Source organism: Chiloscyllium punctatum, chromosome 6, assembly GCF_047496795.1.
Source record: "Chiloscyllium punctatum isolate Juve2018m chromosome 6, sChiPun1.3, whole genome shotgun sequence".
NCBI lineage: Eukaryota > Metazoa > Chordata > Chondrichthyes > Orectolobiformes > Hemiscylliidae > Chiloscyllium > Chiloscyllium punctatum.
Genome location: NC_092744.1, coordinates 9,352,598 through 9,496,776, shown reverse-complemented (window position 1 = coordinate 9,496,776; position 144,179 = coordinate 9,352,598). Strand labels below are relative to the sequence as shown.

At 44.5% G+C, this 144,179-nt stretch overlaps 1 protein-coding gene across 4 annotated transcripts; it reads left to right on the top strand.

Moving 5' to 3' along the window:
- The first annotated feature begins 43,309 nt into the window (after nucleotides 1-43,309).
- On the top strand, nucleotides 43,310-134,676 carry LOC140478703 (phospholipid scramblase 2-like). Of its 4 annotated transcripts, none has more exons than XM_072572012.1 (9): nucleotides 43,310-43,420; nucleotides 97,522-97,565; nucleotides 104,419-104,768; nucleotides 110,110-110,152; nucleotides 114,217-114,437; nucleotides 116,630-116,791; nucleotides 122,114-122,275; nucleotides 133,758-133,816; nucleotides 134,289-134,676. In XM_072572012.1, exons 2-8 carry the CDS (start codon nucleotides 97,553-97,555, stop codon nucleotides 133,785-133,787), a joined length of 981 nt encoding a protein of 326 aa, XP_072428113.1. In that variant the 5' UTR covers nucleotides 43,310-43,420; nucleotides 97,522-97,552; the 3' UTR covers nucleotides 133,788-133,816; nucleotides 134,289-134,676. The 4 variants fall into 4 exon arrangements, with proteins under 4 accessions (XP_072428113.1, XP_072428112.1, XP_072428110.1 ...); XM_072572011.1 differs by having other exon boundaries at nucleotides 134,020-134,676; XM_072572009.1 differs by having other exon boundaries at nucleotides 133,924-134,676.
- Nucleotides 134,677-144,179: the final 9,503 nt, after the last annotated feature.

The window sequence follows — 144,179 nt, the reverse complement described above, 5'->3', positions numbered from 1 at the left end:
ATGCTAGAGATCACAGTCAGAGACTGTGGTGTTGGAAAAGCACAGCCAGTCAGGCAGCATCTGAAGAGCACGAGGATTGACCTTGCATTCTTTATGATGTAGTTATCTAAGTATGTTTTAAAGGTAGCAGCCGTGCCCACATCCACCACTTGCTCAGAGGGTTAATTCCTGTAAAAATTCCCCATTAAATATTTACTTTCAGTTTCCTTTCCTTCAGTTAATTTAGTATCTTTGTTCCTATTGTCTGTTTCCTCTCAATCCTATTGTGTGACACTGTACTGAATGCACTTTGGAAATCCATGGTATTCTACTTTCCCTCATCAACCCTTTCGCTCACGTTTTTCCACATGACTATTCTACACTGACAGAAAAAGTGGGGCGTTGAGGAAGGTACAAGAGCAACATTTAAAAAAACCTTTGGAGAGGTACATGGATAGGAAGGGTTTAGAGTGATATGGACCAAATGTAGGCAATTAGACCTCGCTGAGCATGCACTGTGGTCAGTATAGATCAGTTTGGGCCAAAGGGTCTGTTTCCATGCTGTATTACTCTATGACTCTAAGTTCATGAAGCCACACTGGTTAATGTGATCACAACATTTAGGGTGGCACAATGGCTCAGTGGTTAGCACCACTGCCTCACGGTACCAGGTTCAATTCCAGCCTCTGGTGACTGTGTGGAGTTTGCACATTCTCCCTGTTTCTGCATGGGTTTCCTCCCACAGTCCAAAGATGTGCAGGTCAGGGTGAATTGGCCATGCTAAATTGTCCATAGTGTTAAGTGCATTAATCAGGGGTAAATGGGTCTGGGTGGGTTACTCGCTGGTGTGGACTGGTTGGGCTGAAGGGCCTGTTCCCGCACTGTAGGGAATCTAATCTAAAGCGGAAGACAAGCAGGATATAGCTAAAAGTGAGCATTTCTATTGTCTGAATGCTTGCCTAACCCTTGGGGAAATTGTTTAGTGTGACTTTTGAGAAGCTGGAACTTTCAACATTATATGGGAATTCAGACATATTATTGAGACACCAGGTTATAGCCCAACAGGGATTATTTAAAATCACAAACTTTCAGAGCACTGCTCATTCGCCAGGTGAAGTGAGAGAGAAGCTTGTGATTTTACATAAACCTGTTGGACTATAACCTGCTGTTGTGATTTTTAACTTTGTTCACCCCAGCCCAACACTGGCACCTCCACATCGAGACAAATTGTTAGGTGAGATCCTAGGTTCTGCAAACCCATAATATCTATCTCTACCCCATGGTGTTCAAACGTTATGGTGGGAGAGTTCTCTGGGGGAGCTGGGGGGTGTCTGACAACAATTCCTCCGAGGAGGAATTTCTTCTCTCGGAGGGCTGAGGGTCTTTGGAACTCCTTGTCACTGAGAGCTATGAGGGCAGTGTCCTTGTGTATATTTAAGGATGAGATAGATTCTTGACCAGTCAGCACATCAAGGGTTAAAGGGAAAAGGTGCGAGCAGTGTCAGATCAGCCATGGTCCTATTGAATGGGAGAGCAGACTGAGTGGTCTCCTCCTGTTCTTATTTCTTTTGACATTATGGTTAGGGCCTTCTGACTGGGCCAGCATTTATTGCCCGTCATCATGAGACCCACCAATCACCATGTCCCGCCTCCTCTAAGACCAGGGACATAGGCCCATGCTTTTTCCTGTACCTTCTCTTTGGAGGGTTTTCACACCAGGTCTGGTTCCTCTGATTCTGCTTCGGGTAATGGCGGTGTGGACCTGATCGTCGCACGCCTTTTGTGTCCAGAGCGTCGTGGTCGAAATTCATCTTCTTCTTCGGTAATGGTGTTGAGGCTGTGACATCTTCTGTGCCCATTCGTCCACCGAGGCTTCTTCGATGGTAGGCAGAGGGGGAGAACACAAGGCTTGCTGGATGTTCTGAGGGGCGGGGTATGCTTCGCTCCTGTCCCGTTTGCGAGTTTGCAGCTTTCATGTGGTCCACATGCTTGTCCAGGACCGCCTCTCCTACCCCAACTTTGTACATCACGGGACATGACCTCACATCGAACATGCCTCTTGCTCGTACAGGGCCGTTTCCATGGTTTCAACACCAAACTTTGTCCCCTGAAGTAAAGTGGCTCTTGCTTAAAGGATTCTTGTGTCTGGCATTGACATTCCTGGTGCCATCTCACCTTCCCCTCCCCCAGATCAGGTTTAATCTGGTACGGAGTCATCTCCCCATTAGCAACTGGACAGGAGCTATCCCTGAAGTTGTGTGAGGGATGGCCCTATAATCAAGTCGGAGTTGGGACAGTTTAGTATCAAGTGAAGCTGTAGGCTGTTTCCTTAGACCGGCCTTCAAAATTTGGACTGCTCTTTCCACCAGACCAATGGATGATGGATGGTGTGGAGCTGTCCATATATGTTGAAAACCATTAGACTCCAATTACCTGCTGGTAAACGATGGCCAGTTGTCAGTGACCAACACTCCTGGAGTCCAGGTATTGCAAAAGATGAGTGCAGTTTTTTCATTATCCTGCTGGTGTTTGATGAATCAACTCTATGTTCATCCAGTCACTTTGAGTGGGCGTCCACAGTGACAAAGAACATTGAGCCCATGAAAGGGCCTGTGTAATCGATGTGTACCCAAGCCCAGGGTTCATCCAGCCATTCCCATGAATGTGTGGGAGTTACTGGTGGTAACTTTTGCTGGCACTCTGGGTACGATCCCACCAATGCAGATATGTTGGCATCTGTCCAGCAAGGATGCAGACCCTTCAGTCCATCATTCCTGATGATGGGCTTTTGCCTGAAACATCGACTCTCCTGCTCCTTGGATGCTGCCTGACCTGTTGTGCTTTTCCAGTGCCACACTCTCAACCCTTCAGTGCAACCAGTCCAACCATAATTCCAAACTGAACTAATGCCACTTGCCTGCTCCCTCCATAACTTTCCTATGTACTTAGTTAAATGTCTTTTAAATGTTTTAATTGTACTCACGTCCACCACTTCCTCAGGAAGTTCAATCCACAAACAAACCACCCTCTTTGTGAAAAAATTGCCTCTCATGTTTTTTTTTCATCACTTCCCTCTCACCTTAACAATGTGCCCCCTCTTGTTGAAATCCTTCATCCTAGAGAAAGACAACTATAATTAACTCTATTAAGACCCCTAATTACTTTATAAACCTCTGTAAGGTCACCTCTCAGCCTCCTACACTCCAGTGTAAAAAGTCTCAGCCTATCCAGCGTTTCTTGATAATGCAAACCTTCCATACCTGGCCACATCCTGTAAATGGTCTTCTTAACCTTGTCCAGATTAATAATATCCTTCCGGAAACTGTGCGACCAGAACTGTACAGAGTACTCCAGAAGAGCCTCTCCAATGTTCTGTATAACCTTAATATGACTTCCCAACTCTGAAAATCAAAGTCACCCTTTATATACAAGTGTACAATACATAACACTGACTCAGCTATCTCAGAGCTGTATCCCAGATTGAACAGTAGCCCTGACTCTCTTGTTTATACCTGTCAGCCAGGGCTCCCCGAATGGACCAGATTAACAGCCCCAATCAGGGAACTCATGTTCTATGAGGTTCAGCTGGCTGACCCTGTAACAATCACTGCAACTGCCTCTCCTTCCCAGGGGATGGGCAGCGGGGTGGGGGAGGATCCCTTCCTGGGCGATGGGCAGCAGGAGGGACCCCTTCCTTGGGGATGGTCAGCAGGGGGGACCCCTTCCAGGGGGATGGGCAGCGGGAGTGACCCCTTCCCAGGGGATGGGTAGTGGGAGTGACTCCTTCTCAGGGGATGGGCAGTGGGAGTGACTCCTTCCTGGGGGATGGGTAGCAGGAGTGACTCCTTCCCGGGGGATGGGTAGCAGGAGTGACTCCTTCTCAGGGGATGGGTAGTGGGAGTGACTCCTTCCCAGGGGTTGGGCAGTGGGAGTAACCCCTTCCCAGGGGATCAGGAGTGGGAGTGTATCCTTTGCTGAAATGGCAGTCATTCCCGGGAGATAGCTGTGGCTGCAACAAAATCCAGGAAAAGGTCGCAGCTGCTTTGGTGAAGAAGGCCCAGCATCGGGTTGGAGCCCAGTTTAGGACCTGGCAGCTGCTTTGCTGAGATTGGCCCAGAGTGGACACATGGTGGTGTTGACGTTAGTGGAGACAATATGGCGCCAAACAATTGTGATATGGTTCCACAGGCTGTGCGGTTCCAGGCTGTGGGTAGGCCCGGGTACTATAATATTGTCCCAGCAGAGGCTGCATGGTTCCAGGCTGTGGGTAGGCCTGGGTACTGTAATATTGTACCAGCAGAGGCTGCGCGGTTCCAGGCTGTGGATAGGCCCGGGTACTGTAATATTGTACCAGCAGAGGCTGCGTGGTTCCAGGCTGTGGATAGGCCTGGGTACTATAATATTGTTCCAGCAGCGGCTGTGTGGTTCCAGGCTGTGAGTAGGCCTGGGTACTGTAATACTGTACCAGCAGAGGCTGCGCGGTTCCAGGCTGTGGATAGGCCCGGGTACTGTAATATTGTACCAGCAGAGGCTGCGTGGTTCCAGGCTGTGGATAGGCCTGGGTACTGTAATATTGTACCAGCAGAGGCTGCGCGGTTCCAGGCTGTGGATAGGCCTGGGTACTGTAATATTGTACCAGCAGAGGCTGTGTGGTTCCAGGCTGTGGGTAGGCCTGGGTACTATAATACTGTACCAGCAGAGGCTGCGCGGTTCCAGGCTGTGGATAGGCCTGGGTACTGTAATATTGTACCAGCAGAGGCTGCGCGGTTCCAGGCTGTGGATAGGCCTGGGTACTATAATATTGTTCCAGCAGCGGCTGTGTGGTTCCAGGCCGTGGGTAGGCCTGGGTACTATAATATTGTACCAGCAGAGGCTGCGTGGTTCCAGGCCATGGGTAGGCCTGTGTACTGACAGCAGAGATGGCAGCATTCTGGCTGCGTGTGGGGACTTAGGGCCCCCCTGTGTTTCTGACAGTGAGGACTCATGGTGGAGGCAGGGGGAGTGATCTGGACATGTTCTTTCCTTTTGGCTGTTCCTTTTAGTTCTGCTTCTGTTCTTAATCCTGTCTTTTGTATGGCACCAGAGATTGGTGACTTTGTACACTTTTCAGTAAACTCCTGTACTCAAGTACACATGACAATGATAATCTAAGTCAACCATTGGCAATGACAGGCTGCAGCATGGACCCCCTATACCAGAGGGTGGGATGTCCTGTTAACCAACAAGCTCAGATGCTCTCTCACACAGCACCCACCTTATCTCAGCATCCTTTCCTTCTCTTCAGTTTCCTCATTAACCCATGCTGGTTGGCAGATGCCTGCTGGGTGCAGTGGCAGAAGTGATCAGAGCTGCTGAATTGATGTGTCCAGTTACACAGAAAGGATGCTTGTCAATAAGGACTGGGGGAACACCAGTCAGGAGGGATTTGTGATTGGAGTATTCAACGTTGACTCAATTCAAGCAGGACAAATCCAACCCAAACATTTCCCGTCCTAGTAGTCTACTCTCAATCATTAGCAAAGTGATACTAATGCAGCACAAAGTGATACTAATGCAGCACAAAGTGATACTAATGCTGTGCTATTTGCACAGGAATAACCTGTTCACTGACACTCAGTTGGGGCTTCTCCAGGGTACTCAGTTCTTGACCTTATTATAGCCATGGTCAAAACAATGAGAAATCCACTGAATCTCAGAGTTGAGATGAGAATGACCACAGTTAAGAATTGACTACATTGCTGTGGGTTTGGAGTCACATGTAGGCCAGACCAGGTAAGGGTGGCAGATTCCTTTATTAAGGAACAAAGGGTGTTCAAGAACCAGACGTGTTTTTCCTGACAATCAATGATGGATTCATAGTGTTCGTTAGACTCCTAATCCCAGGCTTACATTGAATTCAAATTCTACCAAATGCCGTGGCAAGATTTGAGCCTGGATCTCTAGAATATAATCTGAACCACTGGATTAACAATCCATCCATCATCTCCCCTCCATCTGAGTTAACAACGTTCCTGACTGAGGTTTGAGTCTTTATAAAGATATTGCTGAGACAAAAGCGATTTTTTTTATTCTGCTGCTTATTATTAAATCTTTCCAACTTTCCATCTCACATAATATAGTTCATTTTCTCCCCCTATTTAATAAATGTTTTAGTCTTCACTCTAAAAACACAGCATCTTGTGAATGTGTCCAATCCGGATTTCCACAATGCAAAAAAAACACAAGTCAGCAATTGACAAAGTAACTTTCAGTCTGTGATCTGACATTCCCAATATGTACACTAGCTGGGATCATAACTGCAATAATTCAACAAACCCATGACCTCTACCATCTAGAGGAACAATGGCAGCAAGCACATGGATCCACCACCAACAGCACATTTTCCTCCAAGGATTCACATTCCACTGCAGAAATCTGAGAACAAAATATACCATACCACATTATACCATAAATCTACACTGATACTGCAGTGCCAAATTCCCTCAGTACTGGTTTGTTCTGTCTCTGAGGTGAAACCCTCTGTCAGTTACACCAAACACCCAGAAAAGCTCTCCTTGTCTCATAATCTGTTAAAATATGAGTGACAGAGAACTCCCAAATTCCACTATTTAAAGAAAATAACATCAATTTATTTTTCAATTCGAAAAGAGAACATTAAACAACTATTCACAATTCTAAGCCCCCTTTCTATTAACTGATTACTATCTGCCTCCAACTCAATAGCAATATGCTGTTCCAATAAGACACTTACCAAAATTACATCAACTTAATTTCAAAACCACACAGTCGCTGTCTTCTTCTGCGTCTTAATTCTTCTGGATAAAGATCTCCCTGAGTCATCTTCTTTCTTCTTACTGCGAGTGCGTGTCACATGAAAAGGTCCCTTTGAGAGAGGGTGTTTCCTCATTTCTTTGACAGTAAGATGTTAGGTCTCCACGGGTTTCTTTCTCAATGGCAGTAGCTCTCTGACCAATTTTTAAAACGTCTGCATTTTATACCCCCCCCAACATCAGATCATCTCATTGGTTCGATGTTGGCAAAACAATAAGTTCAAACTCAATTGGGTTTTAATACCTTGAGTCAAAATTTAAACCGATTGGTTAAATTCGAACTGTTGTCAAAACAGCAACCAAAACTCAGGTACACATTTCATCGCGGAATGTTATACATTTTCAATTTTTCAGTACACTCAGGGACTGCCATCCAGTCACACACACTGGTTGTTGTAATCTCTCAGTTCAGAACAGCAGTCACTCTCTCTTAAAGGTACAGTACACACCTTCAACTTCATAACACTGTATTGCCAGACAAAGACACTCAAGAAGTTTGACACCATCCAGTACAAAGCAACCCACTTCATTGGCACCATATCCTTACACCAACAGTGTGTACTGTCTACAAGACGGCGGCACGCTGGCTCAGTGGTTAGCACTGCTCCCTCACAGCACCAGGGCCCCAGGTTTGATTCCAGCCTTGGGCAACTGTCTGTGTAGAGTTTGCACATTCTCCCCATGTCTGAATGGGTTTCCTCCGGGTGCTCCGGTTTCCTCGCACAGTCCAAAAATGTGCAGGTCAGGTGAGTTGACCATGCTAAATTGTCCATAGTGTTAGATGCATTAGTCAGAGGGAAATGGGTCTGGGTGGGATACTCTTCAGAGGGTTGGTGTGGACTTGGTGGGCCGAAGGGCCTGTTTCCACACTGTAAGGAATCTAATCTAAAAAAAAATCCACTGCCGAAATTCACTGAATACCTCTGACAGCACTTTCCAAACCCGCTATCATCTGGAAGGACAAGGGCAGCAGATACACGGTAACAACACCACCTACAAATTCCACTCCAAGCCACACACCATCCTGATTTGGAAATACATTGCCATTTTTTTTAGGATCAAAATCCTGGAATTCCCTTCCTCAGGGCATTGTGGGTCAACCCACAGCAGGTGGACTGCCGCAGTTCAAGAAGGCAGCTCACTACCACCTTCTCAAGGGACAATAAGGGATGGGTAATAAATGCTGGGCCCAGCCAGCGATGCTCAAATTCCATGAGTGAATTTTTAAAATTCTCAATGCAAAGTGAGAATCGTAGTTCATTTTAATGGCTGACATCGTCAGGAACATGTTAAGTCCCTTGTGGAATGGTGCCGCTATGAATCAGTAATGGAGCTCCGGCAGATTTTTCACTCTTAACATCTAACTTTACCAAACAGTTTTTGTCACATAACAGAGTGAAGTATCTGCAAAGCAAATATCAGGTCATGATTGGAATAAAAACAGAAAGAGCTACAAAATATGTGACCCACGTTAGGTTCACAATATCTTACAAAGTCAAGATTTGTTCTACATCAAGGCCAGCATTTCAGACTAGGATTGATTGTGGGCTGCATTCGAGATCAGGAATTCAACCAGGAATCCAGTGATCTACTCAGGGGAACATAAAAGATTACAAACCGTAAGCTAAGAGGACGGTCTCCTATATGTTCAAACAAAACCTCCTATGTGGTAACCATGCAGAAAATATATGATAAAATACAGGAACCATGTCCATCTACCATGTCTTGTTTACTAATATCCCATCCAGCATTTATACCCAACCTCCTGATTTATATCAAAATTAACAAAAATGTGAAGGAACTGATGTTGGACTTGGGGCTCCCCCCTACTTTTTATCTCAGCCCGCTTGGCACACCAGCCTCATTCCTGAAGAAGGGCTTATGTCCGAAACATCGATTCTCCTGCTCCTCGGATGCTGCCTGGCCTGCTGTGCTTTTCCAGCACCACATTTATCAACTCTGGTATTCCAGCATCTGCAGTCCTCACTTTCTCCTAGTTGGACTTGGGGGGCAAAGTTAAAAATTACACAACACCACGTTATAGTCCAAAAGGTTTATTTGGAAGCACTAGCTTTCGGAGCACCACTCCTTCATCAGGTGGCTGTGGAGTAGGATCATAAGACAAAGAATTTATAGCAAAGGTTTACAGTGTCATGCAACTGAAATGATATGTTGAACAATGAATTCAGCTACCTGATGAAGGAGCAGCCCTCCGAAAGCTAGTGCTTCCAAATAAATCCATTGAACAATAACCTGGTGTTGTGTGATGTTTAACTAAAATAAACAAAAAAAAAACCTTCTAACCTGATTCAAGGGGAAATTAATTTTAGGAAATTTCTCTTTGATTCACCATAAACAAATCAAGAAAGCTTGAGACCATGATATCAAGTAACACTCTTTTCTTGTTATCCCACTGACATGATATTGAGCACTTGGATGTTTTCCCACTCTGCTCTGTTGCAATATTTAGTCAATAACGTCGTGAAGTTGATTGAGTTGCTCTTGGCTCAACAAGAAATTTGATCCAGTAGCTGTGCCTGAGTTAAATCCTATAAATGACTGCTATAGGAAATCGAATTATCATGGCTACATTAATCTCTGTTACTAACACAACAGGGAAAAATTATGAAAGGAATACTTAGCATGTTGGAAGTTGTTGTCCGCACATCAACTAGTATCTGATTGGCATGTTGATAGTTACAGTCATACGACTGAAACAACATTTTGTGCTCTACACTTTTAACATAATAAACAGCTCAAGGTGGTTCTCAGGAGAATTATCAAACAGAATTTGACACTGTGTCACACTGAGCTTCAGGGCATAGGCGGCACAGGCTGGCTTGGAAAGGTTTCTGGCTACCAGCAAGTACCATACATACTCGTGTAAAAGTGGAAATTTTTTAGACTGGTTTTTAAGGCTACATTTATGGGGTCAACTATTGCATAGGTACTGCTTTTGAGGGGTTGAAAATCATGCTATAGTCCAAAGTACCATATCATTAGTAGAAATCCAATTGATCTCTCATCGATTAAAGAAAAAAAAACAGAATGGATTATGGTAAACTGAGCTGCAAACAAAGGGAGGTTGTCACCTGACTCTGACCTGATAGGTCCTAATTTTACATGCCAAAGTGGTCTGATTTGTACATTGAAATACATAATAGCACAAAAAAATTAATTTCCTCATCATAACATTTGTATGCAGGACAATACTTTGACTCACAAATGTTGATCTGTTATCACAGCATAATAGAGTGGAAAGAGGCCCTTTGGCCCAACAGCTCTACACCGACCCTCCAAAGAGTATCCCACCCAAACCCAATTCCCCTACCCTATTACTCTACATTATGCCTGACTAATGCACCTAATGCACACATCCCTGAACACTATGGACAATTTAGCATGGCCAAATCACCTAACTTTCATGTCTTTGGATTGTGGGAGGAACCCCATGCAGTCACGGGGAGAATGTGCAAACTCCACACAGGCAATTGCCTGAGGCTGGAATTGAACCTGGGTCCCTGAGGCACCAATGCTAACCACCGAGCCATCGTGTCACCCCGTTATCTGTGAAGAACGAGCATCAACTTTCACAGGAGATATATATAAAATTCCAGACTTTTTGGACATAAGTAGTGGATCAAATTGCCTTTCCTCATTCCATATCTTTCTGCAATGCTGGTGTCAATGAGCGATTATGTTGTGGTGCTGTGCAATGTAGGAGACATTTAATTATATAAATGGCTTAATCACTCATGCCACATTACTCTGATTCCTCCAGGTCTGTTGACGGAGACATGGAACACAAAGTGTCCTTTATTCTCAGCACCCACAGAGTCCAAGTGCTACTTGTGGGATGCCTTATGCCACCGGCTGCTCCCTGTGAGGAGAAAGATGAATGCAGATTGTATCAGAAGGTTTTGAATTGATGCTAGAAGAACACGAAGCTCAACAAGCTACAGACGGGAGGTGGAAAACCTGGAAAAATGGTGCACTGAGAACAACCTAGCTCTCAATGCCAGCAAAACCAAGGAACTCATTATTGATTTTCAGCGGGATGTTACTCATGCCCCCCCTACACATTAACAGCACAGAGGTGGAACGAATGGAAAGTGTCAAGTTCCTGGGAGTGGTCATCCACAACAAGCTTTCATGGACTCTTCATGTGGATGCACTGGTTACAAAGGCCCAACAACGTCTCTTCTTCCTCAGGCAGCTGAGGAACTTGGCATGATGGCGAATACCCTTGCCAATTTTTATTGTTGGGCCATCAAGAACATTGTGTCTGGATGTACCCCTGGTATGGCAACTGTCCCATTCAAGATCGGAGACAGTTACAGAGAGTGGTGAACTCGGCCCGGACAATCACAAAGGCCACACTCCCATCTATAGAATCCATCTACCAGGCCCACTGTCAAGGAAAGGCCGCCAGCATTCTCAAAGATCCATCCTAACCTGGCTATGTTTTTCTACAACCTCTATCATCAGGGAGAAGGTACAGAAGCCTGAACACATGCACCAGGCGGTTTTGCAACAGTTTCCACTCTCCTGTTGTTAGAATACTGATGGACTCACAAACTCTTAACATTCACCTGTACCTGTGTTTTTGTTTTTGCCACTGTTTACCTATCATTTACTCTCTATGCTACTTAACTCTGTGATCTGCCTGCATTGCTCAGAAGACAAAGCTTTTCACTGTGCCTCGGTACACGTGACAATAAATTCAATTCAATTCAATACAAGCTAACGTCACACACATGTACGTCTCATGTACAGTGTTAATCCTGGCAACATATTTCCCCAACACACTGCAATCAACATTCTCCTGAATGGTTGGCCCATATTAGCGTTATTTCAAGGGCCAGGCACCCATATTGCAAGTAAGGAGTTTTTTTTTAACTGCTTCCTCTCCAATGTGTCTCGAGTGGTTTTGGAATTTTTGTGATGAGTTCCTCCATTTGGTCGAAACACCCCTTGGAGGGGTTTGGGGGCCGAGAGGGTGGTGGTGGGATTTGGTAACCAGCCCACACAGTGGCTGCCACAGATGGAATCTGCATTGACAGCACCTTTAGGTCAGCAACATGACAGGGAGACGGAAGGTTCAAATTTGATTCCAGTGAGGTCTGCAGTCTTTCGATAGAAATTCTTTTTTTTACATCAATTCATGGGATGTTGGCATCACTGGGTGAGTCGAGTGTGTGGTGCTGGAAAAGCAGAGCAGGTCAGGCAGTATCCGAGGAGCAGGAGAGTCGATGTTTTGGGCTTAAGTCCTGATGGAGGGTTCTTGCCTGAAACATTGACCCTCCTACTCCTCGGATGCTGCCTGACCTACTTTGCTTTCCCAGCACCACACTCTCGACTCTGATCTCCAGCATCTGCAGTCCCCACTTTCTCCAGCATTTAGATGGCCACAGGGCCATTAAGAGTCAACCACATTGCTGTAGGTCTGGTATCACATGACTGGGGAATGACAGCTGTCTCCTTCCATGAAGGATATTAGTGAACCAGATGTGTTTTCCCCCACCAATCAACAACAGTCAGAAGTCACATGACACCAGGTTATAGTCGCATAGGTTCAATTGAAATCGCTTGTGATCATAAAGACAATCCAACAGTTGCCACTGAAGAGACTTTGTAGTGATTGGCATGACTTAATGGCTTCGTGGGCCTTTCTGAAGGCAATCGAGAGTCAAGTACATTGTGTGGGTGTGGAGTCACATGTAGGCCAGGCCAGGTAAGGGTGGCAGATTTCCTTCCCTGAAGGACATTAGTCAGAAGTCACACAACACCAGGGTATAGTCCAACAGGTTTAATTGAAACCACAAGCTTTCGTAGTTGGCCATGCTAAGTTGCCCCACAGTATCCAGGGTTGTGTAGGCTTGGGAGGTTAGCTATGATAAATAGAGGGTTCTGGGGGTAACCGCGTGATGCTGTTCAGTGTGTTGGAATATTGAAAATACAGCTCAGGTTTACAATAGCTATTGCAAAGAGCTGACTTGTGGGTGCTATCGAGACTTTGAAGCAGATGTGAGAGTAGTTTTGGGGAGGTTAAAAGAAAACGTATAAGCAGCATGAGGAAAGCTGTTACTGCAGAGTTCTCAACCGGCAACCATGTCATCTATATACAAGAAGAAATAAAGCTGGATATTTGAAGGGATCGTGGACTCGTTCCTCTTTCTTAGGAACCCTACAACTTGGGGTAGCCAGCAGGATTGTAAAGACGAATAAAAGTAAATTACGGCGAATGCTGGAATCTGAAACCAAAAGAGAAAATGCTTGAAAATCTCAGCAGGTCTGGCAGCATCTGTAAGGAGTGAAAAGAGCTGACGTTTCGAGTCTAACTGACCCTTTGTCATAGCTGGTCAGCTTTGACAAAGGGTCAGTTAGACTCGAAACGTCAGCTCTTTTCACTCCTTACAGACGCTGCCAGACCTGCTGAGATTTTCCAGCATTTTCTCTTTTGGTTGCAAAGACAAATGTTGGAGTGTTGAAGACTCCCTACACCTTACTGGTGCCCAGAAGTAAGGACTCCTTGATTCTAACAGTCCTTGGGTGACAGTGAAGGCTCAGACCCACATTGTTTAACGCGATCTGTAACCCGTCCGCGGACTCCAACTTGAACCAACATTATTTACAGATGTCTGTATTTGGCAGAAAGGTAGTGTGATCTCTGGCCTACAGCTCATGAGTCCCATTGGTTCTGAGTCCATACAAATATCCGGAAAATTTCTCCATGTGATTTCAAATTTTTCTGAGTGGTATATGGCTCATAGACATCTAACTGGGCAGGTGAAATAATATAGGAGGTGATAGGTACTGCAGATGCTGGAGATTAGAATCAAGATTCGAGTGGTGCTGGAAAAGCACAGCAGGTCAGGCAGCATCCGAGGAGCAGGAAAATCGATGTTTTGGGCAAAAGCCTTTCATCAGGAATGAGACGGGGAGCCTCAAGGGTGGAGAGATGAGTGGGAGGCGGGTGGGGGTGGAGAAAGGTAGCTGAGAGTGCAATAGGTGAATGGAGGTGAGGGTAAAGGTGATAGGTCAGAGGGGAGGGTGGAGTGGATAGGTGGGAAGGAAGATTGGCAGGTAGGACAAGTCATAGGGACAGTGCTGAGCTGGAAGGTTGGAACTGGGGTAAGGTGGGGGGAGGGGATGTGAGGGAAATGGTGAAGTCCACATTGATGCCCTGGGGATGAAGGCTTCCGAGGCGGAAGATGAGGCGTTCTTCCTCCAGGCATCGGGTGGTGAGGGAGTGGCGGTGGAGGAAGCCCAGGACCTGCATGTCCTCGGCAGAGTGGGAGGCGGAGTGAAATGTTCGACCACGAGGCGGTGGGGTTGATTGGTGCGGGTGTCCCGGAGATGTTCCATAAAGCGCTCTGCGATGAGGCGTCCAGTCTCCCCAATGTAGAGGAGACCACATCGGGAGCAACGGATACAATAAATGATATTGGTGGAAGTGCAGGTAAAACTTTGATGGATGTGGAAGGCTCCTTTAGGGCCTTGGATGGAGGTGAGGGAGGAGGTGTGGGCACAGGTTTTGCAATTCCTGCGGTGGCAGGGGAAGGTGCCAGAATGGGACGGTGGGCTGTTGGGGGGGCGTGGACCTGACCAAGTAGTCACAGAGGGAATGGTCTTTGCAGAAAGCGGAAAGGGGAGGGAAATATATCCCTGGTGGTGGGGTCCATTTGGAGATGGCGGAAATGTCGGCAGATGATGTGTTTATGAAGAGGTTGGTAGGGTGGAAGGTGAGGACTGGGGGGTTCTGTCCTTGTTACGGTTGGAGGGGTGGGTTTTGAGGGCGGAGGTGCGAGACGTGGATGATATGCTTTTGGAGGGCACCTTCAACCACGTGGAAAGGGAAGTTTCGGTCTCGGAAGAAGGAGGCCATCTGGTGTGTTCTGTGGTGGAACTGGTCCTCCTGGGAGCAGATATGGCGGAGGCGGAGGAATTGGGAATACGGGATGGCATTTTTGCAAGAGGTAGTGTGGGAAGAGGTGTAATCCAGGTAGCTGTGGGAGTCGGTGGGTTTGTAAAAAAATGCCTGTGTTGAGTTGGTCATCATTGATGGAGATGGAGAGGTCCAGGAAGGGGAGGGAGGTGTCAGAGATAGTCCAGGTGAATTTAAGATCGGGGTGGAATGTGTTGGTGAAGTTGATGAACTATTCAACCGCCTTGCGGGAGCATGAGGTGGTGCCGATGCAGTCATCAATGTAACGGAGGAAAAGGTGGGGAGCGGTGTCGGTGTAACTACGGAAGATGGAATGTTCTACGTAGTCAACAAAGAGACCGGCATAGCTGGGGCCCATGGCTACCCCTTTCATCTGGAGGAATTGTTGAGGGTGAGGACCAGTTCAGCCAAACAAATGAGAGTGTCAGTAAAAAAGTACTGTTGGGGACGTCGGGAGAGAAAGAAATGGAGGGCTTGGAGGGCCTGGTCATGGTGGATGGAGGTGTAGAAGGATTGGATGTCCATGGTGAAGATGTGGTGTTGAGGGCCGGGGAAACGGAAGTCTTGGAAGAGGTGGCGGGCATGGATGGTGTCTCGAACGTATGTGGGGAGTTCCTGGACGAGGGGGAATAGGACATTATCGAGGTAGTTGGAGATGAGTTCAGTGGGGCAGGAGCAGGCTGACACAGTGGGTCAGCCAGGGTGGTCAGGCTTATGGATCTTGGGAAGGAGGTAGAACTGGGCAGTGCGGGGTTCATGAACTATGAGGTTTGAAGCTGTGGGTGTGAGATCTCCTGAGATGATGAGGTTGTGTAGGGTCTGGGAGATAATGGTTTGGTGATGGGGTGTAAGGTCAATAGACAATAGACAATAGGTCCAGGAGTAGGCCATTCTGCCCTTCGAGCCAGCACCACCATTCATTATGATCATGGCTGATCATCCTCAATCAGTATCTTGTTCCTGCCTTATCCCCATAACCCTTGATTCCACTATCCTTAAGAGCTCTATCCAACTCTTTCTTGAATGTATCCAGAGACTGGGCCTCCACTGCCCTCTGGGGCAGAGCCACCACTCTCTGGGTGAAGAAGTTTCTCCTCAACTCTGTTCTAAGTGGCCTACCCCTTATTTTTTAAACTGTGTCCTCTGGTTCGGGACTCACCCATCAGTGGAAATATGCTTCCTGCCTCCAGAGTGTCCAATCCTTTAATAATTTTATATGTCTCAATCAGATCCTTTCTCAGCCTTCTAAACTCAAGGGTATACAAGCCCAGTCGCTCCAATCCTTCAGCGTAAGATAGTCCCACCATTCCGGGAATTGACCTCATGAAACTATGCTCCCTCAATAGCCAGAATGTCTTTCCTCAAATTTAGAGACCAAAATTGTGCACAATATTCCAGGTGCAGTCTCACCACAGCCCTGTACAGCTGCAGAAGACCTCTTTGCTTCTATACTCAATCCCTCTTGTTATGAAGGCCAGCATGCTATTAGCCTTCTTCACTACCTCCTGTACCTGCATGCTTACCTTCATTGACTGGTGTACAAGAACACCTAGATCTCATTGTACTGCCCCTTTACCTAACTTGACTCCATTTAGGTAGTAATCTGCCTTTCTGTTCTTGCCACCAAAGTGGATAACCATACATTTATTCACATTAAACTGCATCTGCCATGCATCCGTCCACTCACCTAGCCTGTCTAGGTCACCCTGTAATCTCCTATCATCCTCCTTACATTTCACCCTGCCAACCAGCTTTGTGTCATCAGCAAATGTGCTAATATTACTTTTAATACCCTCATCATTTATCACTACTCTTTGTTTCCTGTCAGCCAACCAATTTTTAATCCATGTCAGTATTTTTCCCCTAATACCATGTGCCCTAATTTTGCTCACTAACCTCCTACATGGGACTTTATCAAAGCCTTTCTGAAAGTCCAGGTACACTACATCCACTGGATCTCCCTCGTCCATCTTCAGAGTTACATCCTCAAAAAATCCCAGAAGGTTAGTCAAGCATGATTTCCCCTTCATAAATCCATGCTGATTCTGACCTATCCTGTTACTGCTACCCAGATGTGTCATAATTTCGTCCTTTATAATTGACTCCAGCATTTTTCCCACCACTGAGGTCAGACTAACTGGTCTATAATTCTCTGTTTTCTCTGTCCCTCCTTTCTTAAAAAGTGGGAAATTAGCCACCTTCCAATCCACAGGAACTGATCCCAAATCTATCGAACTCTGGAAAATGATCACCAACGCATCCACGATTTCTCGAGCCACCTCCTTCAGTACCCTGGGATGTAGACCATCAGGCCCCGGGGACTTATCAGCCTTCAGACCTAACAGTCTCTCCAATACCAATTCGTGGCAAATATAAATTCCCTTCAGTTCAGGTCCTTCAGCCACTGTTACCGCAGGGAGATTGCTCATGTCTTCCCCATTGAAGACAGATCTAAAGTACCAATTCAACTCTTCTGTCATTTCTTTGTTCCCCGTAATAAATTCACCCGTTTCTGTCTTCAGGGGCCCAATTTTAGTCTTAACCTTTTTTTTCTTTTCACATACCTAAAAAAGCCTTTACTATCCTCCTTTATATTTTTGGCCAGTTTACCTTCGCACCTTATTTTTTCTTTGCGTATTTCCTTTTTAATTATCCTCTGTTGTTCTTTAAAAGCTTCCCAGTCCTCCAATTTCCCATTCATCTTTGCTATGTTATACTTTTTCCCTTTTGTCTTTATATGGTCCTTAACTTCCCTCATCAGCCACGGCCACCCCCTGCTTCCCCTTAGGATCTTTCTTCCTTTTTGGAATGAACAGATCCTGCATCTTCTGCATTATACCCAGAAATACCTACCATCGTTGTTCCACTGCCATCCCTGCTAGGGTATTGCACTATTGAACTTTGGCCAGCTCCTCCCTCATAGCTCCATAGTTCCCTTTGTTCAACTGAAATATTGTCATTTCCGATTCTACCCTCTCCCTTTCAAACTGCAGATTAAAGCTCATTGTATTGTGGTCACTACGTCCCAATGGCTCCTTCACTTTGAGGTCCCTGATCAAATCTGGTTCGTTGCACAATACCAGATCCAGAATTGCCTTCTCCCTGGTAGGCTCCAGCACCAGCTGTTCTAAGAATCCATCTCGGAGGCACTCCACAAACTCCATTTCTTGGTGTTCAGTACCATCCTGATTCTCCCAGTCTACCTGCATGCTGAAATCACCCATAATAACTGCAGTAATATCTTTGCGACAGGCCAATTTCAGCTCCTTATTCAACTTACACCCTACATCCAGGCTACTGTTTGGGGGCCTGTAGATAACTCCCATTAGGGTCTTTCTCCCCTTAGAATTTCTCAGTTCTATCCACACTGACTTTACATCCCCTGATTCTAGGTCCCACCGCGCAAGGAACTGAATATCATTTCTTACCGACAGGGCCACCCCACCCCCTCTGCTCGTCAGTCTGTCCTTACAATAGCGCGTGTAGCCTTGAATATTCATTTCTCAGGCCCTGTCCACTTGAAGCCACGTCTCAGTTATCCCCACAACATCGTAACTGCCAATTTCCAAATGAGCCTCAAGCATTTCTAATGCTTCATGCATTCATGTATAATACTTTTAATTTGTTACTCCCCTCTTCCTTCCGATCAATCCCTATTTCACTTGACCTTACGGCATGATCCTTTTTTGAGTTTTTTGCTCCATTGATTCCGTTGTCTTTCTTGACTTCTCTTGTTCTAACTTTCACTTTATCTTCCTTCTTAAACTCCCAGTTTGTCCCCTTCCCCCCCTCCTTCCTGCCCCCCCGCCAACCTCCCCCCCCCCCGATGGTGAGCAGAGGACTGCAATCGGAGTAGAGGGGAAGGGATTAACTCTTAAGCAAACAAAACCGTTGCCGATACGAGTTGGAACACATGAAATTCTGGCACCAGTGTGGATTGGACCCCCGCAACAGCCTTTATTGGGCATGGATATCTTAACCCAGACAAACTCGTCATTGTATTTAGAGAACAGTAATGTTGCATGATCAATACAACATCTGAGGAAAGAGGAGGAGCAAGATCTGATTTGAGCAAAGGACAAAAATGATTGTGACCTGTTGCAGATGACACTGGTACTTTCCACAGGAGTTGCCCTAACCGATATGCCATTAGTTCAGGCTTTATTGTTGGTATCTTGCCTGTTATGATGAAGTGATTAGAACACGTAAGGTGGTCACTCGACTTAATGGAACAGATTCGACAACAAAATGAGGTATTAGAAAACTCAAGTCATGACAGGAGAAAACAAAATGAGCTCAAAAGCCAATTGAAGGCTGAGAAATTAAAATGCACCAAAACAGCCAGGAAGAACAAGAGGAAATCTGCCCCCGGGAAAAGAGTCCCAAATGCCCAACCAAACCCTGACCTGATTCTACTATCCCGGAAACTGGTGGGAGACCACTCTGCCCCTTGCTAAGCCAATTGGAAAGCAAGATACGGAAGAGAGAGAGAGAGAGAGCTAAATCGTCCCCAACTCCAGCGATGATGAGGGGCCCTGCTTAGCCCCCTTACTAACTGAGCAACATAAAACCCGCTCCCAGAAAAAAAAACTTAAAAATGGGGGAGACAAATGGTCCAACAGGCTTAAAAAGGCCTGAGAGCAACTCGAAGGGCTGTGAAGGGAAAAGAAACAGAGAGGGAGAGAAGCTTTCAGTGCTGCATTTCGGAACTAAGTGGATGCCTGCCTTGAAGAAGTTTTCCTCCTCTCTCTACAAGAATCACAGTGAGTCTACTCCGCAGGCACCCTGCCTCTATTCCTGATGAAGGGCTGTTGCCCAAAACGTCGATTTTCCTGCTCCTCGGATGCTGCCTGACCTGCTGTGCTTTTCCAGCACCACTCTAATCTAGATTCTGGTTTCCGGCATCTGCAGTCCTGGTTTTTACCTAGTTGATTTTAATCCTTCTGTGAATCCTCTTGCAAGGTTAACTCTTTGTGGTCTGGTTCGAATGCACATTTGTTCATTGGTTGTTGAATGTCATCTCATGTAACATTTGTGTTTTCGTTCTCTGGAATTCAAGTTCTGGGAATGCTTTGCATTTAGTTCAAATTTTGGGAATCTGTGGTGACTTGAAAGTGTGATATGAACCTGTATTAGGGGTGGAACATGTTTGGTTAATGTAATGCCCCTTTAAGGAACTATCAGTGGCTGAGTAAAATAAAAATTTGCAACGAAATATTGATTTAAAAATTGGATCATAAAGCTTGGTGAAACTTAATTCTTGGATTGGAAACTGTCACATTTGGGAATTCTATTTTCTGGCCAGAGTGAGCTTCCAAATATTGTTTTAACATGTGAGGGAATCTTTAATTCCAGATGATAAGATTTGCTCATTCAAATGTACTTTGGTGTAATAGTGTCCACTTAATAGGAAAATTGGAATTTTGGAAATACAATTGTTTTTGAAAAAACTTCTGATGAAATTGATATCAAAGAGTGCTTTTTTTTAAAAAGGAGAATATAATTTAACAAAGAAGGCTCTTCCTTTTCGCACACTTATTTCTCTACTGGGGGAAAAGAGATGGTCCATCTAATTATGTCCAGAAGTTTTTACCCCACACCTTAAACCACCACTGATCAACCTAATCTACTTGAAGTGGAATAAATGGGTGCTTCCTTTTTTAATTGCCAGCGACTAATAGATACTGAAGGCTTCACTTCTGAACCTGTCTTCAGATTTCCAGTGTGGCAACACAGTGATGGATGAGGTATCCTCTAACTATCAAGCCATTCATTAACAACACCACTCAGCGCTGGAGAACTACTGTGAAAAGCATTAAATGTATTGGCTATCAGAAATTTACTCCCTTTGAGGGAGTAAACAGAATTTTGAATTCGGACAAATTTGCATAGCTCCTTGAAAGTGGAGTCGCAGGTAGATAGGATATTGAAGGCAGCGTTTGGTACGCTTTCCTTTATTGGTCAGAGTGTTGAGTACAGGAGTTGGGAGGTCATGTTGCAGCTGTACAGGACATTAGTTAGGCCACTGTTGGAATATTGCGTGCAATTCTGGACTCCTTCCTATCGGAAAAATGTTGTGAAACTTGACAGGGTTCAGAAAAGATTTACAAGGATGTTGCCAGGTTTGGAGGATTTGAGCTACAGGGAGAGACTGAACAGGCTGGGGCTGTTTTCCTGAAGCACCAGAGGCTGAGGGGTGACTTTATAGAGGTTTACAAAATCGTGAGGGGCACGGATAGGGTAAATAGACAACTTTTTCATGCAGATGGTGGTACGTGTATGGAATGAGCTGTCAGAAGAAGTGGTGGAGGCTGGTACAATTGCAACATTTAAGAGGCATCTGGATGGGTATATGAATAGGAAGGGTTTGGAGGGATATGGGCTGGGTGCTGGCAGGTAGGACTAGATTGGTTCGGGATATCTGGCCGGCATGGTCGAGTTGGACTGAAGGGTCTGTTTCTGTGCTGTACATCTCTATGACTTTATGTCAAAAATCTAGAATAAGTTATAAAGTAACTTTAAAAAATGTGGGTCATCTTAGAGAAAGAATGAACAAAGAATATTTTGCCTGAAGCAAACAGAAATGTTGGACTTTTGTTTTAAAGTGTTATAAGATGATTTCTGTGGATTCCAAATCTCTGGAATTAGATAGGTGGTAATAGTTAAATTGCAAAATTGTATGAGATGAAGTAATTAGGGAAGGAGAGTAGTGGTAGAAGAAAAAACAAATTAAAATAATGGGCTGAAATGGCAATTGAAGTTAACATGCATTTTAGTGAAAAGCAAGTTTAGATGAGAGTACTCAACGGATGGCTTTCTCTTGGTGATGGTTGTGTCTTTGTCCTTCCTTTCAAGAGAATTGAATTTGATAATCAAGTCACTACCTGAGGCATTGGGACAATAGGTGGTGAGATGTGTTGTTTTCTACAATAAGTGGAATCTCACAGATCTTTTGATAAGATTATACGAGAGTCAGGAATGCATGATATGGTCTTGGGGGGATACCGATCTAAGTCTGTCATAGCGATAGTTGCCTCAGAAGTAACAACCACGAGGAAATGCTGGTTAAAAAAATTGCACTGAGAATAGGTTTCAGATACGTGCACCCACTTGACAAACAGATTAGTGTGACTTGGAAGAGCACAAAAGATTAGCTTAAATGATAAGATACTGACACGTAACTCATAGAGAAACTGACTTTCTAACAGCAATGGTAAGCTGGAGGGAAAGGGCCGAAAAAAGATGAGATTCAGATATCTTATGCAGGTCTTTGGACTCCTCCATTGCCAGACCATAGCAACATGATGGCTGGAGGAAGAGCGCCTCATCTTCCGCCTAGGAATCCTCCAACCACAAGGGATGAACTCAGATTTCTCCAGTTTCCTCAATTCCCCTCCCCCCACCTTGTCTCAGTCCCAACCCTCGAATTCAGCACCACCTTCCTAAGATGTAATCCTCTTCCTGACCTCTCCGCCTCTACCCCCACTCCGGCCTATCACCCTCACCTTATCACCCTCACCTTGACCTCCTTCCACCTATTGCATTCCCAACGCCCCTCCCCCAAGTCCCTCATCCCTACCTTTTATCTTAGCCTGCTGGACACACTTTCCTCATTCCTGAAGGAGGGCTCATGCCCGAAATGTTGATTCTCCTGCTCCTTGGATGCTGCCTGACCTGCTGCGCTTTTCCAGCAACACATTTTCAGCTCTGATCTCCAGCATCTGCAGTCCTCACTTTCTCCTACAGATATCTTGACAAAAATAAAAGAGGGGAAGCATAAGCTGAAGATAAAGCCTAATGAACGCACTGTAATTTGTTCGAGCTGTATTGTTTGAGACATGCACATTGTAGACATGATGGGACAGTTGCACATGGAGGTAATGACCACTCAATCACCCAATCATCATAAAATCAGCAAGGAAGGAAATATATTGAAGAGGCACCCTCAAGGTGGATACAGACTTTGAGTCCTTGAACAAGCAACCAGTCACTGGACATGAAGCTTGAGAAGAATCGTTACAACAGCCCAAGATGGGAGGTTAATTGCATTACTAACTAAGTGTATTTTGTGTGTTTGCTTGACAATATCCTGCATCAAAAGGGCAGGACTTATTATAGAATGTGAACTCAATGTAAACACCTTTTTGTTACCGTTGCTCCCGATGAGGTCTCCTCTCCATTGGGGAGACTGGGTGCCTCCTAGCAGAGCGCTTTAGGGAACATCTCCAGGACACCCGCACCAATCAACCACACCACCCCATGGCCCAACATTTCAACTCCCCCTCCCACTCTGCCCAGGACATGGAGGTCCTAGGCCTCCTTCACCGCCACTCCCTCACCACCAGACGCCTGGAGGAAGAACGCCTCATCTTCCGCCTCGGAACACTTCAACCCCACAGCATCACTGTGGACTTCAACAGTTCCCTCATTTCCCCTTCCCCCACCTCACCCTAGTTCTAAACTTCCAGCTCAGCACTGTCCCCATGACTTGTCCGGACTTGTCCTACCTGCCTATCTCCTTTTCCACCTATCCACTCCACCCTCTCTTCCCTGACCTATCACCTTCACCCCCTCCCCCACTCACCCATTGTACTCTATGCTACTTTCTCCCCACCCCCACCCTCCTCTAGCTTATCTCTCCACACTGAGAATGACGAGAACGAGGGTAGGTCCGATCAAGGACAGTGGTGGGAGACTGTGTATTGAGTCGGAAGAGATAGGAGAGGTCTTGAACAAGCACTTCTCTTCAGTATTTACGAACGAGAGGGACTGTATTGTTGAAGAGGAGAGTGTGAAACGGACTGATAAGCTAGAAGAGATATCTGTTAGGAAGGAAGATGTGTTGGACATTTTGAACAACTTGAGGATAGACAAGTCCCCCGGGCCTGACGGGATATATCCTAGGATTATGTGGGAAGCAAGAGAGGAAATTGCAGTACCGTTGGCAATGATCTTCTCGTCTTCACTGGCAACGGGGGTGGTACCAGGGGACTGGAGAGTAGCGAATGTTGTGCCCCTGTTCAAAAAAGGGAATAGGGATAACCCCGGGAATTACAGGCCAGTTAGTCTTACTTCTGTGGTAGGCAAAGTAATGGAAAGGGTACTGAGGGATAGGATTTACGAGTATCTGGAACGGCACTGCTTGATTAGGGACAGCCAGCACGGATTTGTGAAGGGTAGGTCTTGCCTTACAAGTCTTATTGAATTCTTCGAGGAGGTGACCAAGCATGTGGATGAGGGTAGAGCAGTGGATGTAGTGTACATGGATTTTAGTAAGGCATTTGATAAGGTTCCCCATGGTAGGCTTATGCGGAAAGTCAGGAGGCATGGGATAGAGGGAAATTTGGCCAATTGGATAGAAAACTGGCTAACCGGTCGAAGTCAGAGAGTGGTAGTAGATGGTAAATATTCAGCATGGAGTCCAGTTACAAGTGGAGTTCCGCAGGGATCAGTTCTGGGTCCTCTGCTGTTTGTAATTTTTATTAATGACTTAGATGAGGGAGTCGAAGGGTGGGTCAGTAAATTTGCAGATGATACAAAGATAGGTGGAGTTGTGGACAGTGAGGAGGGCTGTTGTCGGCTGCAGAGGGACTTAGATATGATGCAGAGCTGGGCTGAGGAGTGGCAGATGGAGTTCAACCCTGCCAAGTGTGAAGTTGTCCATTTTGGAAGAACAAATAAGAATGCGGAATACAGGGTTAATGGTAGGGTTCTTGGTCAGGTGGAGGAACAGAGGGATCTTGGGGTCTATGTACATAGATCTTTGAAGGTTGCCACTCAGGTGGATAGAGTTTGTAAGAAGGCCTATGGAGTATTATCGTTCATTAGCAGAGGGATTGAATTCAAGAGTCATGAGGTGATGTTGCAGCTGTACAGGACTTTGGTTAGGCCACATTTGGAGTACTGTGTGCAGTTCTGGTCGCCTCACTTTAGGAAAGATGTGGAAGCTTTGGAGAGGGTGCAGAGAAGATTTACCAGGATGTTGCCTGGAATGGAGAGTAGGTCGTACGAGGATAGGTTGAGAGTTCTCGGCCTTTTCTCGTTGGAACGGCGAAGGATGAGGGGTGACTTGATAGAGGTTTATAAGATGATCAGAGGAATAGATAGAGTAGACAGTCAGAAACTTTTTCCCCGGGTACAACAGAGTGTTACAAGGGGACATAAATTTAAGGTGAAGGGTGGAAGGTATAGGGGAGATGTCAGGGGTGGGTTCTTCACCCAGAGAGTGGTGGGGGCATGGAATGCGCTGCCCGTGGGAGTGGTAGAGTCAGATTCATTGGCGACCTTTAAGCGGCATTTGGATAGGTACATGGATGGGTGCTTAATCTAGGATAGAAGTTCGGCACAACATCGTGGGCCGAAGGGCCTGTTCTGTGCTGTATTGTTCTATGTTCTATGTACTTCAGGCTCACTGCCTTTATTCCTGATGAAGGGCTGTTGCCCGAAACGTCGATTTCGAAGCTCCTTGGATGCTGCCTGAACTGCTGTGCTCTTCCAGCACCACTAATCCAGAACCTTTTTGTATATTTCTTGCACTTATTCTGTTTTTCTTGTTTATGTTGTTTGAATGTTGTGTGCAGCAAATGCAGAAGCCTAAAGTCCCATGTTGTGGGAAAAAGATCTGCCACCCTCCTCACCCACAGCATGACCACATAAAAAAAACACAGAAGCTGGCCTGCAAAACACAGAAATCACACTTGCCAACACATACAGAAACTACCCAGAGTGCCCCCAGTCTTGGTCAAAGAGGCGAACATAGAAACCAGACATGGCCAAGCTCCTCCCAGATCAGAGAATACACTTCCTAAAACAGCTTTCACAATCAACTCCTAGCCCAGTTTAGCACTGCAGTCCCAACACCCTATTTCCCATTGAAACTGATACCGCATAAACAAAACAACACACCGAGAGACCCCAGAATTCTTCACTCCCAGGAGGAACACAATGGACAGACCTGGATGGCAGGAGAAGGAACATTTCCACATATTTGTGTGGATGGGAAATACAATGAAGAATCCTCTAGAAGACATTCTCACCCACTCACAGAGATGGCTGGAATCTCCTGTTGAAGGGCTTTTGCCGGAAACGTCGATTTTCCTGACCTGCTGTGCTTTTCCAGCATCACATCCTTGACTCTAATCTCAAGCATCTGCAGCCCTCACTTTTGTCTGGTATCTCCTGTTTCAAATACAAATGAATTGATACTGCTGGACGCTTGATTAACTTCTATTCAGCTTATTCTTGTTTTAATCTCTTTACAATTTTCCCCATTGTACTATAACTGCTTCACAATTATCACCTTTGTGTTGTAACCCTACAGATCATGCCGGCACCTTTTGTTCTGGGAAGCACATTCTGGCCATCTGTGCAGAGGATCAGTTCTGTGTCAGCCTGGTCAATTTCTCTTCTGCATGATCGCTTTGTTTAATTAAACTGCTTGTCAATTTCACTGCGATCCTGGTTTGTGGTCTCTGATCCACTGGGCTCAATTTCTCCAACATATGTTTTACTGCTCTTTAACATTCTAGGTGACCTATATACTATTATTTGCCCACCTTGCTTGTGTGATTCTGTTTGGGAAGATGCAAAATGGGGATTTGTGGAGTATATTTAAAATTGCGTGAGTAAACTACAGCGTACAAGGTTTTGGTTTACAAATGCTGTCGCAAAGAACTGACTTGCGGATTTGGTGGAGACTAAGGAGATCAGTTTGAAGCAGATTTGAGAGTAGTGATGTTGCCTAGCTCTTAGATTAGATTAGATTAGATTACATTAGATTACTTACAGTGTGGAAACAGGACCCTTCAGCCCAACAAGTCCTCAACGACCCACCAAAGCGCACCCACCCAGACCCATTCCCCTACATTTACCCCTTCACCTAACACTATGGGCAATTTAGCATGGCCAATGCACCTAACCTGCATATTTTTGGACTGTGGGAGGAAACCAGAGCACACAGAGGAAACCTACGCAGACACGGGGAGAATGTGCAAGTTGAACCCAGGTCTCTTGTGGTTAGGATGTGGGGAACAATTTGCACCAAGTTATTGGAGGATGTACTGTGAAGATATCATGGAGTAGATTAACAGAATGTACTGACCATAGTTTGCAGTTTCTGGGAGGATATTAAAAATGTATAAAAGGTATGAAAAATGCTGTTACCACAGAGTTCTCAACTGGCAATCATGCTGTCTACATACAAGAAGAAATATAGCTGGATATTTGAAATGATCATGGACCTGCTCCTCGTTTCTTAGGAACCCAACAGCGATGTTCTGTTCTGGTAAAGAAAATCTAACAAAAGCTTTACACTTGGCCCAATCTGTTTCAGTGAAACCTTCACTGTCGTGCAGATATTAGCTTTTCTGAATTGGAGCATTCATTTTGAACACCTTAGTTTAGATCAGTGCACATTTCTCCACTATATGTAAAGAAAATGTCTTACAGAGGGCCTGATGATTAATAGTGATGGAAAGTGTTTAAAGAGATAGTAGAGCAAAGTCATAGAGAGAGCCACAGAGTGATGCAGCTTAGAAACAGGCACTTCAGCCCACCATGTCTATGCCAACCTACAACCACCAAAGTACACTAATCCCATTTACCTGCACTTGATCCATAGCCTTCTACGCCCTGACATTCCAAATGCTTCCAGGTGCTTCCTAAATGCTGCAACAGTACCTGCCATCACTATTCTCCCAGACAGCGTATTCTACATTTCTACCGCCCTCTAAAACATTTACTTCTCGCCTTAACCTTCTGATCTCTGATCTTAAACATATCTGCCTTGGGGAAGAGATACTCAACATCTACATTATCTTATACTGTCCTTCCGAATGTTTTCCAGTTACTTCCCCAGCCCTGACGTCAGGCCATCTAGTTGGCAATTACCTGGCCTATCTCTGCTGCCCTTCTTGAACAAGGTGTGGAGGATCCAATGTTGGACTGGTGATGGACAAAGTTAAAAATCACACAACACCAGGTTATAGTTCAACAGGTTTATTTGGAAGCACTAGCTTTCGGAGTGCTGCTCCTTCATCAGGTGGTTGTGGAGAATAAGACCATAATACACAGATTTTATAGCAAAAGATTACAGTGTCATGCAACTGAAATGATGTATGGAACAAATCTGGATTGTTGTTAAATCTTTCATCTTTTAGAATGGGTTGCAGGTTTCGGTTCATTAATATGTAAACCCCAGAACTTCTTTTAAGTCACCTTCTCAAGATAAGTTAAGGTTTCATAACAAAAGGTGACATCTCAGTTCAGACAATGCATTAAAGGTGTGAGTTAGAGCCTGGCTGTAACCCAATCTTGAGCCAGACTGGTTCTATTTCCAAAGTGACTGCCTGCAGGTTTTGCATTTTTTGAGCGAAATAAATGTATCTACAAATATAATTCTGCAAGTACAAACCTTAAGTTAGCTTGAGTAGGGAAGTTGAAGAGTTTGGCCACGGGGCATTGGGGTTGATTAGTACATGTGTCCCAGAGATGTTCTCTGAAATGCTCTGCAAGTTTGTACCCTGTCTTCCCAATGTAGAGGAGACCACATTGAGAGCAGTGAACACAGTAGATGACGTGTGTGGAAGTACAAGTAAATCTCTGATGGATGTGGGAGGATCCTTTGGGACATTGGATAGAGGTAAAGGGGAGGTGTGGACACAGGTTTTGCAATTCTTGTGGTGGCAGGGGAAGTTGTCAGGAGTGGAGGATGGGTTGGTGAGTGTCGTGGATCTAACAAGAGAGTTGCAGAGGGAATGATCTCTGTGGAATGCAGATAGCGGTGAGGAGGGAGATATATCTCTGGTGGGGGGGGGGTTCTGTTTGTAGGTGGCAGAAATGGCGGAGGCTGATGCGATGCATCCAGAGGTTGGTGGGATGGAAGGTGAGGAGTGGGGGGTTGTTTGTCCTTGTTGCAGTTGGAGGGGTGGGGTTTGAGGATGGAATTGGAGGAGGTGGAGGAGATGAGCTGAAGGGCATCATTGGCCACATTTAAGAGGCATTTGGATGGGTATATGAATAGGAAGGGTTTGGAGGGATATGGGCCAGTTGCTGGCAGGTGGGATATCTGGTCGGCATAGATGGGTTGGAGCGAAGGGTCTGTTTCCATGCTATATATCTTTGTGACTCTATGACTCTATGACCACATGAGAGGGGAAATTGCAGTCTTTGAAGAAGTCCATCTGCTGTGTTCTATAGTGGAATTGGGAGCAGATGCAGCGGAGGAATTCGGACTAAGGGATAGCATTGTTCACAGGAGGCCGGGAGGGAGGAGGTGTAGTCCAGGTAGCTGTAGGAATCAGTGGGTTTGAAGTATATGCCTGAGGTGAGTCAGTCACCAGAAATGAAGAGGTCCAGAAAGAGGAGGGAGGTGTCCGAGATGGTCCAGGTAAACTTGATGTCAGGGTTGAAGGTGTTTGTAAAGTTGAAAAACTGTTCAACCTCCTCGTGGAAGCATGAGGTGATGTTGATACAGTCATCGATGTAGCAGAGGAAAAGGTGGGTAGTGGAGCCAGTGTAACTGCGGAAGATGGACTGTTTCACATAACCGACAAAGACAGGCACAGCTGGGCCCCATGTGTGTACCCATGGCTACCACTTTGGTCTGGAGAAAGTGGGAGGATTTGAAAGAGAAATGGTTGAGGATGAGGACAATTTCAGCCAAACGAATGAGAGTGTCAGTGGAAGGATACTGGTTGGGTTGGCGTGAGAGGAAGAAATGGAGGGCTTGGAAGCCTTTGTCATGGCAGATGGATGTGTACAGCAACTGGATGTCCATGGCAAAGATGAAGCGTTGGGTGTCAGGGAAATGAAAGTCAAGGAGGAGGTGGAGGGTGTGGGTGGTGTATGAACGTATGTGTAGATATCCTGGACCAAGGAGGACAGGGCAGTGTCAAGGTATGCAAGATAAGTTCAGTGGGGTAGGAGCATGCTGAGACAATGGGCTGACCGGGGCAGTCAGGTTTGTGGATTTTGGGTACAATAAACTTTACCCAGAGGTGAAGTCTTTATAGAGATCAGGTACTAACTCCATATCCCATCCCCTCCCTAGGCTGTGAACTATCCTGCAGCTCCTTGACTTTTCTTGGAGTTTTCTTTACTACTTTCACTAATGCCACTAGCTTAGCCTCTATTACCACATCTTTTTCCACAGCGCCTTTCTTTAACGACCAGCACTGTGACTTTACATGTCCCACTTTACCACAGTGGAAACACCTGAGGACTTTCATCTCCTGTCCACCCTCTTGGGTTTCTTTTTAACCTGTGGCAAGTTCTTACCAGTGCGCTCTACTCTTTGTTTTGTAGTGTAGGATCTCCCCTCCTCCCAATTTCCATCCCTCACAGGATGAAATTCTTGCCAGAAGCTAAGCTTTCCCTTATGCACCAATACATATTCATCTGCCATCTGTGCTGCTCTCCTCTCTTCTTGAACTTTCTGTTCATCCACGTGAATTCTTACCATCTCTGGAAGTGGGTTTTTAAACTCCTCCAGCAGGATAATCTCTCTTAGAGCCTCATAGGTCTTATCTAGTTTTAAGACCTGCACACATCAATCAAAATTACTATGTTTAATTCTTTCAAATTCAGCATAAGTCTGACCTGGTTTCCTCTTTATGTTTCTGAACCGTTGTCCATACACTTCTGGTACCAATTCGTAAGCACTTCAAATAGTTTGTTTGACATCTGCATCATCTCTTTTCCCCTCATCTGACAGCTCTGAAAATACCTCACTAGCTCTGGCGACCAGCTTAGTCTGAACTAGCATTACCCACAAGTCCTCTGACCACTCCATCCTGTTAACTTGACTTTCCTGACTAACTCACATCTTCTCAAGTTCATATTCTCTCTCATTTTCTCTTTTTTCTCTTTTTTCTCTCTCCCTCTCTTCTCTGTCTCTACTCGACTAAGAACTTTCTCTTTTTCCTCTTTCTGTCTTCCTCTCTCCTTCTTTTATCTCTTTCTCTCTCTCTTTTTCTTCTCTCTCTCTCTTTTTCTCATTCTCTTCTCTCTTGTTTCTTTATCTTCTAACTCCATTCTCCTCAATTGTAATTTAAGTTTTTTTCTAACTCTACTGCATGGAAGGTGCTAGCTATGAAGAGAGCTTGCATAGGTTAGGTTTGTATTCATTAGAAAAAAGGAGATTGAGGTCTGTAAAATCATGAAGGGTATAGACAGGGTGGATAAAGATAAGCTTTTACTCAAGGTAAAGGATTCAATAACGAGAGGTGAAAGGTTTAAGGGGGTTATATGTGGCAAGTACTTCACACAGAGGGTGGTGGGTGTCTGGAATGTGTTGCCAGCAGAGGTGGTAGAGGCAGGCACAGTAGATTCATTTAAGATGCATCTGGACAGATGCATGAGTAGGTGGGGAGCAGAGGGATATAGATGCTTAGGAATTGGGCAACAGGCTTAGGCAATGGATTTGGATTGGCTCAGGCTTGGAGGGCCAAAGGGCCTGTTCCTGATCTCTTTGTTCTTTGTTCACACTTGTCTGTTTTTCTGACACACCTAAATGCTTGACTAACTCCCTTACAATTTCAGCTTTACTTTTGTTCCTAATTCTAACCTCTTTGCTAATTCGAAAAGTGTGGCCTTTTTCTATCTTTCTAAACTTTCTTGGCAAATTTGGGAATCATCCTCAAACCCCAGAACCTCTTTAGCAATCTTGAGACCCATTGCTCTCACTTTTAATTTAACCAACCACAACTAACTGAATTAAAAACATGTCTCACCCACATTTTATTTGAAGATTGAAGGCAGTAATCAGCAACAGTTTAAATCTGCTGGAGTCTTTTATTCCCCAAATCTCTCAAATCTCAGACTGGATCTGTCTAAACCTGTCCAAATCACGGACCCGAACCCTCGCGGCAGTGAACCCTTCTGTTAATTAACCCAAACCCCCAGTCAAGCTCACCTCGCCTCTTAATCCATTAATGTTTGAATGACAGAGAACTCCAAAATCCCACTATTTAAAGAAAAAAATATTAATTAATTCCTTAACTGTAAAAGTGAACATTAAACAACAATTATTTACAACTATAAGCCATCTTTCTCTTAATTGCGTGTTATTTGCCCACAACTCGATAACAATATGCTGTTCCCATGAAACCCATAGTAAAATTACGTCAAGTTAATTTCAAATCCATACAGTGACTGCTGTCTCCGGTGTCCCCCTTCTTTCAGCTTTAGATCTCCCTGGGTTGTCTTCGGTCTTTTGCTGCAAAGATGTTTCATATGAAAAAGGTACCTTTGATAGAGAGTATGTTGAATGACAATCTCTCATGATGGCAGTTTACTCTACCGGGGGGCACAGTGGCTCAGTGGTTAGCACTGCTGCCTCAGTGTCAGGGCCCTAGGCTGGATTCCTGCCTCAGGCGACTGTGTGGAGTTTACACATTCTCACCGTGTCTGTGTGGGTTTCCTCCGGGTGCTCCGGTTTCCTCTCACAATCCAAAAATGTGCAGGTCAGGTGAATTGGCCAGGCTAAATTCTCCATAGTGTTCAGGGATGTATAGGTTAGGCACATTAGTTTGGGGTAAGTGTAGAGTAATATATTTGGGGAATGGATCTGGGCAGAATTTTTGGGCCAAAGGATCTATTTTCACACTGTAGGGATTCTTTCATTCTAGTCTATTCTCTGTCTAACTTCCCAACACCTACTTTGTTGTACCCCAAACATTGGATCATGTCATTGGTTTGATGTTGGCAAAACAATAAATTCAAAATTGATTGGGTTTTAGTATCCAGGGTAATAATTCAAACTGAATTGTTAGATTTAGATTGTTGTCAAAACAACCCAGATATCTATTCCACAGCCCAATGTTACACATTTTCAATTTTCCAGTACACTCTGAGACTGCTAGCTAGTCATATTACAGGTGCTTGTAAGCTCTCAGTGCAAAACAGCACTCACTCTCTCAAAGGTACACACCTGCTACTTCATAACAGAGGCCATTCAGCTCATCAGGTCTGCACTGACCTTCCAAAGAGCAGCCATTCCAGACTCGCATCCAGTCGCTGGAACCCCACATTTACCATATCCAACCCAACGAGCTTGCACATTCTTAAACACTATGGGTAATTTACCATGGGCAATCCACCTTAACCTGCACATCTTTGGACTGTGGGAGGAAACCAGAGCATCTGGAGGAATCCATGCAGACACGGGGAGAATATGCAAATGAACCTGGGTCCCTGGTGCCGTGAGGCAGTGTTGCTAAACACTGTGCCACTGTGCCAGTCTTCTTTGAGGGTTCTCCCAAACAATAGCAAGTAACATTATCGTACAGCCATAAAAATATCAAACGAGTTCACTCACCTTGTCATGACCAACAACACATAGTTAATTCCGCTCCTCTGCCCTCTCCCTGTGTTCCTGTTTTGTTCTTCTGGACAGAGTAAATGCAGGAAGGATGATCCCAATGACCAGGAAATTCAGACTCTGCTGCGGGGTGGGGGGTGCTTACAGTTTAAGGAAACAGGGTAAGCCATTTCGGACTGAGCTAAGGTGACATTTCGTCATCCAGACAGTGTGAGTCTGTGGAATTCTTTGCCACTGAAAGCCATTTGAGACCAAAGCACTGAATGCACCGAAGCAAGAATTAGATACAATTCTGCGAGTTAAAAGGATTGAAATCTGAAACTGGGTTTGGAGCCGGCTGAAACTGAACAGAAAATACTGGTGAAACAGGTCGGACAGCATCAGGGGAGAGAGAAAGGGAATTAACATTGCAAATCCAGTGATTCTCCATCAGAACTGATAGGCCCTGGGAAAAAGTGGCATGTACGGAAAAGAGAGGGCTGGCCGCTGTAGGGGAAAGCTGAGTGGAGAGATGGAGACAGAACCCAGAGAGAGGGAGGAGAGAGAGATCTGAACAGGGTAGGCAGACAAAGGGATTTTCCTGGCCCCTTGCATATTGAGGAAGGAGTTTATCGATTTTGCTTGCCTCCCCCACCCAACACATCTGTTTCCATTTCTGGGGATAGCTGGGCTCAAAGGTCCAAACGTACTGTTCATGCGAAGCAGCTCTTCACCTGCATTTCACACAGTCTGGTCAGCTGTATTCACTGTGGTCTTCTCCGCACTGGGGAAATGACCACTTCACAGAACATCTACATTCTGCCTGCAAAACAGACCCTGAGATTCCAGTTCCTGTCACTTTAACACCCCACCCTGTTCCCTGGCCAACATCTCCATCTCAGGTTTGCTGCAGTGCTCCAGCGAAGCTCAGCGCAGGCTGGAAGAACAGCACCTCATTTTCCGCTTGGACACCCTTCGGCACCTCGATATCAAGTGCAATAACTTTAGGGCTTCAGCTCTCCCGTGTCCTTAACCCAAACCCCACACACCAGGCCTTGTTCTCACACTGTCTGCTATTACACACTACACATTGTTAGCCACTAATAGTCTCTATTAATAGCTATTCACCTTCCTAGCCAGATCGTTGTCCACTCCTTTGCCTGTCCAAGTGTTCTTCTCTCTCTTTGAGCTCTAACTATCTATCATTTAGTCCTTACCTCATCCCCCCACCTTACCTTCTGTGAATGAACCAAAGCTTTCCTGGCCAGCATCAGTTCTGAGGAAAGGACACTCAACCTGATACATTAACTCTGATTTCTCTCCACAGATGCTGCAGGACCTGCTGAGTTTTTCCAACAATTTCTGTTTTTGTTCCAGCTCTTCAGAATCTGCAGTTCTTTGTTTTATTCTGAGTTGGCTGATCAGCCATGATCGTGATAATTGGCAAAGTAGGTTTGAAGGGCCGAATGGCCTACTTAGAGTCATGGAGGTGTACAGCATGGAAACAGACCCTTCGGTCCAACCCGTCCATGCCGACCAGATATCCCAACCCAATCTAGTCCCACCTGCCAGCACCCGGCCCATATCCCTCCAAACCCTTCCTATTCATATACCCATCCAAATGCCTCTTAAATGTTGTAATTATACCAGCCTCCACCTATCCGTATCCAATTCTGTTTTGAAGTTGATATGTGAACCACCAAAGTGTTCTCAGACAGTGCCTCATGGATCCTGTACACTGTGTAAAGGACAATTTTTGTTCCTAATCCGTTGTTACCTTGTCAATCATCTTGAATCACCAGGAGAAGAAACCTCCTTAGCAACTAGATGTCATTATTCTTATTTATATGACACTGAAGCCCCTCTATTGGATGCCCATCCATGTCTTAATTAGTATTATTATTAATGCAGAACCTGGAGTGTCATAAAAACCATATTAATTTGCCAATTGATGACTGAAATCTGGACAACGTCTATGACTCGAGAGAGTGGTGCTGGAAAAGCACAGCAGGCCAGGCAGCATCCGAGGAGCAGGAAAATTAACATTTTGGGCTGGAGCCCTTCATCAAGAATGAGGCTGGGAGCCTTGGGGGCGGAGAGATAAATGGGAGGGGGGTGGGGCTGGGGGAAAGGTAGCTGAGAGTGCGATACATGGATGTGGAGGCTGGGGTAAAGGTGATAGGTCAGAAGGGAGGATGGAGCGGAGAGGTGGGAAGGAAGATGGACAGGTAGGATAGGTCATGAGGGTGGTGTTGAGTTGGAGGATTGGAACTGGGATAAGGTGGGGGGAGGGGAAATGAGGAAACTAGTGAAGTCCACATTGATGCCGTGGGGTTGGAAGGTCCCGAAGTGGAAGATGAGGCGTTCTTCCTCCAGGTGTCAGGTGGTAAGGGAGTGGCGGTGGAGGAGGCCCAGGACCTGCATGTCCTTGGCAGAGTGGGAGGGAGAGTGAAAGTGTTTGGGCCACAGGGCGGTAGGGTTGATTGGTACGGGTGTCCCGGAAATATTCTCTGAAGTGCTCTGCAAGTAGGTGACCCTGTCTCCCCAGTGTAGAGGAGACTGTATTGGGAGCAACAGAAACAGGACAGTCACCTTCTCGCACTGCGCCTCAGGGAACATCTCCAGGACACTTGCACCAACTAACTCCACCATCCCGTGACCGAACACTTTTGACTCTCCCTCCCACTCTGCCGAGGACATGCAGGTCCTGGGCCTCCTCCATCGTCACTCCCTTACCACCCGACACCTGGAGGAAGAATTCCTCATCTTCCGCCTCAGAACACTTCAACCCCAATGGCATCAATGCGGACTTCACCAGTTTCCATATTACCCCTCCCCCCACCTTATCCCATTCTCAACCTTCCAGCTCAACACCGCCCTCATGACCTGTCCCACCTATCCATCTTCCTTCTCACCTATCCGCCCCACCCTCTCCTCCGACCTATCATCGTTATCGCCAACTCCATCCACCTATTGCACTCTCAACTACCTTCTCCCCACCCTCATATGTTTCACTATCCCTGAGGCTCTCAGCCTCATTCCTGATGAAGGGCTTTTGCCTGAAACGTTGATTCTCCTGCTCCTCCGACGCTGCCTGACCTGCTGTGCTTTTCCAACACCACATTCGCGACTAACCTCCAGCATCTGTCGTCCATACTTTCACCCAGCATGATTCATTTGTTCCTGATACATCCATGCTTCAGTAAGAATATTATATCTGAACTGATAATTTCCCCACACCCGTGGGCTGACGAAACCTTTCGAGCGTTCCAGCTCACGTGCAAAACAAGAATGATTTTTTTAAAAACCTATTCGTGGGTGTGATGGCTAGATCAGCATTTCCTGCCAATCCCTAATTTCCTAATTCAATCACATTGTTGTGGGTCCAGAGTCACGTGTGGACCATATCAGATAAGAGTTTCCTTCCCTAAAGGACATTAGTGAACCGGACAGGTTTTTCTGATCATTTCATGGTAGTCTTAATCCCAGATCTGAAAAAAATAATTGAATTCAAGTTTCACTGGGATTCGAACTCAGGTCCCAAGAACATGTGTTGGAGTAAATCATTGCAAAGGCTGGAATCTGTGCTGAAAACAAAAAATGCTGGAGATCACAGAGGGTCAGGGAGCATCTGTGGAGTGAGAGCAAGGTAACATTTTGAGTCTACATGACTGTTAATGTTAGCTTGTTTTCTCTTCTGGATTAGTGGTGCTGGAAGAGCACAGCAGTTCAGGCAGCATCCAAGGAGCAGTAAAATCAATGTTTCGAGCAAAAGCCCTTCATCAGGAATAAAGGCAGAGAGCCTGAAGTGTGGAGAGATAAGCTCGAGGAGGGCAGGGGTGGGGAGAGAGTAGCATAGAGTACAATAGGTGAGTGGGGGAGGGGATGAAGGTGATAGATCGGGGGCGGGGGGAGGGTGGAGTGGATAGGTGGAAAAGGTGATAGGCAGGTAGGACAAGTCATGGGGGCAGTGCTGAGCTGGAAGTTTGGAACTAGGGTGAGGTGGGGAAGGGGAAATGAGGAAACTGTTGAAGTCCACATTGATGCCCTGGGGTTGAAGTGTTCCAAGGCAGAAGATGAGGCGTTCTTCCTCCAGGCGTCTGGTGGTGAAGGAGCAGCGGTGAAGGAGGCTCAGAACCTCCATGTCCTCGGCAGAGTGGGAGGGGGAGTTGAAATGTTGGGCGGTGTGGTTGATTGGTGCGGGTGTCCCGGAGATGTTCCCTAAAGCGCTCTGCTAGGAGGCATCCAGTCTCCCCAGTGTAGAGGAGACCGCATCGGGAGCAATGGATACAATAAATGATATTAGTGGATGTGCAGGTAAAACTTTGATGAATGTGGAAGACTCCTTTAGGCAGGGTATGTTTTCAGGAAAACTAAAAATGCTGGAAATCACAGTGAGTCAGGCAGCATCAGTGAAGAGAAAACCTTCCACCCTATCAACCTTCGCATAAACCAAATCATCTGCCGACATTTCCGCCACCTCCAAACAGACCCCACCACCAGGGATACATTTCCCTCCCCACCCCTTTCCACCTTCTGCAAAGATCGTTCCCTCCGTGACTACCTGGTCAGGTCCACGCGCCCAAACAACCCACCGTCCCATCCTGGCACCTTCCCCTGCCAACGCAGGAACGGTAAAACCTGTGCCCACACCTCCTCCCTCACCTTCATCCAAGGCCGCTTCTGTACATGAATAGTCTCGCAACGTCACCATTCAGCCATCACATCCCTAATTAAAGCCAAGAGTCTATTTCCCTTTAATAAAGTATTAAGCATGTACATGTGTCATTATTATACCACAGTCAATCTCCGCAGGATCAGCCTTGAAATCATGCAAAAATTATTAATCATATTAATGGAAAAATGCAATTAATACTCACCAAGTCAGGTGGACTCTGTGGAAATATGAACAATGAGACATTTCATAACCTGTAACCTTCCAACAAGAGATAGAACATGAGCTGATTGAAAAATCACGAAGGGCATGGATAGGATAAATAGACAAGGTCTTTTCCCTGGGGTGGGCAAGTCCAGAACAAGAGGGCATTAGGTTTAGGGTGAGAGGGGAAAGATATAAAAGAGACCTAAGGGGCAACTTGTTCACACAGAGGGTGGTGCGTGTAGTGAATGAGCTGCCCGAGGAAGTGGTTGAAGCTGGTACAAAAGGCATCTGGATGGCTTTATGAATAGGAAGGGTTTGGAGGGATATGGAGACAGTGAGGACTGCAGATGCTGGAGATTAGAGTGGAGAGTGTGTTGCTGGAAAAGCACAGCAGGTCAGGCAGCATCCGAGGAGCAGGAAAATCGACGTTTTGGGCAAAAGCCCTTCATCAGGAAGGCCGGAGCTGTTCAACCTGATGAAGGATGTCGGCCTCAGCGCCGATGTTCCTGCTCCTCGGATGCTGCCTGACCTGCTTTTCCAGCATCACTCTAACCCAGACCAACAGCACTATCATAGTCAACATCTGGATGGCACAGAAACTCAGTGGTTAGCACCGCTGCCTGACAGCGCCAGGGATCCAGGTTCGATTCCAGCCTCGGGTGACTGTCTGTGTGGAGTTTGTACAGTTTCCATGTGGTTGCGTGGGTTTTCCCTGGGTCCTCCAGTTTCCTCCCACATGAGGAGGAATTTGGCCATGCTGAATTCCTTTATTATTAGGTGCATTAGTCAAGGGGAAATGGGTCTGGGTTGGTTACTCTTTGGGGAGTTGGTGTGGACTGGTTGGGCTGAAGGGCCTGTTGCCACACTGTAGGGAATCTAATCTAAACTACTGTTCAAAATAGTTAGGATTTGAAATTGTGGGAACTGTGAGACACCTCATTGGAGCAGGAGGTGGAAATGCTGGAGATCACACTGGGTCAGGCAGTACTCACAAAGAGAGAGAGAGTAGTTTAAATCTAGATGATGCTTCAGCAGAGCTCCAGCTCCTGCTCTGACTGATTTGTATTTATTCACAGGCTGTGTGGGTCGCTGGTCAGCTCAGTATCTATTGCCCAGCCCTAATTGCCCAGAGGGCAGTTAAGACTCAACCACATTGCTTTGGGTCTGGAGTCACATGTAGGCCAGACCAGGTAAGAATGGCAGATTTTCTTCCCTAAAGGATATCAGTGAATCAAATGGGCTTCCCTCTACCCCTGCCAACAATTCATGCTCATCATTATTATTGATTTTCATTGAACTCTAGTTCCACTATGTTGGGGTTCAAACACAGGTCCCCAAAACACAGTGTCCTACAACACTACCTAAGTCCTGACCATTAATTGTAAAGCTCCTACTTCCATTTGTTGTACCAAATTGCAAGACATTGTACTTATCCAGATTGAACTCCATCTTCCGTTTTTCAGCCCATTAACCCATTTGATCTAGTCAAGATGTTCAGCTAACATAAACAATTGAAACAGGTCTCCCAGTTGCCCAACAGGGAGCACTACACTGAAGCAAGTAGTTAGCATATTTCCCCTGAACCCTTCAAGAACTGATGGGGGAATACAGTGATGCAAAAGTCCTTGAAGGAACCTCTTGTGGATTGTTTTTCACCAAAGCTTGTGGAGATGATGGCTGTTACCTGATGCTTATGCATTTACTAGCTTTAGAAGGGACTGAAAGGATATCGATCTGCTAAGGGAGGACCCTGGGCTGATGTTTCTGAGGGTAAGATTTTAAATCCCACTGGAGTGGGTGGTCATACTTGAGTTTAATATGAAGCTAGCCTGATGGTATTTAGGGAACCAATATTTTAAAAATCCGCAAGAACTGCAGATGCTGGAAATTGGAAGCAAAACAGAAATTGCTGGAAAGTTTCAGCAGAAGGGTCACTGGATCTGAAATGTTTACTCCAATGTCTCTGCACAGACGCTGCCAGACCTGCTGAGATTTTCCAGCAACTTCTGCTTTTGTTTCAGGAAACCAAAGTTGTTTTCTATTAGAAAAAAATCTTTTAATTGATGAATACCCATTTGGGAAAGAAGATTTCCAGCCTTACTTGGTCTGGGCTATGTGGGACTTGATTTATTATTGTCACATGTACTGAGGTACAGTGAAAAGTGTTGTTTTATGTGGTATACAGGCAGGTCACACCATACATAAGTACATCAAGATGGTAGAATGCAGAATATAGTGTTACAGCTACCGAGAAGGTGCAGAGGAAGATCAGATACCTGCCCTGGTTGGTTCTTACCTGTGCATGATTTGGAGGTGATAGTGTTGGACATGGGGTGTACAAAGTTAAAAATCACACAACACTCAGTTATAGTCCAACAGGTCATAAGAGTTATAGAGATGTACAGCATGGAAAGAGACCCTTCAGTCTAACTTGTCCATGCCGACCAGATATCCCAACCCAATCCAATCGCACCTGCCAGCACCCGGGCCATATCCCTCCAAACCCTTCCTATTCATATACCCATCCAAATGCCTCTTAAATGTTGCAATTGTACCAGCCTCCACCACATCCTCTGGCAGCTCATTCCATACCCTCTGTTGAAAAAAGTTACCCCTTAAGTCTCTTTTATATCTTTCCCCTCAGAAGCTCTAGCTTTTGGAGTGCTGGACTATACCTGGTGTTGTGTGATTTTATCTTATCTGCGCAGGTGGGGTTGGGCACTAATTATTGGCCAAGGTTCACATCGAATGTTAAAACATTGTCAGCAATTTGAGAAACGTCTGCTTCGAGCCAACCAGTGGTACACAACCAGAGTAATGACTGAAATCAGAAAAGATCGATTATGTCCCATAACCACTATCAAATGCTCTTGTCATCTTGAGACAGTTATTCAAGCAAAAGTCTCGCTGACAGTGTGGGGGTGCTGTCCTTGAAATCTCCGAATGACTTGCTGCTGCAAATACCTCCAGACTGTCAGAAATTCCTTGCGGAATGTAGTAGAGGCAGATTCCAATGTTTCCATCATTTTCACCACTGTACAGAGCCCCCATCTGTGACTGACATGAGACATTGCTGCTCTCATGTTGTGGCTTATTTGAACCATTTCTGGAATATTTCTTGATTCAGCCCGAGGATAATGAGCAAATGTCATCAAATCTAAATAGGAAGAAATCTTAGGGCTCTTAGGAATGATGGTGGAATTTATTGATTTCATGGTGTTCTATTGAAAATGATAATTGCATTGACCATACTGACTATCTGAACATTTGTCTGGCTCAAAGGTTTATAATAATTCTTTTCATATTCTGTATACATGTCCAAACCAATCTTTGCACGGAAAACTCATTTAAATGCTTCTCTGCCACTTCAGTGATGTTTTATATTATCCTTTCAGGTTCTAGTTCCAGATTTTATGTTCCTCCCTCATCAACTTTCCCCTCGATGTCAGGAGTATCTTTTGTCTGTCTCCATCCCTTTTTAATTCCCACTTTTAACCTCTGTCCATTTTGACCAAAATACTACGCTTCGGTTCAACAGCTTAATGAAGAACTTGGAGCCTCAACCCCAAACTATCATTTCTCTCCAGACCTGCCTATTCTGAGCTTACTTCCTGCAGGTCATGCAATTATTACAGTGCAGAAGGAGGCCATTCAGCCCATCATGCCTGACAAAGCTGCATTACCAAGTGCTAATCTCCTGCCTTTTGCCCATGTTCCCTGCAAACCCATTTCCATCCAAATACCTACTGTCCTTTTGACTGCCTCAGTTGAACCTGCCTCCACCACATTTCCAGGCAGTGCTTTCCAGGGTTTAGAAAGATTTACAAGGATGTTGCCAGAGTTGGAGGGTTTTAGCTATAGGGAGAGGCTGAATAGGCTGGGGCTGTTATCCCCGGAGCATTGGAGGCTGAGGGGTGACCTTGCAGAGGTTTATAAAATCATGAGGGGCATTGATAGGATAAATAGTCAGGGTGGGTGAGTCTAAAACTAGAGGGCAGAGGTTTAAGGTGAGAGAGGAAAGGTTTAAAGGAGACCTGAGGGGCAACCTGATAACGCAGAGGGTGGTGTGTGTATGGAATGAGCTGCCAGAGGAAGTGGTGGAGGCTGGTACAATTACATTTAAGAGGCATCTGGATGGGTAAATGAATAGGAAGAGTTTAGAGGGACATGGGCCAAATGCTGGCAAATGGGACTAGATTAATTTAGGATATCTGGTCAGCATGAATGAGTTGACCAAAGGGTCTGTTTCTGCACTGTACATCTCCATGACTGAGTTATGGGGAAGAAGGAGACTGTTTAGCCCATCCAGCCCAACTCGCAATGGCTCTGTTAGCAAGTCTGACTGCATTGTCCAGTCCCAATCTCCAGCTTTCCCCCGCAAATCCTTGCGCGCTATCACTATCCAAAGTGGCTCAGTGGTCAGTACTGTTGCCTCATAGCACTAGGGAGCTGGGTTTGATTCCACCATCCGGTGAATGTCTGTGTGGAGTCTGCATGTTCTCCCTGGCTCTGTGTGGGTTTCCCCCCACAATAACAAAGATGAGCAGGCTGGGTGGATCAGCCAGGGGAAATGCAGGGTGACAGGGATGAGATGGGTCTGGGTGGGATACCCTTCAGAGGGTTGGAGTGGACTCAATGGACTGAAAGGCTTGCTGTCACACTGTAGCCTGGTCCTCAATGGCTCTACTAGCTCATCTGACTCTAATCTCCATGAAATTTGGGAGCAGAAATTCGGCAGACAAATTTCTCAATCCATTCCCAAGCCTCCAGCTTTTTTTCTCCATTTCCTCGCCCCATCATTAACTGTCCACAGAAAGTTAAAAAATCACACAACACCAGGTTATAGTCCAGCAGGTTTAAGTGGAAGCACACTAGCTTTCGGAGCGACGCTCCTTCATCAGGTGACAGTGGAGTGACGTTCTGAAATCTAGTGCACTTCCAATTAAACCTGGTGTTGTGTGATTTTTAATTTTGCACACTCCAGTCCAACACCGGTATCTCCAAATCATGTCCACAGAAAAGCTGCCTAAAATCCTGTTTCATGAAAATAAACTCCTACACCGTTCCCCCCTTTGTTTCATCATTTTAAAATCTATTCCTTCTGCGATCTCCTTCCTTACATCGGCGACATGAACAGTCAGGACATCATTCAGCTTGCATTATGCACACGCTCATTATCGTTCACTTAAATGATTGCTGCTCGCTAACCATTTGGCGACTGAGTGTGCAATGTTACTGAAGGCAAAAGAAACCTGACACCGGAAATTTGAGGCTGGCGTGTGATTGCCAGATCTCCTTGTTAATTTCGCCAAACCCCCGTCACTAGGCAGCACTGAGGTTTGAGAAGGACCGCCCATAGGAATTATCTTTAACAATACTGGCAAGTGACACTAGGAGTTCAGTCAGGGCTGTGCGGATTGGTAAACGTTGCTACTAAGACTGAGGGATTTCCTCCAGAGACAACATCTGCTTCTCCACAACAGGTCAGTGTGTGGGTTTTTAACAGCTCCTTCAACTCTCCTATTAAAAAAAAATTAAGATTCAGTGACATTCTGTAATAAGGTAAAAACAGTGACTGCAGATGCTGGAAACCAGATTCTGGATTAGTGGTGCTGGAAGAGCACAGCAGTTCAGGCAGCATCCAAGGAGCTTCTGTAATATGTGTGTCTGTACAGAGACAGCCTGTTTCCTGCATAATTGATCATTTGCTAAAACGGAGGCATCCTGGTGAATTTAGTCTGGGGGGGGGGGGGGGCATCCAACTTGTTCAGAGATGCTACGATCCCAGCCTCTGGAGCAGGGTACTTGCTGAACCCAGGAGTCCTAGCTCAGAGGTATGGGCACCAAATGGGAATGTGGGTTTGGGAGCACACGCAACTCAGGCAGAACCTGGTTGTAGGGAGAGTGGGGTCAAGGGGCTAAATGGTCTACTGTTGATCCTGTTATGATGTGGAGGTGCTGGCGTTGAGCTGGGGTGGACAAAGTCAGAAAGGCACATGACACCAGGTTATAGTTCAAAAGAATGGGCAGTGCTTTGAAAGCTTGTGATTTCAAACAAGCCTGTTGGACCGTACCCTGGTGTAGTGTGACTTGATCCTATTCTGTTCATCGTAATGAAAAGCCATTTCCCACCCCCCACCCCCACCCCCAAAATGTAAAGTCTGCATTGAAATATTGAGGTTGTTATTCAGAAGGGCTTTTGCCCGAAACATCGATTTTCCTGCTCCTCGGATGCTGCCTGACCTGCTGTGCTTTTCCAGCACCACTCTAATCTTGGTTCTAATCTCCAGCATCTGCAGTACCTACTTTCACATATTCATAAATCTTATAGTGTGGAGAATTCTGTGATTTTAATTTATAATTCACTTTTCCTTCTACCCTTGATTATTTTTACACTGTCCTCTCTGGTATACCCACTCACTGGGTACTCCCTCGGTTATACTTGTCGTTGAGGGCCGAAGGGCCTGTTCTGCGCTGTGTTGTTCTCTACTTGTTGACAGTTGCTTGTTCACTTACAGCAGTTCACACCCTCCCCTTTCCAATTTTATAAAATAATGAGAGGGTATAGATAGATTTAATGGTGGTTGTCCTTTCCCTATGGATGGGGAATTTCAAGACCAGGAGGCACATTTTTAAGGTAAGGGGAGAGAGATTGAAAAGAAGAAGTGAGGGGCATTTTTTTTTGACACAGGGGGTGGTTCACGTGTGGAGTGACCATCCTGAGGAAGTAATGGATGTGGGTACAGTTATGATGTTTAAAAGCCATTTGGATAAGTACATTCAGAGGAAAGGTTTGGAGGGATATGGGCCAAGAGCAGGCAGGTGGGACTAGGTTAGTTTGGGATTACGTTTTGGCATGGACTGGTTGGACCACAGGGTCTGTTTCCACGCTGTATGACTATCTCTCCAAGATACTGTTCTCTTTAACCAAGTTTTCGATCCTACTGCTTTGCTGTTTATGTTTACTGTCTTCTGCTGTGCCTCTCTCCCAGGCTGTTTTGTCACATGAGGTTTGCAATCAAAATGCTGAATGTTGTGCTGTTAGGAGTCTTGCCTTTTTCCAAAGACTGTGAGCTGTTCATAAAAAGCAGTAAATTGTTCACACCGAAGCCTACAGGTAGCAGCTGACCTGTCTATACTTTGGTTCTTCCCAATGATAGCTATACGTCCAAAGTGATAGTGTTCACTAAGACAGAGCTAAATACTTGAAGTCAGAAGTGATCTCTACTACAAATCTTTTCCCTTAATCGTGTATTCAGTGCCTCAGTGCATTGACATCCACTCTACAATAAATTACAGCTGTTCATTTTCTGAGTTCATGTGGTAAGAATGAGAAAGAAGCCAATTCCTTTATCTATTTCTCAATGAATACGACAAACATGACGCTGTAGGTATTGTGAAATTCTGCATCTAGCCGTGCCACACTCTCACCCCCTGACCTTTCCTGTTTTAATGGGCTATATCATAAGACAGTGTTTATTTCATTGGAAATCAATTGCCTATTTGCTTGTCAGAGCAGTCCATGAACTCTTTATACAGCAATGTAAATAAGAGTTGGGTGAGTAAAAAGAGATCTATATTGTTTGATTACATAAAGCCAAGTTTACTCGCATCCTGTTTGAAGATATTTATGGTTTTATACAGTTTGAGTTCTAAAAGGAAAAAGGTCACAATTTCAATGGCTCGATGGATGGATACGTCTCTTTAATTTCAACTATAACCATTTTGTGCATTTCTCAATAATCCTGACAAGATCACAAACCAATCTTTTTAAAATGAAAACAACAATTGCTGGAGATCACAGCATGTCAGACAGCGTCCACAGAGAGAGCAAGCTAACATTTTGAGTTTAGATGACTCTTCAACAGAACTGACTTCACTCGAAACATTGCTCTCTCTTCATGGATGCTACTTGACCCACTGTGATCTCCAGCATTTGTCCTTTTCAGTACAGATTCCAGCCTCTGCAATAATTTGCTCCGATTAAACTGAATACAGAGTGGGTTTTGGATGTTCCCTTCATGTCACTAAGGTCGAGACTCTAGAAAGGAGAAGTTAACAGTTGCACGAAGTTTGGAAAATCCCAGATACACCCCAACACTTTCAGAACTGGATGCCAACTCCCATGCCAAGTGTAATTAAATTCAACTCAATTAATATAGATTACTATCTGTTACTATCTATGCTACTTAACTCTGTGATCTGCCAATATAGCTTGCAAGACAAAGCTTTTCACTGTGTCTCGTTACACCTGACAATAAATTTAATTCAATTCAAAATGCAGGACAGAGAGGTACTGATGTAGCCCTATTCCTTACATAGCCAAATCTTCAATGCAGCACCTAACAATTATTTTCATACATATTTCAGGGTCGGAATTGTCGGAAAGGTCTATTGGTGCGCAATTTTGTATTGAACTAGTCTTTGTAATAAAAGCAAAATACTGTGGAAGCTGCCAATCTGAAAGGAGCACAGAAAGCCTTTGGTTTTCAGACATGCAAAAAAACCGTTACGAGTTTGGAAACAAAAAAGGAAGAACTGTAGCTGCTGCAAATCTGAAATAGAAACAGAAATTGTGACAGAAACTCAGAGGATCTGGCAGCATTGTTGGGGCGCGGGGGGGGGGGGGGAGAGAGAGAGAGAATGTTTCATGTCCCAGTATGACTCTTCTTCAGAAGCTGCACTTAATAAAGCTGCAATGTGGATCGTCCAGAACCCATGATGCTGAAGAAGATTCAAAATGTTAACACTACAGATGCTACCAGACCTGCTGAGTTTCTCCAGTGTTCTGTGTGTTTGTTATATTTTTCAACAATATGTTCCCCCCACTTACCTATTCCCTGCCTAATTTTTTTGCTGACTTCTGTTATTATGGAGTCAGAGAGATGTACAGCACAGAAACAGACCCTTCAGTACAACCCGTCCATGCCGACCAGGTATCCCAACCCAATCTAGTCCCACCTGCCAGCACTTGGCCCATATCCCTCCAAACCCTTCCTATCCATAAACCCATCCAAATGCCTCTTAAATGTTGCAATTGTACCAGCCTCCACCACTTCCTCTGGCAGCTCATTCCATACATGTACCACCCTCTGTGTGAAAAAGTTGCCCCTGAGGTCTCTTTTATATCTTTCCCCTCTCACCCTAAACCTATGCCCTCTAGTTCTGGACTCCCCGACCCCAGGGAAAAGACTTTACCTATTTACCCTATCCGTGCCCCTCATAATTTTGTAAACCTCTGTAAGGTCACCCCTCAGCCCCAGCCTGTTAAGCCTCTCCCTGTAGCTCAAATATTACTTTACTGCTACTTGTCTGTACCTTTAACTTCAATATTTAACCTCGTGGAAGTTTTTGATGTAAGTCCCATTGGAATTCATCATTTGGTTTGCTGACATGACACTTTCGCAAAATACCCTTATTCCCTTGGAAAAAAAAAAGTCAGAAATCTGAAATGAAAATCAAAATTCCACGGGGATCCATACTGGGAGCTGTGCTATTTGTGATATACATAAATGACTTGGATGGTTTGATCTTGATTTATGATGTGCTCAGGTATATATCAGATGTACCTGAGCACTGAGGATGTCACCTTGACAGGGGATAAAATGTCTGCAACACAAATTCCCAGCTCGGCGAACAGAACCACAACAACGAGCACCCGCGCTACAAATCTTCTCCCAAACTTTGTACAGTGAAAAGTTTTTTGTTTTAGATGCACTACAGCTAATCATAACATTAAAAAGATACAAAGATCATGGGGTGATTGAGCAGAGCAAGAAATACAAATTCAAAGTTACAAAGAAGGAGTACAAAAAAGCAAGATCCAGACGGATGAAAATGTATGTGGGTGGGTTAGTAAGTTTGCAGACAACACAAAGATCAGTGGAGTTGTGGATAGTTGTAGAAGGTTGCCAAAGGGTACAGCGGGATGTGGATCAATTGCAGATATGGGTGGAGAAATTGCAGATGGAGTTTAATCTGGGTAAGTGTGAGAGGCTGAACTTTGGGAGATCAAATTATAAGAGAATTTACAGTTGCTCTTCAACAGCAATGATGTACAGAAGGATCGTGAGGTTCAAATCCATAACTCCCTGAAAGTGTCCACACAGTAGATAGGGTGGGGAAGAATCTGTATGGCATGCTTGCCTTTATTGGTCGTGAAATTGAGTACAAAAGTCGGGATGTCATGTTGCAGCGTTATAAGGCCACATTGAGATTATTGCATCCAGTTCTGGTCGCCACATTACAGGAAGGATATGGGGGCTTTGGGGAGGGTGCAGAAGAAGTTTACCAGGATGCTGCATGGATTAGAGGTTTTGAGCTATAAGAAGAGGCTAGAAAAACTCTGGTAGTTTTGTCTGGAGTGGCAGAGGTTGAGGGGAGACTTGATAGGAGTCTGTCAAATTATGAGATGGATAGATAGGGTTGACGGTCAGAAACCTTTTCCCAGAGTTAAAATCGAGGGGAATTGTATTTAAGGTGAAAGGGGGAAAGTTCAAAGGAGATGTGAGGGGCAGGTTTTTTTACCCAGAAAGTGGCAGGAGAGTGGAATGCGCTGCCGAAGTGGTGGCGGAGGCAGATATGATCAGGGTGTTTCAGGCACTTTTAGATAAGCACATGAGTGTGGAAAGAATGGAGGGATATTGGCCAAGGGATTTGTTTAATTTGGTGTCATGTTTGGCACAACATCGTGGGCCAAAAGGCCTGATCCTGTGCTGTACTGTTCGATGTTGAAATAAAAATTGCCAGTGAAGCTCAACAGATCTGGCAGCATCTGTGGAGGGAGAAATAGAATTAATGTTTTGAGTCCAGTGACCCTTCATCAGAACACTGGATCTGAAATATTAACTCCGTTTATTTCTCTACAGATGCTGCCAGACCAAGAGCCAGTCTCAGACTAGGATAGGTGATGGTCTAGTGGTATTATCATTAGAGTAGTAATCTGTAGACCCATGTAATGTTCTGGGGGGACCTGAGTTTGAATCCCACCATAGCAGATGGTGAAATTTGAATTTAGTAAAAGATTCAAATGATGACCATGAAAACCATTGTTAATTGTCAGGAAAAACCCTTCTGGTTCACTAATATCATTTAGGGAAGAAATTGCCATCTTTTACTTGGTCTGGATTACATATTACCCCAGACCCACAGCAATGTTGACGCTCAATTGCCTTCTGGACGATGAGGGATGGTTAATGGCTGGTCCAGCATACAGGGACACCCACATTCTGTGTATGAATGAAGAAAAGCTAAATTTTTCCAATATACTATATGAGAAGAATCATCAATAAAAGCAGGCAATTCAGCCCATACCAATCCTCCGAAGGGCACCCTCACCTACTCCTGTAACCCTACATATTCCACAACTAATCCATCCAGCCTGCACATCATGGGCAATTTTGGCATGGCCAATCCACCTAACCTGCACATCTTTAGATTGTGGGAGAAACCCACACAGACATGGGGAGAATGTGTAAACTCCCAACAGACAGTCGCCCGAAGCTGGAATCAAACATGAATCCCTAGCTCTGAGGTAGCAGTGCTAACCACTGAGCCACCGTGCCACCCCAGGTGTGATTGTTTCACTGGTGCTGTATGAGGACACTATAATGGAGCAGTAAGCCTATGAACTTAAGGTGGAAAAAACTGACTTCTGAAAGACCTCATATCCTATCTGAGAGTAAACTAGAGCTTAATTTTGTTTAAAGTAGCTGGCGTCACCTGCCCTGGCTAAAGTTAGGTTCTTGCAAATGGGCAGAAATTAACCCTCAAATTATTTCACAAATCTGCAGACTTTCAGAAGTCCCATTGCTGCTTATGCACCTCAAGATAAGCCGTATTTCAGCTCATTTGTAATTGGAAGTACATTTTAAATAAAAGGCAAAATAATGCAGATTGACGGAAACCTAAAATAAAACAGAAACTACTCTGTTGGTCAGAAAGAAGAAAGAAACAGAATTAGTGTTTTTGGACTGTGATTTTGCACAGAATTTAGGTTAATTCTGAAGTAAATTGTTTCAAACATCCTGCAACATAATATCTAACCACAAGTTTTAATGTTTGCTATTGAAGAAAGGAAAGGCACTGACAGGGGCAAGGCGTCTGTAATCGTTTGTGGTTTTTGATGGAAGCATTTTTTTAAACCGTTTTTAAAAATTTACCCCCACACTACCACCTAACTGCGGCAGTGCTTTTTTTTCCCCCAGCACACACCCTGTGCGTGTGCAGGTATGAGACACAGTGAAGTGAAAGCATTTCTCTCTGCAGGCAGTGCAGAGCTAATTGAAGCAATTATGGTGCCTGCATTGAGCCCTTTACCCGAATCAACTGGCATTTTCCAGTCAGTCGGTGGGCCTCAGTGGTTTTCGAAAAGAGAGACCATCATCTGAGAATAACTTAACCACCCCACCCACCTCTCAATGTTGGCAAACAGCTGGCTCCCTCTCCTCACTGGCTGTCAGGTCATTTTCATTGTAAATGCGTTGAGAAACTGTATCCAGTTGGGATGCTTGCTCTGTTTCCTCATTCCACCCATCGCACAACTGTACTGTCATCCTATTTCAACATTGATAAGAGTGATCATTGCAAAGATATTATGGAGATGCACTAAGAATAGCGTTTATCTGATTGTGTGGCACTATCCCTGTGCTAAATTGATTAGATTTACAACAAAGCCAGAAGACTTTAGGGAGCAGGTTCATAGTTCCTTGAAAGTGGAGTCACAGGTAGACAGGGTGGTGAAGAAGGCATTTGGTATGCTTTCCTTTATTGGTCAGAATATTGAATATAGCAGTTGAGAGATCATGTTGCAGCTGTACACGAAACTGGTTAGGCCACTTTTGGAATATTGCATGCATTTAGAACATAGAACATAGAACATAGAAGAATACAGCGCAGTACAGGCCCTTCAGCCCTCGATGTTGCGCCGATCAAAGCCCACCTAACCTACACTAACCCACTATCCTCCATATACCTATCCAATGCCCGCTTAAATACCCATAAAGAGGGAGAGTCCACTACTGCTACTGGCAGGGCATTCCATGAACTTACGACTCGCTGAGTGAAGAACCTACCCCTAACATCAGTCCTATATCTACCCCCCCTTCATTTAAAGCTATGCCCCCTTCTGGTCTCCCTGCTATAGGAAGGATGTTGTGAAACTAGAAAGGGTTCAGAAAAGATTTACAAAGATTGGCAAGACTGGAGGATTTGAGCAAAAGGGAGAGGCTGAATAGGCTGGAGCTGTTTTCCCTGGAGCGTTGGAGACTGAGGGGTGACATTATAAAGGTTTATAAAATCATGAGGGGCATGGATAGGGTGAATAGGCAAGTTCTTTTTCCTGGGGTGCGGCAAGTCCAAACTAGAGGGCATAGGTTGAAAGTGAGAGGGAAAAGATATAAAAGGGACTAAAGGGGCAACTTTTTCACGCAGAGGGTGGTGCGTGTATGGAATGAGCTGCCAGAGAAAATGATGGAAGTTGGTACAAATACAACATTTTAAAAGGAACCTGGATGGGTATAAAATAGGAAAGGTTTAGAGGGATATGGGCCAAATGCTCGCAAATGGCACTAGATTAATTTGGGATATGTAGTCAGCATGGAGTAGTTGGTCGGAAAGGTCTGTTTCTATGCTGTATATCTCAATAACTCTGACTCTAAGTCACCCGAGCTGAAAATGTGTTGCTGGAAAAGCGCAGCAGGTCAGGCAGCATCCAAGGAGCAGGAGAATCGACGTTTCAGACATGAGCCCTTCTTCAGGAATGAGGAAAGTGTGTCCAGCAGGCTAAGATAAAAGGTAGGGAGGAGGGACTTGGGGGAGGGGTGTTGGAAATGTGATAGGTGGAAGGAGGTTAAGGTGAGGGTAATAGGCCAGAGTGGGGGTGGGGGCGCAGAGGTCAGGAAGAAGATTGCAGGTTAGGAGGGTGGTGCTGAGTTCGAGGGATTTGACTGAGACAATGTGGGGGAAGGGGAAATGAGGAAACTGGAGAAATCTGAGTTCATCCCTTGTGGTTGGAGGGTTCCCAGGCGGAAGATGAGGCGCTCTTCCTCCAACCGTCGTGTTGCTATGGTCTGGCGATGCAGGTCCTTGGACTCCTCCATCGCCAGACCATAGCAACACGACGGCTGGAGGAAGAGTGCCTCATCTTCCACCTAGGAACCCTCCAATCACAAGGGATAAACTCAGATTTCTCCAGTTTCCTCATTTCCCTTCCCCCCCACCTTGTCTCAGTCCCAACCCTCGAACTCAGCACCACCTTCCTAACCTGCAATCTTCTTCCTGACCTCTCCACCCCCACCCCCACTCCGGCCTATCACCCTCACCTTGACCTCCTTCCACCTATCGCATTTCCAACGCCCCTCACCCAAGTCCCTCCTCCCTACCTTTTATCTTAGCCTGCTGGACACACTTCCCTCATTCCTGAAGAAGGGCTCATGCCCGAAACATCGATTCTCCTGCTCTTGGATGCTGCCTGACCTGCGCTTTTCCAGCAACACATTTTCAGCTCTGATCTCCAGCATCTGCAGTCCTCACTTTCTCCTCTAAGTCACCCGACCTCAGGTTATAGTCCAACAAGACTATTTGAAATCACAAGCCTTTCGGTGCATTGCTCCTTTGTCAGATGAAGATTTAGAACAGATACGGCAACTCAATAGACAATAGACAATAGACAATAGACAATAGGTGCAGGAGTAGGCCATTCAGCCCTTCGAGCCTGCACCGCCATTCAATATGATCATGGCTGATCATTCCCAATCAGCATTCTGTTCCAGCCTTATCTCCATAACCCTTGACTCCACTATCTTTAAGAGCTCTATCCAATTCTTTCTTAAATGAATCCAGAGACTGGGCCTCCACTGCCCTCTGGGGCAGAGCATTCCACACAGCCACCACTCTCTGGGTGAAGTAGTTTCTCCTCATCTCTGTCCTAAATGGTCTACCCCGTATTTTTAAGTTGTGTCCTCTGGTTCGGCACTCCCCCATCAGCGGAAATATGTTTCCTCCTGCCAGAGTGTCCAATCCTTTCATAATCCTATACGTTTCAATCAGATCCCCTCTCAGTCTTCTAAACTCAAGGGTATACAAGCCCAGTCGCTCCAGTCTTTCCGTGTAAGGCAATCCTGCCATTCCAGGAATTGACCTCGTGAACCTACGCTGCACTCCCTCAATAGCCAGAATGTCTTTTCTCAAATTTGGAGACCAGAACTGTACACAGTACTCCAGGTGTGGTCTCACCAGGGCCCTGTACAGCTGCAGAAGCACCTCTTTGCTTCTATACTCAATCCCTCTTGTTATGAAGGCCAGCATACTATTAGCCTTCTTCACGACCTGCTGTACCTGCATGCTTGCCTTCATTGACTGGTGGACAAGAACACCCAGATCTCTCTGAACAGCCCCTTTACCTAATTTGATACTATTGAGGTAGTAATTTGCCTTCCTGTTCTTGCCACCAAAGTGGATAACCATACATTTATCCACATTAAACTGCATCTGCCATGCATCTGCCCACTCACCCAACTTGTCCAGGTCACCCTGTAATCTCCTAACATCCTCATCACATTTCACCCTACCACCCAGCTTTGTATCATCAGCAAATTTGCTAATGTTATTGCTGATACCATCTTCTATATCATTTACATATATTGTAAAAAGCTGCGGTCCCAGCACGGATCCCTGCGGTACCCCACTGGTCACTGCCTGCCATTCCGAAATGGAGCCGTTAATCACTACCCTTTGTTTCCTATTAGCCAACCAATTCTCTATCCAATCTAGTACTTTGCCCCCAATACCGTGCGCCCTAATTTTACTCACTAACCTCTTGTGTGGGACTTTATCAAAAGCTTTCTGAAAGTCCAGGTACACTACATCCACTGGATCTCCCTCGTCCATCTTCCGAGTTACATCCTCAAAAAATTCAAGAAGATTAGTCAAGCATGATTTCCCCTTCATAAATCCATGCTGACTCTGTCCTATCCTGTTACTATTATCCAGATGTGCCGTAATTTCATAATTTATAATAGACTCCAGCATCTTTCCCACCACTGAGGTCAGACTAACTGGTCTATAATTTCCTGCTTTCTCCCACCCACCCTTCTTAAAAAGTGGCACAACATTAGCCACCCTCCAATCCTCAGGAACCGACCCCGATTCTATTGAAGTCTGGAAAATAATCACCAGCGCATCCACGATTTCCCGAGCCACCTCCTTCAGTACCCTGGGATGCAGGCCATCAGGTCCCGGAGACTTATCAACCTTCAGACCTAACAGTCTCTCCAACACCAAATCCTGGCAAATATAAATTCCCTTCAGTTCAGGTCCTTCAGCCACTGTTACCTCAGGGAGATTGCTTGTGTCTTCCCCAGTGAACACAGATCTGAAGTACCCATTTAATTCCTCTGCCATTTCTTCGTTCCCAGTAATATATTCCCCTGCTTCTGTCTTCAAGGGCCCAATTTTTGTCCTAACCATTTTTTTGCCTTGGACATACCTAAAAAAGCTTTTACTATCCTCCTTTATATTCTTGGCCAGTTTACCTTCGTACCTCATTTTTTCTCTGCGTATTTCCTTCTTACTAATCCTCTGTTGTTCTTTAAAAGCTTCCCAGTCCTCAGTTTTCCCACTTATCTTCGCTAAGTTATACTGGGCATATATAAGGCTGTGGACCCATCAGCAGCAGGATTGTATTTGACCACTGTCTGTAACTTCATGTCTGGACATACCCCTCACTCTATCATTACTGTCAAGTCAAGTGAGTAAACTCGCTTCAAAGCAAATGGAGTACAATTCACTAGGTACAGCACCATGCATAAGTAAAAATGAGATGCCAAACTCACAAAACTACAATACAGAACAACATGAACAGCACTTAATGGAAAAAAAGCACTCCAAGGCCAACAGATCAAAATATTTTGATTTGATTTAGATTTTATTGTCACGTTCACTTGAGTACAGGAGTACAGTGGAAAGTATTGACTCACATGGCGCCATCTTAGGTACAAAGATACCTATGTGCAAAAAAACTCTGGTACAAAGTAGTAAAAGAAAGTAAAGCATTACCTTCATAGAATATGTCAAAAAATAAAGAAATAGTTAACATTAAAGTCCTTCTTAATATAAACTACAAAACTGAAGGAATAAAGTTAAAAGTTCAACAGCTTTTGAGTCCTTCATTTACCTCGTGCTCCAGGAGACCCCAGCTGCCTCAAAGAACAACAATGAACAATATAGTACAGGACCAGGCCCTTTGGCCCTCCAAGTCTGCACCAACACACCTTGCCACCACAGTGAGGGACCTCCCTCACTGCTCACTCTGCCCGTGCAGCACTGCAATACCATCGCTGAAGCTGCCGTTTCTACAATCTCCCCCTGCAGCCTCTGAAGAGAGAGAACCTTTCAGGACCTTGACAATTTATGAGAATTGGAAAATAATAGCATCTCTAACTATTCACTTTCTCTAAACCGATTACGTCTCTTGAACTTAGGAGAATCTCCTATGAAATATTAGGGGTTAAAATCAGTTCCCAGAGTAGTTTGAACAAAATGTAAAACGGAATGTCTCTCCTTTGGCTTAATATCAGTTTCTTTCGGATCTCCCTGCTGTGAGGCATCCTCACAATGTCTCCCTACCTTGAGAGATGCTATGTAAATGCACTTTGTTGTTAACCCGATGGTGTCTTTCATATGCAATTGAGAAATGTGCCTCACAGGGAGGGACAGAAAACGAAGCAGGGTTTAGAAAAAACTGGTCAGAATCCTGGCTGAGAGAGAGGTTTTCAGGAGGATTAGTAAGCAGATGGGTTAGTATCCAGTTTCCCCAAATTGCAGAACCTGAATCATATGCTGACAGAATTCCTTTCAGTTTGATTTTCTCCCTGATCTCTATCTAAAGCAATTTACCACCATCTCTCTCTCTTCTGCCCTCATGTTTCTGATACATATAAATATAAGGCAAAATAAAAACACATAAATGATTCAAACCAGACAATGCTCAAAACACTGAGCAGACCAGAACAAATACATTTAGTGTTTCAAGCATACATCATTCCGCATCATTCTGAGGAATTGAATTAAACTGAATTGAATTAGCTTTATTGTCACATGTACTCATTTGAGTACAATGAGAAGTTTATATGTCACCACTTATAGTGCCATCTCCAGTACAAAGCTACCCATGTAACTAAAGATGCTGTACAAGGTTATAGAAAACACAAAAATGAAAAATCTAGCATTCCAGCAATAAAAGTTCAGAACAGTGGTTTTCCAACCCAGAATACAATGGCACCTAACCCCCGGGCCAAGTCTGGACCAAGCTTAATTCAGGATTACAAAGTCTCAGTTTACAAATGTCCAATTTACAAACACTCGTTTTACTCATTCACAGGATGAGGCTGTCACTGGCTAGTCCAGCATTTATTGCCCAGAGGGCAGTTAAAAGTCAACCACATTGCTGTGGGTCCGGAGTCACATGCAGGCCAGAATGGCAGTTTCCTTCCCCAAAGACCATTAGTGAACCAGGTGGCAATGGATTCATGGTCACCATTAGATTCATAATTTAATATATTTATTAAGTTCAACTTTCACCAAATGACACGGCAGGACTCAAACCCGGGTCCCCAGAATGTTATCTGGGTCTGTGGATTAACAATGATGATGCACAGGCCATCACCTCCCCTGCATATTTATGAACTCTATCCCAACAAGGGTGTTATTTAAAATATTCAATGTCCAACCATTTCCCATACTTATGAACAGATGCTTTCTATTGTCCTGCGTTAAGTTCTGTCTTACGTACAAATTAACTGGTAAACAGATTCCAGAATGGAACCTGGAGGCTCTCCTACAAATAAACGTGAATATCCTTCTATTTGCAATTACTGCGTGACAAGGAACTAGACATTACTGGAGAAATTCAATGGGTCTGGCAGCAACTGTGGAGGGAGAAAACCAGGGGGACCATGCAGTTCTGAAGACGAGTCATTCGGGCTGGAATTGAACACAAGTCCCTGGCGCTGTGAGGCTGCACTGCTAACCACTGAGCCACCAGGCCACCCATAAACCTCTTATGGAGGTTTATAAAATCATGAGTGGCATGGATAGGACACTATCCATGCCACTCCCTGGAGTGGGGAAGTCCAGAACTCTAGGGCATAGGTTTCGGGCGAGAGGGGGAAGATTTGAAAGGGACCTCAGAGGGTGGTGAATGCATGGAATAAGCTGCCGGAGGAAGTGGTGGAGGCTGGTACAATTACAGCATTTTAAAGGCATCTGCATGGGTATATGAATAAGAAGGCTTTAGAAGGATATGGGCCAAGTGCTAGCAAATGGGCCTAGATTAGGTTAGGATATCTGCTCGGCATGGACGAGCTGGACCGAAGGGTCTGGTTCCATATTGTACAGCTCTATGACTCCATGTCCACTGACTGCCCTTAGTCCGGCCTTTAAAATTAACCTTCATTTGTTTTTCTCTATTGAAGCTGACAGACAGGCCTCTCTAATTTCACAAAAGGCTCAGTTCATTCCAGCATGTTACACAAGCTGATGTAAGTAAATGTCGAACTCTCTCAAATTGCCTGCTTATCATGCTGTATAGGGAGAGGCTGAATAGGCTGGGGTTGTTTTCCCTAGAGCATCGGTGGCTGAGAGGTGACCTTTTAGAGGTTTAGAAAATCATAGAGTCATAGAGATGTCCAGCACAGAAACAGACCCTTCGGTCCAACCCCTCCATGCCAACCAGATATCCCAACCCAATCTAGTCCCACCTGCCAGCACCTGGCCCATATCCCTCCAAACACTTCCTATTCATATACCCATCCAAATGCCTCTTAAATGTTGCAATTGTACCAGCCTCCACCACTTCCTCTGGCAGCTCATTCCATACACACACCACCCTCTGTGTGAAACTGTTGCCCCTGAGGTCTCTTTTATATCTTTCCCCTCTCACCCTAAACCTATGCCCTCTAGTTCTGGACTCCCCGACCCCAGTGAAAAAAACTTTGCCTATTTATCCTATCCATGCCTCTCATAATTTTGTAAATCTATATAAGTTCACCCCTCAGCCTCCGATGCTCCAGGGAAAACAGCCCCAGCCTGTTAAGCCCCTCACTGTAGCTCAACTCCTCCAACCCTGGCAACATCCTTGTAAATCTTTTCTGAACCCTGTCAAGTTTCACAACATCTTTCCGATAGGAAGGAGACCAGAATTGCACGCAATATTCCAACAGTGGCCTAACCAATGTCCTGTACAGCCGCAACTTGACCTTCCAACTGCTGTACTCAATACTCTGACCAATAAAGGAAAGCTTACCAAACGCCGCCTTCACTATCCTATCTACCTATGACTCCACTTTCAAGGAGCTATGAACCTGCACTCCAAGGTCTCTTTGTTCAGCAACACTCCCTAGGACGTTACCATGAAGTGTATAAGTCCTGCTAAGATTTGCTTTCCCAAAATGCAGCACCTCGCATTTATCTGAATTAAACTCCATCTGCCACTTCTCAGCCTATTGGCCCATCTGGTCAAGATCCTGTTGTAATCTGAGGTAACCCTCTTCGCTGTCCACTACAGCTCCAATTTTGGTGTCATCTGCAAACTTACTAACTGTACCTCTTATGCTCACATCCAAATCATTTATGTAAATGACGAAAAGTAGAGGACCCAGCACCAATCCTTGTGGCACTCCACTGGTCACAGTCCTCCAGTCTGAAAAACAACTTTCATGAGGGACATGGATAGGATAAATAGACAAAGTGTCTTCTCTGGGGTGTGGGATTCCAGAACTAGAGGGCATAGGTTTAGGATGAGAGGGGAAAGATATAAACAGCTGGGGCTGTTTTCCCTGGAGCATCGGAGGCTGAGGGGTGACCTTATATAGATTTACAAAATTATGAGAGGCATGGATAGGATAAATAGGCAAAGTTTTTTTCCCTGGGGTCAGGGAGTCCAGAACTAGTGGGCATAGGTTTAGGGTGAGGGGGGAAAGAGATAAAAGAGACCTCAGGGGCAACAGTTTCACACAGAGGGTGGTACGGGTATGGAATGAGCTGCCAGAGGAAATGGTTGAGGCTGGTACAATTGCAACCTTTTAAAGGCATCTGGATGGATATATGAATAGGAAGGGTTTGGGGGGATATGGGGTAGATGCTGGCAGGTGAAACTAGATTGGGTTGGGATATCTAATCGGTATGGATGGGTAGGACCGAAGAGTCTGTTTCTGTGCTGGACATCGCTATGACTCGATGACGTGTGGAGCAGGTGAAACTTGAATCCAGGATACCCAGCTTAGTTACGACCACAACAGCACGTAGTAGCTAATCTTATTTTTTTTTAAATACTTGTGCACACAGTAGAGTGGCTGAGTGCCCGAACTGAGGAAATTCTAATTTAAAAAATTTTTTTTTTCTTCCCTAAACAAGGAGAAGACAAAGAAACTGTCCTCCTCAATAACAGCAGCCAGCACAGAGGCAGTTACATAGACTGAGGGGATCCTAAATCTCCTGGTTATTTTTTGTCATCCCCTGTTTATATTATTATTTTTTCTTTTTCTTTTTACCCCAACACTACCGCCTTACTGCAGTAGCGTTTATATATTCCCCAGCACCCATGGTGTGTGTGTATGTGCAGGTATGAGACACAGTGAAAGACACAAGGTGCACAAATCTTTATTCAATTTCCACCACCAGGAAGATAGGAAACACCTGAGTGGCCAGTGACAGCTAATCCTATTCTAACAAAGCACTGATTAACCAATTAATTAGTTCTGAAATCCAATCACTTCTCTCATCAACAAATACAAGTGGCAATTTGCTCAATATCTGATGAATGCTCTTTTTTCTTTTAGTTGGAGCGGATCATTGAAGGAAATTGTTTACTGTGGAACTGGAAGAATTCCATGCTTTAAATATTTAACACCTTAAATAGGCAGTTACATCTAATTTATGTACAACTTCCACCCTGACCAAATTTCCTTCTAGTATCAATTTTCAGAGTTAAAAATCACATGACACAGGTTATAGTCCAACAGGTTTATTTGGAAGCACTAGCTTTTGGAGGATGCTCCTTCATTCGGTATTTGTGAAGCAGGATCATAAGACACAGAGTTTATAGTAAAAGGTAACAGAGTCATGTAACTGAAATGATATATTGAACAAACACAGATTGCTGTTAAGTCTTTTCATCTTTTAGAATGGGTTGCAGGTTTCAGTTTATTAATATGTAAATCTCAGAACTTGTTTTATAAAACCTTGTTATCTCAAGAATGTGATTTAAAAGAAGGTGACACCTCAGCTCAGACAATGCATTAAAGGTGTGAGGTTAGAGCCTGCTTGTATCCCAATCTTGAGACAGATTGGTTCTATTTCTAAAGTGGAATTTATAAAATATTACATGGATCGACTGCCTGCAGGCTGTATGCTTTTTGAGCAACATATCTGTTTTCAATTGTAATGATGTAGAGGTGCTGGTGTTGGATTGGGTGGACAAGGTCACATGACACCAGATGTCATTCCACTTGATGAAGGGGCAGTGTCCTGAAAGCTTGTGATTTCCAATAAATCTATTGGACTATAACCTGGTGTCATGTGACTTCTGACAATTGTGGTAAAAATAACAACTTATTCATTAATCTCCTTTAGGGAAGGAAGTCTGATACCCTCACAATGTCTGGTCTGTTTGTGATTCTCAGCAACACGGTTAATTAACTCTTTACTGTCTTCTGAGCCACTCAGTATCGCAGCAAGAGGGGATGGTAATAAATGCCAACCTCGCCAGTGATAATCACATCCCAAGAAATGATTTTTAAAACTATCCCTGATGATGAGAAGTTGTGTTTCCCACTTGAAACAAAAATGAATTACCCAATAATTAAAATTGACATAATTAACAATGTAAAACAACAAAAGTACTAAAGGTTAACAAAATCTAACAATTTAAGTGCTTTCCAATTAAGAGGAATGAGTTTTTAGGTACTTGAAATCAAACTTGTTTAGACTTGTTACAATATATGTCAGGGGCAGGTGGGTCTTGAACCCAGACCTTTTGATCCAGAGGTAGGTTTACAAGAATATTGATCCAAGTTATGTGCTAAAATCCACAACAAGTTTCAAGCCTCTATCTTTCTACGTTAGAGACAAGCGGGGAGTTAAATTCAATGGACACGGATGACACTACGTACATTAACTGCAGATAGCCCACAACTTGCTGTTGTTTCAATTCTTTTGGTATCTAGCCGTTGTTCACCAGACCGTGGCTTGACTGGACACCTGTGTAGGTATTTCTTAATCACCCCGTTTCGATATGTTATGTCACACACCTGGAGCAATTGGGTTTTTAACCCGGGGTCTTCTATCTGAGGGGTAGGCACGCGGCCATGAATAAAACAGGGCTCGATTGGTTAAAGCTAGCCTGAACCTTTTCAAATTTGCATTGCGTTTGGAAAAGTCTGATGAAACTGAGCTGTGAAGCATTGACTAGTAACAGGACATGGAAGAGTGGGCTTGCAGGTTTCCAGTCAGTGTACTTGAGATTCTGGAGAGAGTAGAAACGACACAGTACAAACTGCAGGAACAACATCTATCTTCAGGCTAGGCAGTTTACAGCCTTTGAGACTTAATATTGAGTGCAACACCTTCAAATTGTAAACTCATTCCTATTCCTTCCCACTTCTTTCAGCTTTACTTGTTGCATTCTTTGTCACTATGTCCTCCCCTCTTTCCAGTCCGCAGTTAGACACACCAGTGTTCTACTATTCTCCGATTCCGATCTCATAATCTGCACATTATCAGCAGCCTTCCTCCCCCAACTATTGTATAAATGCTGCTCCCTTCACACTTCATGTCAGCTCTAGTGAAGAGCTGTCGTGACCCAACGGTAACTCCCTATCTCTCTTTCCGCGGACACTGCCTGACCCACTGTGATCTCCACCCTTTGTTGTTTTCAGAGAGATTTTTCATTTCTGGAGTGGATGAGGTCTCCTAGACTCCTGCCCAGATGATAGTGGGAGCAGATAACTGAGGAGCTCAATGCCAGAAACTCTGAGGACCCAGATGTAGATCAGCAAAGCATTCAGTGGCCCTGACAGAAATGGTCAAGATCAAATATCATATTCTACCAACACTAACCCCAGACACTGCTCAATTTGTAATACAGCAATCACTCAGCTACCAGCATTTTCTCTTGATCAGTACTCACACCTGACAATCACATGCTTTCCCACTCTCTGACACACTTAGCGCTGTTGTAAGGTTTACATCGACATGTCACAGCTTGAACATTTTTTTGAACTAGCATTTATTGTCCATCCCTAATTACCCAGAGGGCAGTGAAGAGCCAACCACATTGCTGTGGGTCTGGAGACACACGTAGACCAGACCAGGTAAGGATGACCATTTCCTTCCCTAAAGGACATTAGTGAACCAGATGGGGTTTTTCCAACAATCGACAATAGGTTCATGATCATCATTAGATGCTTAATTCCAGACTTTATTTTAAAATTAGGGATTGGCAACAATTGCTGACCTAGCCAGCTCCACCCATGTCCTGTCAATGAATAAACTACAATTTTAAAAAATCTATCCAATGCCCTTTTGAATGCCTCAATTGAAGCTGCCTCCATTACCTTTTGATCTTTTTCTCTCTTATGAGCAGGAACAGCTTCTCCCAATATACTCTGTCATGCCTGTTCATGATTTTTGAAAATCTCTTTCAAATCTCCTCTCAGCTCTCTTGTCAAATAAGAACAATCTATCTTCCTCACTGAAGTTTTCTAGAATATTCCTGTAATCTGCTTCTGCCCCGTCTTCAATGCGTCCACATCTTTCCTGTAAGACAGCACCGACAACTCTACACAACACTCCAGCTGAGGTCAAACAAATGTCTTCACCTTGAAATCTCTTTTTAATTATCATGTAGGGCTCAGTTATTATGCAGCGCCCAGGAATGTTATGCTCACAGCCCTGCACCAACAGAATGTCTGCATTCCTGTTGAAGCTGCATACTTGCTCTACCTGCTTTTCCTTGGCAAGAGATTGAAATGTAGTTCGTTCTCATTGAGTGGAGAACTCATTGGAAAAATTCAAGTCATTCTAAATATCTTCAACAGCACAATCGACTCAATCTTTTATCACTACAGTCACTTTCACAGCCAGAGGCAATGTGCTCCTTTCCCACATTTAAGTTGTAGTTGAGTCTATAGCAGGTAATCTATTTTAACTAAAGAATCCTTACTGGCATCTCGTCATGTTCTAAGACATGCTCCAAGGGCAATGCTGATTGGTGCTCGCAAGTGACATTCACTAATACCATGCAATAACCATCTTCAACAAGAGAGAATCTAACTATTGCCCCTTGATAGTCAATGGCATCTCCATCTCTGAATCCCCTCCTATCAACAATTCAGGGGCTTACCATTGATCAGAAACTCAACTTCACTCACCATCTAAATCAAACAGCTACAAGAGCATGTCAGAGGCTTGGAATCCTGCAGTGAGTAACTCACCTCCTGACTCCACAAAGCCTGTCCATTATCTGCAAGGCACAAGTCAGGAGTAGGCTGGAATATTCCCAATTTCCCTGGATGAGTGCAGCCCCCAACAACACTCTAGCAGCTCAACACCGTCCAGGACACAGTAGGGAGCTTGATTGGTACCGCGTCCACAAACATCCACTTCCTGTACCACCAACACTCAGTAGCAGCCTTGTGTCCTATCTGCACTGCAGAAGATCATTGAAGTGCTTTAGCCAGCACCTTCCAAACCCTGTAGATATATAGGAAACCACTTCCTTCCAAGCCACTCTCAATCCTGGCTTGAAAATATATCACTGTTCCTTCAGTGGCACTGGGTAAACAGCTTGGAATTCCCTTCCTCGGAGTACCATGGCTGTCTCTGCAGCTCAAGTACTCCGGTGAATCAAAAAGACAGCTCACCACCTTCTCCTGGGCATTTGGGCATGGCCAATAAATACTGGCCCATGTCCCATGAATCAGTAACATAGAAGTCTGCTGATTTGTGTTGTGTTACAACCAGTTGTTGAGGTGTGATCAGCACCTATGTTTCTAATTCCCTCCCAGTCCACCCCAATATTTTTTTTTCTTTATATAGCTATCACACTTCAGTTGAACTTAGTTAACAAGATCAGAAATGATCCAATTTCGAGGTGAGACAATTGGAGCTTTATTAGCAATTAAATCTAATTTGATTTGATTTACTGTAGGGACTTAAATTCAGTGAAAAGTTTTGTTTTGTGAGCAGTATAGGTGGATCATAATAAACAAGGACATAGAGACCATAGGGCGCTGAGACAGAGTTAGGCATATAGGGTTACGCTACACAGAAGGGACACAAAAGCAAGATCAACATGAGCAAGATCAGCATAATTTGAAGTTAGACAGCCCCACCCACAGCATCCAACCTCATAATTCAGGAACCCCGCACTGCCCGTTTCTACCTCCTACCCAAGATCCACTAGCCTGACTACCCTGGCTGACCCATCGTCTCAGCCTGCTCCCGCCCCATCAAATTCATCTCCACCTACCTCAATACTGTCCTATTTCCACCCCCCGCCCCGGTCCAGGAACTCCCCCTATACATTCGGGACACCACCCATGCCCTCCACCGCCTCCCAAGACTTCAGTTTCTCTGGCCTCCAACGCCTCATCTTCACAATGGACATAGTCCCTCTACACCTCCATCTGCCATGGTCAGTGAGGATGGAGGGGAGTGGGGAAGGTCAGTGAGGATGGAGGGGAGTGGGGACGGTCAGTGGGCTGGAGAATGGAGGGGAATGTGGATGGTCAGTGAGGATGGAGCAGAGTGGGGATGGTCAGTGAGGATGGAGGAGAGTGGGGGCAGTCAGTGGGCAGGAGGATGGAGGGGAGTGGGGACGGTCAGTGGGCTGGAGAATGGAGTGGAGTGGGGTCACTTGTTGGCCTGGGGACCGGTGCAGGTGGTCAGCAATTTGCGAGCCTGGGCTGACCGTGTGTGGAAGCCCCTGCGCTGATCCACTGAAAGACTGTAATGTTTATCTTTTTAACTTCATTCTCATTTTTCTAACTTATTACTTACAGTTAATTATAGTATGTAATTTCTTTTATCCTTTCCTTTTCCATTCATTTCTCTATTTTGTATTAAAGGTCTGTGTGTAGGTACTTTGTACGTAAGAAGGCGCCATATGGGGCGATATTGTAAACTTTTCATTGCACTCCTGTACTTGAGTACATTTGACCATAAAGAATATTCTAATTCTAATGTTCAGTACAGTTGTCACGATTGTAATGAGACGTGTTACTCAGGGTTTTGTCCTGCACGGTTGGAGAGATAGCTTTCCTTGCTGTTCAGGCAGTCTGCCCTGAAATCGCTCTCCTGACGGTTGCCTGACTCGAGGATTACTTTGCAAGTTCTTTTATTTACCTTATTGCACCTAATACTGTTTTCTGTGAGTGTATTTCTCACTGGCACAGGCCATTCCATCCTGTCTTCACATTCTGTCACCCATGGCTGCTGACGTGATGTCACACCAAGATTGCATCATTCTCGCTAAGCTGCAACTGGTTTGACTAAAAGTTCCTTTAGAATCTACCACACCATTCCTTATGAGCTTCGACAACGTTAAGTTATTATAGAAAATACCAAGCCCTTTTATGATATTGCAGCAACAACTTGACGAATTCAACAGTCAGCTAAACTGAAAGGGAACAGCTTCGAATGTGCAAGCATGTATGCTTTCTGCTGCTGAATACCTTTTTTCTGTTACGCAAGATTAAGAGAAGTTGGGAGCTGGAGCATTGAGTTAGAAGGGTAGGCAATGACCTAGTGGTATTTCCAGTTAACCTGGGGCCCTGGGTTTGAATCCCTTCATGGCAGATGGTGTAATTTGAACTCGGTAAAATCTGGAAGCAAGAGTTTAATGATAACTGTGAATCCATTGTCAATTGTCAGAAAAACCCACCTGGTTCACTAACATCCTTCAGGGAAGGAAACTGCCATCCAAAATGGCAACGCTGGCCTGACTTTGTTGCAGTGCTCACTTCCACCAAGCCCTCACTGTGCTTCCTAACATCCTCATCACAATGGCACCTGGTGTAATTCACTCCAAACATGGACACGTGTTGAGGGTTTTGTACATTAAGTCGCACTAATTGAACTCAAACAGACAAATAAAAGTGATTATATTAGACACAAACACAGAGAACCAAACATGGAGGGCCGAAGGGCCTGTACTGTGCTGTAATGTTCTATGTAGAATGCTGGAGTAACTCAGCAAGCCGAAAAGTTTCTGTGGAGAGAGAGACCAAGTTTAGGTTTTTACTCTTCAGATGATTACTGAGTTACACCAGCATTCTCTGTGTTTGTCTGCAAAAGACAATACTGCCAACTCCAACTTTTGTCAAAGATCTCTTCCTAATAAATCCAACTCTTTTTTTGTATCATGATGTAAAAACTAACATTAATCTGGGAGTGGGCAGTAAACCATCATTTAATGTAATGATTATCATTCTATATATATTTGGTGTATGTCAGAGATGTAACATTAAGATTCCATTTATTATTGTCAGCTACTGAGTAAGCTGGTTGTGTATCTATTGGGGATTGAGAAGTGTAATTTCAAAAAAATGCTTTTCTTAGTACTGAATGCATAATTTTCAGTATCTAACCTTTTAGTATCACCAATACTTTTAATACATGCATTAATGATTTTGTGCATCGTGGTACATAATTGGGAACTTAAAAACATATTTTGTTATTGACTGGGGCACAGCTTTGTTTTTAGTAATGTGTACTTTCTGTTTGTTTTTCAATGCTTCAGCCGTGTGGTAGATTTGCACGCAATAGTGTTCATTGTTAGTAGGACTTTATTAAACTAAGATAATTTGCCTGAACAAAATCCTGAACGCGACGTTCCTAAAGAAGGGCTTATGCCTGAAACGTTGATTCTCCTGCTCCTCGGATGCTGCCTGGCCTGCTGTGTTTTTCCAGCACCACACTTTTCAACTCTGGTACTCCAACATCTGCAGTCCTCACTTTCTCCTCAACAAAATCTTGCCAATTTTGAGTTTAACCTTAAGTATCAAAATACACTTTCTGAGAAGTCATTGATCTTTATAATTTTATGACCTGGAGACTGATCATCCAACCAGATCAGATGTTCTACCTCTATATTCGCAACACAATAAAACTGAACCATCAAAGACTTCCAAATAGTTGCTCCAATGGTTCCCAACCAATTTTAAAAATAACCAATCTCAGACTTTGTCACAATTAATTCCAGACACTATGTCAAACAAAAGACTTAACTAATAATTATCTTTAACAGAGAGAAACTTAAAACACTGAGGTAATCTGAATAATCTATTTTGTGTTCAGCCTCCATTTATACAAAAGGCATTCAGATAACAAACAGCACCAGAGACCTGGGTTTGAATCCACCCTCAGATGACTGTCTGTGGGAAGCTTGCACATTCTCCCAGTGTCTGCATGAGTTTGTGCAGGTTAGGTGGGTTAGCTATGGAAAATGCAGGGTTACATGTAGAGGGTAGGGGACTGGGTCTGGGTTGAATATTCTACAGAGGGTCGGTGCGGACTCAATGGGCTGAATAAATCAATAAAAGAAAGTAGCAAAACTGGCCAGATCAGTTCAATGGTTTTCCCAATGTGTTATTTCACAAGCGTAAGTGTGGACTCCTTGCTTACTTTTATGAAGTGTTGATCAGAGTCACCTTCTCAGTTCACCCAAGCAAAGGCAGTATTACTTATCACTCAGCTTTCTACTCAGTTTCTAAAAGTGGGCAGATTAGGCAGGGAGCATTCAAATCTATTTGCTCTCTTGTCAGCAGCCAAGCTCATCTCCACAGAAAGCATTGTTCCAGAAAACAAATTCAACCATGATTCAGCGCTGAAAGACATGACCATCTCCTCCTGAGGCCTCAATTACCATTTAACAACTGCTATCTGCTTGAACATAGTTTATTCCAGACTTGCCGGAACCAATTCCTGGTACTGACCTTGTTGATGATCAACTTCTGCTTTCTGTTTAAACACAACACCTCTCCCTGGGATCGATACATCTGTAGGAACCCTTTTCTTTAAATTAAGGCTCAGACTGCAATTAGCCTCATAAATAAACTAAAACTTATTTGATCTGTTCTTTTCCCTTTTTATCATAAATCATCTTCAGGTCCAAAGTAAAATCGATAAAAGAATAAAAATAGTCAGGATTTTTAACAATTTAGGTATTTTGGGGTTCCCTTCAAAGATGGATATGTGTGCAATAAATTACAACCCCTATACAGAAAGAACATAGTTCAATGTATATAACAACCCCCAGGGTAGGGGAGTCCAAGACTACACGGCATAAGTTTAAAGTGAGAGAGAAAGATTTAAAAAGGATCAAAGGGATAACTTTTTCCACCCAGAGGGTAGTACGTGTATGAAATGAGCTGCCAGAGGAAGTGGTGGAGGCTGGTACAATTACAGCATTTAAAAGGCCTCTAGAAGGGTAAATGAATATGAAGTGTTTTAGCGGGATTATGGGTCAAGTGCTGGCAAAAGGGACTAGATTAATCTGAAATATCTGGTCAGCATAGGCGAGTTGGACTGAAGGGTCTGTTTCCGTGTTGTACAGCTCTATGTCTGTATAATTTCTATCTTACCTTCAATTGACCCAAAGAGCTTTATGTCCAATGCAGTAATTTAGACAAGGGTAGCTACTCTTATAAGAAAAATGGCAACCAATTTGCATATGAAAAGTTCCTGAAAAAACAACAATTCAGGTATATCAAGGAAAGTTACTCGTGTTGTTGGTTGAGGAGTAAATACTGGTCAGAACAGTTCTTTGGGATATTGTGTGTTCACCTGAGGGAGCAGGAATCTGTAATCAAATAACGTTATCTGTTCTGTTATGGTGGCAGATATGGGCAAGGTGGGCTATAATTATATGAAGTAGGAATTGTTCAGTTGAGATTTAAACAAAGTGCTAACTAAAAAAGGGTGGACAGTGAACAGGCACTTGGTGAGTTGTTACAAATACCATGTTTACTCATGTTTAGAATGTTCTTGTATAATGCAGTATCCTTTTCAGATGCTGTTATTGAAGAAAAGCATTTGATGGGGAGTCAGAGAAACATTTGAAGGAGAGAAATATTAAAGTAGGTGGGAAGAGGAGAACAGGATTGTGGTAGATGGCCTTGATGTTAAGGCCATGATGTACTGAAATAATCTCCTGTACCTTGATAAATTTAAACCTAATTTTTACTCTAGGACCTATCTACTTGGTTCAGATAATCACAGCTGGATCTATGGTATGTAAAGCTCCAGTTTAATGCTTCACTAAGGTCTATCAAATGAAGCATTATAATAGTTTGTAAGGTTTGGCGTGGCTCAGTGATTAACACTGCAACCTCACAGCACCAGAGATCCAGGTTCAATCCCACCTTTGGGTGACCGTCTGTGTGGAGTTTACACATTCTCCCCATGTCTGCATGGATTTCTGCTGGGTGTTCCAGTTTCCTCACACAGTCCAAAGGTGAGCCATTTAGATGGATTGGCAATTCTAAATTACCCTGTGGAGAGCAGATGGGTTAATAAGATTAGATTACTTACAGTGTGGAAACAGGCCCTTCGGCCCAACAAGTCCACACCGCCCCGCCAAAGCGCATCCACCCATACCCCTACATCTACATCTACCCCTTTACCTAACACTACGGACAATTTAGCATGGCCAATTCACCTGACCTGCACATCTTTGGACTGTGGGAGGAAACCGGAGCACCCGGAGGAAACCCACGCAGACATGGGGAGAATGTGCAAACTCCACACAGTCAGTCTCCTGAGGGTAAATGTTGAATTATGGGGATAGGGTGGGATGCTCTCCAGAGTGTTGGTGCAGAATTAATGGGCCAAACAGCCTCAACCTGTGCTGCAGGGATTCTATGATTCATGTGACAACTCATGGATTTAAATACTATAATTTAAATACTATAATTTAAATACTAATACAGTAAATTGTTTTTGCCATTTTCAATTCTATCTAAGAATGAAATATAGATTTAACTGTTCTTAATTCATATGTCATACTGCTCTAGTAGCTGTTGTCAGTATGTGTCAGACAAACTATGATACCATTTGTGGTTTTCTATATGTTAATCTGTGTAACATACACCACAAAGATTAGTTTTCTCATTGAGCCAGATATCTTGAAGATTATTAACAGGTGAAAATGTCACAGAGTTGCCCAAATTGTTATGGGCTGGGCCAGACCACTCCGAACATTCTTAAGCAGGCAACTCCGATCATAACTCTGCAATGTGTTTCGGTAAGTGTACAGTGAGAATTACCCAGAGTAAGTTAGCTAGATTGACTATTAGGTTTTAAAACAGACAGAAATTTATTCACAAAATTGCACAATGAAACACAAAGAACAGAATAAGGGACCCCTAGAGAATTCAGTCTATCCAAACTGTGCGCTTCTAAATATGCACAATAATCAAGCTCCCTTAAAACACATTACAAATGGAACAGAGGCTTACAGGTTGAAGTTAGAAGGGCAGAAAAAGAGTGTGTGTGAGAGAGAGAGAGAGAGAGAGAGAGAGTTTTCACATAGCTCATTGTTGAACTCTTAACTAGTTCTGGACTGAACTGCTCCAACCTCTCCTCTTTCTAAAACATGACCACTTTGGCCTGAATTCTCATCTATTTACATATAAACAAAAGGCCTCTCTATACCCTTTAATCTCTGTACCAAACCAGTCTAATCGGAGCCGGGAACATTTTGTTACCCCTCTTGGGGAAAAAAAAACAAGGACACAGTATCCTTGAGAAAAGGAACAGCTTTTAGAAAAAAAGGGACCAGCTTTGGGACAAAATGTTAGTGCTTATTGATGTTCCCGTATATTACATTCTGACTACAGATTGGCTACGCTGTCTCCATCCACAAAAAGGGACTGAAAATTAGGCAGCACCTTTTTATACCGGAATGTCACGTGCTGTGATGTCATGTGGTTGTTTTAAATGCACAAGCCAGTTTGGCCTGGACGTTTTTGAGGGAAAATCCATCCCTCCTGCATATCCTGAAGCAAACCAAAACAAAGAACTGCAGATATCGGAAATCTGAAACGAAAATTGCTGGAAAAAGCTCAGCAGGTCTGGTAGCATCTGTGGAGAGAGCAAAACTGTTAATGTTCGGGTCTAGAGACCCTTCTTCAGACCACCTGATTATATATTGTCTAGCTTAGTTGGCTGGACAGCTGGTTTGCAATGCCAACAGCCTGGTTCAATTCCCACCCCCTCCTGAGGGTACCATAAAGGGCTCTTCCTTAGCTTGAGGTAAGGGACCTTCAGGCTAATCACTGCCAGTCCTCTGTCTCATACAATAGCAGCGCTATGGTCTGGTAAAACAATGGTGACTTTCCCTTTCAATATATAAAGAGATACCTGAAGGCATAGATCAGCACCCAAGAATGACAAAAGGACTCAGGGGCAGAATGGAACTCTCTTGGCCCTTGCATTGGATCGCATAAGTAGCTACGCTTACCCAGGACAATGTGTTGAGAGAGGACATCATGTTGGATGCCTAGGCGATAGTGAGGACTGCAGATGCTGGAGATTAGAGTCAAGAGTGTGGTGCTGGAAAAGCACAGCAGGTCAGGCTGCATCCGAGGAGCAGGAGAATCGACGTTTCGGGCAAACACCCGATCATCTCTAGGACACCCGTGCCAACCAACCCGACCGCCCCGTGGCCAAACACTTCAAATCCCCCTCCCACTCTGCCAAGGGCGTGTAGCACCAATGCCTGGAGGAAGGACGCCTCATCTTCCGAGTCGGGATCCTCCAACCCCATGACATCAATGGGGATTTCACCAGTATCCTCATTGCCCCTCCTCCCTCCTTATCCCAGTTCCAATCTTCCAGCTCAGCACCACCCTCATGACCTGTCCCTCCTGTCCATCTTCCTTCCCACCTGTCCACTCCACCTTCGCTTCCAACCTATCACCTTTACCCCGACCTTCATCCACCTATCGCTCTCTCAGCTACCTTCCACCCAGCCCCACCCCCTCCCGTTTATCTCACCACCCCTGAGGCTCCCAGCCACATTCTTGATGAAGGGCTTTGGCCTGAAACGTCGATTTTCCTGCTCCCTGGATGCTGCCTGACCTGCTGTGCTTTTCCAGCAACACACGTTTTGACTCTGACTCTCCAGTATCTGCAGTCCTCACTTTCTCCTGTCAATTTTATCCATCAGCTTAAGCAGACCATCCTGTCTGCTGACACAGCTAATTGCCTTGGGGAGTTTGAAGAGAATATTAACTTTCCTTGTGATAGCATTTTTATCCCATCAGCTGGACAGAGAGAGATTCAGGTGAGTTCCAGAGAGATTTCAAAACTTGAAAATCTACAATTCTCAACTTTATCTGTATTTATTGTTGTCTGCTATCACTAACAAAGCTATAATTAACTTCTCTGTCAAAATTATTTTGACTGTATTGACATCTGGCAAAGAGAGCATGATTCTCCTGCTGATATGTTATTTTTAGTTTTGATAAGTGTGCAGATTAGGTGAACTGGCTGTGCTAAATTCCCCATGGTGTTCAGGGATGTGTAGGTGAGGTGCATTAGTCAGGGGTTAATTTAGTCAGGGGTTAATGGGCCTGGATGGGTGACTCTTCAGTGGGTCAGCGTGGACTTGTTGGGCCAAATGGCCTGTTTCCACACTGTGGGGATTCCATGAAGTTCTGTGGAATAAGTCAGTTGTAAGTCTATCCAACTACATGGGATAGCAAAATTGTTGAAATGCTGGATTCTTCTGCTTCCTATTTGTACAGATTGTCATCCCTCCACCTTACCAACAACGTGAGCTTATAACTTCAGCTGTGACAGCTATATAATGTCAGTAACTTAGCGAAAAGAGCTAAGAGCTCTAAATAGCTTCACAACTGGTTAGAGCGTGCTGCTAAGGTCATGGGTTCAATCCCCGCACTGACCATGGGAAGGGCTGAGGTGGGCCAGCCAGCCTAGTTAGCAGTACTGTGTCAGAGTTGGCGATTTCTTGTGGGCAGCATGGTGGCACAGTGGTTAGCACTGCTGCCTCACAGCGCCAGGAACCCGGATTCAATTCCCATCTCAGGCGACTGTCTATGTGGAGTTTCACATTCTCCCCATGTCTGCGTGGGTTTCCTCCGGGTGCTCCGGTTTCCTCCCACAATCCAAAAATGTGTGGTTAGGTGAACTAGTGATGCTAAATTGCCCATAGGGAATGGGTCTGGGTGGGTTGCTCTTAGGAGGGTCAGTATGGACTTGTTGGGCTGAAGGGCCTATTTCCACACTGTAAGTAATCTAATCTAAAGGAGTTCAGATGCTGAAAATCTGATAAAACAACAGAACTTTCTGGAGAAACTCAGCAGATCTGGTAGCATCTGTGGAGAGAAAACAGTAGGTTTGATTTGATTTGATTAATGTCACATGCCCCAAGATACAGTGAAAAGTATTATTTGCATGCTATCCAGGCAAATCCTACCTTACATAAGTACATCAGGGTAATAGAGCAGAATATAGCATTACAGCCGCAGAGAATGTAGAGAGAAAGATCAACTCTAATATATGAAAGGTCTGTTCAAACATCTGATAACAGTGAGGAAGAAGCTGTTCTTAAATCTGTTAGTGCATGTTTTCAAATATTTGTATCTTCTGCCTGATTGAAGAGACTGGACGAGAGTATAACCAGGGTAGGAGTGGTCTTTGATATTGACTGCTTTCCCAAGGCAGTGGGTAGTGTCGACTGAGTAAATGGATAGAAGGCTGATTTGTGTGACGCACTGGGCTGCGTTCACAACTCTCTGTAGTTTCTTGCTGTCTTGGGCAGAGCAGTTGACATACCATGCTGTGATGCATCCAGATAGGATGAATTCTATGGTGCATCTATAAAAATTGGTAACAGTCATTGTGGACATGCTGAATTTCCTTAGCCTTCTGAGGAAGTCGAGGTGTTGGTTTGCTTTCTTGACCATCGATGGTGGATGGACCAGGTTAAGTTGTTGGTGATATTTACTCCTGGGAACCTGAGGTCTTCACCACCTCCACCTCAGCCCCATCGATACAGACAGGGGTGTGTCCTCCACTCCGCTTCCTGAAGTCAATAACCAGCTCCTTTTTGCTGGAGTTTAACTCAGATAAATGTGAGGTGCTGCATTTTGGGAGAGCAAATCTTAGCAGGACTTATACACTTAATGGTAAGGTCCTCAGGAGTGTTGCTAACAAAGAGACCTTGGAGTGCAGGTTCATAGCTCCTTGAAAGTGGAGTCGCAGGTAGATAGGATAATGAAGAAAGCATTTGATATGCTTTCCTTTATTGGTCAGTGGATTGAGTACAGGAGTTGGGAGGTCATGTTGCGGCTGTACAGGACATTGGTTAGGCCACTGTTGGAATATTGTGTGTAAATCTGGTCTCCTTCCTGTCGGAAAGATGTTGTGAAACTTGAAAGGGTTCAGAGAAGACTTACAAGTATGTTCCCAGGGTTGGAGGATTTGAGCTAAAGGGAGAGGTGGAATAAGCTAGGACTGTTTTCCCTGAATAGGAAGAGTTTGGAAGGATATGGGCCGGGTGCTGGCAGGTGGGACTAGATTGGGTTGGGATATTTGGTCAGCATGGACAGGTTGGACGGGTCTGTTCGCTATGACTCTGACATTGAAGGGAGAGATTGCTGTCTTTACACCCTTTAGAACAGTCACTGGACTGAGAACTTTAACTCTATTGTCTCTCTCCACAGATGCTGCCAGCAATGCTGAGTTTCTCCAGCGATTTCTGAATTTGATTCTGAAATGCTTCAGAAGAACCAAGTTAAGTAAAAATTGACTCTGGCCCATGATAGGTGTCCAAAAACCTGAAGAAAATTCTAAGTTTTGAGGAGGTTCTTGAGATAGGTGAAGAGTTAGAGGTTTCTGAACAGATTGTAACCAACACAGCTGAAGGTGCAGCATCTAATAATAAGGCAAAGGGCCATGTGGAAGCTGGGGGGGGGGGGCGGGGGGGGGGTGGGGGGGCACAAGGGATTTTAGCGGGATTGAGGTCTCACAGTGTCAGAGGAGGTGACAGATAATGAAGAGTTTTATTTTTATTCACTCTTGAGATAGGGACACCGTTGGCACTTATTGCCTGTCTCTAGTTGCCCTGAGCAGGTGGTAAGCACTTAGATTCAAGAACTGCTGTAGTCCATGTGCTGTGGGTGGATTGTTACAACCGAGTGGCTTGCTAAGCCATTTCGGAGGGCTGTTACGGGTCAACCACACTGCAGTGGGTCTGGAGTCACATGTAGGCCAGACCAGGTAAGGATGGCAGTTTCCTCTCCCAAAGGACTGCCGTGAGCCAGACGGGGTTTCCCTGTCACAGAAGCAGAAATTGCTGGAAAAGCTCAGCAGGGTCTGGCAGCAACTGTGGAGACAAATTGGAGTTAACGTTTCAGCTTGAGTGACCCTGCTTCAGAACTGGACGGAATGCAACCCAGTCCCTCACGCAAACCAGCTTTCCTTCCAGTTTTGTTTCTGATTTACAGCATCTGCAGTGTTTTCGGTTTTTATTGGGTTTTCCCTGTCAACTTAGTGGTTTCATCATCGTCTCTTTGAATTAAACATTTTTATTGAATTCAAATTTCAACATTAGAATTAGTGGGATTTGAAATTCAGGTTGCCAGAAGACATAGGAGCAGAAATTAGGCCATTCAGCCCATCAGAGTGTAGGTGGCAGAGGTTTGAGTGGACTCCAGCTTCTGCAAGTGAGCCATAAGGTTTCAGAAATGTTGATTCTGGAAGGAAAAAAATGATTCATGGAAGGATTCAGCAGGTCATCTGAGGTGTGGTATTATGAATTCTTTATGATAGTTTCTCTATCAGAAACTCAACTCCAAGTCAAACAAGCCGGAAGACGAAAGCAATGCCAAGGGCATTGCCACTGAAGGCAATTGTTTTGGTCTTCTCACTGGTCAGAGGCAATGCCAGGCTCAGGGCAGTGAAAGTATTGAGGAGATCTGGTTGTTATGATGTGGAGGTGCTGGAGTTGGACTGGGATGGACAAATTTTAAAAAATCACAACACCATGTTACATTCCAACAGGCTTATTTGGAAGAACAAGCTTTCGGATTTAACAACAATGTAAGTTCAATACACCACATCAGTTATGTGACACTTTTTGATCTTTTACTATAAATTCTGTGTCCGATGATCTTGCCCCACTAGCTACCTGACAAAGGAACAGCGCTCCGCAAGCTACTGTTTCCAAATAAACCTGATTGGCTATAACCTGGTGTCATGTGACTTTTAACTTCATCTGGTTGTTGTTGTAAGCACACACATGGAAACAAATTTACCTATCTTCTGGATGAACGTTTGCTGGCTGACCTGGAAGGTTCGTTTTCAGACGTTTCATCGCCATATTGCGTAACATCATCAGTGAGCCTCAGCTGAAGCTCTGGTGTTAGTGACCAGCTTTCTGTTTATGTGTTTAGGCTTCATCTAATGCAAAGTGGGTCATTACACCAGAGCTTCACCTGAGGCTCACTGATAATGTTACCCAGTATGGTGATGAAACGTCTGAAAACGAACCTTCCAGCTCAGCGAGCAAACCTACATCCAGAACCTCAACCTGAGCTACAAGTCTTCTCAAAACTGTATAACACCTATCTTCTGATAATCTCACCAAGAGGACAGAATCTAAATGAGAGACAGAAAGGGGCCAAAGCCGAAGCCTTGAGAGACTTCAGAGGTAATGAAAAGAGAGATTAGCTGGGTATTTGAGAGGTAAGAAAGGTTCATTACAAGATAGAGTTGCTCCCTTATACTCCTTATGGAAGAAGCTGGTGGTGTCTGTGTGCTTGATGAGAACACACGAGGCAAAACTTAATGTGATTTACATTTCACATAGTTATATTTTGACTGGAACAGATGTATAGTTAAAACAATAGCAAAGTACCTCCTACATGCAAATGTATTATATTACATCTAATTTGCTCTCAGGCATTAACTTGTGCTGAATTTTGCCCAGCATTCTGTTTACTTCAGCCCAGCTTATCAACACATCCATCTGGTCTTTTTCTCCCAGAATTACCTCTATTAGTCCTAATTCTGCAGCCAATTTTGAAGCTTCTAACAAAATATTCCGAAACTCAACCTGTTCCGAAGAAGACGAGAAATATTATCTCTGCTTTCTCTCCACGGATGCTGCCTGACCTGCTGAGTACCTCCAGCAATTTCTCATTTTTGTCTCAGACCTTCAGCGTCCTCTGTTTTTATGTTTCAGTTTGGGGACAATTTTTGGTGTCAATTTTATTTTGAAAACTAGCAAAGATTGTTCCATTATACATAATAAAAATTGGCAAAGCACAAAGCAGGATTTTCTTTGACCTTTATGTTAGTAAGGAGCTTTGTGTTGGATAATGCAGGCTCCTCACTGAAACTGATGAGTTTCATTTCGCTCTGAAACAGAGTGAAAGAATTCTGCTTATAATCACAAACATGGGTCAAACCACATCCCAGTTACGACTGTTGGAATGAAAGGCCAGGTGAAGTATTTCATTGTGTTTGTATTTCCTCGTACCAGCAATATTCAACATAACTTGTGGCATAATCTTTATATTGCCTCAATATCATTCCTAAAGTATAGAATGCAAAACCCACACACAATAATCCCAGGTTGATTTATAAAGGTTCTATTGCATCTTAGTTTACATTTCTGTTGTGTGTGAGAAAGCGGTCATGGGTGTGCTGTAATTTAAATATTGAGTCATAAATATTTTTATAAAAACTTAAAGCAAAACCTTGTCATTTCTCCAAACTTACAGGTCACAGCATTTAACAGGTCGAAACATGTTTTGTCTTTTCTAACAGCATTTCTTCCTTCTGTCAGTCGAAAGGTGCATATTCCTCTCCAAAACCATTTCTCTCCCCTCTATAATACGGTGGCTCAGTGGTTATCACTGCTGTCTCACAGCACCAGGGACTCCGGTTCGATTCCAGCCTCAGGCGACTGACTGTGTGGAGTTTGCACATTCTCCCTGTGTCTATGTGGGTTTCCTCCCACAGCCCAAAGGTGTGCAGGTTAGGTTGGATTGGCTAAATTGCCCTATAATGTTTAGGGGTGTGCAGGTTAGGTGGATTAACCGTGTGAAGTACAGGGATGGGGGGGGGGTCTGGGTCTGGGTCTGGGTCTGGGTCTGGGTGAGATGCTCTTCGGAGGGTCGGTGTGAATTCGATGGGCTGAATGGCCTGCCTCCATAGGGATTCTATGATGTGATTCCATGAGAATGGAGCAACAACCTGGTGGCAAGTTTATCCCAAGGGTCACCACCCCTTGGGCAAGCAGCAAGATTGAGAAGGCAGGAAGGTATAGGAACTGAACCCATGCTGTTAGCATCAATCTGCATGGTAAACCAGCCATCTAAGCTAACCGAGTAGTTATGTTTCTGCTACGATTCAAATCTTTTGCTTGCTATTTCTCTTTTGTTTTCCAAGGTTCATCCAGTTCGCCACACACCTTAAACTGCTTTGATTATCTCCCAGGTAACCCTGAGCTCACTCTCACCGAGATGAAGAGCTGTTCTCCTTTCAACTACATCTGGCATCTCTTCCGAAGAAACTGATTTGATTTTCAATCCTAGTCTTCTCTGAAATCCGTGGGACTGCTTAAAACTATTTTCCCTTCAATGAGGTGTTCCCATTTCAACCGAGAGAGGCTGGCACATTAGTCCTAACGCCACCATCAGGGCATCTGAATGTGGTGAACTGTGATGTTTAATTCTCCCTTGGACATGTGCCCAGCATTTCTGCTATGCTAGCCTGATCAACAACTAAGACGACTTGCTTGGCCACATTGCAATGAGGGGATAATGGGAAACATCAATCACCGGTAGCAGAGTAAGCTGGTGCTTGTAGGAGGGTGATTATACATTGCATAATCACCCAAGTTTTCATTTCTCCACTGAGACGTGTAACGTCCTTTGCTGCAATAAAAGATACAGGCAGGAGAACATTGTAAAATACACTTTGTCTTAAATTGACCTACTGTTCCCTCCTAAATGATTTTTAAAAAATTTGCATAACATAAAAGAATGTTTCCTTTTGGATTAATTTAAAAGGAATCACTTATTAAAGTTTTTTCCAGACTCACACAGAGAGACACTACTGAATTAGGCCATTTGGCCCATCATGACATTGTTGTAAATGATGGCCCCTTTAACAGTGACACAGGAGGAACTCGTGCTAAATTGGGGCATACATTCAAGGGCTGTTTCTCCAATAAAGGGCTTGGTTAGGAAGGGCAGAGCAGATTGGACTTTGTTAGCACTTCACAGTTTAATGCAATCAATTGTTGAAGACAAACTAACGCCTGATTCCAGTTTTTTGCTCTGGTAAATGGATAATTAGCAAAATCATCTTTCACAAATTTGATTGGGTTTTTTGAGGACGTAACCGAAAAGATTGAGGGTAGAGCAGTAGATGTTATCTACATGGACTTTTTCTTGTAAATATTTATGGGTGGCATGGTGGCACAGTGGTTAGCACTGCTGCCTCACAGCGCCAGAGACCCGGGTTCAATTCCCACCTCAGGCGACTGTCTGTGTGGAGTTTGCACATTCTCCCCGTGTCTGCGTGGGTTTCCTCCAGGTGCTCCGATTTCCTCCCACAGTCCAAAGATGTGCAGGTCAGGTGAATTGGCCATGTTAAATTGCCCGTAGTGTTAGGTAAGGGGTAGATGTAGGGGTATGAGTGGGTTGCGCTTCGGTGGGTGCGGTGTGGGCTTGTTGGGCCGAAGGGCCTGTTTCCACACTGTAAGTAATCTAATCTAATTTTTATTGAGAGAAAAGATTTTAAGTTTTTTACAAAATATTATAATGACAATAACAGAAAACAATCTACTATTCTACTCCATAAACCACTGAGGACAGAGAGAGGAAAAAAACCTACAATTCAATAAATAACTAAGAAAAATAAATTAAATCAAGATAACTTAAGTTTCATTCAGTTAAGTTACTTCACTTAGCACAATCCCACCAATGCTCCCCACCACTGGGAGCATCAGTAGACATACCTGTATTTGTTCAGGATTTTATCCCCCCCCCCACCCCCCCCTCTCGCTTCCCCTTCCCCTCTTCAGGGGCCCCTGGACAACCAGACATGGCCCTCATGACTACACAAAGGCCCTGACCAATATAGCCGACAAGTTTGCATCAATATAATTCAGAAAGGGCCGCCACATTCCATAAAACAGTTCCGTTTTCTGGTGCACCATACTCGTAAGGAAGCCCAGGGGGATGTGCTTCATAACTAATCCACACCAGCCTGACAGGCCTGGGGGATTCTCCCAACACCCAGCTCATTAGAATGTTCTTCCTCGCACAGAATTCAAGAATATTAAACAGTTTCTTCCCATACACGTCCAAAGAGGGGAGATTTGGCAAACCCAAAAGGAGGGACACCAGATCCACCTTAACCTCAGTTCCCAAGACCCCTTCCAAAACACTCACCATGACACTACAATACTTACAAGGCTTGTGGCATGACCACAAGCAATGAGTAAGAGTGCCAACATCTGATTTACATTTGGGGCACACTGGGAACACTCCTGTATTAAATTTTACAAGCTGCTCCTGTGCCAGGTGAGCTCTGTGGAGTACCTTCAGTTGTGTAGCTTGTGTCATGTTATAGATCGAAAACTTCCTTACATTCTCCCAAATATTCTCCCACACCTCTGGCAAGATTTCCACCCCCAATTTCCAAGTCCAGATTCCACATAGCTGCTCAAATTCCTTTGAAACATTACCTCCTAACAAGTGAGAGAGGGTGCTGACCGAGAGAGCGCCCCCGTAGACCGAAGCACTCTCCTCTCCATCCCCGACTTATTGGGATTAATCATCACTGTCGTCTTTTTCGGTTTAAAGTCCCTAACCTGAATGTAACGAAAGAGTTCCCTCCGAGATAACACCAAATTTCTGACTCAGCTGCTCGAAAGACATCATGACCTCCCCATCAAATAGACCTCCCAAACAGGAGATTCCTCAAGCTCCCAGAGCTTAAAACCAGAGTTCAGTGACTCTGGCCGGAATCTAACATTCCTGCTATGGGTGTAAAAGAGGAAGTTTTTTGTAAATTGCCCTCACCTTACCGCATCATTCTCCATGCTTTAACCATGTTTTAGGACAATCTGCAATGGTCCGTAACAGTCCTCCTCTTGTCCTTAAAGAACAAACAACAACTGGAAGGCCTCTGTCCAACCAAATTGATTGTGGGCTCTGGCAGGCCCAGTCAGCCATACAGGATAGCAAGGAACTCAACTGGTGTTTCTTAAAGTCCAGGAAATCCAAATCTCCCATCCTCTGTGGAAGCTGCAATTCAGCAAGCTTAATAAGAGGCCGCCTATGATGTCAGATGAAAGATCCAAACCAACTATAAAGCTGCTGTAGTGCTTGCCTAAGCAGCATCAAAGGGAGTATTTGCATGGATATAATGAGCGAGGAAGAACATTAGTTTTGACCAGATCTATTCTACCCAACCAGGATATTGGAAGATCCTCCCAGCACCAAAGGTCCTGCAGTTAAAAAGAGAAGAATGTCATCTGTATAAGGGGTGATCTTATGCCTTCCTGACCCTACCTCCGGGGCAGTTATGTTGGGATTCCTCTGGATGGCCCCTGCCATTGGCTCAATCATCAATAGTAAATAATAGCAGTGAGACAGGGCACCCTTGTTGGCTGCCTCTGCCAATACTAAAATTATCTGACCGTATACCATTAGTGAGAACCACTGCTTTTGGGACACTATATAACAGTGCCACCCCCTGGTAAAGACCCCTCCAGGACCAAACAGTTCCAGGAACTAAAAGAGGTACGACCACTCCACCTGGTCAAATGCTTTCTCTGCATCCAGGGAGACTGCCAAGCCCGGGATCGCCCCTGGCTGGCACACCTGGACCATGTTTAATACTCTTCTAATATTATCAGTCGACCTGGAACCCTCAATAAAAGCTGTCTGTTCCTCCAGCAATGCAAAACCCTCTCCAACCTTAAGGCTGGTATTTTGGACAGAATTTTAAAATCCACGTTCAGTAACAATCCTCTAGGGCTTTTCCTTTCTTAAGAATAAGAAAAATATTTGCTTCTCTCGGAGAGAATGCGAGGCGGTGCTGACTGTACGAGTAGTTGTACGTATCCAACAGTGGCCCGGCCAGAGTGTCCATAAACACCTCATAAAACTCTCTTTGGAATCAGTCTGGGCTGGGCACCTTACCACTCTGGAGCTGCCTCACCGCCTCCTGTATTTCCTGGATTGTCAGAGGGGCATTCAGAAAAGCTGCCTGCTCTGAAGTTACACCTGGAAGGTGCAGGGTCTTAAAAAAAGACTCCATCTTCATCAATCTGTCCTCACAGCCTTCCAACTGGTACAGCTCAGAATAGGACTTCCTAAATGCTGCATTAATCCTTTTGGCATCGCAAGTAAGAGTCCCAGCACACTCTCTAATGGATGCGATAGATTGGGGGACATTCTTCCTTCTGACCAGGTACGCTAGACATCTACCCGGTTTATCACCATACTCGAACAACCTCCGTTTTGCAAAAGAGATTTCCCTGTTTGCTGTCTGGGTGAGCGCAGAATTCAGAGTAGCCCTGAGGGCTGTAATCTGCTGCAACTTGGTTACAAACGGTCTGTCACAGTAGGCTGTCTCAGCTGCCTTAGGGTGAGCCTTGAGCAAACACTGCTACTCTCCCCTCTGCCGCTTCCAGTACACCGAGTAAGAAATAATCAAACCGCCTTGGCAGTCTCCCAGAACACCAACCAATTACTGGCTCGAAAGGTTTTAAATTCCCGCAAAAAATACGCTATAAACTTGCTATCTTTCAAGAGGAAAGGATCCATGTACCAATGCTGTTAGCCCGTCCCGTTACCACTGGCCTTGACCTCCATGTACACTGCTGCAGATTGGAAATGGCAATATTCCCTATTCTGCAAAACAGCATCAAATTCAATAAGGTCGATGGGACAAAAAAACATGTCAATTCTGGTAAAGCACTTATGTAGGTTAGAGAAAAAGGTGAAATCCCTCCCTTCAAGGGTGAAGACGTCTCCTCACATCCTCCAACCCCCATTCCCTCTTCGGATCCACTAACTGCCTGGATTGTGGGGACATACCTGCAAGGCCCCTTGGTATGTTATCCTCCTCAGGGTCAATAAGATGATTAAAGTCTCTCCCTATAGATGTATGACTTGCTCCAAGGGCCATCAACCTGGAAAATGCATCTGTTAAAAATTTGAGGGGATGTGCCAGGGGGGGGCAATATATATTCAAAATCCCATACTCCTATCCATGTATCAAAACTTTAAGGATTCTAAACTGCCCATATTCATCCTTAATTTGGTCTCACAGTTGAAATGGGAGATTCTCCCAGATGAGAATAGCAATTCCTCAACTTTTCGAATTAAAGGATGAGAAAAACACCCATCCGAAACCTCCCTGCTCCAACTTCAAGTGCTCCTTATCAGTTAGATGTGTTTCTTGCAGCAAGGTTACATCGACCCTCACTTTTCTAAGGCTTGACATATTTTTTTTTCTCTTAATTAGGGAATGACTTCCCTTAGCATTCCAGGTGCACCATTTAAACGAATGGCTAGCCATGGTCATCCGAAACAGTCCGTGAACCCCCACCCCCAGGAGGAAGAACCCCACTCATAGCACGCCGATTGAAAACACTGAACAATTCATATAAACTTAAAAATACAACTTCCAAAACTACCAATCAAAACTTCTAACAGCTGCTTCTACAACAGAACAGTATATAACACAAATGAAAGGAGACTCTTCCCTCTTGCCCACAGGGGGCGCTCTCACTAACCACTAACCCCTGCATGGCTCCTTCTAGCGCTCTCTCTCTCTCTCTCTCTCTCTCTCAAGCCATGCCCCAGACACCCCAAAGTAAGAAAGAATTCTTATAACAAGAAAGTTAAAATTGGGCACTCAACCTGTCCCCTCCATACTGTAACTCCTGGTAGAACAAAAACGTATCACCTCCCCCAACTGCCCACCACCCCCCCAATCCCATACCAGAAGACAAAAGCAAAAGGAAATGATCAGAAATAAAGAACAAAGGACAATGGGAGAAGAGAGAGAAAAAGAAAAAAAACAATTAATACTCCCTAAGTATATTAAAAAGAAAGCTCTCTCCACCCCCCCCCCCCCCCGTCCCACCCCGAACAACCAGGTAAACCAGGCAAATTACAGAAAAAAACAAATTAAACATTATTGTCCATTATTTAAGCCATTCAGTCTATTTTAAAACATCCAGGAAACCCTTTGCCTTTTCCAGTGAGTCAAAATTGAACACAGACCCTCCGTGGCTGAAATGTAATATTGCCAGATATCTTACAGAAAGCTGGATATTCAAGTCCCTCAGCTGCCTTTTTACCTCATCAAAGGCCTTCCTCTTATGAATCATGATGGCAAAGAGGTCTTGGAAAAGCATAATCCTTTGTATATCAGAGCCTGTGGACCCTTCCCCAGTGCTGTGGAGGCTTCCAGCATCATTTATTCATCTCTGCAGTGCCGGAGTCGCACTAGTACAGTGTGGGGTAGCTGGTCCGATCCGTGCCTGTGCACTGCGACCCGGTGGGCCGGCTCGACACGCACCCGGCCTACCCCGACTTTCAGCTTCAAAAACTGCGGGAGTCATTGCTCCAAAAAGCTGACGAGCTGGCCTTCCTCCTCCCGTTTCAGAAGCCCTACCAAATGGGTGTTCTTCCAATGGCCTCGATTTTTGAGGTCGTCGACCTGCTCCTCCAAGGCCCGTACCTGCCGTTCCAGGGCCTGGACATGACCGGTCGAGGATTCTGCTGCGGCTTTGGAGGCCGCGGTCCGCTGCTCCACCTCCCTAACACGCTGCCCGAGATGCTGGACCTCCTGGTCATGCTCCTGCAGCATAGCCAAGATCGGTTCAAGCCTGGCCTGGTTCTCCTCCATCACCTGAATCGATCTTCTCTCAGAGTTTCACAAACTTTAAAGCTGGTGTGTCCGTTGTTGCAGGGGGGTGCCCTGCTTGCTGCAATCCTCGCGGTCCCTTCCCTTTGGTCATTTTCCTATTTTAAACTAACATCAAACAATTCTGTGTATCAAAAAATAACTATTTCTATCACATTGGGTAAATAAAGGGTGGGTGAGTGCACCACTTTGTCTGGGTTGTGGTGCAGACCTCAGCAGGGCCGACCTACTGGGTCGCCACCATCTTGAATCCCATCTACATGAACTTTATTAAAGACTTTGCCAAGATTCCGCATGGTAGCCTGTGTAGTAAAGTTAGATCACATGGGATTCAGGGAGAGTTTGCCAATCAGATACAAAATTGGCTTGACCGTGGGATACAGCGAGAGGTGGTGTGGAGGGTTGTTTTTTGGACTGGAGGCCTGTGACCAATTGTGTTCCACAGGGATCAGTGCTGGGTCCAGTGCATAAACAGTTTTGATGAGAGTGTTGGAGGCATAGAATCCCTTAAGTATGAAAGCAGGCCATTCGGCCTAACAAGTCCACACTGACCCTCCAAAGAGTATCCCACCCAGACCCATTCCTCTATTACTCTACATTTACCCCTGACTAATGCCCCTAACCTACATATCCCTGAACATTATGGGCAATTTACCATGGCCAATTCACCTAACCTGCACAACTTTGGATTGTGGGAGGAAACCGGAGCACCAGAGGAAACCCACAGAGTCACTGGGAGAATATGCAAACTCCACACAGAGAGTCACTGAGGCTGGAATCAAACCCAGGTCCCTGGTGCTGTGAGGCAGCAGTGCTAACCATTGAGCCAACGTGCTGCCTGTTTGGTTAATAGGTTTGCAGCTGACACTGAAATTGGTTGTATAGTGGACGGTGAAGAAGGTTATCAAAGATTACAAAGGGATCTTGATCAATTTTGGAACTGGACTGAGGAGTGGCAGATGGAGTTTAATTTGGATAAATGGGAGGTGTGGCATTTTGGTTAAACGAACAAGGGCAGGACTTATACAGTTAATGGTAGAGCCTTGAGTAGTGTTGTTGATCAGAGAGACCTAGGCCTTCAGGTACATAGGTCTTTGAAATTTGCATCATTGGTAGACAGGGTGGTTAAGAAGGCAGTTAACACACTTGCTTTCATTGCACAAACCAGTGAGTATAGGAGTTGGGACGTGATGTTGAGGTTGTACTAAACGTTGGTGAGGCCACCTTTGGACTACTCTGTACAGTTCTGGTCACCCTGCCATGGAAGCGATATTAATAAATTGGAGAAGGTTCAGAAAAGGTTTACCAGAATGTTGCTGGAACTGAAGGGTTAGGGAGAGACTGGGATAGGATGAGATTTTTTTCACTGGAACATAGGAGGTTGACAGATGACCTTATAGAGGCCTACAAGATCATGAGGGGTATGGACAGGGTAAATAGACAAGGCCATTTCTTTGGGGTGGGGGGATCATGAGGGGTCTGGACAGGGTAAATAGACAAGGCCATTTCTTTGGGGTGGGGGAGTCCAAAACTAGAGGGCAAAGGTTTAGGGCGAGAGGGGCAAGATATAAAAGGGACCTAAGGGGCAACTGTTTCACACAGAGGGTGGTACGTGTATGGAATGAGCTGCCAGAGGAAGTGGTGGAGACTGGTACAACTATAGCATTTAAGAGGCATCTGGATGGGTATATAAACAGAAGAGTTTAGGGGGATATGGGCCAAAGATCAGAGTGGTGCTGGAAAAGCACAGCAGGTCAGGCAGCATCCAAGAAGTAGGATGATTGTCGTTTCGGGCAAAAGCCCTCCATCAGGAATAAGGATATGGGCCAAATGCAGGCAAATGGGACAAGTTTAATGTAGGAAACTTGGCTTGGATAAGTTGGCCAGAATAGTCTGTTTTTGTGCTTTATGACTCTATGATCTAAAGCCTTATATCTGGACTTGCTTTGTGAAATAATCAACTAGTTATTCCTATTCTCCACCCTTTCCTTATAGCCTTAAAAATGTTCCCCATTCGAGAATTCAATTAGTTCCCTTTTGAAACTGGCTATGGAGTCTGCTTCCATCATCCATTTAGGGATTGTATTTCAGCTCATGACAACCTGCTGCATAATCATAAAAAAAGCAATACTTTTTTTGCCGATTTACTTTATGTAAATGGAGAGAGAATTTGCATTCGTGTGAGTTATGATTTGGATTTATGATTTGCAAAGTATTAATATATAGGTGTAGCAAGTGATTTGGAAGGCAAATGGAATGAATGCTTTTTATTTGAGTTGGAATGGAATTTAAAAAGAGTCCCACAGAGTGTTGCTGAGACTCTGGCTGTAACAGTGCCATCCCTCCGTCGTAAGGCCGGAGGTGGGCATGCTCACTGATGAGTTCCCAATGTTCAAAGAGCTGCTTGAGTTTGTACATCAGCAACAGTCTGCTTCCTTCAGCACCATTAGCAACTCCTCAAAAATTGCATCATTTACAGCCAGAAGTGTAAAATGTCCAGGCTTGGGCTGACAGGTGGCAAGTAACATGCCAATCTGACAAGTGCCAGGCAAAGATCATCTCCATCAAGCGAGAACCTAACCATCTCCTTTTTTGACATTCTGCAGCATTACACCCACAGAATCCCTCACTTTCCCTATTCTGCAGGGTTGCCATTGACCAGAACCTGAATGGAACCAGGTTTATAAACAACGTGGTGACAGGAGAAAGTGAGACATTGGGAATTATTCAGCAAGCATCTTACCTATTCTGTCCCCACAGCTGGTCCACTATCTACAAGGCGCACATTGGGAGTGGGATGAAAAATTCTCCACTTACCAGGATGAGTGCAACTTTGTCAACATTCAAGCTCAAACGCCATCCAGAACAAAGCAGCCCACTGGAATGGCAACCCATCTATCACATTAAACTTTCATTCCCTCTCTACTGACACTCAGTAGCAGCATCAAGTACCATCTACCAGATGCACTGCAGCAATGCACCAAGGCTGTATCTCCCAAATCTGTGACTTTGATTACCCAAGAATGACAGTAAGAGCAGAGACATGAGAACACTGTTGTCCGTCTCTGAGAGACAACTCTTAGAGTCATAGAGATGTATAGCACGGAAACACACTCTTCAGTCCAACTTGTCCATGCCATAGAGTCATAGAGGTGTACAGCACTGAAACAGACCCTTCGGTCCAACCTGTCCATGCTGACCAGATATTCTAACCCAGTCTAGTCCCACCTGCCAGCATAGGGCCTATATCCCTCCAAACTCTTCCTATTCATATACCCATCCAGATGCCTTTTAAATGTTGAAACTGTACCAGCCTCCACCACATCCTCTGGCAGTCATTCCATACATGTCCCACCCTCCGCGTGAAAACGTTGCCCCTTAGGTCTCTTTTATATCTTTCTCCTCTCACCCTAAACCTATGCCCTCTGGTTCTGGACTCCCCCACCCCAGGGAAAAGACGTTGTATATTTACTCTATCAATGCCCCTCATGATTTTTTAAACCTCTAAGATCACCCCTCAGCCTCCGACGCTCCAGGGAAAACAGCCCCAGCCTATTCAGCCTCTCCCAATAACTCAAAACCTCGAACCCTGGCAACATCCTTGTAAATCTTTTCTGAACCCTTTCAAGTTTCACAACACCCTTCCTAACAGGGAGACCAGAATTGCCTGCAGTGTCCCAAATGCGGCCTAACCAATGTCCTGTACAGCCACAACATGACCTCCCAACTCCTGTACTCAATACTCTGACCAATAAAGGAAAGCATACCAAACACCTTCTTCACTATCCTATCTACCTGCGGCTCTACTTTGAGGATCCAGCAGAGACACTTAGAGTTCTGTAGAACCATAATTCATTTATAAAGTATGTAAACAAATATCACACACTTTTAACTATGAGACATATCTCTGTTGCTGTCTTTCACTACCCTGACTTCTGTAACTAAACCCAAATGTTATTACCTGGGGGAGTTTGCAGCTGGACAGGCTGAAACTTCTCGACATCTTCACCACGCCCCCTGATGTAGGGTACTTCTTTCACAACATTAATCTTTGAAGTTTTGCTAAACAAAGGGATTTCTTCAGGCTTTTTATACACCAGTCTGTGTCCCAAGTGTGTCTTACTTGCAATTATGCATGCACATGTCCAAACCTATTCCTTCTTTGGACATATCCATGCGCATGAATAATCCCAGATGTTTTGTCCAAATGTATGCCCTATCTGACAGAGCCAGCAGTTTTCTGAGGTTTTAACTCTTAGCAGATCTGAGCATACGTCTATTCACCAAAGCAGCCTATTCTTTGCCCTCTTACCAGTTTCCTGTTAGCTTCCGGTTAATCTTCAGTCTTATCCAGCAACACCAGCCCTGCACGTTCCCCTCCAATTCACTCACTGACCTTACTTGGAACAAGTCATTATGATTGGCCGAATCCCGGAACCCCCACCCTCACAGCATTTTGGTGTTCTGACATTGTATCAACTACAGCTGTTCAAGAAGGCAGCTCAGTACTGCCTTCTTGACAGCAATATATCATTGCAATTGCATGACACTGTGATCTTTTGCGATAAATTATTTTAAATTGTTTTATGATCCTACCCCACTAGTTATCTGATGACGGAGCATCAGCACTCTGAAAGCTAGTGCTTCCAAATAAACCTGTTGGACTATAGCCCGGTGTTGTGGGATTTTTAACTTTGTCCACCCCAGTCGAACACTGGCTCCTCCGCATAACAGCAATTAGTACAGAGGAATAAATGTTGACAGAGGCAAGATTTGATCAAAAGTCACCAGAAAATATTAGAAGTCAGCTACTTGGAGAAACTAGTGAAGCTGGTGGTGTTCTCCTTAGAACAGAGAAACCCAATAAGGAAACATATAAATTAGGAGCAGGATTAAGCCATTCAAACCTTTTAACTTGTACCATGGTTCCTTTCTGATTGTGGCATCGTGGTAATTGCAGTAGACTAGTAATCCAGGCACCCCAAGCTAAGGTTCTGAGGGCATGGATTCAAATCTCACTATGGTAGCTGTACACCTTGAAATCAAGCAAAGGTTAATCCCATGCTGACCACTGTCAATTGTCAGGGAAAATCCATCTGACCCATGAGAGATGGAGCTCTGCAATGTGAAGAAGGATCATTTCACCTGCAACACTGACCCTGTTTTCCCTCTGCACAGATGTTGCCAGATCTGCTGAGTTTCTCCAACTATTTCTGTTTTTCTTTCAGATTTCCAGCGTATGCTATTCTTTTTTTATCGTGTGATCTGCCATCTTTGCCTGGTGTGGTCTGCATGTGACTCCAGACCCACTCTTAGCTGCCTTTCATGCAATAAGGAAAGGAAAGAGGAGTAAATACTGATCTGGTATTAGATTTAATTTACTAAATGTGTGTATTTAGAATCTGCTAGATTTGCTGGGGTCTCATGTTAGATGCGCTAGTGAAATTTGTGTTTTGTGACTGAAGCTTTTACGGAAATAGATGTGCAGTTTCCCCTGGCCATCCGTCTATATGTGGCAACAATAGACTGCATTGTTCTACCAGTCACAGCTGGTCTCTTTAGAAGGAAGCAGGATTTCTGAGTACAGTACACTTTCCTGAGTACAGGAAGTCTGCAGATGTGTTAACTGCCATTTTTCCAATTGTGGTAACCAAGCCCCAAAGCCATCCACTGAAGAATATTCCAAATAACTTCACAATGTGGGTTCAAAATCTTTCATTGCATATCTTTTGAAACAAAATACAAGAGTATTAATTCCCCAATAGAGTCAGTTCTGCAATAACGCGGTAGTTCCATTCTTGGGCAGTCCTGTGTTATAAGAAAATTGTATAATAGCAGCACCATTTAAACTAATGGGGCCGGAATCACATTATACCCAACACAAGCTTGAAAAGATTGTGCTACAGAAACAGTGTCCCCAACCTGACAATCGTGTTACAGAGAATTTGCGTTAACAAAATGTGCCATGATGGCTCTGTGGTTAGCACTGCTGCCTCACAGCGCCAGACCCGGGTTTGATTCCAGCCTCGGGTGACTGTGCAAACTCCACACAGACATGTCTGCGTGGGTTTCCTCTGGGTGCTCCAGTTTCCTCCCACAGTCCAAAGATGTGCCGATCAGGTGAATTGGCCAGGCTGAAATTGCCCATAGTGTTAGGTGCATTAGTTAGACGTAAATGTGGGGAATGGGTCTGGGTTGGTTACTCTTTGGAGGGTTGGTGTTGATTTGTTGGGCCAAAAGGCCTGTTTCCATACAGTAGGGAATTTTTAAAAAATGCACATTACAGCAGTATGACTTGTAGTACCTGGTTACATCTCTCACATGTATCTTTTGCCCTCAAATCTGTACAGTATAGGACATGGCACACAAACATACCCTCCATTTAATACTCTCATCAGCAGCTTCAACTGAATACTGGTTAAAAAGTCATCAACCTAAAACATTAACTTCATTTCTCTTACCTCCAAAACTGCCGGACTTCCTGAACACTTTTTCTGCCTTTATTCCAGATCTCCAGTGTTTTGCTTTTGTTCTGAGTTTGCAATTGAAAGGGTTAAGCCGTGGCACGTTTCTTTTTAACTTTATTCACTCAAGGGACCTGGAGGTTGCTGGCTGATCCAGCATTTGTTGTTTTTGAGAATTGCCAGCTAGGATATTTTGCAGCTCCTCTTGTGATGCGTTATTGTTATTGGTAAAGTACATTAAATCCATTTAATGCAAACTTCAGCTTCTCTCGTGAAAAGCTAATCTTCCAGAATATCGCACCGTGGTTAAAATAAGTGATCGTGGAAATGTACAAGAAAACGTTTACCTCTTTGCTCCAGCTTTGCCATTTAGCAATCACAGTGAAGTAGTTTTTTCCATTTGTGTGTCCTGGAAGCAATTTAGCAAGTCGCATTGTACAGAACCACAGTTGTACAAATGATTGGGAGGCTTCAAAGCGTGCTTATTGTTTTTGAGTTTCAGTCGCTGATGTGTGTTCTTACTGAGAGAACAGGATTGGGAAAGCTGCTGTTAAGGTATTGTCTCTCATCCATTCCCCAAGTGAAGTGAATCGTGCGAATCCTGAGATAGATTGCCCTATACGTGCCCCACAGTCACCAAATAGCCACCTACTTCCAATAAGAGCAGACAAGCCAAATTGGTAGCAAACACAGAGAATGCTGCTTTCTTTTATTGGTCAGAGTATTGAGTACAGGAGTTGGGAGGTCATGTTGTGGCTGTATAGGACATTGGTTAGGCCACTGTTGGAATGTTGCATGCAATTCTGGTCTCCTTCCTATCGGAAAGATGTTGTGAAACTTGAAAGGGTTCAGAGAAGATTTACAAGGATGTTGCCAGGGTTGGAGGATCTGAGCTACAGGGAGAGACTGAACAGGCTGGGGCTGTTTTCCCTGGAGTGTCAGAGGCTGAAGGGTGACCTTATAGAAGTTTACAAAATTATGAGGGGCATGGATAGGATAAATAGACAAAGTCTTTTCCCTGGGATCGGGGAGTCCAGAACTAGAGGGTGAGAGGGGAAAGATATAAAAGAGACCTAAGGGGCAACGTTTCTATGCAGAGGGTGGTACGTGTATGGAATGAGCTGCCAGAGGAAGTGGTGGAGGCTGGTACAATTGCAACATTTAAGAGGCATTTGGATGGTATATGAATAGGAAGGGTTTGGAGGGATATGGGCCGGGTGCTGGCAGGTGGGACTAGATTGGGTTGGGATATCTGGTCAGCATGGACGGTTGGACCGAAGGGTCTGTTTCCAATGCTGTACATCTCTATGACTCTATGACTGGCAGCATCTGTGGAAAGAGGAACAGAATTAACATTTTGAATCTTTTTAAAAATTTATTCATTCACAGGATGTAGATAACTCTGGCTAGCATAGAATTTATTGCCCATCCCTAATTGCCCAGAGGGCAGTTAAGAGTCAACCACATTGCTGTGGGTCTGGAATCACATGCAGGCCGGACCAGGGAAGGGTGGTAGTTTCTAGAGGGGATGAGTGAACCAGATGGGTTTTTTTCCCAACAATTGATCCATAACCATCATTAGATTCAATTCCACTATCTGCCATGGCAGGATTTGAACCCCGGTTCCTGGGACATGAGCTGAGTTTCTGGGTTAATAGTCTCGTGATAATATCTCTGTGTTGTTACATCCCTTTTGATGACTCTGCTTCAGAATGCCTTGTTTCAGATTTCCAGCGTCTACAGTATTTTGCTTTTAACTTGATAAGTTAGTTGGCAATAGCTGTCTATTCTGTCTACTAACATCCAGGTCTCACAGCCCTGTCCCCTCCCAGCTTGGGTCACCACTTACTGATTGCTTTTTTTAAGAGTGAGATGCCTCTTTGACAGTGGACACTACCCTAGCCCAAGATCATGACAAGAGCGACCTAGTTTTAATCATGAGACAAGTATAACTGAGGACAAGGGGGAGAAAGTGAAGACCACAGATGCTGGAGATCAGAGTCAAAAAGTTTGGTGCTGGAAAAGCACAGCCGGTCAGGCAGCATCCAAGGAGAAGGAGAGTTGACATTTCAGGCATGAGCTCTTCATCTGGAATGGTGAAGACCTTATACTTGAAACTTCGATTCTCCTGCTCCTTGGATGCTGCCTGACCGGCTGTGCTTTTCCAGCACCATGCTTTCTAATGGAGGTCAAGAATCGACTATATTTTTTCATTCACTTTTGCAGGCGTAAGCTGACCCATCATTGAGGGGCTTTGTTAAGGTTAATATTGATTAATGGTAATGTCAGTAGTGACCCTTATTCTCTAAGCTTCTTTAAAACTACACAAGACATTAGTCAGGCTGCAGCTGGGACACTGTGAACACTTTCAGGCCTTTTAGCTAAGGAAAGATATCCTGACGTTCGAGGCAGTTCAGAGAAGGTTCACTAGGCTGGTACCAGAAATGGAGGGACTATCTGATGAGAGGTTAAGTAGGTTGGGCCTCAACCCAATGGAATTTAGAAGAATTGAGAGATGACCTGATTGAAGCATGCAAGATTCCTCGGGGATTTGACCGAGTAGATGTGGAAAAGTTGTTTCACTTCATGGAAGAGTGTAGGACCTTCCATCATCATCTCAGGATACGGAATCAAACATCTAGGACAGAGATAAAGAGAAATGTCTTCTCTGAGGGTAGTGAATCTGTGGAAATCTTTTTTCAAAGAAGCTGTCGAGGCTGGGTCATTAAGTATTTTCAAGGCTAAGATTGACAGATTCTTAACCAGGAAGGAATCAAGGGTTATTGGGAAAAGGCGGGAAGGTGGGCTTGAGGATTATCAGATAAGCCAGGATGTGATTGAATGGTGGAGCAGACTCAATGGGCTGAATGGCCTACTTCCGTTCCTGCATCTTATGGTCTGATTAAGCTGATGAAATGAGAAGGAATGTTCTTCAATGCCATCAAGCCAACCTGCTTTCGGTCCCTTCTAACGAAGTGATGGTGGGGGGGGGGGGAGGGGGCAGTATTGGGAGGAGTCAATGTTGTATACCGCACCTTGCTGTTAGCTGCTCACTTATTGTGCAATTATGTCACACACAATGGGTTAGCCTTTCCAAGTTGTGAGAAAAGGAATCATGGAATGGGCCCTCCAAGATTGAAGGGCACCGTGTCAGTAAATCGTCAACTTTGCAGGAAAAGCATATCACTGGAGTCGAGGATTAAGAGATCAGCCATGATCTAGTTGAATGGCTGAGCAGACAAAATGGACCGAATGGTCTCTTTCTGCCCCACATCTTCTGATCTTACAGTCTTAAGTCACATGATGCTGTGGACTAGAATGACTCAATCTTGGATGATGCAGAAGCACCCGTTTAAGGTGTAGGTTTGCTCGCTGAGCTGTAGGTTTAATATCCAGACGTTTCATTACCTGGCTAGGTAACATCATCAGTGGCAACCTTCAAGTGAAGCGAAGCTGTTGTCTCCTTTCTATTTATATCTTTCTCCTGGACGGGGTTCCTGGGGTTTGTGGTGATGTCATTTCCTGTTTGTTTTCTGAGGGGTTGATAGATGGCATCTAGATCTATGTGTTTGTTTATGGCGTTGTGGTTGGAGTGCCAGGCCTCTAGGAATTCTCTGGCATGTCTTTGCTTAGCCTGTCCCAGGATAGATGTGTTGTCCCAGTCGAAATGGTGGGTTTTTTTTCATCTGTGTGTAGGGCTACGAGGGAGAGAGGGTCGTGTCTTTTTGTGGCTAGCTGGTGTTCGTGTATCCTGGTGGCTAACTTTCTTCCTGTTTGTCCCACATATTGTTTGTGGCAGTCCTTGCATGGAATTTTGTAGATGACGTTGGTTTTGTCCATGGGTTGTACTGGGTCTTTTAAGTTTGTTAGTTTTTATTTGAGAGTGTAGGTGGGTTTGTGCTCTACTAGGATTCCGAGGGGTCTTAGTAGTCTAGCTGTCGTTTCTGAGACTTCTTTGATGTATGGTAAGGTGGTTAGGGTTTCTGGCTGTGTTTGGTCTGCTTGTCGTGGTTTGTTCTTGAGGAATCTCTGGACTGTATTTTTTGAGTATCAGTTCTTCTTGAATACATTGTATAGGTGGTTTTCCTCTGTTTTCTGAAGTTCGTCTGTGCTGCAGTGTGTGGTGGCTCGTTGGAATAGTGTTCTGGTACAGTTTCGTTTGTGTGTGTTGGGATGGTTGCTGGTGTAGTTAAGTATTTGGTCAGTGTTTGTCGGTTTTCTGTATACGCAGGTTTGTAGTTCTCCGTTGTCCTTTCTTTCGACTGTGACTTTCAGGAATGCGAGTTTGTTGTCGGTTTCTTCCTCCTTGGTGAACTTTATGCCTGTGAGGGTGTTGTTGATGATGTTAAATGTCTCTTCTATCTTGTTTTGTTTTGTGATGACAAAGGTGTCATCTACGTAGTGGACCCAGATTTTTGGTTTGATGGTTGGTCGGGCTGTTTGCTCTAGTCTTTGCATTACTGCTTCTGCTATGAATCTGGATAGTGGAGATCCCATGGGTGTGCTGTTGGTTTGTTTGTAGACTATGTTGTTGACGGTGAAGTGGGTGGTGAGGTACAGGCCCACTAGATTCATGATGTTTTAGTTGGTGATGTGATTAATGGTGGTTGGGGTGTGTGTGATGGTCTCTTCTAAAAGTGTGGTAAGTGTTTCCTTTGCCAGGTCGATGTTGATGGAGGTGAACAGTGCTGTTACGTCGAATGAGATCATTGCTTCGTCTTCCTCTATTTTGGTGTTTTTGGTGATTTTTAGGAATTCCTGGGTGGAGTGGATGGAGTGCTGAGACTCTTCTACTAGGTATTTCAGTCTAGCGTGTAGTTCTTCGGCCAGTCTGTAAGTTGGTGTTCCGGGTAGTGAGACTATGGGTCTGAGGGGGGCTCCTGGTTTATGAATTTTTGGTAGTCCGTAGAATCGTGGGGCGTTGGTCCCGTGTGGTTTCATTTTCTGGAATTCCGTCTTGTTTCATTTTCTGGAATTCCGTCTTGTTTAATTGTCCGGAATTGTGTAATTTTTTTAGGAGATATGTAATATTGTTTCCTAGTTGTGGGGTAGGGTCTAGCGCCACTTGTTGGTAGGTGTTGGTGTCTGCGAGTAGTGCATTGGTTTTTTCAATGATAGACATAGAGAATGACATCACCACAAACCCCAGGAACCCCATCCAGGGCAAACATATAAATAGGAAGCAGGAGACAACAGCTTCGCTTCACTTGGAGGTCGCCACTGATGATGTTACCTAGCCAGGTAATGAAACATCTGGATATCAAACCTACAGCTCAGCGAGCAAACCTACACCCTAAACCTCAACCTGACCTACAAACCTTGCAGAGACATCCGTCTCCTTCATCCCGCGGCTAAACACTCTGTCATTGGGGTCTGCCACTGTTTATCTGCCAGCAGAAATCCTGTTTCTGGAGCTTCCGTATCTGGAGGTTGTTCCAGGTCTTCCCCATCCAACCAGGGAGCTCAGCTCCACACAGACAGCACGTCACCGCGCTCTCGTGACTGCTCAAACAGGCCTTCTACTCCACATCACACTAGAGAGCCGTTTAACTCCAGGTCTAAAGGAAACATTTCAAAGACCAGACTAATTCCTGAAATGGTGAGGCTGAGGTAATGGGGAGAGAGCAGGCCACTCGAAGTTTAGAAAAACGCATGGGGAATTTTATAGAGAATTCTACTAAACTGAGGCAAGATTAATGCAAGATGGACATTCCCAATGACCAGGAAGTCCGGAACCAAAGGTCACATTTTAAGGATACAAGGGTCAGCCATTCAGGACTGAGATGAGGAGGTGGTTCTTCGGTGGGGAGCCCATAGAACTCTCTGCCATAAGCAACTGAGGCCGAAGTATTGCATCTGTCCTGAAAGCCTTCAGATATAATTCTTCAGAGTAAAGGGATCAAAGGGTATGGAGGGAAAGCAGGAACAGGGGACTGAGTTGGATGATCAGCCGTGATCATATTGAATGGCACAGCAGGCTCAAAGGGCTGAATGGCCTACTCTTAATGTGATTTTCTGTGTTTGCTACAATTTTAAGGCTTCAACATGTGTGTAAGTGGTCCATTGAAATGGATAATCACGGAGGCATCTGGGAGAAATGATAATCTTTCTCTGTTTCCTTTCTCTAGTTGATCCCTGTGAAAGAGAGTGCATTGACTGATGGCTGACTCAGGTAAGAAACAGATAAACTGAACTTGAGTAGAATGCCAATTTGTTTGAAAAACAGAGAAATCCCAGTAGGATATATTGAACAACTTCCGCAATATCAGGGGAAAGAAAATAGTGTTTTGGATAAAGGCTTCTATCTTCAAAACAGATACCTTTCCATTGTGTAAATGTCCTAGGAGAAAGTGAGGACTGCAGATGCTGGAGATCAGAGCTGAAAATGTGTTGCTGGAAAAGCGCAGCAGGTCCGGAAGAAGGGCTCATGCCCGAAATGTCGATTCTCCTGCTCCTTGGATGCTGCCCGACCTGCTGCGCTTTTCCAGCAACACATTTTCAGCGTTGTGTAAATGTATTTGGTAACTGGCTGATATGAATTGCATATTAAAGTTGGTGGGGTAGAGATGCTTCCTGACCTGTAATGAATGGTATATGTGACTGGTCCGTTATTTGTTCTACCCTGTACACAGTTCTATTGAAGATATCAGAACTCTCTGAATATCATATGGGGTATCATCACTGACAGTGATTGTGATATGCCCATCATGCATTGTCATCCAAAATCGATCACTACCCCAATAATTATTTACAAAATTTGATATTATTTAATTCATTGTGCAGAATTTCAAAGAGATGCTGTGTTTTTAAAACAAAAAAAGTCTGGTGCAAACCAATTGTAAGCGTATGGAGTTTAATCACTTTGGATTGAGAGAGCATCATGGGAAGGCTCAGCTCCGATTTCCAATAGCAACCGAGGAAGAACATGAGGATCTGGCATCCTTTTTTTAGAACGTATAACAATTAACATTAATTTGGCTATGCAGTGCGATAGCAGCCACTGCTCCTGGGTTCAATCCACTCCATTTCCTTCCTGTTCCTTCTCAGTGCCTTTCTAGCAACCCTCCCTCGTTTCCTCAAGATACTGCCACCAATTGTCTCTCAATGACCAGCACAACGGCCCTTAAGAACAGGACACTCCAGCCCCTTGAGTCTGTTCTAGCATTCAGTGTCTGATCAATGGCCTCACTCCATCGACCTGCTTTTGGCCGTGTCCCTTTGCTTAACAAACATTTTTCATTTGACATCCCCCACTTTCCTGCCATTTCCCCTTAACCCTTGATTTCCTGACTGATCACGAATCTACCTTTCTCAGTCTTAAATATACACGCGGACTCTGGCCTACACTGCTCTCTGCAGCAAGGAGTTCCGAAGCCCCTCAACCCTCCGAGAGTAGAAATTCCTCCTCCTCTCAGTCTTAAATTGGTGCCCCTTAATTCTGAGCCTATTCCCTCTGCTCCTGGTCTCTCCCATGAGGCGGAACATGATGTGGAGATGCTGATGTGGAACTGGGATGGACAAAGTCAGAAGTCACCAGGTTATAGTCTAACATGTTTATTTGAAATCATGAACTTTTGGAGTGCTTCTCCTTCGTCATGTGTACCGAACATTCTCATCCCTGTGCGCTATGGTCAAGTGACTTCACCGAAGAATCCCATGTTTCCCCTCCAATGAGTTGAGTCCCAAACCTGCTGAGCCTATGCAGATAAAAGCTTCCTGGGGAGGTGGTTTGACAATGGACCCAATGTCCACCAGGATTTGTGTAAGTCCAGCAGCACACACTTGGGCAGAGATCAGGATGGGCAGGGGAGACTGAAGGGCAGGCAACTGGTTATATTGGCTCCAATCAACTCTGAAAGTATCTTGTGAACTTTACAAAAGTTGGAGACCAGAGAGCTTCGGGCCTCTGGGTTTGTGATCATTGACCAGCGGAATGAAACACTGCCATCTGCTGACTAATGCTACAGAAATCATGGAACAGTTTCCTGACTCGGCATTACAGACATTTTCACAGAGTTTAGAATCTCTACGGTGTGGAAATAGCCCCTTCAGCCCAACAAGTCCACACCGACCATACAAACAGTAAAGTGCCCAGGCCCATTCCCTTATTACTCTACATTTACCTCTGATGTACCAAACCTACACATTCCTGAACACTTATGTTCTTTGGACTGTGGGAGGCAACCCACGTAGACACTGGGAGAATGTGCAAACTCCACACAGCCAGTCGCCTGAGGCTGGAATTGAACCTGGGTCCCTGGCGCTGTGAGGTAGCAGTGGTAACCACCGAGCCACAGGTTTACTTACACTGAAAGTTCACTCCTTCCTGGTTCCCCCTGCTTTATTTCCTGCCAAAATAAATCCTCTTAGTTAGCATTCTAAAACATGCGAGGTAAAAACAATGACTGCAGATGCTGGAAACCAGATTCTGGATGAGTGGTGCTGGAAATTTCGCTGCTTCTCGGATGCTGCCTGAACTGCTGTGCTCTTCCAGCACCACTAATCCAGATTCTAAAACATTCACATGCCAGGGATTATCCCAAAACCAACTGTGGACAATGGAAATCGGAAACCTAAACAGGAGTAGCTGGAGAAACTGAGCAGGTCTGGTAACATCTAAACAGAGAGAAACAGAGTAAACATCTTGTGTTCAGTGACCCTTCTTTAGAACCTTATACAGATTCGACATGATTTCTCTTGAATTTGGAAACTAAAGGGGTGATCTTATGGAAGTCTTCAACATGTAAACTGGAAACAAAAAGTGAGATAAAACTATTTCCACTGATTGAGAATTCTACAAGAAGGTAATGGAGTATCAGTGCCCACAGATGCAGTGTGTATCAGTGCCCACAGATGCAGTATCAGTGCCCACAGACGCAGTGAGTATCGGTACCCGCAGACACTGTGACTATCAGTGCCTGTAGACACTATGACTATCAGTGCCCGCAGACACAGTGAGTATCAGTGCCCGCAGACACAGTGAGTATCAGTGCCCGCAGACACAGTGAGTATCAGTGCCCGCAGACACAGTGAGTATCAGTGCCCGCAGACACAGTGAGTATCAGTGCCCACAGACACAGTGAGTATCAGTGCCCACAGACACTATGACTATCAGTGCCTGTAGACACTATGACTATCAGTGCCCGCAGACACTGTGACTATCAGTGCCTGCAGACACAGTGAGTATCAGTGCCCACAGACACAGTGAGTATCAGTGCCCACAGACACAGTGAGTATCAGTGCCCACAGACACAGTGAGTATCAGTGCCCACAGATGCAGTGTGTATCATTGCCCACAGACACTGTGACTATCAGTACTCACAGGAACAGTGACTATCAGTGCCCGCAGACACAGTATCAGTGCTCACAGACACAGTAAGTATCAGTGTCCATAGACGCAGTGAGTATAATTGCCCACAGACGCAGTGAGTTCTAGTGCCCACAGACGCAATGAGTATCAGTGCCCACAGACACAGTATCAGTGCCCACAGACTGTGACTATCAGTACTCACAGACATAGTACCAGTGCCCGGAGAAACAATATCAGTGCCCACAGACACAGTGAGTATCAGTGCCCACAGACACAGTGAGTATCAGTGCCCACAGACACTGTGACTATCAGTGCCCGCAGACACTGTGACTATCAGTGCCTGCAGACACTATGACTATCAGTGCCCACAGACACTGTGACTATCAGTGCCCACAGACACTGTGACTATCAGTGCCTGCAGACACTGTGACTATCAGTGCCCGCAGACACTGTGACTATCAGTGCCTGCAGACACTGTGACTATCAGTGCCTGCAGACACTATGACTATCAGTGCCCACAGACACTGTGACTATCAGTGCCCGCAGACACTATGACTATCAGTGCCTGCAGACACTGTGACTATCAGTGCCTGCAGACACTATGACTATCAGTGCCCACAGACACTGTGACTATCAGTGCCCGCAGACACAGTGAGTATCAGTGCCCGCAGACACAGTGAGTATCAGTGACCCACAGACACGGTGACGATCAGTACGCACAGATACTGTGAGTACCAGTGCTCAGACACAGTAGATTAGATTAGATTACTTACAGTGTGGAAACAGGCCCTTCGGCCCAACAAGTCCATACTGCCCCGCCGAAGTGCAACCCATCCATGCCCCTCCATCTACCCCTTACCTAATACTACGGGCAATTTTAACATGGCCAATTCACCTGACCTGCACATCTTTGGAATGTGGGAGGAAACCGGAGCACCCGGAGGAAACCCACGCAGACACGGGGAGAATGTGCAAACTCCACACAGTCAGTCGCCTGAGGCAGGAATTGAACCCAGGTCTCTGGCACTGTGAGACAGCAGTGCTAACCATTGTGCCACTGTGCCGCCCATAAGTATTAGTGCCCACAGAAGCAGTGATTTTCTGTGCCCACAGATGCAGTGATTTTCTGTGCCCACAGACGCAGTGAGTATCATTGCCCACAGATACACAGTATCAGTGCCCTCAGACACAGTATCAGTGCCCACAGACACAGTATCAGTGCCCACAGACACAGTGACTATTTGTGCCCACAGACAGAGTGAGTACCAGTGCCCACAGACACTGTGACTATCAGTACTCACAGGAACAGTGACTATCAGTGCCCGCAGACACAGTATCAGTGCCCACAGACACAGTAAGTATCAGTACCCACAGACGCAGTGAGTATCAGTACTCATTGACAAAGTGAGTATCAGTGACCACAGATGCAGTGAGTATCAGTGACCACAGATGCAGTGAGTATCAGTGCCCACCGATGCAGTGAGTACCAGTGCCCACTGATGCAGTGAGTATAATTGCCCACAGACGCAGTGACTTCCAGTGCCCACAGATACAATGAGTATCTGTGCTCACAGAAACAGTATCAGTGCCCACAGACTGTGACTATCAGTACTCACAGTCATAGTACCAGTGCCCACAGACACAGTGACTATCAGTGCCCACAGACCCAGTGACTATCAGTGCCCACAGACCCAGTGAATATCAGTGCCCACAGACAGTGAGTATCAGTGCCCACAGACACAGTAACTATCAGTGCCCACAGACACAGTGAGTATCAGTGCCCACAGACACAGTGAGTATCAGTGCCCACAGACACAGTGAATATCAGTGCCCACAGACACAGTGAGTATCAGTGCCCACAGACACAGTGAGTATCAGTGCCCACAGACACAGTGAGTATCAGTGCCCACAGACACAGTCAGTACCAGTGCCCACAGACACAGTCAGTACCAGTGCCCACAGACACAGTCAGTACCAGTGCCCACAGACACTGTGACTATAAGTACTCACAGACATATTGAGTATCAGTGCCCACAGATGCAGTGAGTATCAGTACCCACAGACGCAGTGATTTTCTGTGCCCACAGAGGCAGTGATTAACAGTACTCATTGACACAGTGACTATCAGTGGCCGCAGACACAGTATCAGTGCCCACAGACACAGTGAGTATCATTGCCCACAGATACAGTGAGTATCAGTGCCCACAGACACAGTGAGTATCATTGCCCACAGATACAGTGAGTATCAGTGCCCACAGACACTGTGAGTATCATTACCCACAGATACAGTGAGTATCAGTGCCCACAGACATAGTGAGTATCAGAGCCCGCAGACACAGTATCAGTGCCCACAGACACAGTGAGTATCAGTACCCACAGACACAGTGAGTATTAGTGCCCAGAAACGCAGTGAGTATCAGTGCCCACAGACACATTGATTATTTCCTGTGCACAGTCTGAAGTTGGTGCATGGGAAATGCTCAGCAGGTCTGCTCACAACAACTGATGAGAACCGAGGTTAACGCCTTGATGTGGACCAGACCTGACTCCCTCAATGTTTTTGTGAAGGTTGACCTGAACGTTTTCTGAATTTAAAAGGCTGATGCAGCGTGCTGTATTCCCGATGTGATGCGAGTTGGTCAACCTCTTCAACGTTAAGCAAAACCCAGTTTATTTAAACACCGTAGTTAAAATACAACCAAAAGAAAGAGGAGTTTATAATGACTTAACTGTTGGGAAAATTTATCCGATTAATCGATATACTTCCTCGTACTAATTAACGGTCCCAATACAGTAACATCCCATCCACACACCCCTTGGCAAAAAAGGCAAATTCAGACACAGATTCTCACATGCAGGTCTCTAATCCAGTAGGAATAAAACACCGAGAGAATTCAGAGAAAACGGCAGCTAGGAGACATTTACTGAAGCTGCCAAATCTTTTGACACGCTAAACAGTTGCTAATGTTACTGACAAAACCAAAACCCAGAAATACTGATCTGTGAGAGCTGGCCGTAACATTCAGGAGATTTTGCTTTCAAAATTCCGAGGCCTCACAAATTATTTCCACAAGTCATCTTCAGTAGCTGGTTTTACACCTCTGCCTTACAACTTCTCTTTTTTAAAAAAAACAAGGACAAAATAACCAGAAGACATAGGAGCAGAAATTAGGCCACTCAGCCCATCAAGTCTGCTGCTCTGCCATACAGTCATGGCTGATAAGTTTCTCAATTCTGGATTAGTGGTGCTGGAAAAGCACAACAGTTCAGGCAGCATCCGAGGAGCTCTTGCCCGAAACGTTGATTTTCCTGCTGCACGGAGGCTGCCTGAACTGCTGTGCTTTTCCAGCACCACTAATCCAGAATCTGGTTTCCAGCGTCTGCAGTCATTGTTTTTACCTGATAAGTTTCTCGACCCCATTCTCCCGCTTTCTTCCCATAACTCTCGATACCCCCCTGGCAATCTCGAGCCTCTCTATCTCCGTCTGAAATCTACTCAATGGCCTGAGCTCCACAGTGTGGCAGTTCATCGTCACAGCTTCAAGTCAAGCATGACTTCTTCCGGGGAGCATGAGCACAACCAGGGTGTTTGTTGGATGAGCAGGGCGGTTTGCTTGCTGTTTTCTGGCGAATAGTTGCTTGCACTATATGTGGTAAGGTTTGATTTGTGAAGACATTTCTACATCTCGCTTGTTCATGCCTTGTTTGATTTTAGAAACCAATCCTGAATCATCTGAGGCCCAGCCGCCAGTGACTAAACCTCCTGAGTCACAGCCTCCTGTCGCTCAGCCACCTGGTGCACAGCCCGCTACAGTCTTTCCAGCTGAAGCCTATCCGTATGGAGCCTACCCTCCTGGTGCTTTTCCACCTGGTGCATATCCTCCTAATGCCTACCCGCCAGGGGCATACCCACCTGGGGCATATCTGCCTACTGCCCAGCAGCCTGTCGTCCAAGCACCGGGGGTCTACAGCAACCAAGTTCCCCTCGGACCAGGCGGTATTCCATTGATGCCGATGCCATCTGGGATCCCAAATTGCCCACCAGGTCTGGAGTATCTCACCCAGGTAAGTGACCGTTTGGATGAGATCCTCTCAATCATGTTGATCAAGCAGAAACCTTGAACAAACAGAGAGAATGTCGGAGAAACTCAGCAGGTCTGGCAGCATCTGAGGGGAGAGAAACAGAGTGAGTGGTTCGAGTCTGGTATGACTCTGCTTCAGAAACAGTTGGAAAATGGTGCTTTTAGCAGAGGCAGGGGAGATTTGAAGGAAACAGATGGTGTTGACACCCATTGCAAAAGACAAAAGGATTGCTAACTGCGGTAGAAGAGAAATTATGCTTGTGTAAATCGAAGTGTGAAAGGGAACATAGTGGTTCCTCTCTACTAAGAGCAAGGTAAATGAGACACAAGCAAGACAAGACCATAGAGGGTAGGGGAAGAGGGGACATGTATGAGAAATGAAGGAAAGGTAGATGTTCATGTGGTTGGGGTGTAACGCTGTGGGATCCAATGTTGAGATCTCAAAACTGTAAAGTACAGAAAATGCAGTGCTGCTCCTCCAGCTTTCATAAGTCCATTTGATGGAGGAACAGAATAAGACCATTCAGCCCATCAAATCTGCTCCGCCATTCGGACATGACTAATATGTTTCTCAACTCATTGTACCTGCCTTCTCCCCTTACGGCACAGAAACAGACCCTTCGACCCAACCAGTCCATGCCAAACATAATCCCAAACTAAACTAGTCCCACCTGTCTGTTCCAGGCCAATTTCCCTCCAAACTTTTCCTATTCATGTGTCCATCCAAATGCCTTTTAAACATTGTAATTATGCCCACATCCACCACTTGCTCAGGAAGCTCATTCCATACACAAACCAACCAAAGAAAATTACCTCTCATGTGGAGATAAAAAGTCTTCAAGGGCAAGACAAGAAGATCTTGATCAGATGGGCCAATGGGCTGAGAAGTGGCAGGTGGAGTTTAATTCAGATAAATGCAAGGTGCTGCATTTTGGGAAAGAAAATCTTAGCAGGACTTATACACTTAATGGTAAGGTCCTAGGGAGTGTTGCTGAACAAAGAGACCTTGGAGTGCAGGTTCATAGTTCCTTGAAAGTGGAGTCACAGATAGATAGGATAGTGAAGAAGGCGTTTGGTATGCTTTCCTTTATTGGTCAGAGTATTGAGTACAGGAGTTGGGAGGTCATGTAGCGGCTGTACAGGACAATGGTTAGGCCACTGTCTGGTCTCTTTCCTATCGGAAAGATGTTGTGAAACTTGAAAGGGTTCAGAAAAGATTTACAAGGATGTTGCCAGGGTTAGAGGAGCTGAGCTACAGGGAGAGGCTGAACAGGCTGGGGCTGTTTTCCCTGGAGCGTCAGAGGCTAAGGGGTGACCTTCTAGAGGTTTACAAAATTATGAGGGGCATGGATAGGATAAATAGACAAAGTCTTTTCCCTGGGGTCGGGGAGTCCAGAACTAGAGGGCATAGGTTTAGGGTGAGAGGGGAAAGATATAAAAGAGACCTAAGGGGCAACTTTTTCACGCAGAGGGTGATACTTGTATGGAATGAGCTGCCAGAGGATGTGGTCGAGACTGGTACAATTGCAACATTTAAGAGGCATCTGGATGGGTATATGAATAGGAAGGGTTTGGAGGGATATGGGCCGGGTGCTGGCAGGTGGGACGAGATTGGGTTGGGATATCTGGTCGGCATGGACGGGTTGGACCAAAGAGTCTGTTTCCATGCTGTACATCTCTATGACTCTGTCTTTTTTAAATCCTTCTCCTCTCAACTTAAAAATGTGTCCCCTAGTTAGGATTTGGAATGTGCTGACTGGGAGAATGGTGGAGGCGGATTCCGTAGAAGGTTGCAAAAAAGAACTGGATAAGTATTTGAAAGTAATGAATCTGGAGAGCTGTAGAGATGGGGCTGGAGAGTGGGTCTAGCTTTCATAAGCTGGTATAAACACAATGGGCCGACGTGCCTCGTTCTACACTGTAACAGTCAATGTTTCCAATGATCATTTTCACGTTTGCCAGTTAGGGAAGACAGGGCTCCTGTGCAGTCCCCACATACTGACAAAACTGCAATATAATGTTATTGAAAGTGCTGAAGGGAAGGGCTTGTAACATCCATCTTAGCCCTAAACATCGCAATTGTTCGGACACCCTTCATGATTGGAGTGTGGAAACTCAGTCAATGCCGCTGTTCTGAGATCCCTCAAAAAAACTGAGTAATCCTGTACTATTTCTCCAATATCATTTCTATAAAGGATTGTTTAAAACTGCACACAACATTTCAATTCTAGTCCATATAAGAAGCCAAATCTCATTTGCTGCCGTACGGCATTTTAAAACCATGCCCCTTCACCATTTTCTAAAGGTCTTTGCATCGGGCAGCATGAAGGTATGTTTCAATTTGCAGTCACCATTAAATCCTGCCATGTTTTCATTCACTGCTCCTTTAGCCAAATTCCTGCCATTCGTATTTCTCTGTGACACCTTTCTCTGGTGTTCCTCTGTCTAATGTTGTAGTGCAGGAGGTAATCTACTTCAAATGAGTAACTTAACATCTGCATTATGTTTATCGGCAAAAGGGTGTTCCACTAAACTCCCTGACTGTTTAACATCACAGACAGTAATTATCAGGCTGCAGTTATCCTTAGCTGAAAACCCAACTCTTGGAAAAGCAAATCTTTCAAGAAAAGTAATACCAACTTCTTGTCTTTAATCACACCTTTAGCATTGCTGTAAGCCCCAAGATGCTTGAGAAAGGTATTCCAAGAGAAATTTGTAACCAAGCCAGAAGGCTCTATTTGGATAATCATAGAATTTGTACAGTGTGAAAGCAGGCCATTCGGTCCATCTGCCCAAACCTACCCTATAACCTTTCATTTCCCATGGCTAATCCACCCTAACCTGGACACGATGGGAACTTAGCATCTAACCTGCACAACTTTAGACTGTGTGAGGAAACCCAAGCAGATACAGGGAGAACATGCAAACTCCACATAGACAGTTGCCCGAGTTTGGAATTGAACCCGGGTCCCTGGCGCTGTGAAGCAGTCGTGCTAACCACTGAGCCAGAGGCAAGAAGCTTGATCAAAAAGGTGAAAGTATTAGAGACTGTGGGAGGATGCTGTTACAGTGAAATGGTAGTGCTCTGACCTCTGAACGAGGAGGTCCAGCTTCATGTCTCAACTATTTTCTACTGTATCATAATATCTCCGAGCAGACCTCATGTACATTAGATATATCATCGCTATCTAGATTAACATTAAACTCCAACATGGCTATTTGAGGTTCCATAAGACTATCTGTAAGTAGGTAACTAGAGTATCTTCCTGTACGGATAGAGAGAGCACAGGACTCATCAGGGAACCATCAATCTGGTTAAATGGAATTCTTAGTTGTCTAAAGGTGCTTGGCAGATTATTTTGTACGGAAGATATCCAACTGAACAAATAAAAGTTCAGAGCTCACCCATGTCTGTCCCAAAGCTGGTCCCTTTTTTTCTAAAAGCTGTTCCTTTTCTCAAGGATACTGTGTCCTTGGTTTTTTTTCCAGGGGGTAACAAAATGTTCCCGGCTCCGATCAGACTGGTTTGGTACAGAGATTACAGAGTATAGAGAGGCCTTTTGTTTATATGTAAATAGATGAGACTTCAGGCCAAAGTGGTCATGTTTTAGAAGGGACTTGTATAATGAAAGGGGAGTGGTCAGCTCTCCAGCTGAGCAGTTCAGCCCACAACTAGTTAGTTCAGCTGTGTGGAAACAGGCTCTCTCTCTCTCTCATTCTCTTGAGTGAGACATTGCAACGTTACAGTCTAGATTGCCTGCTCAAGAATGTTTAGAGTGGTCTGGCCCAGTCCATAACACACCATGGCTGAAAATGAAACAAGGAACAATATTTGATTCTGACAAACATAGGCCATGCAAACACACAGATGCAACACTGGCCCGTTTGCTGGGATCTGCCCACTGGTACCTGTCAATGTTTGCAAGCACAGTCGACAAACAATTTCTGTGGCAATGTACCCAGTACATTGGAAATCCCAGAAAGGCAGCTTTGAGGAATAAATGGGGGATTCACAGGAGAAAAGCACCCGCTATGATTGTTGCAGTTCACAGCTGTTTAATGTCTACTTTATATTTGGAGACTTGGATTTGGTAGAATTGTGTGACCTTTTACAATGTTAAAGGTGCAATACAAACAAGATAGAACCCTGAAAGTTGCCAGCCAGGCTGATAGTGCTGTTAAGAAGGCATCCAGGATACTATGTTTTATTGGTAGAGAGATTGAGTTCTGGAACCGCAATATCATGCTGCAACTATACAAAATGCTAGTGCAACTGCACTTTGAATATTGTGTACAGTTCTGGTCGCCATATTTCAGGAAGGATGTGGAAGCATTGAAAAAGGTGCAGAGGAGATTTACCAGGATGTTGCCTGGTCTGGAGGGAAGGTCTTATGAGGAAAGGCTGAGAGACTTGGGTCTATTCTCATTGGAAATAAGAAGGCTAAAAGGGGATTTGATAGAGACATAGAAGATGATCAGAGGATTAGATAGGGTGGACAGTGAGAGTCTTTTTCCTAGGATGATGATGTCAACTTGTACAAGGGGGCATAACTACAAATTGAGGGGTAATAGATTTAAGACAGATGTCAGAGACAGGTTCTTTACGCAGAGAGTGGTAAGGGTATGGAATGCCCTACCTGCTAATGGAGTTAACTCAGCCACATTAGGGAGATTTAAACAATCCTTGGATAAGCACATGGATGATGATGTGATAGTGTAGGGGGAATGAGCTGAGAATAGTTCACAGGTCGGCGCAACATCAAGGGCCGAAGGGACTGTTCTGCGCTGTATTGTTCTATGTTCTGACAAAATGTCTGCTGTATTAACAGTTATTTGCTCAAACTTGTCCACAATTTTAGACCCGGCACATTAAATGATTAGCTGGAAACTGCAGTAAATATAATTCTAACTCTTGTATTGATAGGTATAGTTCCAATATCAACTATTCCAAATGATCCCAAATGGTCAGTGAAGCACTGTGGAGGCTGGAAATCCAAACAAACACAGAGAATGCTGGAGAAACTCAGCAGATCTGGCAGCATCTGTTGGAGGGGGGTGGGATAGAAGAGAGAGAGAGAGAGAGTGTTAACATTTCAAGTCCCATACAATTCTTCATTAGAAGCCTCTGAAGATCCTGAAGAAGATTCATGGTGGATTTGAAATGTTGACTCTGTTTCTCTCTCCACACATGCTGCCAGACCTGCTGAATTTCTCCAGCATTCTCTGCAATTATTCGTCATCACTGCTCACCTTTTCATTTAGATTACAATTTCCTCTTGCATTTTCTTTATAAAGAAGATCTCAACTTTTTGTTTCTGCCACAGGTAGACCAGCTTCTGGTTCATCAGCAGGTGGAGCTGTTGGAAGGTATGTTGCGATAAAATTCAAGGTATGAGTTCAGCTCTGGATGAGGGTAATTCAGCTCAAAATAAACATCCTGCCTGATTTTCATTCATTTGTTGAACTCCAAATCCTGTTTGATTGATGGATGAGATTGTGTAACACAGCTTGAATTATTGCCATGTAGCTAGAATTACAAAATCTGTCCTGCATCTTTTAATGGAAAGAATTCTGATCAGTAAAAGCCATGATGCCATAGTCTTACCAGACCATAGAGCTGCTCTCTCACTTACTGTGGGTGGTTTAACCTGAGGATTACCATGTCTCAGGGAAAGGGAAAGTTTGGGAATGAGAGAGCATTGTGGGAATCTCAGCTGGTGCAGGAATTGAACCCTTTGCGGTTCATGTCGCTCAATATTACAAACCAGCCATCTAGTGAACTGAGCCGGCTTGAGTAAAAATGTCAGCCATGATTGAATAGCAGAGTAGAATCGATGGGCTGAATGGCCTCGTTCCGCTTTGATGCCTTCTCGTCTGAGGCTCCACAAGAATTCAGACAGATTGGGCAATTGGGCAGATCCGAGAGAGATAGAATTGAACCCTGAAAACTGCGAGGTGATGCAGTTTGGAAGATGTAACAAGACAAGGGAGTACTCAGTGAATGGCAGGACACTAAGAAGCTCAGAGGAATAGAGGTATCTCGGGGTGTTTGTTCACAGAACCCTGAAGATGGCTGGACCACTTAAAAGGGTAGTGAGGAAGACAGGAGAAAGTGAGGACTGCAGATGCTGGAGATCAGAGCTGAAAATGTGTTGCTGGAAAAGCGCAGCAGGTCAGGCAGCATCCAAGGAGCAGGAGAGTCGATGTATTGGGCATAAGCTCTTCATCAGGAATGATGCTCGAAATGTCGGTCCTCCTGCTCCTCAGATGCTGCCTGACCTGCTGTGCTTTTCCAGTGCAACACTTTTTGACTGTTACACTTCAGCATCTGTGGTTCTCACTTTCTCCATTTTTTGTTCGAGCAGAGGGGGCCAATAGGAGACCTGACAGAGGTATATAAGATAATGAGGGACATGGGTAGAGTGTGTAGGAAGTAGCCGTGGTTTAATAAGGAGTTGGAATCCCTTGTTAAACGGAAGAGGGCGGCCTTTGTAAAGATGAGGCGTGAAGGTTCAATAGGGGCAATTGAGAGTTATAAGGTAGCCCGGAAGGACCTGAAGAGAGAGCTAAGAGCAGCAAGGAGGGGACATGAAAGGTCCTTAGTTGGTAGGATTAGGGAAAACCCTAAGGCTTTCTATAGGTATGTTAGGAATAAAAGAATGACTAGGGAAGGAATAGGTCCAATCAAGGATAGTAATGGGAAGTTGCGTGTGGAGGCTGAAGAGATTGGGGAGGCGCTGAATGACTACTTTTCGTCAGTATTCACTCAGGAACAGGACATTGTTGTCGATATAAATACTGAGGCACGAATAAGTAGAATGGATGGCTTTGAGATATGTAGAGAAGAGGTGTTGGAAATTCTGGCAAGGGTGAAAATAGATAAGTCCCCTGGGCCTGATGGTATTTATCCTAGGATTCTCTGGGAAGCAAGGGAGGAGATTGCAGAGCCATTGGCCTTGATTTTTGTGTCCTCTTTGTCGACAGGAGTAGTGCCAGAGGACTGGAGGTTAGAAAACGTGGTTCCCTTGTTCAAGAAGGGGAGTAGGGATAATCCTAGTAACTATAGGCCAGTGAGTCTCACTTCTGTTGTGGGCAAAGTCTTAGAGAGAATTGTAAGGGATAGGATTTATGCACATCTGGATAAGAGTGATGTGATCAAGGATAGTCAGCATGGTTTTGTGAAGGGCAGGTCGTGCCTCACAAACCTTATTGAATTCTTTGAGAAGGTGACTAAGGAGGTAGATGAGGGGAAAGCGGTAGATGTGGTATATATGGATTTTAGTAAGGCGTTTGATAAGGTCCCCCATGGTAGGCTACTGCAGAAAATACAGAGATATGGCATTGAAGGTGAGTTGGAGGTTTGGATTAGGAATTGGCTCTCTGGAAGAAGACAGAGGGTAGTAGTTGATGGCAAAGGTTCATCTTGGAGTGCCGTCACTAGCGGTGTTCCGCAAGGATCTGTTTTGGGACCATTGCTGTTTGTCATTTTTGTAAATGACCTGGAGAAAGGGTTAGAAGGTTGGGTGAGCAAGTTTGCGGATGATACGAAAGTCGGAGGAGTTGTAGACAGTGAGGAAGGATGTGGCAGGTTACAGCGGGATATAGAGAAGCTGCAGAGCTGGGCAGAAAGGTGGCAAATGGAGTTCAATGTAGCTAAGTGTGAAGTGATTCACTTTGGTAAGAGTAATAAAAAGATGGATTACTGGGCTAATGGTAGACTACTTGGTAGTGTGGAAGAGCAGAGGGATCTTGGTGTCCATGTACACAGATCTCTGAAAGTTGCCACCCAGGTAAATAGTGCAGTGAAGAAGGCATATGGCGTACTGGCTTTTATTGGTAGAGGAATTGAGTTCCGGAGTCCTGAGGTCATGCTGCAGTTGTATAAGACTCTGGTGCGGCCGCATCTGGAATATTGTGTGCAGTTTTGGTCGCCATACTATAGGAAGGATGTGGAGGCACTGGAACGGGTGCAGAGGAAGTTTACCAGGATGTTGCCTGGTATGGTAGGAAAATCCTATGAGGAAAGGCTGAGGCACTTGGGGTTGTTTTCATTGGAGAAAAGAAGGTTTAGGGGTGATTTGATAGAGGTGTACAAGATGATTAGGGGGTTAGATCGGGTTGACAGTGAGAACCTTTTTCCACGTATGGAGTCAGCTATTACAAGGGGGCATAGCTTTAAATTAAGGGGGGGTAGATATAGGACTGATGTTAGGGGTAGGTTCTTCACTCAGCGAGTCGTAAGTTCATGGAATGCCCTGCCAGTAGCAGTAGTGGACTCTCCCTCTTTATGGGTATTTAAGCGGGCATTGGATAGGTATATGCAGGATAGTGGCTTAGTGTAGGTTAGGGGTGCTTTGATCGGCGCAACATCGAGGGCCGAAGGGCCTGTACTGCGCTGTAATGTTCTATGTTCTATGTTCTATGTTCTAGCCATTCCACTTAGTGGAAGGGTTAACAGCAAGGAGGCATCATTTTAAGGTGAAATGCAACTAGCTTAATGGGGTTTGAGGGAAAATGTTTTCACTCAGAGGGTGGTGGGGGTTTGGAAGGCACTACCTGGGAGGGGTAGATGAGGTCGGAAACCTCACAACCTTTAGAAAGTGCATTGATGAGCACGCGAAGGGTCATAACATTCAAAGCTCTGGGCCAAGTGCAGGAAAGTGCAATGAATGTACATTTAGAATCAGTGCAGACTCGATGGGCTGAAGGGCCTTTTCTGTATTCTATTATTCTAACTATGGTGTCTCACCCAAGTAAACAGAATTGTGAAATTTTTCCCTCTGCTCTGCATTGATTTAGATCAAAAATTGCACGACACCAGACAGGTTTTGATTTGTTAAACTCTACAGGCTTTTTAAACCATGCTTCTGACCTCAACTACCCCTCCCAGGCAGTGCCTTCCAAACCCCCATCACCCTCTGAGTGAAAACATTTTCCCTCAAATCCCCTTTTAGAGCCAGCTGTATTTCACCTTAAAATGTTGCCCCCTTGCTATCAATCCTTCCACTAAGGGGAAGCTGCTGCTTTCTATCCAGGAGAAAGTGAGGGCTGCAGATGCTGGAGATCAGAGTTGAGGGTGTGGTGCTGGAAAAGCACAGCAGGTCAGGCAGCATCCGAGGAGCAGGAGAATCGACATTTCGGGCAAAAGCCCTTCATCAGGAATGAACCTGCAGACAGCTTATACTCAAAACATCGACTCTCCTGCTCCTCGGATGCTGCCTCATCTGCTGTGCTTTTCCAGCACCATCCTCTCTGCTTTCTGTCCACCCTCTTGATCAGCCTCCCAGTCCGCTCACTCTCTTTGTCCTGCACTGTGGGCTTTGTGCTTTCCCCAAACTATACTCCTGATTGTTGGCACAATGATGGGCATTAAAGTCAACAGCTTTTCTTTGCTGATCTCCCAATATTTCCACCATTATGTTTGCTTTTAGTCTTAACTGGATTCGAGACCAACAACAAATATCAGATTAAGAACAGTCTTGGCCAACTGGTCTATTTTGCTGCTGAGGAAAATGACTTCTGCAATCGGAACTGCTGTGGGAACCTCCGTTCCTTTGACATGAAGATTCTTGACAACTTAGGACAGGAAGTGATTAATCTGTACCGCCCGTTGAGATGTGCTGGCTGCTGCTGTCCATGTTGCTTACAGGAGGTGAGTGACTGGTCTTGGAGATGACTACTTCAGCTGTAAGGTTCTGTGTGATTGCTTGACCCACTTCCCTCCCACCTTCGATGTTCTTCTGCTTTTGTTGGCCTTATTTTTTTAACCTTTAGTGCCAGCCAAGTACTGAACTACTGTAGTCCCGGTCTCTGCAGCTCATCCTCAAACCCCTTGTCCCATTAATCACAGAATCCCTACAGGGTTGATTGAGGCCATTTGGCCCATAAAGACTTTGCAAACAGCATTCCACCCAGACAAACACCACCCACCCTCCCAACCCTATCTCTGTTCCGCATGGCTAACCCATCTATCCTGCACATCCCTGGACACTACGGCCAGTTTCCCATGGCCAATCCACCCGAACCAGCACATTTCTAAACACAACTTTCTCAAAGCCATCTCTTTAATCAGGCTAAGGACTAAATTCATGGACTTTCCTACCACTGATGTCATCAACGTGCAGATGGGAAGATGGCTGGCTCTCTCGCCCTCACACTCTCTCTCTATCTCTCTATCTCTTATTCTCTCTCTCTCTCATTCTCTCTCTCTAACTCTCTCGCTCTCTAACTCTCTCGCTCTCTAACTCTCTCGCGCTCTCACTCTCTCTCATTCTCTCTCTCATTCTCTCTCTCATTCTCTCTCTCATTCTCTCTCTCTCATTCTCTCTCTCTCATTCTCTCTCTCTCTCTTATTCTCTCTCTCTAACTCTCTCGCTGTCTAACTCTCTCGCGCTCTCTCTCTCATTCTCTCATTCACTCTCTCATTCTCTCTCTCTAACTCTCTCGCTCTCTCTCTCTCACTCTCACTCTCTTTCACCTGCCTCTTTTTCTCTGTCTTGTCTTTGTCTCTTTCACTCGATTTCATCTGTGTCTCTGTCTCACTGTCTTTCTCTTTCCTTCTTTATCTTTGTTTTTTTTAATCCCCTTGTCTTTCACTCTCTTCTTCTTAGTCTCTCTGCCTTTCCAAATCTGTTTCATTCTCCATATTATTGACTTTCTAACTTCTGCTCTTTCTATATTCTTGTTTCTTTCCTCTCTGTTTTCCCCTATGTCTATGTCTCTCTTATCTTAGTATTGTTCGAATTCATGTTCATCTTTTTCTTCTTTTTTTCCTTCCCCCTCTCTCTTTTTTTCTCTCTCACTGTCTTTTTCTTACTCTGTTTGTGGTACTCTTTATTTCTTTCTCCTTATCTTTCACTCTGCCTCTCTACCTTTGTCTTTTGATTTGTCTTAGTCTCTCTGCCTCTCCGTATTAAAATAACTCCACAAAGGCTGGTATCCTGTCACCAAGTCACCCTTTATTTACAGATGGAGAGTCCTTGACACTGATCCAGCTTCCTCAGAGCCAGCTGTCAGAGTGAACACAGCCTCTGACACTCCTTGTTTATACCTATCAGCCAGGGCTCCCTGTTAGACCAGGTTAACTGCCCCAATCAAGGAACTCATATTCTATGAAGTCCACCTGGCTGACACTGTTTTGATCATTATACCTGTCGGTCTCCTTCTCTCTCTGTCTTTTTGTCTTCTGCTCCCTCTCTCTTGTTCTGTCCTTTTCTCTAACTTCCTGTATGACTCTGTCTCTTTCGTTAATCTTAAAATCTCTCAAATCTGAACTTTTTATCCTTGATTTTTCTAATTTATTACTATGATTTTGTACTTTTGAATTCTGTAAGGGCTTCCGATTTCTTTATTTTCCTAATTTTGATGTCCTAAGAGTTTGTACTTAATCTATATCTAAGTACCTAGATACTGAAGGTATGCTGTAAGTGAGACTTGTAAGTTTTTCAGTGTACTCCTGTGAATATGTGACAGTAAGGCTAATCTATTTCAACTCAATCCAAATTGGTGCTCGACTTTTTTCTCTCTTTCTCTCTTTCTCTCTTTCTCTCTCTCTCTTTATCTCTCTCTCTCTCTTTATCTCTCTCTCTCTCTTTATCTCTTTATCTCTCTCTCTCTATCTCTCTCTCTTTATCTCTCTCTCTCTCTCTCTCTCTCTTACTTTCAACTTTCTGTTGTTTGGAAGTAAAAAGTAAAGATTACCATTCAGAATTAAAACAAGTTCTATTCTTAATTTATTGATGTATCCTTCCCATCTTCACTGGCTTTAATTCCTGACCTCCAGTGAAGATTGTCGATGATCCTCTTGTGAGGATTAAATTTTTCTGTTGTACAATTTCTTCACAGCTGGAAGTGAAGGCACCACCAGGTGAGCCAATTGGATACGTTATCCAAACATGGGACATATGTCTGCCAAAATTCACCATTCAAAACGATAAGAAGGAGCCTGTATTGAAGATTATTGGCCCTTGCTGTATCTGCAACTGCTGTAGTGATATTGATTTTAAGGTACCCTTCTTATATCTTATCAAAATCTTCAGCTTCCTGTTAAGTTTGTCAATTGTCAACTGTTCTGTAGAGGTAGGAGAAGACGATTCCCTACAGTGTGAAAACAGGCCATTCGGCCCAACAAGTCCACACCGACCCTACCCTATATTTCCCTCTGACTGATGCACCTAACCTCACATCCTGAACACTGTGGGACAATTTAGCAAGGCCAAGTCACCTGACCTTCACACCTTTAGATTACGGGAGGAAACTGGAGTACCCAGAGGAAACCCACGCACCCGCTGGGAGAATGTGCCAACTCCACACAGACAGTCACCCAAGGCTGGAATCAAACCCGGGTCCCTGATGCTGTGAGGCAGCAGTGCTATGTGGCCCCACTCACAGACTCCCAACAATGTGGAAACAGGCCATTTGGCCCAACAAATCCATGCCAGCTCTCCAAAAAGCATCCCACCCTGACTTACCTCACTACCCTATATTGCTCATGGCTACGTATCCCAAGACACTGTAGACAATTTAGCCTGGCCCATCTACCTAACCTGCACATCTTTAGACTATGAGAGCACCTGGAGGAGAATGTGCAAACTCCAGATGTGATGGTCCTGCGTCACCTAGCCCACAGGAAAGCTCTTAATAGTTCTTGTGACAAGCACTTGTAAATGATTTACATCAACATTTTCTTTTTGCAGTTTGTTCTGTATTAGTTTTAGAAAATTAACCTGGAGAAGAAGCAGAGGTATGAAGAGGAGTGCATTTTAGTGGGAGTGAATATGAATCAACTTGAATCAGAATTATTCTGGAATGGAAAAGGACAGACTAAAATTAAATTACGTTAAATTACAGACCAAAATTACATTGGAGAAACCCATACTTGCATTCAATCAGACATTGTCAGCACAGAAATAGCTCCATTAACCTCCTGAGACCGCTCTGCCATTTAATAAGACCACAGCTAAAATGGACACCAAAAGTGCTGGAGAAACTCAGCAGGTCTCTCCGTATCTGTGGAAACAGAACCTAGGTTAATGTTCCAGCTCCAGATTTGAAGAAGAATCATACTGGACTTAATGTTATCTCACTCTCTCCCTCTCTCTCTGTCTACCTCCCCCCCCCCCCCCCCCCCCCCGCCCCCCCCCGCCCCGACTCCCCTCACGCGCTAGCTCTCTCTCTCTCTCTCGCGCTCTCTCTGTGGCTCTTCCTCCCCCTCTCTCTCTTCCTCCCCTCTCTCTCTTCCTCCCCCTCTCTCTCTTCCTCCCCCTCTCTCTCTTCCTCCCCCTCTCTCTCTTCCTCCCCCTCTCTCTCTTCCTCCCCCTCTCTCTCTTCCCCCCTCTCTCTCTTCCCCTCTCTCTCTGTCCCTCTACAAATACTTCTGTGTTTCTCCAGTAAATCTGTTTGTTTCAGATTTCCAGAATCTGCAGTACTTTGCATATATTTAAGATCACAGTATGATCTGCTTTCTCTGCACTCCCCTGTACCTCTGATCAACCTTTGCTTATCAAAAAAAACAACCTAACACTGCCTCAATCATATTCAGTGCTCTGTTTACACTCCATTTTGAGGAAGAAAGTTTCAAATTTGCAAAGCTGCAGTATGGTTTCGCAGAAATGGGACAGAAACATTATTTAGAAGTAAATCAAATATGGGCACAATTCTTGATAATTGTTTTCGGTCTGTCTTTGTGAATGAAGTAGATAATACAGTTAATGTGAAGTGTTGCACAGCATGAACAGAGTGAGAGAAGGACTGTTGATTAGTTGAGCGTTTTTCTTTGCATGTAGTCACCAGTTCTAGGCGAGAGGTATGGTGCCAGAGGACTGGAGAAATTATAAGGATATAACACCATTTAAAATGGCAGGAGAGTTACACCAATTAATTACAAACCCGTTAGCCTAACCTCAGTGGTGATCAAATTATTAGAATAAATGGCAGAGGAAGTATTGATCATCATTTAGAAAGGAACACTTAATCGAGTAGAGTTAGCAGGGATTTGTTAAGGGACTATTGTGCCTAATTTTGTTTGATAATTTTAACGAGGTAATGAGGAAGGTCATTAAAGGTAACACATTCAATGTAATGCAGGATCGAATTTAACACCTTGGAGATATTGTAAGTGATATAAGAGGCACAATGAGTACAAACTCTTGTTTTCCCTCTGAAATGAAAGAGGGATCAGATTTCAGGTTAGATATCTTGCCTTTAAGATTGGCTAATCTATTCCATGACAATTATTTTTTATTCTAATCAACATATTCAGAGATAAAATTGCACAATTTTGTAGCAGATGGGACTTTGGACTTTAACCAGGCCTCCTGGCACAGAGGAAGGGATACTATGGCTGTGCCAAGAAATCCATTCATCACAAAGGGTATAAATTATCATTTTAGGTGCCAGTTTGTTTCAATCAACTAAAAGTGAATACCATTTGATATTGATCACCACATGTCAAGGACAGACCTGTTCAGCTTTTCCATGTAGTGGTTAGAGTCATAGATATGTACAGCACAGAAGCAAACCCTTTGGTCCAACTCAGCCAGATATCCTAAATTAGATGTATGGTCCCTACAGTGTGGAAACAGGCCCTTCAGCCCAATGAGTCCACACCGACCCTCCAAAGTAATCCACCCAGACCTATTGCCCATATTTACTCCTGACTAATACACCTAACACTGTGGACAATTTAGCATGGCCAATTCACCTGACCTGCACACCTTTAGATTGTGGGAGGAAACCCCCACAGACATGGGGAGGAGGAGCAAACTCCACACAGACTATCGCCCAAGGCAGGGATTGAACCCAGGTCCCTGGCGCTGTGAGGCAACCGTGCTCACCACAGAGCCACCATGCTGCCCCAATTAATCTAATCTTTGCCAGCACTTGGCCCATATCCATCCCAACCCTTCCTATTCATATACCCATCCAGATGCCTTTTAAATGTTGCACTTGTACCAGTCTCCACCATTTCCTCTGGCAGCACATTCCATACACATACCACCCTCTGTGTGAAAAGATTGCCCCTTAGGTCCCTTTAAATCCTCTCCCTCTCATTCTTAACCTATGCCCTCTAGTTTTGGACTCCCCCACCCCAGGGAAAAGGCCTTGTCTATTTATCCTATCCATGCCCTTCATGATTTTATTAGCCTCTATAAGGTCACCCTTCAGCCTCCAACGCTCCAGGAAAAACGTTCCCAGCCTATTCAGCCTCTCCCTATAGCTCAAACCCCTCAACCCTGGCAACATTCTTGTAAATCTTTTCTGAACCCCCCTTTCAAATTTCACCACATCTTTCCTCTAGCAGGGAGACCAGAATTACATGCAGTGTTCCAAAAATGCATAACCAATGTCCTGTACAGCCGCAACCTGACCTCCCATCTCCAAACTCAATGCTCTGACCAATAAAGGCAAGTGTACCAAACACCTCCTTCACTATCTTGTCTACCTTCCATTTTCAAGGAGCTATGAACCCAAGGTCTCTTTGTTCAGCAACACTCCCTCGGACCTTACCATTAAGTATATAAGTCCTGTTCTGGTTTGTCTTTCCAAAATACAGCCCTTCACATTTATCTAAATTAAACTTCACCTGACACTCCACTGGCCCATCTGATGAAAATCCCATTGTATTTGGAGATAGCCTTCTTCGCTGTCCACTACACCTCCAATTTTGGTGTTATCTGCAAACTTACTAACCTTACCTCCTATTTTCACATCCAAATTATAGAACATAAAGCAATCCAGCACAGTACAGGCCCTTCGGCCTTTGATGTTGTGCCGACCTTTTATCCTACTCTAAGATCATACTAACCTACATACCCTTCATTTTACTATCACCCATGTGCCTATCCAAGAGTCGCCTAAATGTCCCTAATGTCTCTGACTCTACTACCACCTCTGGCAGTCCATTCCACACACCCACCACTCTCTGTGTAAAGAACCTACCTCTGACACCTCCCCTAAACGTTCCTCAAATTATCTTAAGATTATGTCCCCTCATGACAGCCATTTCCACCCTGGGAAAAAGTCTCTATCTATGCCTCTCATCATCTTGTACACCTTTATTAAGACACCTCTCATTGTTCTTCACTCCAATGAGAAAAGTCCTAGCTCCCTCAAACCTTTCTTCATAAGACATACCCTCCAGTCCAGGCAGCGTCCTGGTAAATCTCTTCGGCACTCTCTCTAAAGTTTTCACACCTTTCCTATAACGAGGCGACCAGAACTGAGCACAAAATCATTTATATAAATGATGAAAAGCAGAGGACAAAGCACCCAATTACATTCTGCATGCTGAAATTGACATGAGAGTGTAATGGATTCACAGTGTCTTACTGCTGTTTGTACATCAAGCATACTTCGTCTCATTCAGTTACATAGACACCTGATGATGTGGAAGCAGGTCATTTGGCTCATCGCATCCACACTAACCTTCTGAAGAACAGCCCACTCAGACCTACCCTCCTACCCAATCACTGTAACCCCACATTTCCCATGGCCAGTCCACCTAGCCTGCACATCATAGACAACTTAACACGGCCAATCCACATAACCTGCCCATCTTTTGGACTGTGGGAGGAAACCAGAGCACCCAGAGGAAATCCATGCAGGTATGAGGAGAATGTGAAAGCTCCACACGGACAGTCATTCGAGGACGGAATTGAACCTGGGTCCCTAGTGCCGTGAGGCAGCAGCATACACCACTGAGCCACTAGAATGGGCCTGTATTTTGTGGCATTTAGTAGAATGAGAGGTGACCTTACCTTGGAAGCCTTGACAGGGCAGCTGTTAGAATGGAATGCCTTGAACTAGCAGTAATGATCTGAGGAAGAAATTTCAGATTGAGATGATGAGAGATTATTCACCCAGATACTGATGTTTCCACACTGTAGGGAATCTAATCTAATCTAATCTAATCAAAGAGGGTGGAATCAAAGCCAGGTCCTTGACACAGAGAAGCAGCAGTGCTAACCACTGAACTACCGTGCTGATGAAAGAGGGTTTGGAGGAACTTGAACTTTGGAGGAACTTCCCTATCCTCAATGGTTGGTGATGCTGAGTCATTGGGTATATTCAAGAGTGGGATTGATGGATGTTTGAAACTTAAGCCAGTCAAAGGACATGGGAATTGAACAGAAATGTAAAGTTCAGGTAAAAGAGCACCTATTGTCTTTTGATTGTCCAAGAACACTCGAGGTGTTGAGTGACTCCTACACTTAGTTCTTAGTCAACACACAGAAATACTGCGAGGTAATTGCCCCTGTGTAAGGGGTCAGTCACAAGTTTAAGGCAAGTCCAATAGATTCAAACTTAATGATTATTATCTTGTTCCAGGTTACAAATCTTGATGAAAGTGAAACAGTTGGCAAAATCTCAAAGCAGTGGACTGGACTCACAAGAGAAGCTTTCACGGATGCCACTAACTTTGGGATCCAGTTCCCCATGGATTTGGATGTTAAGATGAAAGCAGTAATGCTGGGTGCCTGCTTTCTCATTGTAAGTATTATAAAGTCATAGAGTCATAGAGATGTACAGTGTAGAAACAGACCATTCGGTCCAACTCGTCCATGCTGACCAGATATCCCAAACCAAATTAGTCCCACCTGCCAGCACTCAGCCCATATCCCTCCAAACCCTTCCTATTCATATACCCATCCAAATGTCTTTCAAATGCTGTAATTGTACCAGCCTCCACTTCCTCCAGCAGTTCATTCCATACACGTACCACGCTCTGCGTGAAAAAGTTAATTGTTTCAGAAATGCAGCGTGTTGTATTCGATCCATTCCATGCAGACTGAGTTCATTAGTACCCTTGGGAGCACTTCACTAATACTGAATTACGTAGTCACACCCTCCAGTGTACAGATTACTGAGTTTTGACCATGTATCCACATGCTATCATAGCTAATACTGCCTACAAGAACTTCACCAAATTCTGCCCTGTCTCAACTCATCTATCACTGAAGCCTTCATTCCTGCTTTTATTACCCTAGACTTGTGCATTCCAGCACACGACTCCACTCTGGTCCTACCTTCCAGCCTCCAAAACCTTCAGCTGATCCCAAACTCTGCTATGTGTTTTTGAATGCAGTGAGTGCTGTTCACCCAATGCCCCACAGCTCACTGATCGATTTGGTTCCCAACTGAGCAATGCATGATTTTGAAATTTTTGGCTTCATGTTCAAGTTCCTCCAAACCCTCTTTCATCAGCACGGTGGCTCAGTGGTTAGCACTGCTGCTTCACTGCGCCAAGGACCTGGCTTTGATTCCACCCTCTTTGATTAGATTAGATTAGATTCCCCACAGTGTGGAAACAGGCCCTTCGGCCCAACAAGTCCACACCCATCGTCCGAAGAGTAACCCACCCAGTCCCATTTCCCTCTGACTAATGCACCGAACACTATGGGCAATTTAGCCTAGCCAATTCACCGAACACTATGGGCAATTTAGCATGGCCAATTCACCTAACACTATGGGCAATTTAGCATGGCCAATTCACCCGACTTGCACATCTTTGGACTGTGGGAGGAAACCGGAGCACCCGGAGGAAACCCACACAGACATGGGGGAGAATGTGCAAACTCCATACAGTCAGTCGCCCGAGGCTGGAATTGAACCTTGGATCCTGGCGCTGTGAGGCGGCAGTGCTAGCCATTGAGTCACCGTGCCACCCTTCTCCCTGTGTCTGTGTGGGTTTCCTCCAGGTACTCCGGTTTCCTCCCACATTCCAAAGATGTGCAGGTTAGGGTGGATTGGCTATACTAAATTGCCTATCGTGTTCAGGGATATACAGGCTTCCTGAATTAGCGATAGAAAGTGCTGGGTTATAGGGTAGGAGGGGATTCTGGGTGGAATGCCCCTCTGAGGGTTGGTGTGGAATTAATGGGCCAAATGGCCTGCTCCCACACTGTAGGGATTCTATGATCCTTATTGCTGCAACGTCCTCCCATGCAGCAACCTGCCAAACCTGGGCTCTTGTTCATTCCAATGCCTTGAATTGTCAAGAGTTAAAACCTGAAATTCCTTTCACCTGTACGGCTCCCCATCCTCCTTAAGGACCTTCCTTCAAACCCATCTTGTGGCCAGGTATCTCCTAATCTGAAACAAAACACAAAGGGTGGCACGGTGGCTCAGTGGTTGGCACAGTGGCTCAGTGGTTAGCACTGCTGCCTCTCAATGCCAGGGTCCCAGGTTCGATTCCAGCCTTGGGGTGACTGTCTGTGTAGAGTTTGTACATTCTCCCTATACCTGCGTGGGTTTCCTCCAGGTGCTCTGGTTTCCTCCCGTGATCCAAAGATGTGCAAGCCAGGTGAATTGGCCATGCTAAATTGCTCATAGTGCTAGGTACATTAGTCAGATGGGGGGGGGGGCTACTCTCCAGAGGGTCGGTGGGTTACTCTCTGGAGGGTTGGTGTGGACTTGTTGGGCCGAAGGGCCTGTTTCCACACTGTAGGGAATCTAATCTAACTGCCAATGCTGGAAACAAACAGAAATTGCTGGAAAAACTCAGCAGCTCTGGCAGCATCAGTGCAGAGGAAACAGTTAACGTTTCAGGTTGAGTGACCTTTCATCAGGACACTGAACCAGAAATGTTAACTCTGCTTTCTCTCCACAGATGTTGCCAGACCTGTTGAGTTCTTGCAACAATTTCTGTTTTCATCTCCTGATCTGGCTTGGTGTCAAATTTTGCTTGACAACACTACTGTGAAGTGCCTTGGGGAATATTATCCTGTCAGAAGCAATACATAAATATGAATTGTTGCTGATTGTTTGTTTGAAGCCAAGAAAATGTTTTATTCTGCATTTAACACCCAGAATAGGGACTGGGTGGTCTTTACAATAGTTTTAGATCTGAGAAGGAACATTGATCATTTTGAACCGCTGTGTGAGATTATTTTTCAACAATCCATTAAACCATGAATAATGGAACTGCATTATTCTTCACCATGTACACAATCAGACTTGCTGCTACCATGAAATGGGATTCTGACTAGATTCCCTAGCAGCTGTCAGTGGGGTAGCATTTATATGATGCATTTGTCCCAAACTCTCAAAGAGTAAAGCCTGATTATGGTGTAATTACAACCATTTACTGTTGATTGCAATGCCTGGTAGAATGCTACGGTGCTGAATGGATGCTCCAAGCTCGGTCAGAAAACTCAATTTATGACCCACTCAGGAACGAGAGATCTCAACTGATAACACAGTGGAGCACCAAGGCTGCCTTTTTTAACACCCACTTCTTCATGTAATGTGAGTGTCACTCAGCATTTATTGCCCATCCCTGAACAACGATTGACAGAGGTCTCCATTAGCCTCATTCCTTCAGGGTAAGGCTTAAACTAAGGCCTAGTACCTTATAAACTTGTAAAGTTATACAACACAGTGGCTCAGTGGTTAGCACTGCTGCCTCACAGTGCCAGTGATCCGGGTTCGATTCCACCCTCAGGTGACTGTCTGTGTGGAGTTTGCACATTCTCCCTGTGTCTGCGTGGGTTTCCTCTGGGTGCTCCGGTTTCCTCCCACAGTCCAAAAGTGTGCAGGTTAGGTGAATTGGCCATGCTAAGTTGCCTGTAGTGTTAGGTGCATTAGTCAGAGGTAAATATGGGAAATGGATCTGGGTGGGTTACTCTTGAAAGGTTGGTGTGGATTTATTGGGCCAAATTGCCTGCTTCCACACTATAGAGAATCTAATCTATACAGAACAGGCATCCCCATCTGTATTATTATGACACAGAAACAGACTCATGCAACTCGTCCGTGTCAACCAGATATCCTAAACTAATCTAGTCCCATTTGCCAGCATTTGACCCATATCTCTCTAAACCTTTCCTATTCATATGCCCATCCAGATGCTTTTTAAACATTGTAATAGTACCAGCCTCCACCATTTCCTCTGGCAGCTATTCCATACACGTACCACCCTCTGCATGAAAAAGCTGACCCTTAGGTCCCTTTTAAATCTTTCTCCTCTCACCCTAAACCTCTGCCCTTTAGTTTTAGGCTCCCCTCCCAGGGAAAACATCCTGGTCTATTCACCCTAACCATATCTCTTATGATTTTATAAACCTCTCTCTATAAGGTCACCCCTCAGCCTCCCATACTCCAGGGAAAATAATTCCAGCCCATTCAGCCTCTCCCTAAAAACCCAAACCCTCCAACCCCAGTAACATCCTTGTAAATGTTTTTTAAACCCTTTTCAAGTTCAACAACATCCTTCCTACAGCCGGGAGACCAGAATTTAATGCAGTATTCCAAAGGTGGCCTACCGTAACATGACCTCCCAACTCCGATACTCCATGCAATAAAGGCAAGTGTGTCACTATCCTATCTACCTGCAACTCCACCTTCAAAACACTATGAACCTACACTCTAAGGTGTCTTTGTTCAGCAATACTTCCTTCTTGGCTCAATGACATATTTTTCATCGTCCTATTTTGAAAAGAAAAAAACATTAGTGGATTTCTTTAAATGAACTTGACAATGTTTGTGTCCTAGCAGAAGACCTTAGCAACAGTTGGGTCAACACCTACACATCGACTTCCTGCTTTTTCTCTTGATGCTCTGCACCCTGGGAGTAAAGTACTTTCAGATATGTTACCTAGTTAAAGGCATCCTTTCATTGCAAGTTACTGCCCTGGGGAAAACTTCCGACGTACCCAACTTAATATTTCTCTGCTCAGTGCAGCGTATTGTGTAAAAGTACAGAGGTGGAAAGAACAGAAGAGATTATGTTACAAAAGCAATCTGCTTGAGTCCAGCCTCAGTCTGCCTTTCATTATTATAATGATATGATTTTCTGAAATGAGTGTCAGTACACATCATTAAAGGATGACCTTGTTAGTGGACCTGAAACAGCAAGCGTGCACTGTCAGTAGGAAATGTTGTTGTAAATAGAAAGCATTGTCAGCTTAAATCAGCCACTGACTTGTTTGATTAGGGTCTTGTTAAGCTAATGGAAGACAGGTTTTTATCACCAGATAGAGTGGCACAGTGTTAACGCAGCTCCTTGTCAGTGCCAAGGACTCGGTTTCAATTCTACCCTCGGGTGACGTGACTGTGTTGAGTGTGCACGTCATCCCTGTGTCTGTGTGGGTTTCCTCCAGGTGCTCTGGTTTCTTCCCATAGTTGAAAAATGTGTTGCTGGAAAAGCGCAGTAGGTCAGGCAGCATCCAGGATTCCTGAAGAAGGGCTTATGCCTGAAACGTCGATTCTCCTGCTCCTTGGATGCTGCCTGACCTGCTGCGCTTTTCCAGCAACACATTTTCAGCTCTGATCTCCAGCATCTGCAGTCCTCACTTTCTTCCCAAAGTCCAAAGATGTGTAGGTTAGGTGTATTGACCATGGGAAATGCAGAGTTACGGGGTGGTCTGTATTGAATGCTCTTCAGAGGGTTGTTGTGGGCACGATGGGCTGAATGGCCTGATTCAATGAATGTCAGTTGGAGTTGTGCAACAAGTGAATTCAGAGGGCATCTTATTTTACAAATTATTTCTGTTTGTTAATCTTGTTCCTGCTGAAAGCTAACATTCCAACTATGTTTATATAATGGATGTGACATCATTGAATGGCATTTCGTTTCTGGTGAGATTTGTTTGTGACATTGGAATGTAGTCCCATTATTGCACTGACGTTGCTAATTTATTTAAATAAATTAATCCATAACCTCCGCAACAAAGAAACAATGGAATGTGCAATAAGTTAAATAGTAAAATGTTTTAATGTTCACACTCCACTGGGTCAAGCTGTTCCAATCCAATTACCTATTTGGAAATGCGGAGAATTGCCCAGGTATGCCCAGTCCATACAAAGCGTGAGAACTCCAAAACCACCAATTATTGCCCATCAGTTTACTCTCAATCAGCAGCCAAGTGATGGAAGTGGTTGTTAATACTGATGTCATGAGGCACTTACATAACAGTAACCTGCTCACTGATGCTCCATTTCAGTCCTATTCCCCCACCCCTCCCACCAATCCATTCAGCTCCTCAAGTTATTTCAGCCTTGGTCAAATCATGGACTAAAGAACTGGCCTTGGAAAAGTGATAGTGATTTTCTTTAATGTCAAGGCAGCATTTCATGCAATGTGACATCAAAGAGCCCTATAAAGACCGGAGTCAATCAGAATCAGGGGAACTGCCTCAGATTTCTAAGAGTCATATCTTGTACATAGAAAAATGCACCACATCCACAAACATCCACTCCCTCCACTATCAACACTCAGTAGCAGCGGTGTGATGAAGGGCTTTTGCCTGAAATATCGATTTTCCTGCTCCTCAGATGCTGCCTGATCTGCTGTGCTTTTCCAGCACCACCCTGACCTTGACTCCGATCTCCAGCATCTGCAGTCCTCACTTTCGCATACCATCTACAAGAGCCACTGCAGAAATTCATCAAAGGTCCTTAGACAGCACCTTCCAAACCCACGACCACTGGCATCCAGAGGGTCAAGAGGAGCAGATATATGGGAATACCACCACCTGCAAGACCCCTCCAAATACTCACCATCTTGACTTAGAAATATATATCGCCGTCCCTTCACTGTCACTGGGTCAAAAGTCTAGAATTCTCTCCCTCACAGTACAATACTGAATCTATTCCCCAGTCAGTGATTTTCCCTGCACTTGTATCATGTGTAGTTTGTAATGTCACTCACTGCTCTCACTGTGGGGCTGCTTCTCAATCCACACCTTATGTGCTCTCCCACTCACCCCTCACTCCACAGCAACCATTAACTTAAGCAACTTCATTTCCCCTTCTGCCCCGAATTCCAAGTTACTGTCACTTGCCTTCTGTCTCCCTCACACTTGTCACGTCTCCCTGGGGTAGCATGCTGGAACTCGAGCCCCACTATTCCCAGAATCATCACAAAAGTTAAAGACTCTTAAAGCTGTGAAAAATTCCCCAAATTGCTAGTCTTTCAGACCGACGTTGACAAAAAGCAGGGGCTAGTTCCTTATCACATAAACAGATTAAAAAATAGGAGCAGGAATAGGCCATTCAGCCCTTCAAGTCTGGTCCGCCATTCAATATGATCATCCAACCCAGTCCCCCATTCTCACTTTCTCCCCATATTCTTAGATCCCTGTAACCCCAAGTGCTACATCCAACTCAGTCTTGAAATCTTGCAATGTTTTGGCATCCGTAACTCTCTGTGGTAGTGACTTCCACAGGAGCATCGTTCTGCAGGTGGAGAGGTTGTCCCTTATCTCAGCCCTAAATGGTTTACCCCTTACCCTTACCCCTGTCTCAAGGGAATAGACACTTAGAATCATAGAGCTGTACAGCACGGAAACAGACCCCTCGGTCCAACCCGTCCATGCCGACCAGATATCCAAACCCAACCTAGTCCCACCTGCCATATCCCTCCAAACCCTTCTTCCCTATTTAACTTCTACTTCCAATCAGCCGTTGTCCTGGGAGTGATTTAAATGCTTCTCTTAACCATTTTTAAATGCTTTCATTAACAGTTACCTCTTTTTTTTCTATAACAAGCGCAAGCCCACGCCCACATATGTGTCTTTCCAGGAGATCTTAATGATGGTGAAGTGTGCTCATGTTACTGATTTCCCCATCTTTGATATACTTGACCAACAGTCTGAATAAAATGTGCTGTATTAATCCCCCTGAAATCAAAAGCCATGACCCTGTGTCATCAAAGGTTCTGTAAAGAACATCTACTGTGAGCTTCAACCTGCACGTGGCCAATGGTGAACAATAGAAATATCTTGATTATACTGAGAACTCATCAGTATTGTTTATAGGGGAGAATTGCTTCAGTTTATACCCTAGGAGCAGGAGAAGGCAATTCAGCCCCTCAGGCCTAGTCCACTCTTTAATACTATCATGGCTGATCTCACTTCAGCCTCAGCTCTTCTTTCCTGCCCACGCTCCATGACCCTTCAACCCATCACTAATTAAAGTTCTGTCCTTAAATTTATCCAATTTCCCAGCACTGACCACACTCTGGGGCAGTGAGTTCCACAGATTCAAGACCCTTTTGAGAGAAGTAATTTTCTCCTCAGTTCTGTTTTAAACCTATACCCCCCCCCCAACCCCCTCCACCAGCCGAAAATGATGAGCTCAAATTATGGCTTTGGTATACAGGAGGATGAAAAGGTAAAGTCACCGTAGTCCAGCCAGACCATTGGACTGCTCCTATGGCAAAGAGAGAAAACTGGTGATGGATTAACCTGAGAGTCACCACACCTCAGTCAAATAGAGAAGTTAAGGAAGAGAGTTTTTTGTGGTAACCTCAGCCGGTGCAGGAACTGAACCCATGCTTTTGGCATCATTCGGCATTGCATCCTGGCCCTTGAGTAAACTGAGTTAGCTGATCCCCTCCAGAGAAAGCATTGGAATAAATCATCAAAACTACACTGTATAATCTCCACATCAAAATCCATTTTCTGTCCCCAGCCATTGATGTTATTCACAGACAGAGCTCATGAACAATGCATCCAGCTGTGAGTGCTATCATTTGAATTGAATTTGTTGTCACGTGTACCGAGGCACAGTGAAAAGCTTTGTCTTGCGAGCAATACAGGCAGATCACAGAGTTCAGTAGCATAGACAGTATATAATAGGTAAACAGCAGCAAAAACAAAAACTCAGGGACGGGCGAATGTTAAGAGTTTGACAGTCCATTCAGTATTTTAACACCAGTGGCATAGAAACTGTTACGAAACCAACTGATGCATGTGTTCAGGTTTCTGTATCTTCTCCCCGATGATAGAGGTTGTAGAAAAACATTGCCAGGGTGGGATGGATCTTTGAGAATGCTGGCGGCCTTCCCTTGACAGCGGGCCTGGGAGATGGATTCTATAGATGGGAGTGTGGCCTTTATGATTGTCCAGGCTGAGTTCACCGCTCTCTGTAACTGTCTCCGATCTTGAATGGTACAGTTGCCATACCGGGTAGTGATACATCCAGACTGAATGCTCTCGATGGCATACCTATAAAAGTTGGCAAGGGTATTCCCCATCATGCCAAATTTCCTCAGCTGCCTGAGGAAGAAGAGACATTGGGCCTTTGTAACCAGTGCGTCCACATGAAGAGTCCAAGAAAGCTTGTGGATGACCACTCCCAGGAGCTTGACACTTCCTATCATTTTCATTTAGAATGATAGTGTTTGTTGCCATTTGATGTATGGACCAAGAATGAGTGGGCAGACACCTGAGGTATCAGCCATGTTTGGCACTGGGACTATTAATTGTTGAGACCTGGACTAAACATTGCCATTGAGAACACTGTGAAGCTCATATCCTGCTCACATAAGGGGGCATTTAATGCCCTGCAAACCCTGGATTGTTTTGGCAAGGTGTTCAGTATATGGAAGTGGAATTGTATAAGGTACCTGATGGAATGCCTGTTGCCTTCCCAACACCTGTACGCCCATTGGCCCATTCCCAAAAGCCCACCAACTAACTCGGGTGTGAAGGATACAGACTGAAATGGTGGTTGGGGTCGGGTGTGGGTGTCTACTTATTGGGGTGCCCTGCAATACCACCCAACGCACTCTCCCCTTTGGGCCTACCATGTCTCCTGCTATCCCATCATGCATCACTGCCTCTGGTAGTGTTGCTGGAAGGGTTGGTCACTATCTGATTGGCCTGATGATAGCCGGGTATGTCTGATTGGGATTTTAATGTATCCTGCCACAACTGGAGTTGGCACTGGCTGGTGGAAGGTGCCACTGTTATACCCATTAAATTCAGCTCCAACTCACAAAGCTCATTGAAGAACTGAGTTCCAAATCATACAATATGCCCCATTTGCCTGGAATGGGTGCAGCTCCAACAACATTTGAGAAGCTTGACACCATCCAGGACAAAGCAGCCTGCTTGATTGGCACCATATCCACAAGCATCCACTCCCTCGGCAGTACGTACTGTCTGGCAATTTGGACTGCGGACTTCCACAGCATCTTCCAAATTCACAAGCTCTTCCAACAAGAAGGATTAAAGCAGCAGATACAAGGGAACACCGCCCTCTGCAAGTTCCCTTCCATGCCACTCACCGTCCTGACTTAGAAATATATCGCCATTCCTTCGGTGTCTCTGGATCAAAGTCTTGGATCGTCCTCCCTACAGCAGGTGGACTGCAGCAGTTCAAGAAGACAGCTCGCAACCCCCCCCCACCTTTTCAAGGGGCAACTAGGAACAGGCAATAAATGCAGTCACCATTTATTACGTACCATGAATGAAGTTGAAATTTTAAAAAACAGTTGTTTCCAAGGCTCTGAAGGGCAGAAATACAGCCGTGAGGTTGATGTTTATGAAAATACTGCAGTTTGTTTTCCACTTAGGACATCGGTTAGGCCACTTTTGGAATATTGCATACAATTCTGGTCTCCTTCCGAATGGCAGGATATTGTGAAATTTGAAAGGGTTCAGAGATTTACAAGATGTTCCAGGGTTGGAGGGTTTGAGCTACAGGGAGAGACTGAAGAGGCTAGGTCCATTTTCCATGGACTGTCGGAGGCTGAGAGGTGACTTTATAGAGGTTTATAAAATGATGAGGGGTGTGCATAGGGTGAATAGACAAGGTCTTTTCCCTGGGGATGGGGGAATCCTGAGCTAGAGGGAATAGGTTTAGGGTGAGAGGGAAAAGATATAAAAGAGACCTACGGGGCAACCTTTTCACGCAGAGGGTGGTACGTGTATGGAATGAGCTGCCAGAGGAAGTGGTGGAGGCTGGTACGATTGCAGCATTTAAGAGGCATCTGGATGGGTATATGAATAGGAAAGATTTAGAGGGATATGGGCCGGGTGCTAGCAAGTGGGACTAGAGTCGGTTGGGATATCTGGTCGGGATGGATAAGTTGGACTGAAGAGTCTGTTTCTGTGCCGTACATCTCTATGACTCTATCATTAGGGCCAATCAATCAGCTGTTGAAACATCTGACCAAATTTTAATTCTGGTGCAATTCCCTTCTTGGCGATCCCATCTCTCGGGATTATTTCACCCACTGGTATAAACAGCCATCATCCTGCTGGAAGTCCATTTTCTGCACTTGGCAGCCTTCCCAGAATGTTATGAACAATGCCCCTGAAGAAATATTGACATCTCAATGAGAGCTACCATTGAAATGTTGTGTGCAATCAGCCCAGACGGGTAATTCTCAGCAATACCAGGCTGAGAAAACACTGGGTCGATAATACGTTCAGCATGGGTTCGAACCTTGTTCTGTGCTGATGTACTATCCTGCTGCGGTGGAGTATTAATTTACCGTCCCTGCTAAACTGGAATCTTGGAAGTTTGTTGAACTTCCATGCTGGAACATTTCAGAATGAAGCCCACATTGGAACAATTGAAAGCTAACACCAAGCCACAATTACTGCAAAACGTCATGCCACCAACTTCACAGTGTCTCAAGGAACTGCATTTTCTTTGGACTCATGGGACACTGACAACGCTGGCTGGACTGACCTTTGTTGCCCATCCCTAGTTGCCACAGAGAAGGTGGTGGTGATGGTAAGCTGCCTTCTTGAACCTCTGCACTCCATATTCTGTAAGTTGACCCACAATGCTGTGGGGGAGGGTATTCCAGAACTCTGACCCAGCAACAGTGAAGGAACAGCATTCTCCAAAATGAAGCTCAATTATAAATAGGTGGTTAGAAAAGATTGAAGTTTATAAATGCAGCAATAAATCTCACACTTCAAACACCAACCGCCATTCAATTCTGGAAACTTTGTCATGAAATATTTTATTTGAAATAAAATGGTCAAAATAGAAGAATGTAGCTGTTTGTTGATTTTATATTCAGAGTTCTTATTCAATTTCCTTTGGTTAATGAGGGTTGTCAAAATCTTAGTTGGATGTATGAGCACTTCCAACAGATTAAATCGATATATATCCCGATACAAATGACCACGCCTGCTTTTCAAGCGAACTTCTACTGTCCGTTTGCTTAGAAATATTCAGGAATTCAAGTGTTTGCATTTAATCAGGATCAACTTGTTTTTTTTTTCAGGATTACGTGTTCTTTGAGAAAAATAACTGAACAAGGATCTGACTATGGAGCCATGTCTTGTAAGTAGATATATTTACAGAGTTACTGCTCTGTTCTATTTGTGACATCTGAATTACGTCGGTCCTACAACAACTGTATTACTGGGTTTCTTTCTGATTCTGCACAGAGATTGAAACCAGTAAGGGATCGAGGAAGGGACATCTTTAACTCTTCCACCTTCACTCAAGATGTGCTAATGATGGGTCTCCTTCATGGTTTTTAGAATGCCAATTATGAAAGCATGTTACAGATGTGCTGACCTTCTTGAACCGACCAGACTTCCAAAGGCCGTGATGTCTTTGATTGATGCTGAAAACAGTACTAATTTTAGAGGCAGTGCGAATCCCTAGGATGCAACATCTTTTCGGCTCAAGGCACAACCAGTTTTCCTGTTTGTGAACTGAAATGGACTTAAGTTAGTAAAAGTGAGTAACCTGCATAATAATGGATTACTATCCCCTTTGACATGTTCCCACTATGTGCACTTTACAGGCAATGCTCCACAGCAGGAATGAGAAAGCTAAAAACATATCCTGGAAAGTTTGACAAGTTTATCTGTGTCAGAAAACCAGATGGAGTACCCGAGGCAGAACTCTCCCTTTCCAGCTATTCCAAACAAAAAAGAAAGAAGTGTCATTTAGGGAAGCAATTTGTAATAGAATATAACATATATATTTGAATGATATAATTCATTTTAGAATAAAGTATATTTTCAAACAAAAATATATAATGCCTGCACAGTGATCAATTGTGCAAATATGGTTTATGAACAGAAGTCTTTTGTTTACTCCAGATGGATTAATAGACCTGTGTGAGAAACTGACTTTCTGTACTGAATATTCCTCTATCATGACAAGATGTTAATAAATCAATAAATATGGTACTTGTGTTTTTATTACGGCAATTATGTTTGTAGAGAAACTCGGTGGCCCTCTATAAAATCTTCATTCAGTGGCAAATTTGTGTAGAGGGTTGCTTTTGTATTTATGGAGTTACTGACGTGGTTAGTGTGCATCTCAACATCAAAACAATTCCTATTTAATTTGTGTTCTCCAAACATCCTCCCTAAGCAGGAACTGCAAATATTAACTATTTTTCATTTCCAAAAACTGATGGAACTATCGTAGATACCCCGTATCCGCAGATTTGGTTTCTGCGGTTTCGGTTATCACGGTGCGAAACGTTTACATGGAACATTCCAGAAATAATTCCAGGAGGCTACTGGTGAAGTAAATTTCCCACTTGAATGATAGGGTTTGCTACTATCTGCGGTTTTGGGCATCCGCGGTAGGTCTTGGAACATATCACCTGTGGATATGAAGGGGACACCTGTACTGTGGTTAACACTACCTTATTTGAGTCAATATTGCATCAATTTGCATTAGCATAACTGGAGACAATAGGAATCAGGAGCAAATTCTCCATTGGTTGGGGTCAGATCTGGCACATAGCAAATGGTTGTGGTTATTAGAGGTAAGTCATCTCAGTTTCAGGAGTCTCTCAGGGTAGCATACTTAGAGTCATAGAGATATAGAGATATAAAGCATAGAGATAGACCCTTCGGTCCAACCCATCCATGCCGACCAGATATCCCAACCCAATCTAGTCCCACCTGCCATCACCTGGTCCATATCCCTCCAAACCCTTCTTATTAATATATTCATCCAGATGCCTCTTAAATGTTGCAATTGCACCAGCCTCCACCACTTCCTCTGGCAGCTCATTCCAAACACGTACCACACTCTGCGTGAAAACATTGCCCCTTAGGTCTGTTTTATATCTTTCCCCTCTCACCCTAAACCTATGCCCTCTAGTTCTGGACTCCCCGATCCCAGGGAAAAGACTCTGTCTATTTACCCTATCCATACCCCTCATAATTTTATAAACCTCTACAAGGTCACCCCTCAGCCTCCGACGCTCCAGGGAAAACAGTCCCAGCCTGTTCAGCCTCTCCCTATAGCTCAAATCCTCCATCTCTGGCAACATCCTTGTAAATCTTTTCTGAACCCTTTCAAGTTTCACAACATCTTTCTGATAGGAAGGAGACCAGAATTGCACGCAATATTCCAACAGTGGTCTAACCAATGTCCTGTACAGCCACAACATCACCTCCCAACTCCTGTACTCAATACTGACTGATAAAAGAAAGCATACCAAATACCTTCTTCACTATCCTATCACCCTGCGACTCTACTTTCAAGGAGCTATGAAGCAGCATTCTAAGGTCTCTTTGTTCAGCAACACTCACTCGGACCTTACCATTAAGTGTATAAGTCCTGCTAAGATTTGCTTTCCCAAAATGCAGCACGTTGCATTTATCTGAATTAAACTCCATCTGCCACTTCTCAGCCCATTGGCCCATCTGTTCAAGATCCCGTTGTAATCTGAGGTAACCTTCTTCGCTGTCCACTACACCTCCAATTTTGATGTCATCTGCAAACTTACTAACTATACCTCTTATGCTCACATCCAAATCATTTATATAAGTGATGAAAAGTAGTGGAGCCAGCACCGATCCTTGTGGCACTCCACTGGCCACAGGCCTCCAGTCTGAAAAACAACCCTCCACCACCACCCTCTGTTCTCAACCTTTGAACTAGTTCTGTATCCAAATGGCTAGTTCTCCCTGTATTCCGTGAGCTCTAACCTTGCTAACCAGTCTCCCATGGGAAACCTTGTTGAACACCTTACTGAAGTCCATATAGATCACATCTACTGCTCTGCCCTCATCAATCCTCTTTGTTACTTCTTCTAAAAACTCAATCATGTTTGCGAGACATAATTTAGCATGTTTAAAGCCATGTTGACTAATCCTAATCAGTCCTTGCCTTTCCAAATGCATGTATATCCTGTCCCTCAGGATTCCTTCCAACAACTTGCCCACCACCGAGGTCAGGCTCACTGGCCTATAGTTCCCTGGCTTGTCTTTACCACCTTTCTTAAACAGTGGCACCATATTTGCCAACCTCCAGTCTTCCGGCACCTCACTTGTGACTATCGATACAAATATCTCAGCAAGAGGCCCAGCAATCACTTCCCTAGCTTCCCACAGAGTTCCAGGTTACACCTGATCAGGTCCTGAGGATTTATCCATTTTTATGCATTTCAAGACATCCAGCACTTCCTCCTCTGTAATATGGACATTTCTCAAGGAGTCACCATCTATTTCCCTACATCTTCCATCTCCTTTTCCACAGTGAATACTGATGCAAAGTACTTGTTTAGTATCTGCCCCATCTCCTGCTGCTCCACACCAAGGCCGCCTTGCTGATCTTTGAGGGGCACTATTCTCTTCCTTCTTATCTTTTTGTACTTATCCAAACAAACACAGAATATTACAGAAATTCAGCAGATCTGGCAGGGAGAAACGTTTTGAGTCTGATATGACTTCTTTAGAACTGCATCTACCGTAGTTTGTTTTTATCCAAGTGTACTTGTCCAACCACCTTCAGCTGCTTAATCAATAACCATTCCTCCATCATAAGCTCAGAAGTGGGGATGTTCACCAATGATTGCACATTGTTTTAATATTCATTCATGGGATGAGGGTGTCACCGGTTAGAATTGCATTTATTGCCCATCCCTAATTGCTCAGAGTGCTTTAAGAGCCAACCATCCTGCTGGGAGTCTGTAGTCATACATAGGCCAGACCAGGTAAGGTACATGAGTGAACTAGATGGGTTTTTCCAACAATCGATAGTGAATTCATGGTCATCATTAGAGTCTTACATCCAGGTGTTTATTGAATTCAAATTCCGCCATCTGCCTTGGCAGGATTTGAGCCCAGGTCCCCAGGACATAACCTAGGTGTCTGGATTAATAGGAAAATTGATGTTTCGGGCAAAAGCCCTTCATCAGGAATCTCGAAATGTCAATTTTCCTGCTCCTTGGATGCTGCCAGACCTGCTGTGCTTTTCCAGCACCACTCTGATCTTGACTGTAATCTCCAGCATCTGCAGTGCCCACCTCCACCTGTTTGGATTAATAGTATGGCGATAATACCACTGGGCCATCGCTGCTATTTGTGATTCCTCAGATACTGAAGCAGTCCATGTTCAAATGCAACAAGATCTCAGCAATATCCAGGCTTGGACTGACAAGTGATGAGTAACATTTGCACCACCCAAGTGCCAGACAGTGACCATCACTAACAAGAAAATATAACTGTTTCCTTTGACATTCAATGGCTGAACCATCACTGAATCTTATGCCATCAACAACCCAAGGTTTACTATTCACTAAAATCTGATTGGATTAACCATATAAGTACTATGAGTACGAGATCAGGTCACAAGCTAGGAATACTGCGGTGAGTAACTCACCTCTCCAAGCCCTGTCCACTATCTACAAGGCACAAGTCAGGAGTCTGATAGAATACTCACCACTTACCTGGATGAGTGCAGCTCCAACAACACTAAAGAAGCTTGGCAACATCCAGGACAAAGCAGTCCAGTTAATTAGCACCACATCCACAAGCATCCACTCCCTCCACCACTGATGCTCAGTTGCAGCAGTGTGTACCATCTACCATCCACAACACGCATTGCAGAAATTCACCAAGGTTCCTTGGACAACATCTTTCAAATTCACCTCTAAAAGGATAAGGAAATAACTACATGGAAATGTTAACCCCTGCGAGTTCCCCTTCAGGCCATCCTGACTTGGAAATATATTGCCATTCCTTTACCGTCACTGGGTCGAACTCCTGGAGCCTCCTCCCTAATGGCATTATGGGTCTCCCTTCAGCACATAGAGTATGCTGGTTTAAGGTAGCTCATCGTCACTTTTTTTGAAGGGATTGACCATTAGGGATGGTCAATAGATGTTGACCAGCCAGTGAAGTAACATCCCAAGAGTGAATTGAAAATACCACAATTAAAAGAGGGTCAATGGAGGTTAGCTTAAAGCCATGCATGAGGCTGGAAATCTTCATTGCTACATTTTGTAATCTCAGGCAATGCAGTTCCCTGTTAACAAATACACTGAGTTCTCCTGACATGTACTAACTTGTTAACCGTGACATGTAAAACTCCATGCTCCTGATCATAAAGCATGCTGATGCATTGGTAACTGCTTCCGGGAGCTGCTACCAAGCACAGACCTTGGAGAACCGCACATCAGAGAAATTAATTGTAGACAGCATCATCCAAAGTGCTATTGTTGGAGTGTTTTGAACAGGTCTTGTTAGATTCCTTTGCCCACAAACTTGATTCCTTCCACAATCTTTGCTGACAAGTTTATTAGTCACTGCAGTCTCCATGCTCCTGGATATAGCAGGTGTCTGTTGTCATTGGCTCGTCCTTATTATACTTTACATTTCCATACTCCTTGATCTGTTTCCAGTCTTTCTATCGGTGTTTGCTTTCCACTCCAACATGTAGAATGTTGCAAGTCAGAGTACTAGGAGAAAGTGAGCACAGCAGTTTGCTGGAGAGTCAGAGCCAAAAAGTGTGGTGCTGGAAAAGCACAGCAGTTCAGGCAGCATCCGAGGAGCAGGAGAATCAATGTTTCAGGCACAAGCCCTTCATCAGAGATTCAGAATGTCGACTCTCTTGCTCCTCGGATGCAGCCTGACCTGCTGTGCTTTCCCAGTGCCACACTTTTTGTGAGTCCTCGTGGTAATATCACTGGACTGTTAATCCAGAGAACCAGTTAATGCCCTGGCTTCAAATCCTGCTACAGCTGATAGTGGAATTTTAATTTTTTTTCATGTTTAGACCTCATTTATTTTAATATATACAAAGACAGAAACTCTCACAATACATTTAAATATAATACCAGAAAAGTCAATCAGAATCAGATCCAACTTTGTTAGATTCAAAGTTTATTAGAAGTTACAGGGAATTTCTGACATTACTACCTTTCAAATTTCTTCTATATTTCGGCACCAGTTCAAGGAACAAGACTAGTCTTTCAGGTAACGAGACCTTGCAGATTAGAAACAATATACATCAACTTATTGCACCGTGGAATCAACTTACATGTATACTGCAAGTTCAAAAGAGCAAGCCATCTTCTACTACCATTCAGACACTTTGATGGAATTTTAATTCTATAATATAGTGATTGGAACCGACTAGGTCTCATTGACTATGAGATCCTTGATTGTGGTTATCAAACTGAGCCAATCAGAAAAGCCCTGCTGACCAAATAACCAGGAAAGAAAAAAATATATAACCAGGAAATGAGAATCTCCTCAAAAAATATCAGCAGGAACTGAGAATCTCCTCAAAAAATATCAGCAGGAACTGAGAATCTCCTCAAAAAATATATATATAACCAGGACATTTGAATCTCCTCAGAAAGAAAAAAAGAAAAGTGCACCCAGGGGATTCAAATCTCCTCAGTTGAGGACTGACTCCAAGCTGGTCAGTCACAGCCAGTGTACTATGGGGAAAAGTTCTCTCAACTGGAGATATTGCTTCCATTTTTTTGTGGTTTTGTTTTATTTCTTGGAAAAAAAAAGCAGGAGATGCGAATCTCTTCGAAAAATATTGTAACCAGGAGCTGAGAATCTCCTCAGTTCAGGGACTGACTCTGAGCTGGCTGGTCACAACCAGTGTGCTGTAGACAGTAAATAAAGGGTAACTTGGTGATGATACTGGCCTCTGTGCAGTTACTTCACATTAAAATATGGAATTATGAGTCTAATGATGAATGTGAAACCATTGTCAATTGTCAGAATTCACATCAGGAATTCACCAATGTCCTTTTGGGAAAGAAACTGCCATCTTCACCCAGTCTGTCCTACATGTGACTCCTCATCCACAATAATGTGGTTGACTCTTAACTACCCTCTGGGCAATTAGGGATGGGCAATGGACCTAGCCAATGATGCCTCATCCCACAAACAGTTTGGCATGTAGGATCTATTCATTTCTTACATATAGTTGGGATAATAATTGTTCAGTCTTAGTTTTGATTGCTGCAAGATTCTTTTGCTTCCATGAGGTTTCAAATCATGTGTTTGTGCTGGATATGACCTCCTCCTGAAGGAAGTGATGTTACTTCCAAACAACCCTGCAATCATGCACAAGGTCCAATAAAAACTTGGAATTCGTGATTATGTAAATCCGCTTTCCTTTCCCCTTTACGAGTTTAGATAGCGCTGGAAATTCTACAATCTGGCTTAAAGTAACATTTAAAATACTGACCTGGGACCAAACGATGTTCAGTGATCAATTTGTTTAAAAGTGTACATTCTTAGGCAGTCAGTGGGTCTCATGAATCCCTGATCTACAGTGCTCCCTGCATGTTGACTGTTGTGGAAATTAAATCGACTCGACTCAACTGCTAGCAAGAGCAAAGAAAAAGCTTTATTGTATTTTTAACCCTCTGCATGCAGGACCAATTCACTTGGCAAAAATGCCTCGTGTAAGGGTGGTGATCAAAATTCACAATTCTTATCACGCGCTCAGGGATAAGGGTTGGAAAACATGCGAGTTCTTATTTCCTCATTCCCTTGCCATGGACATAACTATCTTTATGTTTTCCTTAGTTCTTTTGCTGAATTTGACTGCTCGCAAGGCCAGGTTGAATGTTTACCCGGTTCAGCAAAGACAAGCTGTCTCCTTGACTGCAGAACTCAGCAAAGTGTTCGCAAAGCCCAGGACAGTATTAAATTTAGGAAAACATTCTCTTTCAGATATCACAGTAAATGCTAAATTTGTTAATTTTCCATTGCATTGACAAAGTGTAAAATGCGTCTGCTTTGGTGTGAGAGCTGGCAATTTACAAACAATGAGAACATCAACAATTGTAACAGTGTGTTTTAGCTTTCGAGCCACACTGTCACTTGTATTCTGTATCTTAAATCTTTAAATCCCCAGTCCTGTACTTTAACTTTTAGATTTCAGCTTTCTCCAAAATTCTCAGTTTTTCATTTTTAACTTTGAAATTCGAATCACTTAAAATGTCTATTTCTAAATCTAAATCCAGACCGAAAATAAATTCCTCATTGTCTCTTGAGATTTGCGGCAGAAACCAGAATTCTCTTCAACTTTGCAGCACATTTTTAACTCCATCACAATGCAGAATTCATTATCATTGCTCTGAAAAAAAAATCCCTTTGTTTCACAGACAGGCGGTAAGGAAGAAAAAACAGAGGGAGGTTAGATACACTGAGCAGAAAACGTTTAAAACTACATACAAACTATACCAGCAGGGGTTAAAACATTTAAATCAACACTGTCCTGCAAACCAAAATAGCTTGTCAAGCCTAAATTGCTCTCTCACTCGAAACAGAAGGAAAGAAACCATTTCAATCCAGTGATACTGACTTATCGCTGTCTTTCTTAATCTCTGGTGAGTATTCAAAAACCTCATGGTCTCTCTCATCTGCAAATTTCCTTTACAATTATCAGTAATTCTGTCACATAATGAGTCATTTGCCCTGGTCTCTTTAGTTCAGTTATAATCGCACAGTCAAAGCATATTCTTTAATGTTATTCTGCATAACTGAATCCAATCCAATATTCGTTCTGTAATATCATGTGACTGTGCTTAGCCACAACTGACAAAAAAATGCATCATGAGATTTTATTCAGAGCAAAGCCTTTATACCTGGAGGACTGGAGTATAAGGATGAAGAGGTTATGCAGCATTAAACCCTGATTAGACCCCATTTAGAGTACTCTGAGCAGATTCGAAAAGTATGGCGCTGGAAAAGCACAGCAGGTCAGGCAGCATCTGAGGAGCAGGAGAGTCGACGTTCTGAATTCATGATGAAGGGCTTGTGCCCGAACCGTCGATTCTCCTGCTCCTTGGATGCTGCCTGACCTGCTGTGCTTTTCCAACAACACACCTTTTGACTCTGACTCTCCAGCATCTGCAGTCCTCACTTTTTCCTAGTACTCTGAGCAGATCTGAACACCACACCTTAGAAAGGACATATTGACCTTGGAGAGAGTAGAACATAGTTTTGCAAGAATGGTGCTGAATCATGAGAGGAAATTATATAAGTTAGACACATTTTCTCCACAAATTGGAAGGTTAAGGGGTGATCGAATTAAAATCGTCAAGATTTTAACAGGAAAAGACAAGATAGATATAGATAAACTATTTCCAGTACATTGCTAGAACTAGGGGCATAGTCTGAGAATTAGGGCCAGACCATTCAGGAGAGATATTAAGAAGCCCTTTCACACACAAAGGGTGGGAGAGGTTTGGAACTCTCTTCCACAATTGGCAGTGGATGCTGGATCAATTGTTAATCTTAAATGTAAAAGAAAAAGATTTTGGTTAAACTAAGGTTTTAAGAGATATGGGCCAAAGGATGGGGGGTATATAGAGTTAGGCCACACTTTAGCCATAATCTCAATGAATGGTGGAACAAGCTTGAGGGACTGAATGGCCTCTTCCTGGTCCTAAGCTCCTGTGAAGACAATATCCTGAGTTACAACTACAAGACCAACGGGCCCTGTTTAGTTTATTTCTATTCAACGTTTCAATTTCCACAATTGACTAAGTCAGATCTGGTTCCCTTATCAAGAGCTGTGCCCTTGTACCAATGTTCCTTTAACTGTTTTAGAAGGAAAGAATCTATTGGCTAACAGTAACCATTGTAGTAAAGCTAACTTTGTAATGCTAAGGATTTTCTGAGGCATGGCAGTCTCACACAGAACGACATTCCACCCCTTTGTTTTTATAAAATGAGGGAACGTCACATTTCTGACCCGAGATTTGGTTCCGTTCAAATCGCTGAGCTGTGATTCCTATCTGACAGTTTCTTCATAGAGAAGAACTGTCAGGAGGAAGGTAACCCAAGCCGTTGATTTTCCCAGCAGTCAGCTACTGTATTCAAGAATGTAAAGGTTCAGAATCACAGGCAGCTGCTGTCAAAGGAGAAGTGCAGGAGGTAGGGGTGAGGCTAGGGAGCTGGGAGGTAGGCTTGTCTAAGGTGCCAGGTTAACAGGGCACTAACTGCATAGGATTCCAGGGCATCAGGAAAGTATGGGGCAGTGAGCGAGGTACGTTTGGTCAATCTGCCAGGTGAACAGGGAGACACAGTGCCAGGTGTGTAGAGGGCAGTGTGCCAGGTGGGTAGGGCCAGTGTGCCACATGTTGGGGGCAGTGTGCTAGGTGGATAAGGAGGCACCAGATGTGTAGGGATGGTGTGCTAGTTGTATAGGAAGGCACAGCACCAAGTGGGTAGGGGTAGTGTGCCAGGTGGGTAGGGAGACGCAGCACCAGGTGTGCAGGGGTAGTGTGCTAGGTGGGTAGGGGATGAGGTGCCAGATAGGGAGGCAGCAGTGAATCAGGTATCTAGGAAGCAGTGTGCCATCTGGGAAGGGGGCAAGTTGCCTGATGGGTAAGAGGCACTGAGCCAGTTATATAGGGACAGAGTGCCAGGTGGGCAGGATGTCAGGACCAGGCAGTAGGGGC

What these genes read in the sequence shown, in the direction of transcription:
- LOC140478703 (XM_072572012.1), top strand. An exon ending in GTCTGGAGTATCTCACCCAG is followed by an intron (nt 104,769 to 110,109) that starts GTAAGTGACCGT and finishes TTTCTGCCACAG; the next exon opens with GTAGACCAGCTTCTGGTTCA. An exon ending in GCAGGTGGAGCTGTTGGAAG is followed by an intron (nt 110,153 to 114,216) that starts GTATGTTGCGAT and finishes GTTTGCTTTTAG; the next exon opens with TCTTAACTGGATTCGAGACC.